This window comes from Ambystoma mexicanum, chromosome 4q (assembly GCF_040938575.1).
Source record: "Ambystoma mexicanum isolate Mex_15411 chromosome 4q, UKY_AmexF1_1, whole genome shotgun sequence".
In the NCBI taxonomy this organism is placed as follows: domain Eukaryota; kingdom Metazoa; phylum Chordata; class Amphibia; order Caudata; family Ambystomatidae; genus Ambystoma; species Ambystoma mexicanum.
The window spans coordinates 1,293,853,514-1,293,997,692 of record NC_090928.1 but is presented as its reverse complement, the minus strand read 5'-3'; the positions used below and the strand labels follow the sequence as shown (position 1 = coordinate 1,293,997,692).

At 45.6% G+C, this 144,179-nt stretch overlaps 1 protein-coding gene across 1 annotated transcript; it reads left to right on the top strand.

The window, feature by feature from the left end:
• Positions 1-41,726: 41,726 nt before the first annotated feature.
• On the top strand, positions 41,727-139,086 carry LOC138468390 (zinc finger protein 84-like). Its single transcript, XM_069608930.1, has 4 exons — positions 41,727-41,815; positions 74,035-74,105; positions 130,019-130,081; positions 134,076-139,086. Exon 4 carries the CDS (start codon positions 134,733-134,735, stop codon positions 136,134-136,136), a length of 1,404 nt encoding a protein of 467 aa, XP_069465031.1. The 5' UTR covers positions 41,727-41,815; positions 74,035-74,105; positions 130,019-130,081; positions 134,076-134,732; the 3' UTR covers positions 136,137-139,086.
• Positions 139,087-144,179: the final 5,093 nt, after the last annotated feature.

The window sequence follows — 144,179 nt, the reverse complement described above, 5'->3', positions numbered from 1 at the left end:
ATTAGTGATTTTAATCCTTAAGAAACCAGAGGAGATCAACAACATAACCCAGGACTAATAAGATGCTACCAAGCACTGCTACTAAGATACTGTATACCAAACGAAGAATCATGATGAAAGAACGGACATGCTCAGGTTAAAGGTTTCAAATAAGGAAACCACACAATCTGTTTAAATAAAAAATAAAATAAAAACAGCTGGCACAATCTAGTAAAATAAAAATCCTCTGCATAAACTAAACACTTTACAGTCAGGGTTCCTGTTCTGAGGGGCAGGGTGGCAAAAGCTAAGTGATCTAAACATGCTCCCAGATCTGGAAAGTACAGATTAAAAAGGAAGGGGGCTAAACTGCACCCCTGCCTGAGACCATTCCAACGCGGTATCTTTTTTTAAGGTGCCCCTTCCCGGTGGAGGCACCCCTACACACTAGCGTTCTCATGCAGCCTCATGAGTAATTAACAGGCCCTTATGGGATTAACCAGCCCCCTAGTTTTTGCCGTAGACGTTTTGGATCTACCAGATCAAAGGCATATGATAAGTTGAGTGCCACCAAGAAGATCGAATGGTATTGTTTCCCACATACCATGTCCTTCAAGCATTTTATAATAAAAGTGTTCAGACTTGTACCATGGCCATTCCTGAACCGGGTTTGGGTTTTCTTTATTCTCCCAGTGCTCATCGCCCAATCGTCTCGGTGCCACAGTACAATGGTTGCAGAAACTGTACTGTCGGCATCTAGAATTATCATTGGGCAATAGTTCTGGGCTCTGATCCAAGTTCCCGCTTAAAAATGGGGATTATATATGATGTCTGCCAAGATGTCGGCAGTTGACCCCTCTCAATGATGTTGTCAAATGGGAATTTCAAAATCTTGGCCCAACATCTTGGATCCCCTTTAAATAGCCTATTTGAAAGTTGGTTAGGACCTGGGGCGTGGGAATTACTGAAATGCACATTTATAATATGTATATCCTCTCATTGAAAGTCGAGGACGCCCTCAAACAATCGAGGGTCCAGTAAATCCCTAGGTTCAGTGGGCAAAACATCAGTCCCAGAACAGAGAGCCTTGATGTGAGAAATTCAATCCGTTTCCGACGCCGCTTTAGCGATGCATTCAACATGCCCTACATTCAGATAATTAATTATTCTCCAAAAGTGACAGTGCCATTTGTTTTTAGATATAGCATTGCACCAGCGCAAACCTGCAGCAAACTAGCCTTCTGCCTTTTAACTTAAAAAACTTTGCCTAACCTTTTTTATTTTTACTCAGGACTTTTTCATTGTTGGTGAAGTTTGAGCCATTAATGCTTCTCATTTCCTTTTTCCTTACAGCCAAATGGGTAATGGTAGCCACAGATACCTTTGTGCCAATAGCTATTAATTAATAAGAAGTGGACATTTTTGCCACTTACTTTTAAAATGAATTCCACTTGTAGCACACCTTGACAAATATCACCATGTTTAATTGTATGGAAACCACAATGGGCCCTTTCTAGAGGGTTGAAAACAAGTGGCCTAACCATTGCAAGCTAGGCGCTCCATCATCCATATCTCCGGTAAACAAACAATATCACATGTTCGCATGATGGAGCCCAGTTCAGGGCTTCACAATACATGTGAGTGGCCTCTCGTATTCCATGAGAGTAAGTTAAGAGGTGTTTTGCTAAAGACCTTCTGTTCCCGCCTCCAAACCACTCTAATTAGTTAAAGATCTCGCAAGCCATGACCAATCTTGGTCATTTTCACCTCTCAACTTCTCCCCACCTGAAAAACGAACACTTCTTGCTTTATTATTCTCTGTTCCCAATGAAAGCTCTAGAATTTTACATTCTTATGGGGCATTTTATTACAACCAAGCCAGTGGTTCCCACCAATACCCTACTAATAGGATGTTTCTCAGAAACCGTTCTGTCCGAATGAGTTCAGAGTAGCCTTGATTCAAAACTAACAAGTGCCACCTTTCCGCACTCCTGGTCTATAAACTCTTTTTCAATGTCTTTGGTCGTAATTGCACACAAATTAAAATCTCTGAAAATAACAATAAAATAGTGGCCCTGTTAAGTGAGAGATGCACGTCTTCTCTAAAAATACTTTCTTTTTAAAAAAAAATTATTTGTATTTAATCTGTTTAGATTTTTACAAAGACGTTTTGGTCTTGAAGAGGAGTGTTTAGTGTTTTTACTATGCGTTCTCAACGTTCTCGACCTAGACCATGAAAGACAGGATTTTGCAAACGAAAAGACTTCAGGCAGAGGGATAGTCCTGGTATTGTCATCATCTTTTGGCTGAGATGGGTAATTTGTAAGCTACTCCTGTTGAATTTGGGAGGCCTTCTCCAAGGCGAGGGTTAGAAGTTTGGTCGCTGCTATTAGCCATTTAGTTTGGGCTCCTGTAATAAGGCGATTCCACCAAATGTTTTCGTCAACGGCGTAAGAGGTTATAAACAGGGGGCCGAGGAAAGCTTTTCTTTCTTGGTCTACTGTCGGACAGACCATCAGGAGGTGCCTGATTGATTCTGTAGATTGTGGATCTCTACAAAGTCTACATGATTTTTCTTCGGACGCTGTACGAAAAAATTCCATACATCGGTAAAAAAGAAGCTTCATCCTTGCCAGGTGCCGGGGTTCATTTCCCTTTTAGTCGTGAGTTGCCCCCCTTCTATTAAATACATCACTCTGATGATGAGACAACTGGCACCCCTTTGCACCTTTGAGAATACTAAAAGTGGATGCAGTATCCATGTTCAGAACCTCCTGCCTTCTCCCATCAAGCTGTCTACCCACGCGACAGAGCCTTTTGTGCACATAACTAGCCCCATAAATATCAAAAGGAATCATAATGCTTGTGGAAGAACCATTACCGGCAATATCCTCATTATTCATGTGATTTTATCCCTTATCCATTTGGTCCGCCAAGTCTTCTTGTGATATTCCTAAGCCATACTTAAGGGCAGGCACTTCAGAGGCCTCTCTTGAATGTATCCTTTCAACTGGCTTCAAACAGCTCAATGCCGCAGATAAGGACACGGCCAGGAGCGACCACTTGCTGACCGCGACGCATGTACCCTTTCCCCGTTATTCCTCTCATATTGGGTACCAACTGATTTGGTTAAAGTCAAAGTTGGCGGTAAAGGAGCCGGTAATGACACCCTAAATCCAGTAGTTCTGTCCGCCTTACTGCACAGGTCACAAAAGGTCAAGTCATACTGTGTTGCAGCTGATTTAATTTCCACAAAACCCAGGTCCCCACCGGGATTACACTTTGTGGAAAACATTAATCCTCCGAAAAATGATATGAAAACTACTACTGGAGTCTTTTTCCCTATGTCCCCTGACACAACAGCAACACTCTTCGTATTACTTATGAGTGTCTCAGGTACTGTCAGGTTCTGCAGGAATTTCCGTGACGACCGCTTGACACTTTTCATTTCATGTTTTTAAACTTCTTGTCTTGACTAAAAGTGTCTTTGCACTTATGGGTCGCTTTTTTGCACTCCGGGGGTTGTCGAGAATCTGGAATTAAGTCCCGTTGAGCTGAGGGAGCCCTCATGTGTTGTAAAACTACGGAAACATTGCAGTCTTTATTAATATTCAGAAACTGCTGAATAGATGACCCAGCCCCAACCAGCGGCTCGTGTAATGGAGATTTTGTACACCAAGGCTGAGGGACTGCATTTGGAGTAACAAAATAGGCTGTGTCAAATCAGATGGCTCCCTTGGCAAATTGGATTGGGATAGCCCTCTCAGCTCAAATGTATTTGTCCAGATTTCCAAATTGTTTTGTATTGCACCCAATGCGATTGTGTGCATTCTTACTTCTGACTTCATGTCTTCCTATCAGGAAGCAAATGTGGAAATAACATGATTTCGAGCAATCAACACTGCTTGAGCGTTAGTCGTTCTCCTTGCTTGTCTTATTTAATGTTGCGAATGCACGTGTACTCGAAGCGGGATGGGACGGTAGAGACATACCATGAAATGGACGCCCTGCTTGTGTCCCCTTCCTCGTTCGTATAAAACGTCAGAGAATAATTTCCCCTCACAAGTCTTCCCTCTTGCAATGACACTACTGACTTCCGCATGTCCACATAGGATACCATAATTGTGGGCAGGTTGTTAGAATCACTTGGTGCTAAATCAGCCCCCAACCCCATAACGCCACTAGCATTTTCTCAGAAACAGCCCTGTCAAAGAAGGCTGTTATCTTTTCCTTCGTCGGGGCCTCCGTGTTGGGAGGAAGTTAATCGGGGGGTGTGAGACAGACATGGTATTAAGTAAGACGACACAGACAACAGAACTCACGTTTTAATGAACTTTATTAAAATGTCAAGATGGTGAAAGGCCTAACTTACCTTATAACTAAGGTATCGACTTCTCTTTCCTAAAGAAAACTAAGACAATTCTGAGTCTGTAAGTCCAAATCAAGTTCTGTCTGTGTCCAAAACCTTTGATTGCCCTCACATCTAAGAATAAAGAAAGTGTAGGATTCTTCTCAACCAAAATAGTGTTAAACAATAAAGTCCCAGCAGCTCTCAGCTTAAGTTCTTCTTGGGCCTTCTGTTTCAGGCTTAATACAGTTCCAATAGTTGTTGGTCTAACCAATGGTCTGACAAATCTTGAGGTTCCCTTCCCCCAAGTTCAATTTAGCACAGTTCACAAAAAGGGGTTCTTGAGGTCTCTTCCCCAAGAAAGCGTTTCTCAGTTCTTTAAGTTCTCAGGATTCCCTTCTCCAAGATTGCACTGTAATACTCACATGACTTGCCACAAAGTCTCATGCTTGTCACCATCAGAGGTCACGCAACCAGGAGCCCTTTGCTTCTCCTTGACTTGATTTGCACTGTATGCAAACTTCACAGTGGGCAACTCCCAGGTCTAGGCGCAGTTGTCAGACCATGCAGTCCACCCATCACTGGTTGTGCATCTCTGTTGCAACACTCTTGTACATCAGTCTTTTGCAAGTCTTCTCCACATTGGTTGATCAACCTCCTTGCTTTAATTCTGTTCACAATGCTGCTTTCACTCAGTCTGACATTCTTTGTCAGTTAATTTGCCAATGTTCGTTCAGTGTTTGATAGGATATGATAAGTCACTTATAACGCGCCTGTACCCAAGTGTTTCTAGACATGACAAGACAAGGACGGGGGGGTGGCGGGGGAGAGGGAGAACAAAACAACGATCTTACTTGTGTCATACAGATGGCGCAAGTGTGTGGAGGAGGGAGGGGAGAAGTGCCAGGGAGGGAGGGTGGGAGTGGGTGCGAAAGGTAGAAGTGCAGGTAACTCAATAAGTGCTGCTGGAGGGTGGCTAATAAGGGAAGAGAGACAAGGGACTGAAGGGTTACAGATACAGTCCCTTACGTGCTGTGGTAGCCCGGAGGCAGTGCAAGGGGAACTGGACATGCAGGAGCCTGGGCCCGGGTTTCAGTGGGTGGCCAGGTGACCAGTGTGCAGAGCAGTCAGGGACATCAGTAAGGGAGAGGAAGAGAGAAAGCGAAAATGAAAAGGAAGGTCTTGAGTTGCTCCCGGAACCGGAGGTGGTTCTGCTCAAGTTTGAGAGAGGCAGGGAGGCTGTTCTAGTTGCCGTGCTTCTGGCAGCTCTAAAGCCAGACTGGTGGTCGTGGAGACAACCAATAGATTCAGTATGCAGATTAAGCTGGGAGATGGCCAGCTTTTCCAGGAGTTTGCCCAGGAAAGGAGTGATGGAGATCGGGCTATTTAGCCAGAGGGAAAGGATCGGCAGAGAGCTTCTTTAGAAGGGGTGCATAACAGAGTGCTTAAGGGGGGCAAGTGGGTATTTAATATGCCTTGGTTTTAATTCAAACAACACTTTCCATTCTTCTCAGCATTTAATATTGCATATTTTCATTCACACTGTACTTCTCATTCAGTTTTATATTATAGGTTGCGTAATTGCCTTTAAGCAGTTCTTTTCGTTCAGTTCAGTGTTCAAGATTGAGTAATTGCATTCAATTATGTGAACCGCTACTTGCCTGCAGTTCCTTTGGAGCACTCCGGTGCTTCTGAGTCTTCTGACCCTCAACCGCTCTTTGCGCTCCACTGCGGCAGTCCCTGCTGCTCCCGCTGTCCTTCGCGCCAGCCGGAATGCAGACTTCCTTCAAGTTACCTCTTGCTGGCCACTTCTCTGCACACGTCGACGATCAGAGCGGCTGATAATTGCATCTGTTCTGCTCCTCACTTATTTGACAGCTCCTCCTTCACTGTCCTCCTTCACTTTTACAGGTTTGCAGTCCTGCACCCACCACGCGACTCACTCGCTCAAGGACTTGTGGGTCCTCTGGGATCGTGGCCAGTCTCCCAACCTCCTGGTCTCCTTCCACCAATGCAGCTCTCTCTTCCTGCAGTAAGGCAGCTCTCGCTCCTTTTTATACACCCGAGCCTTGTTAATAGGTCTCAAGTGTGTGCTGTTAGCTGGTATTGCCTGACCATAACAAATCCAATTACTGAGACATGCCTGACCTTCAGTAGCGGATGACTGCATACTCCTCTTCTTCATCCCAGTACTATAGTGGTGCTTCACATAGGAAGTGTGCATATCTCCTAGTCGCCTCTTCTTCGTCTCAGTACTATAATGGCGTTTCACATAGGAAGTGTGCACTACTCCTCGTCCCCTCTTCTTCATCCCAGTACTATAGTGGTGTTTCACATAGGAAGTGTGCATTACTCCTAGTCCCACTTTCTTTGTCTCAGTTCTATAGTGGTGTTTCACATACAAAGTGTGCACTGCTCCTAGTCCCATCTTCTTCGTATCAGTACCAGGTAGGGGTGAATAGAGAATTATGGGTTGGGATTGTATATAACCCATAAAGGCTGAGGAAGGGTCAGATAAATCAGTGTTAGGAAAGGGGGAATATCCTGTCGCGCACTCATGCACTCTCTCCCCAGTCCCCAAGGACCCTACACCCAGGTGATTCTCCCTCGCTTTTCCACCCCCAGGGTTGGGATCCAAAAGCGATAGCCCTTCCCTGACCACCTGAACAGAAGATCACTGGGGGGTAGATGTGAGAGTACCCTCAGATTTCTCACAGGGGAGACCCATGACTATTCCCCTCGCTGGGCGAGTCAGGATGAGGAAGTTCTCTCTCCATTTCCAGCATCTGATCATGTATAGTGTAATCTGTCCTTTTCGAAAGGCTCCGAAGACCATGCAATGTAGTTTTTACCTTAAGTGTCGATTAGCACACTGGATTATGCCACCGGCCCCCGGTCAACCACTGTTTTCTAATAGGACCCCTAAAGATAAGGGGGGCCCGGTCCAGGCTAGATCGAGATAACCAGGTGACAAATCGGGCACGGTCTTAGAATCCTGAATTGGGTATTATACAGCGAGCAAAGAATGTCCTCCAAGTTCGTTACATGAAAGTTGGTTGGCCTTCCGCCCTGTTGCCAGCTGCCCTCTTACACACGGTACCAATCGTAGTTCAAGCATGCGCACCACGTGCTGTGTTTGGGGATGGTGCAATTCTCCCTAGGGTTACAATCGTTTGTATAGTTAAAAAAGGATGCATACTTCGGACTCTGCCGGTACGGTGCTGGGTACGGCGCTGGCTACACGCCGTCAATGGCCACGGCTTTCCAGCTTACATGGCAGACCATAGCCGGAAGGAAAGACCACACGCACTTGACCTGCACCCAATAAAATTAGAACACTAGCCGTCTTGCCAGATTGCAGTAGAATCACTTCACCTTTCAGGTGAATGAGTATCCTTCCACAGGCAGTAGGAGCGGCTTGCCGGATCTCCCAGGCAGTTGTAAGCGATCCTTTACTCAAGGCAATGAGCACCTGGACACAGGACTCAGCACAGAGGTCACTGCCAGACTGCAGAACAATTATTTCACCTCACTTCGACGAACGTGATGGCCCATTAAAGAAACCATTGTTTTTGGCAAAACATTAACGTTTCCTTGTTAAGAACTGCGAAGGCACATTTTTATTGTGAAAGCACACGCAAATAACCAGTTATCTGCCTAAATCTATGCCCTCCTCCAGGGCAATTAATTATTATTTAATTATATACCCCCAAACCGGTTTGAATTATATGCCTTATTTCCACATGCTCATATTTATCACAGCAAAATGTGTTTACTTAGGTAGAATGTAACATTTTCCTCACATTATATATGAAGTATGCCTTTGTCAGACCTTGAAACTCACATAGGTAAGTCTTGAAAATACATTTTCAAAATCAACAGGGCATTATTTGCCTTCTGCTGAATTGCATTCTGGTATTTGTAGTTTTTCACTCAAGGTAGGCGGGAGGGGATAATGCCACAATTGAAAACATGTTGCCCAGTATATTTCTATAAGGATTTATATATTTGTGCAAGTACTTCTGTTGGGAGGCAGATGATTATGTCATCCATAGATTCTGCCCCTCCCCCACACCAGTACCGCAAAGGGTAGAGACATTACAATATATGGAACTTCCACCCAACAACCAGTCAGGGGAAGGGACAGAGTCAGGGCTTCCCAGGACATTGGGAAAACAAGGTAACAGGTTATAGAAAGCAAGAGGCCACAGGGGCCATCTTGTCTCCTATCAGGAATCCATGGATTCCTATGGCAGGGTCTGGATATCCCAAAATAGAAGATACTCAGAGCACCTGTCAAATTCCGCACCAGCCCATACCCTGCTCTGTGGGCCACACAGAGGTGCCCAGAAATATACACTAGGGGCACAGGGATGTACCCCCACCCATGGGTGCCATAGGAGTATCCCAAGGCTCCTAGACAAATATGAATAGTGTCTTAAATGTAACCCACTTACTATACTGCACTCTTTTTCCTCTCCCTCTTTATGCACTATCCTCTTGTTTCTTTTGCTGATTGCAACAAACGCTGTCATACCCCTGGGTTTGGGCGTTATATAAATGCCATAAATAAAAATAATAAAGATGTTGAAAACAACATGCAGAAGCTATGTGCAGAAGGGGTGAGTGGAGAAAGAGCACCGCAAAAGAAGATGTGCGGACGTGTGGTTAAGTGACCAAGAGGCACACTCTCTGCATAAGAGTGTAAGAAAACAAATCAGAAGAAGAGACATAATAGTAAACAGCATTGATCTTTGATTGCAGGCCGTCTGAATAGACATGAATAAAATTGCCAAACATAACAACTGCGCTCAATACATTTTAGCAGTTACCAATGTATTGCCTAAATTTGCTTTTTCTGAAGTCTCTAAAGAAAAAACTGGGCCACGAGTCACTGAAGCATGTAAGGCAATTTTTAGTCAGGGTAGAGTTCCTGTATAACTGCAAACAGATACTGTGTGAGAAACCTGAGGGCATCCTCACTCCTACTCCCCCTGGATCCTTTGCCAGGGAAAGGCCGTCTCTCTTGGATACTGACCCTGGGGGTGGACAAGCGAGGGGGAGGATCACCTGGTTGGAGGGTCTTTGGAGACTGGGAGTGGGATGCCCTTGGGAGAGACATGGTGTCCCCCTTTTCCTACTAACGACCAACCCAACCCTTCCCCCGCCTTTATGAGTTAATATGAATCGACTCCCCTGCTTCCTCATATATAACCACTAACAGTACTAAGACAAAGTAGAGGCAACCGGGAGTAATGAAGACTAGGTGCTTTTACCACTCTGTTACTGGGATGAGGAAGAGACCTGCTGAGAGTTGTAGAGGCCAGGCATGTTCTCTTAATAATGGTCAGGCAGGGCTAATTACACATTCGCACCTGCAGCCTGTTAAAGGGCTGCAGGTGTATAAAAAGTTCAATCAAATGATGTCAAGGGGAGGAGCAGCGATGGTGATGGTGGAGCAGTAGCAGAGAGGCCAAGAGGAGCAACAGGGAGCTGTATCTGTGTAGCAGGCTGTCGGTTCATGGGAGTGCAGCCCAGGAACGTGGGCTCCCTGGAGCCGAACGAACACTGAAAGGGGAGCCGTGCCGGGAGGCAGCCCCTTTTTCTGGTGTTCGCATTGCTCATTCTCCTGGCGTCAGAAGCCGACCCAGGAGTGCCTGAGGGGCAGGAGGTGGAGCTCTGAGGGGGAGAACAGAAGGCCGAGAGATCTGCACTGCAGGAACTCTGAAAGACGCAACCAGTGAGTTTCTATGAGAGAGGAAACCCGGGATGCGAGTGTTTGAACTTACGCGGAGGATTACTTTGTATCGGACTGGTCACGTGCATGATAAAACATGTTTTCCAAGGTCCTGAGCTGAATCCTGATTAAAGAATGAAGAATTGAGAATACTTTGCAGCAGAGTAGTCGCGTGTACATGAAGGCACATTTTCGAATGTTTCAGAGTGCTGGGCACGTTATAAAGGCAATCTACAAAGACATATAACAACACAATGAACTGAATGAAACCTTTCACAATTATTGCGAAAGTCTCTGAGTGCTGGGCGCGTTATTAAAGGCATTCTATAAAGATATATAACAACGAGGTGAATTGCATGAAAGCCAGTAACACTTATTTATTTCCGAACCGAGTGAAAAGCTTACCAAACATATCTTAATACTTATTGAATACCGAACTGAACGAAAACTGTTACCTATGACGATTATAAATGAACAGAGCTTTAAAATTGAAATAAATCCATCATGTGCCAAGCTCAAAAGTGAATGAAACTTTAAATGCAAGCAAAGTTCATATAAGTTGAATATACACAAACTTTGACCCAAAGAAACCAATACATATTAAACCTTAAAGTGAACAGAACTTCAGCAATACAAGTGAACCCAATATAAACTGGACTCCAAAGTGAATATAACTTTGTAGATGAACTTTAACAAGTGAATGACCTGCAACTTTTAGCTAAGACATTTATGTACAAAGACCAAGCATATGCAAAAGGCGCAAGTGTGGCGCCTAACTTTAAGAAAACTGGAAACTATCCTTATAACATTGAAAGGGAATCTTGCAAAAAGGGACCCCTTAGGTTTGACCCACTTATTGACTTGAGGACGGAGTCTCAAGATATTTTGTGTTTGGAACTGTGTTTTGAAACTAGGGGAACGGAACCCCGAGCATTGGTAAACTCTATATCATCCTGAACTTAAGGCAATCCTGAGACTTTGGTTGGAACTGCTTTAAACTTGGGGAAGGGAGCTAAAAGAAAGCTGGGAGCTGGACAGAGCTCCGAACTTTGTGTTGAACACTGTTTTGTTGGTTGCTGACATCCATACACATTGTATAGAATAGTTGTCAGGGCAAGTATAGGTTTTGTACACAGACAGATTCCTAAATTGAACTCTTGGACTTTCCTTAGTGTTGGTTTGGTAGGGAAAACCCATTATAGTAGAGAGCAAGATAGGCGTTTTTCTATCCTGATTTTTAAGTTAGTAAAGTTTTATTGTAATTCAGAATCTGTTGTCTGTGTCTTACTCCAAGATTCCTTCACAACTCTTAATGGGTTTTTAAGCAAGCTGTTTCCGAGCCTTTTAAAGCAGTATGTAGGGTATCACTTCATAACTCATACAGAGGTAAAAGCGGCTGTTGTTGAACTGTTTAACAGAACCTTAAAAAGTTAAATATTGAGATATTTTATGGCCCACTATACTGAGCGCTATGTGGATTGCGACGGGATGGTCCACCACAAATGACCACGCCGACTCCAATAGTAAGGCCAAGGGTGTTTATTAAAATACAAAGCGGTCAGAATGGCTTCCATTTTCAAGGTTCTTTAAGGCCTACCGTGTCCTCTTGGGAGATTTGGCACTAGGACCATCCCTCTTTCTCTCTCTCTCAACTTCCCTGGCCTTATCCCACCTCCCTGTCCAGGCGTCCCTAATGGGGATATTAGTAATATCGATAGTCAACCCCTACTGTCTGAGTTTCTTCCTAAAGCTAAAAAGGGTATTCCTAAGATGATGGCAGGCTATCTCCCTAGGGGTCTTCTGGTTGTACCTGACCTAAACCCACTTAGTACTCTATGGGGATATGCATTGGAGCTTCCTTCTACCCAGTTCCACTTGTTCTCCTTGCAAGCACAGTCTCTCCTGACCCTTCTCTACACTGGGCCCCAGGGTGTTCCCCCCTCCTGCCATACTACTCTTCCTCCACTCTCACAATCCGCCGTCCTACCTCCAACCTGGGATGTTATCATTTTACTTATTCCAACCGCCACTCTACTACCAATACCTCTAATATCACCTTCCTTCCTCCTTACTACTACACCAACTTCTATTCAGCCTCTACTGTTACCACACTACCACCACTACCTCTCTCCCCTGTTACTACTACTCTCACAAACCCTCTCCCACTGCTGTCACTCCCAATATGACTACTACCACTCCCAATATGACTACTACCACAAACTACCATCCACTCCTACCAACTACCACTTCCTGCTGCTATTACCACCACACCTAACTACTACTTTCTACTCTATCGCTAGTACTTATTCCTTACTCACAAATACAAACACTCCACAGACCCCCTCTCACCGATAGCCTCCGCACTCCTTTCGCTGTTGCCACCTCTGGTCTCTCTGACCTCCTCCTCTACTGTCTGTCCTCACCCAAATAACTCTCACTGCACAACTCACATGCAACTTCTTACATACCCCACCACCTCCCAGGATTGGATACTCACCCTGTCCAATCACTTACCTGGCTCAAGGATGTGTGACAAGGGAAGTGCTTAGGAAGGCTTCAAAAGGGACTTGTAAGCCCTGCCCCCTTTCCTGGCAGCATCTCTTGCAAACAAAGTAAAACACTTTCTGAGGGATGGAATCCCTGTTTGATAAGGCCTTCTGGTGGGCCTGTCAGTGTCCTGTGAGATTGACATCATGGAAGGAGACACAGACAACAGATTCAATATAACACAAATACTTTTGTTAACTTAATTTCAGGATGGTTTAAGGCCTAACTTGACCTATACTAAGGTGGGATTTCCCTACCTAAAGAAACTAAGGATAGTCTGTGTCAGTAGATTTAACTTAAAAGTCTGTCTGTATGCAAAACGCTTTCCCTCACAACTAACATCAAAACATTGAGTAGGAATGTCAACCATAAATTAAACAGTGTTCCAAAAGTAAAGTTCTGAGCTGTTTTCAACAGAAGCTTAGTGTTCAACTTCTTTTTAAATATCAAAACGTTCACCAGAATGTTCAGTTCACTTTCTCTTGGTTTTAATGTTAGACAGTCCATACCTTTTTAAATGCCAGGATACCCTTCTCCAAGTTCAATACAGTTTCTTAGCAGCAAGTCTCAGGGTTCCCTTCCCCAAGTTCAATGTCAAAAGATGTTGCAAATGATGTTTCTGGAAGTTTTGTCTTTGAGCTCAATTCTAACAATTCTTCACAGCTCAGGGCTCCCTTCCCCAAGCCTTATATGCATCAATAGTAGTCTTCCTTACGACACAATAGCAGGTATCCTTGTTAATATATAGGGGTTCTCTGGTCTTGGTGCAGTTGTTGGACCCCACGATCCACCCATTATAGGTCACACAACCGGGAATCTTGAGTTCCCTCTTGTTATTCCAATAATGAGGCTACTGCAAAGGAATGATGACACACCAGTCACGAGGAGCAAAGAACAACGTTTATTGACACTTGACTGGACTCAGCATTCATAAATGCATGTATACAGGCACAGCGAAGAGTGAGCAAATGCCTTTGGGGGAGATCCTATTTTATACACCCTGAATAGCATACAGTGGATTTGCTCTACCCCTTCATGTGATAGCGTTCATGACCTATAGACGTGGACAAACTACCATGGCAACATATACTCAGATACCCCACATCATCTCTCAGACAATTTACTGTCTGGGAACAGGACAAAGCAAAGTGTGGGGTATATCTTGTTCTCAACACAAGGTAACATTCTTTGCGTTACTTTATCTCTGTTGCTTCTGGAGCAAAAGGTCAGTCTAAAATGTTAGCTCAGCAGTATGGTTTCTTTGGAGGAATACGTTCAGATGCACATTCATAATTTAGCAACGGAGAGAAAAACACATTCTAAAGACAGGAAGGCACCTAATTTACATATTAGCTACACTTTGTGCGAGATCTTCAAGGTTCTCAGTGAAAGACAAACAATGTGCTCAGTAGATTGTGCATTCCTGTGCGGGGGATATCAGAAGGGTTCAGAATGAAAGAGCAAGGAAACGAGCAAACAAACCAAGAAGGCAGTCCACTGAGCGTTACAGTGTGGTTAAATACGTATGTGCTTAGGCCAACATTACTACATTACAGTACTAAAAGTGAATACATATTTACAAACCCTCCTGTTGGCCTAAGCCAACGCATCATCAGTACAAAGCAACCAAGTGTCATCTTCATTTTCAGAAGACCCTAAATCATCAGTGTCCTACACACAGATAGCCATAAACTCTTTGATGGCAACATCCTGCAGGATCAAGGCATTAGTCACATTTACGAGCAGATGTGGACCAGGTTTCAGTTTCATCAGAGAACGTGAGCAACAATTATCCAGTATTGAACCAGAAGGGGTAAACATTGGATGCAGCAGCAGCAGAATAATATGACCCCAATGACAACAGCAAGTACCGAAAAGATCCTGAGTAAGTCCCAAGCCCATGTACTAAGATCCGAATCCCCCTCAGGTATGTGTACTTCAGAACTCAGGATATGCAATTTCTTGATAGCTTGGAACACGGTAGGGGAGGCGTCAGGTACGTAAACGCAACACACAGATCCGACCATTTTGCATACACCACCACATTCAGCTAACATGACGTCTAAGACCATTTTATTTTGAAGTGCAACTAACCTAATCGCCTTCTTCTCCAAAGTCATGTTGAACAGAATGTCAGTTGTTTCATTGATGGTGTTTTCTAATACTCTAGCTAATTTCCTAATGTCCTAGTGAGTTTAATATCTGTCCCCAGAATGGAATCATGGATTTGGCAATGTCATCCAGTATCTGCAGGGGGTGTCATCATTGACCCCTCTCCTCGGATGAGTCTTCAATATGTCTGCAGTGGAGGTAATATAAACCCCAGGGAGTAGTATCCCTAGATAACAATTCCCCTTCAAATCTTTGGGTAACCATGGATAAGCTTCACTTCCACAGACATGGAACCCCCAATGTATAGAGGCCTATTCTCATTCACCAGAACAGCAGTGTTCGATACGGAATCAGGATCATGATTAATGGAATCAGGATCATGATTAATGGTATAAGATGGAGGAGTTGCTCCCTTATTCCCTACTGGTGACATCCAAAATGAAATCATCGACTGGTAAGGTCTAGAATGTTTATCAGCATGTCTAGTAGAGGCAGTATTGAGTGTGCTTCTATTCGCAAACACAGAACATTCCAGAGGCAGCAGAACTAAACGATGGAATTCATTAATGTTCGTCCCATCGAAATTACCAGTAACACTATCATTCCATCTACCAAAGAACAGTGCTCTAAATGACGCATAAGAAGAAGTGGACAGGGGGAGTGGATATATATACCAAACTAAACCTTTCTCACCATGTTGTGGTAGATGGGAACATACACAGCAGTTGGTTTTATTCAGAATAGCATGTGTAGCATTCATGATCGTAATGAGGGTGTTGTTATGATACCCTCCTCTATGACTGAGATCATGTGGACGAAGAGTATGGGCATACACATAGAGCGGAGACATAGTGGTTGCACTGACAGTTGGCAGTAGAGTATTGAGCGGATGAAACTTTCAACATACCATAATACAGGTATCAATGTGACTATGACACAGGTTATTATTAAAATGATTGTCCATTTGGCCCTGGGGCACCATGGTCCTTGGGAAATGGGCTCACCAATTGTAAAAGGTTCCATGTCCTCATTTTTACAAGCCCCAAACATGGGCATAGTCCTTCAGTGTCCGTTAAGAAGCATCACTGATACAGGCTGTATAAGTTCATTCGTAGGTGGCACTTGACCACGTGGCCGATCTTGCTTGAAGTCTTTTTTACCGTTCCCTGTCCCTATTTCAGACCTCCTTCTGTTAGGGGAATAAGGAGGGAATGGCACGTTGGTTTCTTGTGGGTGCAGTATTCCTACCACACTTTCCTATTCTATACAAAATGTAATGTCAATCCCTAAGCTACTTCCTTGGACGAAGGTTGTACCTCGTCGCCCCGGGTACAGAGTGGTCGATGAACAAAGGATCGATGTCCGAAGAAACAAGGTCTGAAGAAGAAGATGATGTATTCCAAAGCCTCATGGGCTCAGAAAGTGGTTATGTAGCAGGTTTGGTGCCAACCTGGACAGGCACGCAATCGGTGTCAAAATCATCAACCCCCTCCTTTACCCACTTGTCGTAGGGCAAAGGCAAGGGCACTCGTTTCAGGTGCATCACATGTATCCAGTGCTTCTTTCCTGCAATGCGGACAGCCGCCTGATTAGCAAGCAGCACTTGGTAGGGACCTTTCCAGCAGGCTGCAAGGCACATTTGTCGTTCAAACTTTTTCACGAGGACGAAATGACCAAGTCGGATGTGATGACCTGGTCCTTGGTATTTCACGGGCAAAGCAGCTCAAATTTGTTAGTGAATCAAATGCAGGTTTAAAGTCAATTGGTCACAATAGTCAGACAATAATGGATACTCAATATCTGCAAACTTCTAGGTCTAGGTGCATTCCATATATTAGTAGGTCTCCCCATAACAATTTCATACGGGGAAATTCCTGTTTTTGTCTGCCGGTTGTTCGCATCGATAATATTGCTAACGGTAGGGCGTCAGGCCATTTCAGTTGGCTATGTGCACACTCCTTTACTAGCTTATTGTTACACTCACCTGGTCTCTGCGGGGACGTTGGGACACGGTTGGAGCCCTCCCTGGACTTGGCTCCCCTGGATCAGTTTCTGACCCCAGCTGCTGTAGTGTGGACTGCTCTGGTTGCTGGCAATGCCCTTGGGAGAAGGTAAGAGGCAGTGAAAATGCTGCGGTTGAATTGCGATCCCCCTCGAACATTTCGTTTCAGAGTGAAATGAGCATATGTTTTCCCATATGGTCTCACCTGTTGCTTTGTAAGGATGAGCTGTCCATCCTGCTTCTCATCAGCAGGGGCGCCGTTGAGGACCTAGTTGCTTCACTGGTCCCTGTGCGTGGCGGCCCAGTCCGGCTGTGACCAATCCACTTTGTAGGTAAGTGTTCGTAACTATGATTATTGTCCGTATCCTTTGCAATGACTTTTCCCAACGATTATTGTCCGTAATCTTTGCAATGTCTTTTCCCAATGATTATTGTCCGTAACCTTGTAATGTCTTTCTCTCCCCAAATAGGTGTAAAGATGGCCATGCAGTGTCGCAGTGTTGGAAGCGGGTCCAAACAGTGCCAAAGGGGAATTGAGCTGCCCCACTCGAAGGTAAGTAGGGTTTTATGGTTGCACGCAAGGCTTATGTGTTGCGCAGCCAAGCGTAAGATGTTTATGCAGTGTCTAACCTGAGCGTTCCTTTTCGCTTGCAGGGATGACCTGGCGGCGACTGATGGAGAGTGGCGATCGGAGGACCTGTCGGCGGGTGCCAGATGGACTGATCCAAGAGGATGCTGGAACAGGTGAGGATGCTGCCCGACTCCGATGGTTCCGGGAATCGGATAAGAAGCTACACGCTGCAGGCGATGGGTTTGCAGAGTCAGGTAAGATGTGCGCTGAAGATGCAGAGTTGGAATCAGGTAAGCTGCGCTCGAGCAATGGTATGGCTGGAGTCAGGTAAGATGCGCGCTGAAGATGATGTTCCAGAACCTGATGAGGAGCGTGCTGAGCTGGAAACAGGTTAGAGTTTCAGACAGCGGTAAGCGCTACGCTGCACACAGCAGACTAACGCAAAGCGCCTGCATGCGGTTGGGGCTGGCTTAAATAGCCTGGCCCCAGCCACTTCCCTTTAGCCCCACCTTGTGGCTCCACCTTGCCACTCCCACAGACTTCTGCGCGTGCCTTCCAATGCTTTCCAACGGCCACGTCCAGCCTGGAAGCACGTGCCTTAACCATAAAGTGTGCAGAGTACACTTTCTGATGAGCCTGGAGACAAAGGCGCCAGGACTGGGTCCATTTGGACCCTTTTGAGTATATTGGTAGTGGCCCTTGACCAGTGACCATGACAGCACTCCCCCTCAAGGCCTCTCTCACAGGGGTTCCCCTTCCTGGTCCTGGTTTGGCGGGATTGTTTAGATGGAATTGCTTGACTAGTCGTGGAGCATGGACAAATTCGACGGGTTCCCATGTGCGATCTTGGGGCCCATAACCCTCCCAGTCGATCAAGTAGTACAAGTAGTATAGTTTTGATCGCACTATCTTGGAATGCTTTTTGATGCCAGCCATACTTTGTCCCCGACTTGATAACGCGGAGCCTGCTTCAGTGTCTGTCTGCAAACTTTTTTTGTTGTTCCATGGCTCGGTTCAAGTTCTCGGTAGCCTCTTTAAGGGACTGAGTACAGGTTTTATGTTAGGGGGTGATTGCTGGCATTTCCAATTCGTCAAGCAGATCAAAGGAGGATGTCCGAGGATGTTGGCCATTCATTGTGTAGAATGGGGTCTGTCCTGTGCTGGTATGAATAGAGTTATTGTAGGCAAATTCAATTAACCAGAGAATACTTTTCCAGGACCCTTCCGCCTGTTGTAACATACATCTCAAGTATTGCTCCAGAGTCTGATTGGTTCTTCCCGTTTGACTATCGGTTTGAGGATGGTGACTCGTGGATAAACGAAGATCGATTTGAGATATCTTACAAGACCTCCTCCAGAAAGCTGAGACGAATTGAGTTCCACGGTCAGAAACCAATGCAGACGGGAAACCGTGAAATTTGACAATTGTTCCAAGAATATTGTGGCCAGAATAGCAGCAGTGGGAAGCCCTTTCAGTGGAATAAAATGCGCCATTTTGGAAAATAGGTCTACCACGACCAGGATTGTGTTAAATCCATCACAGGGCGGCAGATCTGTAATAAAATCCATAGACAATGTATGCCATGGTGCTGGCGGTCCTGTTAATGGATGCAACAACCCTGCGGGACTTAACTTCTGGGATTTGTGTTGTGCACAAACACAGCAAGTTGCGATAAACTGGGCAACATCTTTTCTCCAGGTTGGCCACCAATAATTCTTTTGGATCTTGGCTCGAGTCTTAGCAATTCCAGGATGTCCTTCCACTAACGACTCGTGGTAGTTGGCTATTATTTTGTTTTGTACTTCTTTGTCTTGGATATATAGCCTTCCCTGAAAATAGGGTAAGTTATCCTGGATGGAGTACTGGTCCCCGTTACCCAACCATTCCTGCTGGGCTGCCTGGTCCAGTCTTCCCAGCAGGCGGTTACAGCAATCTGATTTTGAATCCGTTCTTCGGGAATAATGCCTACTGGCTCAGATGGAGTGAATGCGTTTTTGTCCTCTCCCATACGTGATAGGGCGTCTGCTTTGCCGTTACGCACTCCGGGTCTGTAAGTAATAATGAAATCGTATTTGGCTAATAAAAGAGCTCAGCGCAGCTGACGCGATGATTGGGCTTTAGCAGTTTTAAAATGTTGCAGGTTACAGTATTCTGTGATAACAGTGACTGTGTGTCTTGCCCCTAGAAGGTAGTGCCTCCAAGTTTTGAAAGCTCCCTTAATGGCCAGTAGTTCCTTGTCCGTTCATTTCTGGTGTGGAAAATATATGGGACCAAAATGCTATGGGATGTAGCTGTCCTGTCTCTGGGTCCTTTGTGATAACACTGCCCCCATGGCAACACTGGAGGCGTCTGTTTCAACCACATAAGGCAGGTCAGGTTGGGGTTGTCGCAGAACAGGTGCTAAGGTGAAGGCCTGTTTTAATTCCTGGAAGGCGTTCTCTGCTTTGGAAGACCAGAAGAATTTTTTATTCTTTCTCAGGAGAGAGGTGATTGGGTGGACGATCTGTGAAAATCTTGGAATAAATCGTCTGTAAAAATGAGCAAACCCGAGGACGCTTTGCCCTCCTTTGGTAGTTGTTGGGGATGGCCAATGAAGAATAGCATCCACCTTGCGTGTGTCCATATGAACTCCTTGTGGGGTAAGCATGAAGCCCAAAAACTCGACTTCCGGGACATGGAAAAAGCATTTTTCTAATTTGGCAAACAGCCTGTGCTGACAAAGCTTTTCCTGAACCGCCCTCACATGGCCAACATGGTCTTCTTTGGATGTTGAGTAAATAAGGATATCATAGATGTAAACAAGGACGCAGACGTCCAACAGTTTGTGAAGCACATCGTTCATGAAGAACTGGAACGCCGCCGGGGCACTGCATAGCCCAAAGGGCATCAACTGATACTCGAAAAGCCCATATTTGGTTCGGAAGGCTGTTTTCCACTTGTCGCCCCGTTTAACTCTCACAAGGTGATAGGCCCCTCGTAGGTCTAGCTTTGTATAGATTCTAGCATTCTTTACCTGATCGAGCAATTCGGGGATGAGTGGCAGAGGGTATCTGTTCTTAACAGTGATTTGATTCAATGCCCTATAATCATACACGTTCTGAGGTCGCCCTCTTTCTTGGGTACGAAGAAGAGAGCCAAGGAGGCAGGAGACTTAGACGGCAGATGAATCCATTAGCTAGGTACTGATCTGTCTTGAGATGTTGATTTTCTAGCTCTGTTAAAGCGTAAATTCAACTGCAAGGGATTTGCTCTCCAGGGACCAGATCAATCTGGCAGTCGTAAGGCCTATGTGGAGGCAGGGTGTTTGCTTGCTCCTTTTGTAAAACCTCCTGATAGTCCAGATACTCAGGGGGTAAGGCACCAGAGAGCCCCAGGATGGATTTCGTGTTGACCTTTGGGCTCTTCACGTCCTTGTGGTAGCAACTTTTGGCACATTCTGGAGGAAAGGTCAGCACTCGTGTTCGCCAGTCAATCCTGGGGTTATGGGTTTCTAGCCACGGCATTCCTAGGATCATCTGGAACTGGGGGGCCCCAATAGGATCGAACGAAATGTCTTCCTGACCATCCTGACACATCAGCATAACTTTGTCGGTATGTTGCGTCACTGGGCCGGATGACAACTGAGAGCCATCCACTGCAGTGACATTTTCCGATTGTAGCTTCTGCTGAAGGGGAAAGCCTATCCGTGCGGCCAGATTCTGATCGATGTAATTGCCCACCGCTCCACTATCAATATACGCTTCCAAGGCATGCGCCTTTGATGGTTGCTGGTGGTGGACCAAGAGGACCGGGATGACCAGGTGTGAGGTCTGTACTACTTTCTTCATTTCGCTCGACAAGTGGACCCCTACGCTTGCCGGGCGTTGGAGTTTTCCTGGGTTTGTTCTTTTTCCTCATTACATTTGTCCGTTGCACCTACTGTTTTCTTGGGAGGTTTTATTGGGCAATCCTGAAGGAAATGTCCTGCCTTGCCGCGATATAAACAGAGTTGTTGTTGTCTTCTTTTTTCTCTCTCTGCCTTGGAGATAGGAGCCCATAATCCCCCAATCTGCATGGGCTCGGTTGGCTCATGAGTCTTGACTTGATTGTCCCGGGGTCACATATAGAGCGATCTCCCTTCAGTTCTTGTGTGGTCCATTTTCCTGTCTTGCAACCTATGGTCCAATTGTACCGTCAGATGAATGTACTCTGCACAACACTCGGGAGGATTGACCACTTGGGCTAGTACATCCTTTAGTTCTCCACGCAATCCCCGATAGAACAGTGTGGTGCTCTTTTCTTCGGGCCAGTTGGTTTGTGCTATGAGACGATTAAAGGTGGCAATATACGTCAGCAGATCATGGCTTCCCTGTCTGAGGGACAAAAGTTTGTTATCTAGAGCTTGTCCTTGGATGTGCCTAGCAAACAACTTTTCCAGTTCCCGTTGGAAATCTCCAAAATTGCGAAGTAGTGGACCATCCTGGTTTACTAATGGTATGGACAAATTCGCTGCGCTGCCTCCCAAATATGAAAGTACAAAGGCAACTCTTGCACTATTGTTAGGGAAGGCCCCAGGGCGACACAAAAAGTGAAGACGACACTGGTTCATGAATATGGCATATTTGTTGGGATCGCCAGTGAATCTTTCGGGTGGGGCCAAAGGCTCAGGCCCCGGGAGTACCACTTGGACTGGTGGTGATGGCTGCGGCAGCAAAGGGGTTGGCGCGATTCCGGGTAGTGGAACCTGCCCTGCATGAGTTTGATGCATCTGCCTTGCCAGATCGTCAGTTCGTTCTTGGGCGACAATAAGGGTTCTCCTTAAGGCATTAGTCTCTTGTCTGGAGGCATGCACTTCGGCTCGTAGTTCCTCCAGCAATTGGGCTAACTGGTCAGTTTCCGAGGTTTCCATAACGCCCAGGCAGAGATTCAGAGAGGCTTCACGTTCTGTTGTGCTCACCTGGTCTCTGTGGGGACGTTGGGGCACGGTTGGAGCCCTCCCTGGACTTGGCTCTAGGCCCCCAGCTGCTGTAGTGTGGACTGCTCTGGTTGCTGGCAATACCCTTGGGAGAAGTTAAGAGGCAGAGAAAATGTAGCGGTTGAATTGCAATCCCCCTCAAACCCTTTGTTTCAGAGTGAAATGAGCATAAATTTTCCCATATGGTCTCACCTGTTGCTTTGTAAGGATGAGCTCTCCGTCCTGCTTCTCATCAGCAGGGACGCCGGTTGAGGACCTAGTTGCTTCACTGGTCCGTGTGCGTGGCGGTCCAGTCCGGGTGTGACCAATCCACTTTGTAGGTAAGTGTTCGTAACTATAATTATTGTCCGTATCCTTTGCAATGACTTTTCCCAATGCTTTTTGTCCGTAACCTTTGCAATGTCTTTTCCCAATGATTATTGTCCGTAACCTTGTAATGTCTTTCTCTCCCCCAAATAGGTGTAAAGATGGCCACGCAGTGTCGCGGTGTTGGAGGTGGATCCAAACGGTGCCAAAGGGGAATTGAGGGGCCCCACTCAAAGGTAAGTAGGGTTTTATGGTTACACGCAAGGCTTATGTGTTGCACGGCCAAGCGTAAAATCTTTATGCAGTGTCTAACCTGCACATTCCTTTTCTCTTGCAGGGATCACCTGGCGGCGACTGATGGAGAGTGGCGATCCGAGGACCTGTCGGCGGGTGCCAGATGGATGGATCCGAGAGGATGCTGGAACAGGTGAGGATGCTGCCCGACTCCGATGGTTCCGGGAATCGGATAAGAAGCTACACGCTGCAGGCGATGGGTTTGCAGAGTCAGGTAAGATGCGCGCTGAAGATGCAGAGTTGGAATCTGGCAAGCTGCGTTTGAGCAATGGTATGGCTGGAGTCAGGTAATATGCACGCTGAAGATGCAGAGTTGGAATCAGGTAAGCTGCGCTCGAGCGATGGTATGGCTGGAGTCAGGTAAGATGCGCGCTGAAGATGCAGAGTTGGAATTAGGTAAGCTGCGCTCGAGCAATGGTATGGCTGGAGTCAGGTAAGATGCGCGCTGAAGATGATGTTCCAGTACCTGATGAGGAGCGTGCTGAGCTGGAAACAGGTAAGAGCTTCAGACAGCGGTAAGCGCTACGCTGCACACAGCAGACTAACGCGAAGCGCCTGCATGCGGGTGGGGCTGGCTTAAATAGCCTGGCCTCAGCCACTCCCCTTTAGCCCCACCTTGTGGCTCCACCTTGCCACTCCCACAGACTTCTGCACGTGCCTTCCAATGCTTTCCAATGGCCACGCCCGGCCTGGAAGCACATGCCTTAACCATAAAGTAAAAGGCACCAGGACTGGGTCCATTTGGACCATGTGAGTATATTGGTAGTGGCCCTTGACAGTGGCGATGACACTTATTCTTTGAAATATCGTGGTGGGGTTCCACCAAACCTGCACTCTGAGGATGTCTCGCTGAATGAAAACGTTTATCAATCTGTAGCCCTGCACATATCTGTAGTATGTCAGCAGGTATAAAATATGGTCCATTATCGGACCAAATAACTCTTGGTAACCCAAATCTAGGAAAATACTCTTTCAGCATAATTTTAGCAGTGGATATAGCAGTGTTATCCTTCAGTGGGAAAGCCTCAATCCATTAACTAAATGCACAAACCGCTACTAACACATACTTGTAGTTCTGGCAACGCTCCATCTTGATAAAGTCAAAGTGAATCACTTCAAAAGGCATGGAGGGAGGCCCAAAACTACCCTTGGGTGCTGGTGTTCCCTTCCCAATGTTGTGTTGCAAACATATCATACAGTTCTGAACCAGGCATTCAGCAATCTTTGGGATGTTATCATTGTGCCATACAGGCTCTAAATGTTTGCATATGCTCTTCGCCCAAATGTGGGCTGGCCCATATGCCATAGTAACTACAGAAGTCATATAAGCGTTGGGCAGCATCCATTGTTGTTTCTCAATGTCAACCCAACAACCCTCATTATCCAACCCTGCTGGACCTTCACTCCATTGTTTTATTTCCACTGCGGTTGCTTCAGCCTGAATCTCTTTCACGCTGTTAATCACTTCCGCCATCATACCAGCCTCAGCAACCCATCTAGCCAAATCCAACACATACATTCTAGATTGTGGATCGGTGGCAGTTTGTTTGGCTATCTTATCGGCAAAAACATTCCCTTTTCCTATGTCGTAAGTCACCCTCTGGTGAGCGGCGCATTTCATTATTGCTAGTCGTGTAGGTAGTGCTAGTACTGATAGCAACTGTACTATCAAAGGACCATGTTGAATCTTAGAAACCCCTCTCGGCCCATAACCTTCTGAAATTGTGAGCTACTCCGAAGGCACACTGACTATCAGTGTATACATTTAGACTAAGTCCCTCAGATATCTCATAGGCTCTGGTTAAAGCAACAATCTCTGCAGCCTGGGCAGAGTTATGCGATATTCTCTTGCTCTTGATAACATTGTCTAGTGTGGTAATTGCATAGGCAGCAATAGAAGTGCTGTCAGGCAGCTTAAGACAGGAACCATCACAGAATAGTTCACCATCAGGATACTTTAAAGATGTATCGCTCAAATCAATTCTACCTTTCGTCTCTTGTTCGGTAACATACATGCAATCATGGCATGAGTCATTAGTGCAGTTGGACACGGCAAAAGTTCAGCCGGATTCAAAGAACAGCATCTCTTAATTTGGATGCGAGGTGCAAATAGAATCAACTCATAACTTGTGAGTCGAGCAGATGTGAGGTGCTGAGTCTGTGTTCTTTTTAACAGAACATCTACTGAGTGGGGTACCATCACGATTACGGAGTGACCCAAAACCATACCCTCACTTTGTTTTACCGAGGCAGCAGCAGCAGCTGCAGCTTTCAAACATTTCAGCAAAACGCATGCAACAGGGTCTAACGTGGAGGAAAAATAGCCGTAGGTCTGCTTCTTCCCCCATGTTCATGCATCAAAACAGCCAAAGCGCATCCATTCCTTTCATGCACAAACAGGATGAAGCATTTATCATAATTTGGTGTGCCCAATACTGGTGCCAAACATAACGCAGCCTTGACCAGATCAAAAGCGTCCTGACAATCCGTATCCCATGGCAAGGGCAAAGGAACATTCTTCTTTGTCAATGCCAACATAGGTTTAATCAAAAGCAAAACATTTGGGATCCACTGCCTACAATAAGAAGTCATGCCAATAAAAGCTCCGACCTTTTTCTGTGTATTTGGAACAGCCATGCCAGAGATGCTTTGGATACGTTCAGGTGTCAGACGTCTACCCTCCTTCGACAGGAGATAGCCTGAATAGGCGAACTCCTGTTGACAGTATTGGAACTTCTTCAATGATGCCTTATGACAATGCGTCACTAGATGAATTAACAACAACACCCCATTGTTTTATTTCCTCTGCGGTTGCTTCAGCCTGAATCTCTTTCATGCTGTTAATCCCTTCCGCCATTATACCAGTCTCAGCAATTAATGCCTTCAAAATTGCATGAAAATTACAAGGAAATGTACACATTTGTTAAAGAGGCAGTTTCACCTAAACAACCAGAAATTATTATTTTGGATTATGAAATTCAACAAATCAAGGCAATTAAAGATAGATTTCCTGAGACTAAAAACAAAGGGTGTTTTTTTCATGTCATAGAGAAAAATACAAGTAAATGGAATGCAAAGTCGATACACAGAGGATTTAGAATTTCAATTCAATGTTTAAATTACTGTTTGCTTTAGCATTTGTACCTGAAAATCATGTAGAAGAAAAGTATGAATTATTAACAAAGAGTGCATTTTCTAAAGCTAATGAACATTTATTGGAACCATTATTGGCCTACTTTGATTCTGTATAGGACAGCTTACAAGAAGTGGAACAAGAAGAAGGCCACGTTTAAGCAAACAACTATGAAACTGTACACAGCAGCCAAAAATGACACTGTTAGAACTAACAACAGCCTAGAAGAATGACATAATGGCATCAGACAAACTTTCAAAACGTGCTATCCATCTTTATAGAGCTTTCTGAGAACATCTTAAAAAAGAACAGTCTTTCCAAGAACTACAGATTGCCCAATGTTTGTCAAAGAAAAAACAACTCAAAGAAAATACAGAAACTACTAAAAACATCTAAAAGACTGTGTACTTAATTTTGAAAAAGAAGAAATTATTGCATATCTTTGTCGGCATCGCTTTCACTATAAACTGTTAAGAAAATATAAAATAAATGTACTACTGCGAATGGCAAAATCCAATAGAACAAATATCCCAAAGCACCAAATAAATCGAGGATGTGAAATTCCAGGTATCCAAGAAACAACAAAATTCCCAAAAATTCCAGGAGGCAACATTCAGAATACTGAAGAACCAACAGCAACCCAAACCCTAAAAAAATCCATGTCAACAATCCAAATCTGATAAAATTCCCATTAATCCGTAATCCCGGATCAAAGTGTATCATAAATCCAGCAAAAAATGATGGAAAATCTCACAAAACAGCAGATCCACGTTCGAGGAATTCTGTAAAAAGTCACAAACATTGAAAACCCCATAATCCACGCTGTTTAGAATCCAAAAATCCACAAACATCCCGAAAATAAAGGAACTTCTAAAAACGCACTCCAAACGCTGCAAAACACAAAATGCCAAAAGGCCTCGGAGTTTCCGGTACATCCTAATCGAAGTAAAAAGAACTATGGAGTGACACCTAGTGATGGAAATTAAGATAGCATGTTTTAGATTCTTATTCATTATTAAAATGTGTTATATAAATTATTGTTTTTATGTGTATTTCGTTGAAAATATTTCGTTATAACATATTTCGACAAAAAAAGGGTTGTTATAAAGACTGTATGCCCATGAAACATAAAACATAAATTTGCATAAGCATACAGCTCTAGTGTCTTGTTATATCCCATTCTTGGAGGACCTAACCCTGTGGTCCTAACTAGCAACAAGATAAAGGTAACTGCCAAAAACATGAATTAATGTTGAACATATGGCAATGAAATGAAACAGACGAAATATGGACGTGATGGCGTAATACGAATACACACCGCCGGGGTTTCCCCACATGAATTCACAAAACTCATGGCCTGAGGGCAAAGCATGAAATGAAACACAAAACAAACGTATGGAGTACCTCCCTCAGACTGATCGGTTCTGATTGTCTATGCTTTTATTTTATTTATTTTATGTGTTGATAGCACCCGGATCTGGAGGCATCACAGCGCTAGTAATGGTTACAGTACAGACAATACAGTTGTGACAGTGAGGTTACAATTAGTCACAAATGGACGAATACATTTGAGGCATAGTGACCGTAGGGTTACATTATGGTCACAGCAAGAAAGACAAAATTGCAGACTTTGGCCCAGGGAGACTGAGACCACCAAAGAGAAATTTCATTACAGGCAAGAAATGTCTGGTAAGGCAGAGTTTGTTAGACATATTTGTTAAACAATGCCATTTTAACTTTTTTACGGAAGATCAAATAGGAGGGTTCACCTTGGGTCCTGGGGGTGGGGGGGGGCGGTGAATTCCAGAGAGTAGGGTCGATGACGGTGAGGCATGATCCACTGGCTCTTTTTCTGCTGAATCTCGTGTAATTAGGGAAGTGGAGGAAGAGGATCGCAGGATGCACGGGTGGGGCTGGTTTCGGATGAGGCAGGTGAGATAAGTGGGTGCAGTGTTGTGAAGGCATCGGTGGGTGATGGAGAGGATTTTGAATTCAATACGCGCCTTGATTGGTAGCCAATGCTCGCTGCATCTCACTAGCGAGATATGATTGGAGCGGTCAATCCCCACACAGCCTGCAGGGCATTATTTTGGATCAGCTGGAATTTATTGATGTTTTTGTTGGAGGATCCTGCAAGGATGGCATTACATCTCTCTGCTAATCTCTTCCTACTCTCTCCTCCTCCTCCTCCTCCTCCCTGAGCCCCCTCCCGCTTCCGATCTTTCCAACTCCTTGCTCTCTTCCACTGGAACCTCCTCCCCCTTCACATCCGCTCTTCCCCTTCCTTCCCTTCCTTTCGCTCTTCTCTCAAATCTTATCTTTTCCACTCACTTCCCTAACACCCGTTGTTTCCTCTCGCTCTTCTCCCTCCCCCTCATTCCTCACCTCCTACCACTACTCTCCCTATCCCGCCCTACCTCCTTCCCCCACTCCCTTCTCTCTTCTAGTCCTACTCTTCTCTCTCCTCTTCCTCTCACACTCATACATTCCCTCTACTCCTGCTCTTACCTCCACTAACATCTCCCTTTCCCTCATTCTCCTTTGCCCCTCCCTACTCCCTCCTCACCTCTGCAATATTGTAAATTGTTCTTTTCACTGTTTTCTAGTTATGATTCAATTTCCATATTATGCTTGTTGTATTTTGCGTGTTCTCATGTAAAGCTCTTTGGGTTAAAGGGCTATATAAATTCAATAAAATACAAATACAATAATCTAAATTATTGCCAATAATGGCCCCTGCTTACGTGAGGCAGTTGTTGGGGGTAAGGACATTTCTGAAAAGGTAGATTAATTTAGTGGAGTAGGCTGCGAAGGAAGCAACAACCTTAACATTTTTGTACATGTTTAGCTCTCAGTCGAGATACACCCCCATGGTTTTAATTTGAGTCGATAGAGGGATAATATTCCTGTCAATGCAAAAGGAAGCAAACGCTTCACACATTCGTCACCCCTGCAACCTTTGTGTTGCCAAAGTCAAAGGTTGTAAGGTTCAAACAAGCCCTGCAAACCCAACAGGTGTCTTGTATCAATGGCCACACAGGCTTTTCAGAAAACATTGCAACATTGGATGGCGGCGCAATACACTTATCTGAGGTCCGGGAGCTCCATGAGGCAACCCGGACCATGCTGGAGACTGCGTTGATCAAAGGCTTCTCAGGCAGTCACCGCCGCTTGGCCCGCATCCTCCATAGCTTCGCTGTGCCATTGCAGAAGAGCAGGATGGATTCCCTGCGCCGCCGCCACTGCGTCTGCCCGTGCCGTGATCATCACTAATCAACACCTGGCAAGGGCTGATGGCAGCCTTAAGTGTGCAGTGACACTGCCCTGCGTGCATGCCCTCGCGTTACCCAGTGACTTCTGGGAAGTGTGGTCCGCGGTCCCAGATAGCCGCAAAGCCAGGGCTTGTTGGCATGAGTCTGTTGGCTGCAGCCACAGACTGCACCACCTGTTCTTGCCAAACATGCCCCACCATTTTCTTGACATCGCCCGAGCTAACTCTGGCAGGTAACGGGTCTCTGGGCTCCACCAACAAGATCCCCCTATATATCCATTCTATGAGACCTCTGGAGCCCCTGGCCTTGCTCAGGAGCTGCTCCATTTCCATCAACTTTCTCTGCGTATTATCACCCCACTGTCACTCTGTCAAAGCCTCCTTTAACTGGAGGTAGCAAAACACAAGCAATTTCCCAATCCACAAATATTCTTCCAGCCTGCCCATGGATATAAAGTTCCCATCCTCCCACAATTGTCCAGCTCTACTCAACCCCGCCTCATACCAGAGCTAGAAAGCCAATGAATCTCCCATGCCATTTCTCAGTGGAGGGGCCCAGATGCAGCTCATGGGGGACGGCCATGTGGACAACCATCGAGTGTCTCTCCCCTCCTTCCAGATGGGCCATAAGACCGCCAGGACCAAGTGATGTACCACTCTCCTCAGGATTCAAAACTTTGGCACCCATAACCACTCCCTCAGTGAGACTGGGATGAGGATCGCATTGTCCATTTGCACCCATTGCTTGCTAGACCTGTGGTCCATATGGTCAACCAGCACACAGAGGTGGGCTGCTCTGTAACCCAACCACATCCTCCTCCTTTGGGAGAATAAGTGGGTTGTAGGCAACCCTGTGTCTTGCCCTTGCCCATAGAAACTTCAAAAGAGCACTCTTCACTTTATCAAAGAAGGACGGAGGAAACGTTACTGGGAGCATTTGGAATAAAAACAAGAATTTGGGCAGCACCACCATTTTCACGAAGTTGAGGTGCAACAGCCACAAGAGCGTTAACCGTGACCATCTACCTAAGTCCTCCCGGCCCACCACCTACAGCAGTAAATAGTTAGCATTGAAGAGGACCACATAATTGCATGGAATCTGCACCCCCAAATACCAGAAGCGATCCTCCTGCACCTTAAACAGCATCCTCTTTATATATTCTGTGTCTGCAGCCAAGAGTTCTCCCGCAGGAAATGCCTCTGACTTCTCGAGGTTGACCTTAGAGCCAGATAACTCACCATAATGTGCCAATCTCTCAAACATTTGCAGCCCTACCGTGTGGCGTTGCTGGTGTAGAGTAAAGCATCATCTGCAAAGATCCTTAGCTTGTATTCCTCCCCCCCAATTGGAACCCCCGTGATTTCTCAATCCTTTCTCATTCTTATAGCCCATGGCTCCATGACCAACGTGTATAGCAATGGGGAGAGCGGGAAACCCTGGCTCGTACCCCTTTGCAGTGGAAAGGCCTGAGACTTGCATCCAATTACCACCACCTTCCTTTGCCGTCGGGTTCGAATATAAAGCAGCAATCCACCCCATCCATGGCGGGTCCATCCCCATAGCTGTGAGAACCCCTGCCCCCATAAAGGCCCAGGATCGAAGGCCTTCTCGGCAGCTAGGGTGAGTATCATGGTACCCTCTCTCATCACTGCCAGTGTGTTTAGAACTTGTAACGTCTTGCATAGGTTGTCAGAGCCCGGTCTACACATAATGAAACCCACCTGGACTGGTGAATCAGCCAGGGTAGATGGGGTGCTCAAGTCGGGAGGCAAGCACTCTGGCAAAAAAAATTCCATCCACATTTAAAAAAGAGATGGGCCTATAAGAGTTGCAGTTGGTGCAGTCCTTCCCCGGCTTCAGGATAACCGCTATTAATGCCTGCAAGAACGTTGCCTGTACTGTTCGATTTGCCCTGATTGAGTTAAAGAGCTTAGCCAAGGGCCCCGCTAGGAGGGCTTGATATTGCTTATGTAATTCGCTGGTAAACCCGTCCTCGCCCGGAGCTTTGCCCACCTTTAATTTTTGAATTGCCTGCATCACTTCCCCCCCCTTGTTAACTTCACCTCCAGCAGCTCACCCTCTGTCGCCATGAGCGTGGGATCTGCAGGTCACTGAGATAGCTATGTATTGACTCATCCATGGCCACAGCCGGTTGTGCAGAGAGCTGCCGGAAATAGGTTGAGAAATTGGGCTGGAATGTCGCTCCCCCACCCACCATGGTCCATCCGCTCCACACACCTAGTCTACACTCCTTTCCACTCAACAGCCCAGTACCCTTGTTGCCAGGAATATGCCCACTGCATCTTCCTCCTCATGATACTTTTTCGCGCATACCTCAGCCTCTTAGCCACTTCTTTAGCTCCTGCCTCTTGTCTCTCGTCTCCCTTAGGAGCCGCTCCCTATCAGCATCCTTCATCAGAAGGTGGGCTTGCAGGCCCTTCAATTCCTTGTGCAGCCTATCCTCCACCAGACTCTGTTCCCTCTTTTTTCTTGCCCTCTCAGCAATAAGCAGACCCCTGATTGTGACTTTAGCCACTTTCCACACCGTTGCCATGGGCCCTTCTCAGTTGTCGTTAGCTTCAAATTACACCTCTATTTCCTTCCCCAAAAAGTATCAAAACACTTGGTCCTCACCAGCGTGTCATTAAATCTCCACCTGGGTTTAGGCCCATGGGGCCTTCTGTGAGGGGTCAGCAATGCAAGGCAGACAACTTTTTAATGATTGTTCAAAACAAGCCATTTTATTAAGGTATAAACAATATTAAATGCCTCACTATCCCTACTCGGCTGGGAATTTCCCAGCCTAACCAAAACTAAAGGGAAACACTCTAATACATAATGTATGACTCTCAGACTAAATATGAAATACAAAGAAAATATATGGCAATTAAAATAGCAACAACAAAATTCACAGTTTCTTGATAACCTCTCAATATCCTGGGCCAGTTCCCTTCCCTGGGATTCAAAGTGAACTCCATGCCAAAGTTAAAATAATAAGAAGAAACAAGGAAATCCTTGAGGATAGAATAGTGTCAAAACAGTTCTTGATGTTTCAATGCCAAGGTAAAGTTTTGTTAACCAAAGTTCCAACAATAGCAACTCTCTTCTCCTTGGTAAAAGATGGGCTTTCCACTTCCTCAGAACAACACCAATGGTATTCCCAGCCACAATGCGTTGTCACCACTTTCAGTAATCCAAGAACCTTGACACAGTTCAAAAGGAACTACAATTTCTACAACTGTCAGTGACGCACATATCTTGGTTAACAGTATGTCATTAGTCACAAAATTAGGATTCACAATAGGTATATTTGTCAGGATGATTTTCCAGTGCTGCTGCTTCTACTTCAACAACTTCACTTCTACTCAATTTAGCATGAGAACACTCTCCTTTGTCTCACAGTCCTCCACTTCGTTTAGGCTCCTGAAATGCTGCATCTACTGACAACCAGATATACCACCACCGCTTCAGTACTTTGAACTACTACCACAGCTTCAGTATTTTGGGATTCAAGACAGGTTTTGACAAGATTCACTTTAAAGTACTTCAACACCTTCAAGTAGACAATGCACTCTTCCTCTGACTATCTTTCTTCAAAAGGGGCAGCCTCTTTGCCTTTCTTGTTTGACTGGCACAATATAATCTTTACAAGCAGCAAGTTCCCCTTCCCCAACTTTGCCTTCACCTCTCTTCCAACTGTTAGCCCAAGTAATTACCCAGAAGCCTTGCTGCCACTCTCTTGACTTCAGGTAATGCTTGCACATCTGTATCTTAGGGAAACTTCAACTGTTATTGAGTTCACAGAAATAGTTTGATTGCTTTTTGGCTCTGAGAAAGGCTGCTTTCCATCGTGATATGGGGAGACTCTTGGCTTGTGCAATGCATGCTCTTCTCTTCAAGTGTAGATACAATGTTTGACTGCATAACTTCTGGTATAAGAAATTAATGCCCATGTGAAATAAAGGCTAGAGTTCAGTATTCCTTTGGACAGCACAATTAGACACACGCGACCACTCCTTCATGTTGTTTTTCAAGGTTAAAGGTTTAACAATGGTCTTAGCAACATGAAATGTTCTGCAATGGCCTTTGCAACATTTACTCTTCATAATTAGAGACACACAACCACTTCTTCATAAGGTTTATAGTATTTTATGGGTTTAACAATGGCCTTTAGCAGCGTTTTCTCTTCACGCAAGTAAATGGGAATTACCTGATACATGCAAGTGCTACTTTTCCAATGTTCCCTTATTAAAGCTTCAACTAACAACTTCAGCTCACTTCTGACTATAAGAAAGTGAATAGGAAACAGGATACTGTTGCCGGCTGTGCTCGCGCAAGGAATCAGAATGCCAGGCTACACTCACCGGCTTCTGTGAACCTTGTTCTGCTGATTACACAACTTCTGCTGCAACTTCTACTGCTTCAGGCTTCACAGGGACCCACACCCTTCCTCGTTGAAGGTGTCTCTAGTCTAGTCACTCGTTTAAGGAGTCCCTCTCACTCCTGAGACCCACGGCTTGACACCAGTGCTTCGCCTCGGTCTCAAGCACATTCTCTGCATGGCAACCACGGCAATGAGGCTAACATGGGGAAAGGACAATCTTCCTGCACATCCTCCGCTGCACAGCCTGTACACTTCAGAGTTTGGCGAGAGAGGACCCTCTCAGAGCAAGCAAGTGAGGTCTACTGCATCCACGGTCTGGCATCCCTCTGGGTCCCCCACTTCTGTTTAGTTTGCCAGCTCTCTGCTTTCTTCTTTCTGCTTCTGCTACTACAGCCCGCACTCCAGTCACATTTCCAGCTCCTTCTGGTTGTCTGCACCTGAGGGGACCTTTTATGACTCACAGGTTCCATAAGTTAGGCTTAATTGCTACTACTACAGCATACCTCTTCAGCCCTCTTCCTCGTCCCAGTACTTATTGGATTATGAGACGTGTAGTCCCTAACAACAAAGTTAGTTCTTTTACATAACTTTTGATTTTTAACAGTAGATTTAGTTCCCTTAAAGTTATTCAAGGATAAATCATTAGAATGTGTAGTTACAGAGGAAGACAATCTATTTAAGGCAATACTTCTAATTTCCTTTCCATCATACCTTTGGGGGTTAGGAGGGTGCTTAACCTGTAATACTTTGAAGGGTCTTTATGTGGGTAAAGCTTGTTCCGGTTGTATGGTACTTGTGCTCAGAGCCACAGATTTACTGTGTGGTTCAGATATATTACAATGGTAATAAGCCAGTACCTGTTTTGGCAATTTAGAAAGATGTTCCCTTTCAAAGGCCACATACCATGTCTCATCCCACGGGACCTCCTCACCTCCTCACCACCCTCGGCCTTGTATCCTCTCAGGTAATCCTCCCGCAGTACACCACCCCCAAGGTCAGGATTAGGAAGGGTCTGCCTTTCCCTGGCCACCTGGGAGAACACTTTAGTCAGGGGTTCAGTGAGGGATCCATAGGACCCGTCACACTTCCCACTCCGCCACCACCATCTCATGGTCAGACCACGTTATCAACTCCACTCCTGGCGCCCCTGTATCCCCCATTTGCTCCTGCAGAACCAGCAAGAGGTCTATCCTAGTGTACGTCTGGAAGGGAGACACACATGTAGCCCCCAGGCTCTGGAAAGTAGCTCCGCCAGACATCATCCCAGCAGAGGTCTCTTAAAAGATGCCCAAAGTCATCCTTGTCCTTACTCGGCTTGCTCGGGCCTCCTCCCTTCACCGACCACCAGTCTAGCGCCGGGTCCAACATGATGCTAAAGTCATCCCCCAGTAATAGGGCCCCCTCTGCCCACTTATCCACTAATGTGAAAAACCTGCGGTAGGAAATGCACCTGGCCTACATTAAGTGTATACAGTGTAGCCAGTGTGCCAATCACCCTCATGGAATCCCTTTATCCCCAAGATCCAACCTCCAAATCCCCTTCTTACCTGAATTTCCGCCATCTGAAATGCTTTTCCCAGCAAGATACCCACTCCCTCCTTCTTGTGGTCTTAATGTGAAGCCGAGAATACACTTACAATGTCCCTTTCCCTTGTCACAGATTCTGCCATGTTTGTAATGGGTCTCCTGCAATAAGAGGACCGCCAAACACTGCTTGCAGACCATGTTGGTAATTAGCGACCTTTTATTTTATTTATTGTGCATTTGTTAGGCGCTTATACAAGTGAATTGTGTTTCAAAGCGCCCACAGGGCAGCAGGGAGGGAACATGGAATAGAAACAATTTAATATACTGGAGGATAAAGACGAACCTACTAGGCCTTGTGAGCATTCAGAGCGTGCAAGCGCAGAGAGTGGAGTGGGGAAGAGGGAGAGGGGGTTTAAGTGCTGGAGTGCCCACGCTTGTGAGTGAGCAGCAGGTGTAAGTGCCCAGTGTAGGAAGTGCTAGGGAACGTGTGTCTGTAAAAAGTAAATGGGTAAGTGCAGGCCTTCAGTGGAGAAAGGCCAGTAAGTGCCAAGGTAAGTGCTGTGTGTAGGCAGAGGCTGAAGGTGATTGGGTGTGGGAGGCCAGGGCCCTGAAGGACACATAAGGGCCCTGGTCACCAATCACAGCGACTGTGAGATTAGCAGAGGGGGGAAGAACGGAAGGAGGAGGTGAAAAGGAAAGTCTTGAGAAGCTTCTAGAATTTGAGGAGGTCTGGCTCAAGATGAAGAGGAAGTGGGAATCTGCTCCATAAGAGGGAACACGATAAAGAAACGATTGACACAAAGAGAGTTGGTCCCAGATGAATGTAGAGGTCTAGAGGGAGAGTATTTAGTAAGAGCAAGTTTCAGATAACGTGGTCCCTTGCCCCAGACAGCCTTATGGATGATGCAGAGAGATTTAAACTTGATCCTAGCAGCAACGGTGAGTCAGTGATTAGATTTTAGGGCAGGAGAGATGTGGTCCATGAGCTTGATGCCAAGGACACATCTTGCTGCCCTATTCTGGATTAGCTGGAGGGGTCGTAGAGAGGAAGAGGGTAGATTCAAAAGAAGGCTATCGCAGTAGTGTAGCCTAGAGAGAACCAGAGCGCTGGTAACATTGAGCTAAGTGAGAAAGGGGAGAATTCCTTTGAGAAGGAAGAGTTGAAAGTTGGACTTCTTGGCAATGTCCTGAATGTGAGGAATGAAAGAGAGGAGTCAAATATGATTCCAATGTTTCTGGTTTCAGATGAAGGGTGAAAGAGCCCATAGAGGATGGCAAGAGTGAGGGGAACAAAGAGGGAGCAGGGGTCCCAATAAGAAGGATCTCAGTCTTGCTGGCATTGAGGCAGAGATCATTGATAGTGCACCAGGACTGGATGGCAGATAGGCAGTCCGGGATGATGGAAGATTGTCAGCACGAAGTTTGAAGAAGTAGAGGTAGGTGAGTTAAAGGTGCCCAGAATAACCTGGGACGAACTGTCAGTTAGGAAGGAGGTCAGCCAGTCCAGTGCCGAGATACCCATGGTATCGTAGAGCCGTTTTAGGTGGATGGGGTGGTTGACTGTGTCAAAGGCAGAGGAGAGATCGAGTAGAATGAGGACAGCTGGAGAGTTAGAGTCCAGAGATGCAAGCAGTTTTCACAGGTGTTCAGGAGAGCAGTTTCCGTGCCTTTGGATGCTCGGAATCCAGATTGGTGGTCACGGAGACCACCAACAAGTTCAGTGTGTGAGCTAAATTGGGGGAAGGCCAGTTTCTCCAGAAGTTTCCCAAGGAAGGGGGTGATAGAAATAGGGCGGTAGTTGGCTGGACAGGTAGGGTCTGCTGAAGGTTTTTTCAGGAGAGGGCACACATGGGAGTGTGTTTGAGGGAGGAGGGGAAAGAACCAGTAGCAAAATAATGGGTGCAGAAATCAGCGAGTGTAGGGGCAAGAGAGGCAATGTTGTCCTTGATGGTACTGGAGGAGCAAGGGGAGACCTGTTTGGATAAAACCTTCATAGAGCAGACAACTCTGGTGACCTCATCAGGTGTTGTACACACTTAGAGGGAAATCAGGTATACTGGAGGTAGTCGGGGAGCAAACCTGACATATCTCATTAGAGAATAATAGAACATAAAGGTTCTCGTACCTCATAAAGGTTTGGACACTTTGTATCCTGGTTGAACATGAACTAACACACTAAAACATGATGTCAGACAGTGACGCTACGAAGTTCATGGAGAATACAATCTGACTTCATTATATGTTCAGTTAAAAACAATTTTAATACACAATCTATAAGTTTATAAAAACATACACATAAAATTTAGTCAGTAAAATAATTGACAAAGTGACCAGTGCTGTTTAAATAAAGTGCTTTGTGCTAATCACCAAAAAGTGTTAATAAAGTACAAACAGCAAACTTTAACTTAATCTGACTTCAAAATACATAAGAATTCTAGATTCGTCGGGTAATTGTTTACAATTGTAGTTTGAAAACTTAAAGAAAAGGCAACCTTTGACTTGTTTTGGTAAACAGAAAGAGCCACACTAAAGATAACACGTGAGACCTATTCTTGTCAAGTGTCTCAGGATATGGTGTTTTGGTTTCAGAGTACCTAAAATACACCTTTGCTGGTTATAATTCCTTATTCAGGTACTTAGTGTTAGTATCTGTAGTAGCCCTACATGTTTCGTTCCTGTATTCCTTGGGATTAGTTATAGGAACTTCTTCAGGGGGGTGTGGAGGCTGAGGCAGAACTTGTCCTCAGCTATAGTCAAGTTCGAAGCTTGATAGATTTAAGCTAAGTTCTGGCAGGTGCAGCAGCGTAGAGTCCTTGATCGTATTGATAGTGGATTAGTCTAGATTGATCGCTGTTCATAAACAATTGTTCTTAATACATGTTGAATGTACCAGGCCAAACTGTCTCTTAGTGTCGGTAAATATTGTCTAGGTACTGCCTAGATTCATAGTGTTGCAGTCCCCAGAGGTATCCTTAAGACTTCATATTGTGTTGGTCTTAGGTCTTCTGGTGCAGCGATAATGCTGTCAGGGTTGGAAGAGCGGATAGTGTTAGGAGCTGGTATTGTACTTCCGAACAAAAGTGAACGCTCCACGGCTGCTGTAGTATGCAGAGTCACGGTTTCGCAGGTGTGACAGGGGAGGAGGAGAGAGAGGAAGACAGATGGTGGGAGACCATATGAGGCAAGGGAGTGTGGGAGGGGATGGAGGAGAGGGTAGCAAGGGTGCTCAGGATGTGCAGAATTCTAGTGGTGGTGTGTGGCCAGTGCGTTGCAGAGGGCCTGGGATGGAAGAGGGAAGGAGACTGTGGAAGGGTTGGCTAGTTCCCTGCAGATTTTAAAGAGTTCATCCATGTTGTTGGATGCACCAGATACCCGTGCCTGGTTGTGGGCCCTTTTCTTGGCACGGATGGTGAGTCTGTATTCCCTTTGTAGCAGGCGGCAGGCCAGTGTGTCAGAGGGTGAGCCTGAGGTTGCCACTTCCGTTCCACGGCTCTGCACTTGCGTTTCAGGGCTGCAAGTTCAGAGTCGTACCAGGTATTTACGCTTGGAGGCAGGTTTCAGGTGCATCCTCATGACTGGGGCAAGGATGTCCAGAGTGTTGGTAATGGCCAGATGGAGGTTGCTGAGAGCAAAGTCAGAGGTAGAGTCTGGGAAGGAGCAGAGGGAGGACGAAGGTGGATGTGAGGGCAACAGCTGACACTCATTTAATCGGACTGATATTCGTGAACAAGGTGTGCTGGAGGAGGTGCGGTCAAAGGGCCGAGGCAACCCAGGTAAGAGGAGAAGAGAGAGTGGTCTGACCAGGAGAGAGGTATGATCAGTGGGGAGGAGAGTTAAAGACCAGGGTGGATCAGGGCATCAAGAGTGTGTCCTGCCGTGTGGGTAGGACCAGAAGGAAGAATTGAGAGGGAGGTGCAGATGTTAAGGAAGAGAGTGGATGTTGTGATAGAGGAGTCCAAGTAGATGTTGAAGTCGCCCAAAAGAAGTATTTAGAGGGGGTTGAGAGGAGCATAAATCAGCCATTCAGAGAGGAACAGGGTGGTAGTGTCAGGTGGCATGCAGATTGTGGCAATGGTCGGAGAGGAGGAGGGAGAGATGACCAACTTGCAAACCAGGCTCTCAAAGGAAGAGTAAAAGTGGGTGGGTATGAGGAAGGAAGGAATCCAGCAGGGAAGATAAAGGCATCCCCACCGCTAGCATGGTTAGGGTGTGGCTTGGAAATGATCTTGTAGCCATCGGGGAGAATGGAGTCAGAAGCAGTGACAGAGCTGGCATTGAATCATGTGTCGGTAAGTGCGAGAATGTCGAGGTCAATGTCTTCAAGGAGGAGGCAGATGTTGGTGGAATGTGTGTTGGCTGAGCGGGCGTTAACTGTGGCCACGGGAAGGAGGTTTCTGCCTTTGAAGGTTTTCCGAGGAGGAGTACAGAGGCGTGTTACACCAGTCGGGAGGTGGGGAGGGGCAGAGCCAGGATGATGGAAGGAAGTTAATGAGAGACAGCAGGTGCTGGTCGAAGTGAAGGAAGTTGGGTTGAGGACCCTGAACCAAGATAGTGCCAATGTGGTAGACAATGATACAGCAGGAAGAAGAGAAGCCCGCCAAGACTTCCCACTTGTTTCCACCCTTATTGGGAGAGGATGTGAATGGGAAGAGAGTAGAGATGAGATGAGGGGTCCATAGATCTGGGGAGGGAACAGAGAAGAGATATTGGTGAAGACCTGTCTGGAAGTTGCACTGACATAGGTGTCTACGATGGGTAGGCCAGTGTTGGCGCTTAGGCTGTCTTTTTGTGCTTTTTCCTTCCAGACTTTGTGAGAGAGGAAGGGTAGGTGATAGAGTAGCAGCATTTTGTAGCACCTTGGAATGAGATTTTCTCACGGAAAATGGAAGAATGACATTTCCCCATTGGGTTTGGAATTATTCACATGGAGGCAGTTCCCTTAGTTTCTTAAAATCTGCAACTCAAGGACCATTACATTAAAATTATCCAACCCATGAATGGAAAACTGCAGCCTATATGACTGCTAACCAAGACTATGAAAAGCATTTGGCTTCCATGCAAAATGCTGCTTTCACTTTCAAAACACGAGCAGCTTCTCCTGTGCTTGCCTGGAAAACTTTCACTTACGTAATGGCAAACAGGGAATATTAAAGACATTCTAATGTATTTAATCAGTGCTTAAAGTGGGCCGGGGCTTGCCGGGGCCGGGCCCCGGCAGTCTCCAAAAAGTGGGACTGAGCCGGGGCCCCCCATCCCACACAACATTGGCGGGATGCATTATCCCACCGTGGCCGCAGCCGCGACGTGAGATGCGCCCGCCAGTTTAGTTTCAGGCGAGCTGGCAGAAGTGCCAGCCAGGCACAGCGTCGCTGAGGCTGTCTGGCACTTCTGTCAGTCACTGTAACTTCCCTGATGACCCCTCATCTGAGGGGTCATCAGGGAAGTTACAGTTTCTTTGTTTGCCCTCGCCAGACTGACCCTCTGTGAACCTGCAGGCTCCATGATCTAATATGTAGATTAGAACACGGAGCCCGCGGGTTCGCAGAGGGTGAAAGACGCCTCAAGCTCAGTGATCTATGTGCTCAGAGCAGAGATCACAGAGCCCGAGGCGCCTTTCTCCATCGGCAAAGCTTTATAAAAGATGCCTTGAATTGTATACGTTTCAAGCCATCTTTTATAAACGTAGAAATATTTCTATGTTTATAAAAGACCGCTTGAAACGTGCACAATTCAAGGCATCTTTGATAGAGCTTTGTGATGGACAAAGCCACCTCGGGTTTTGTCCGTCCTCAACGCTTTATAAAAGATGCCTTGAATTGTTTACGTTTCAAGCCGTCTTTTATAAACATAGAAATGTTATGAATCTCTATGCTTATAAAAGGTGGCTTGAAAAGTGCACAAACCATAGTAAGGTAAGCACACAAGTGTGCGTAAATTACTATGGTTTGTGCACTTTTCAAGCCACCTTTTTATAAACATAGAAATACGTAAATTGGTACGTTTATAAGGCTTGAAAGGTACACAAACCATAGTAGTACGCATACAAATATATAAATGCTCACATACATTTATATGTTTGTCTGCGCACCTTACAATGATTTGTGCACGTTTTAGGACACGCCCACAATGGAAGCAACGCCCCCAAACGAGGGCCCCCCTCAATTTCTTACCCCACTTAAAGCACTGTATTTAATGAAAACCTCAAGACTATGAATAAATGCTATTTCTTTCCATTACCTTTCCATTTCCAAGCTACAAAACCATTATATTCAAAAAAGACAGTCACAAGGGGGCTTGTGACGTTTCCTTCCTTGAATTCGCATGTGAAATAAGTGGGGACACAGCAGAATAAATCACAAATAATGAAAGCAGCTATTATGTATATGAGCAGCTGCTTCTCCCCCCAATCAGGGCGCCGCAATGAAGCAGCTTGGCGCTTAGAAACACTGTGAATAGGGCAGGCGCTTTATAAATGCCATGTAACTGCTCGCCAAGCAGTTCAACTGCCACTGCCACTAACGGCCGGGCCGCCTGCTGCGCATGCGCAGACGCCGGGTGACGTCGGCGCGGAGCGACGCGTGCGCGTCAGTGACGCAGGAGGCAGAGAGGATAAAAGGACAGCGCCGGCGGCGGCGGAGCTGTAGACCGGTAAGAAAGAGGGCGGGGTCCTCATGGATACACATGACTGGAAGCACCATATCGTGGTCCCCGGTGCAAACTGTAGTGCACTGCATGGCCGCTCTCTGTCATTATTATACAAGAGGCAATGTTAGGAGTGGGGTTTTCCGAGCAGCGCCTAGTGTGGCCGGAATCACTTCCAGGCACTTCTACACTCGGCAGGTGATCCGGCGATATGTCCAGTAGCACGCACTTTGGATACGCGTGGTTTGTTGCTCTGGCTCTTAAATCTCGTATTTCCTTGTCATTTAGTTTTGGACACATATATTTGTAACGTTGGCTTATGAAGAACATTAGAGTGGGCAAGACAATGCAAACAAGTGATTATTTTGCTAGCTGAAGCGTTGCTTTTGTTGTTTAATTTCATTTTTTTGTGCTCCTTTTGTTCAAACTACACAAATGCTTTTAATTCAAAGCTACCGCCGATGATTATATTTCCTGTCTTAATAAACGAATTTCTAAGCAATGCTTGTGATATTTTTCAATATTCAAGGTGAGTTACAAAAAGCCTGTCTCCTGCAGTGACCGCAGAGTAGTGTAATAATGGGCAGTAAACTTCTGGGTGGCTGGCTCAACTCTTTATTGAGGCATAAATACCAGCAATGCACAAAACATCAACATTTAGATATTAGAGTCCCAAGGCAGCTGCCCTCAACTGTGCTGGATGCTGTGATAGTATAAAGTCTGTGGAGAGGTTTAATCACTGTAGAGGAGCGCCGGGAGCACGACCTGCTCCGTGTCCTCTCTGCTCTCTCACTCACTTTGCACATCTTGTTTCGTGGCCCAGCTCGTCCGGGTTTCTGTGCCGAAATCTTGCGAGACCTAGCGTCATGCGTATCTCTATACACCTCCCATTGAAAGCACAGAAAAGCTTATTGCATAATATAGTCATTATACTTCACAGGTCTTCTGTGCTCCCTTCTTGGCCAATCTTCCTTCCTGCCACCAGTGTCCAGTTCTTGACTAGTTTCCAGGAAGGTTTCTGATGCAACTCCTTCTGTTCCTTCCTTTATGGTCTCACTCGCGCTGGCTTCTGGTTCTCGTTCTTGTGCAATCTCTCTGGGCCCTTGCAGGGGTTGTGTTCCTCTTGTAACCTTTCTGCTTCACAATGCATCTCAAACATGGCTACTGGCTCCATGTTCAATGTGCGGCCGTCCTCGGTGCGGACATGGTTAGTCCCTCTATGAATAACTCTTATTGGATGACTGAACTTCGAACCTGTTGTTTGGTCCTTGCTTGGTAGTTGTATCTTGATCCAGTCTCCTTCCATGACTTCTCGACCTTGGGTTGTTCTTCTTTGGGAGCTCCATCGCTTCATGTGTGTCTTGCTATTTTCCAGTCTCCACACAACTTCGGTCATGTCCACTTATCATCTTCTCTTACTCTGGTCAACCATGGTGGTACCAGTGTAGACGCTGGTCTCCTCCCTCTCAACATGCGATATGGCAAAATTTGGGTGATCCCGTTGGGAGTTAACCTGTGGGCGGCAATGGCCTCTTTGACCGTTTTGAGGGGATCCATACCTGAAGCGGGTGCCAGTTGGATGGCTCCTTTAATGAACCTATTGGCTCTCTCCACAAGTCCATTGGCTTGGGGATGGTGCAGCGCAGCTTTTCTTTGATAGATGTTGTTTTTGTGCAGGAACGACTCCATGCCCCTCGACACTAGCTGTACCCCATTGTCTGTGACCAGCTCTTTAGGGAGACCTTCCCTCTGAAATATGGATGTGAGGACTTCTATGACCATGGCAGTCGTGATGTTGGGGACGAACTCTGCTTCTACCCACTTCAGATAGTCCACCAGTAGTATGCCATACTGATGCACAGACGTCATTGCCTCCAGCGATCCAATAAAGTCTAATCCCGCTTTGGACCATACTGCTTCAGGGATCTGCGTGGGGAATCATCAAAGCTTGCCTGGTCCTTAAGCGTTTATCTCCGTTTATCTCATGGCATCTCTCTATCATTGTGCAGATTTCTTGATCCATAGAGGGCCACAAGTACGCTTCCCTCAAGCTTCGCCGCATCATGGTGTTCCTTAAATGCCCTGAGTGGGCTCTACACAGAATAACTTTTATCATCACCACCGGTGGTATCACTTGATCGCTTCTTCTGCCACTTTCCAGTATGGTCTCATGCCTTCTGGTACAGACCTGGTGGGACATTCACTGTCGTTTGCCAAGTGCTTTGTGCTGGTACATCTGTGGCATTTCAATGGTTCCTTCCTTCCCCACTTCCCTTCTCTAGCATCAGCGACTGGTTTCTCCTTCTTGATCCGGAAGGCGACAGCATGTACTTCTGCTGGGCCGGGTCCACCCGCATATTCTTTCCGTCGTCCTGCGGTCTCCTCAACCGCCCTCGCAATCTCGACAGCTTCCAGCTGTAATTCCTTTTCTAAAATGAACTTGTTCTGCACTTTTCTGCTGTTGGTGTGTACCGTTAGCATGTCACAGATCAATCCTTCTGCGTTATTTCCGAAATTGCACAGTGCAGCTAACTCACGTAGCTTCGTCACATAGTCGTCCACAGGTTCAGATGCCTCCTGTTTGTGACTGTAGAACCGTATCCTGTGCAATACGGTATTTTACTTGCTGGCATAACATTTTATTATTTTCCTAACCACCTCCTTATACACGTCGTTGTCATCCGCCACTACTTCGGGCGTAAGGCTTGCAAATACCCTATGGCCTTCCACTCCTAGCGTGTTCAATAACATGGCTCTGCGCCTTGCCGCCGTGTACCCGGCTCCTCCTAGTGCTTCCAAGAACGTAGTGAATAGGGTTTGCCATTGTGGCCATGGAATGGCAGGTCTACCTGACGTTTGTAGAAAAGGCGGGGGTGGGGTTGCTCCTTGCATGGCTCTGCTTGGGTTCTTTTCCCTATCCTCGTCGCCAAATATGTACTGTAATAATGGGCAGTAAGCTTCTGGGTGGCTGGCTCAACTCTTTATTGAGGCATAAATACCAACAATGCACAAAACATCAACATATAAATATTAGAGTCCCAGGGCAGCTGACCCTCAACTGTGCAGGATGCTGTGATGGTATAAAGTCTGTGGAGAGAGTTTAATCACTCTCTGTAGAGGAGCGCCGGGAGCACGACCCGCTCCCTGTCCTCTCTCACTCGCTTTGCCCGTCTCGTTTAGTGGCCCGGCTTTTCCAGGTTTCCGTGCCGAGATCTCGCGAGACCTAGCGTCACGCGATATCTCTACACGCAGGTCACAAGGATAACATGGATGGGGCACACCGGTTAAAATACCTGAATGTCTTCGTTTGCACTACTACCTCTCCTGCTGAGCTGACTGTTGAGGAGCATTTGTTGGTGCCTGCCATAAAGAAAGATGCAGTTAGGGATAGGCGGAATCCAGAAGAAGGTGGGCTCTGAAGTGCAGGGGCATGTAGAGTAACACTACTACAGAAGAATCTTTTCCATATCATAATAACATGGTAGTGTCCTTCACATTTATTAACGTAGTGTTCTCTTTATGGCGTTGTTCTTTTACTGCAAATGCATGGGGGAAATGCTGAGAATATAACTGCTGTTAGCTGAATCTTGCATGAGCAGTAGGCAGGAGCTACCTCGGCAAAACCAGTAGCTAGCACACCGCGCACCGCCAATCTAACTTAAGCCTGAGATGCAAACACTATTTCTATCCATGATGTTTATGTCATTCTGTCTTAAATGTCCCTTGTATGTGTCCTTTAGTTGCCTTTATTCCGACGATCAAACATACAAAGCTGATTTCACATGTGTGTAAGGCACCAGTTGGCCTGATCAGTCAAAAGAAGAGTCTGGAACTGTTGGGTTGAAGCCAATACGGCTCTTCCAAGCTAGAAGTAGGAGCTATATAGTCCATAGCAATTTCAAACCAAAGGTGTACTGAATTATGAATTTATTTTATCAACATCTAGAGTTTGAATTTTGAACACATTTATTTCAGCATTTTTCATTTATGTTTAGTTAGATTTGTGGGGAGTTTGCAGAAGTGTATTTTGCAAGCAATCAAAGAAGTGTGGCACGGAACTTGATTAATCGCATCCCTGAATAAAAATAATACAAAGTGATTCTTTCGAGCAGCTAAGATGGTGTGCAACATGCGTTTCAACGTGGTGACATTTGAGATGGTGTGTAGGCTCTACTCTCAAGGAGGGTGTGAATGTGGTCCGGTAGCAGCCCAAACAGCAAAGTATAACATTTAAAAATAAAGGAAGGTCTAATTCAGGGTCTATAAAAAATATATACACTTGAATTAAACACACCATATGCAACTAAAGAGAATAACACTACAAAACCCACCCCTGTGGAAAGAATACATAATATGAAAGAGATGGAATGATGCAGCATTCTGTCTTTCACCGCTGTGTTACTACACAATCAATAACCATCATGTTTGTGAAAGGGTATGTATTGTATGTGAAAAGGGATCAAAAGTCACCTAATCGGTCTCTAAGGCCCATGGTTGGACCAGAAGCGGCAGTTGAAGTCAATACCTTCTTGCTGTTGGAGGTTTGACAGTATGAAATCAGGTTTCTTGGCACTGTGCAAGTGGTTAAAATCGGGCTTGAATGTGATGATCTCAATGGGTAGCATGCATCGAGTTGGGGTTGAGCTGAAGTTTGCTGCTGTTCGGAGCAGGATTCAAAGAATGCGTGTAGTGAGGGCCATCAGGGTCGGTTCGACAGTCAACAGATGGTTCGGTGGAAATGCTGCAGACGGAATGCACAGTTCGAAGCAAGACGATTTGATGCAGCCTTCGCAGATTGTGCTTAATGAGGCCACTGCATTCAGGAAGATGACGAACATGCCGGCATCTCGATCGTTGTGACTGCAGTGATGATCTTCACTTGAGCCAGAGCGAGTGAGGAGATCAGTGGGATGCGATGCGTCAGCGAGCTGGATTGCCGGCCCGCACAACAGCTCAAATGTATTTGAAGTGTGTCAAAGGCAGCATTGCATGTCCTGTTGGTTCGAGCACCATCAAATCGGGTATGAAGTGGTTTGGTGAAAAACAGAGACTCTGCCATATCTGGCTCTTCTGAGTGCTCAGAGCCCAATCCAGGATCTCATGGAGAAGAGGAGTGCTTCTTCTCTTTTTCTCCTAACACGGAGGAGGCTGGAAAACACCTCCAGGAGTCCTTTACCTACAGTGAGGTCCTGGCTACTCGTGTGGCTGGCAGAGAGGCAGGTCTTTCTCCATCAGCAGGTCACCCCCAAAGTGCCGGGAGGACGGTTCTGGAGCAGAGGTTGCCTCTGCCTTGGATCACCTGCCTTCAACTCATAACCAGAGGTCTCTGGAAAGGACTGCTCTCCCAGCAGGGTTCACACACATTTTTCTTGTAGTCCAAAGAGGAATTAAATGAGGAGTGGGACATCCCCTCTTTTATAGGCAAAAATCCATAAGTGATTGGACAAAAACAATCCTGCTTTAAGGGGTCCAATCCCTGTCCCTGTGACAAGTGGTCTTTGCCTTCTTGCATCATACTTTAAGTGGTTTGTGTTAAAGTAAGTGGAGGAGGCAGGAAGGAAAGAGAGGTACAGAGAGAAACAACATGGTGGCATCTTTACTCTAACCCTACCTTCTTCCAGATCCATAACAGCAAAAGCCCCTTGGCGTGAGTCTACTTCATTTGTGTAGGGTGTGCACTTTCATTCCTGTTTCCCACAGCATCTGTCATGCCACTCAGTCCAGCCCTCTTCCCTAACCCTGCCAACAAATATCTGGTCAAAACTTCCCCCATGATACCAACCTTGCCTCTCACATTCCAAAGGTCTGGGGGTAATTACATGGACCGAACTAGCAAGGAGATGGAGGGACAGAAGACTGGGACTACAGTAACCAGCAGACCACAAGATGTTTGTGTTCCGGAAGCATCTTGTTTGTGAGGCTATGTAAGTCATGGCCCCGCCCATGCTCAATATTCAGTATAGCTTAGGGCTTACCAGCACATGTATTCTGCTCCCTCCTGGATCTGCCTCGTGTTGTGCCTGCACTGGAATCTCTCCGAATTCTGCTATATCTGCAAAAGAAAGTCAGAATAATCACCACACTGTAAGACTTTGGAGAACTTTGGAGCATCTTATTTCGGCTTCAAGCTCCCGTTTCCTAGCCTTCGACTCTGCAGCAGCTCCTTTACACCTAGGAATGGGAGATAAGAATAGCGCTAATGGAACACATGCTCTGAACAATACAGTAAGACTTTAGGATTCTTTGAAAACTTGCCTTGTTCGGTTTCAGGTTCCTGTTTCTGAGCCTTGACACCATGGCAGCTCCGCACCACCTCGAAACAGGATACAAACAGCGTTAAGGTTCATTATAATTTATCATGGTGGAGCCTGAGAATTGCACATGAAGTTTAACTGGAAATAAGCAATTAGAGTAAATCAGATAGAGAATACTAGAAAACAGTTAATACCATCCAGTGATGTAACTGTAGAAAGTAGACACTGAGAAAAAAGGGGTACTAAGCCTAGAGCATCTGTACTCTTCAGCCTAGGGAAGTGCTTAGAACTACTTGTGATTGCTTAAAGAACTCAGCCTACTGACCTCCAGGTACTTGGGGAAATTATTGCGAAGTGAGAGGGGATGCTGAGGCTAATTGCTGCCGCTTCTTTCCAGACATACAGACACCCTCCACTGGATGGTAGCTGTGACCCTCAAGTCCATTACCCCATTCTCTCTACTGGATTTCAACCTCCCTTTATTTAATTGGAGGTTTTCAGTGTGTTGGATGTGATGGGGTACCCTTGACGTTCCTGTGTGACGATTCATGGGATCCCAACACTTCTCCCCAGCAAGGAGCCCTTCCCTGTGATGCTAGGGAGGTGAGCCCCCTACGCAACATTCCCCCTAGGGGTGGTGCTAAGCGGGACCTCACAGGGAGAGACCCCCCTCTTGGGGACAAGGGCTCGCATTCCATCCAGGAACTCCCTAGATACCTTATTGAGGAATCAATAAAAATATCAGAGCCTCAACACATTTACTCTAAACCAGTTATTGTAATGTTACCAAAAATGACTACCAATGAACCATTTATACTGGGAAGAATAAGAGTCTGCAAAACATGCAGAGTACTCAGTGGTTGGCAGCCAACCGCACTGGGATGAAGAAGATGGAATGAGGAATAGAGAATCCTACACAAAAGGAAAGAAGGACTGTACATCTATGCTGGGGAGCACCCAGCGTTTCCACATAAAAAGAGAAGGACAAGTGAAGATTGGCACAGGAGCCCGGGAAGTTCAAACCTGGGAAAGGAAGACAGCCAGGAGATTCCGGGACATCGTCAGGTGAGAGGATGCTGCAGACCACGAAGCAAAGGAGACACAGAAGAGTCTGGGGACCCAGCCATGTGCCCGTAAAGCAGGTGCAGGGAGTGGCATGATCCAGACCGGGTGAACCGCCTGGTCCGCAAACTGTGCCAAGACCATACCAGGAAGAGCTCCACTGAGCTGTACATCAGAGGATGAAGAAGTAAACCCAAAGGTGTTTACAGTAGCCATTCGAGCCGACCCCGCAGGAAGAACCGGTGATGCCAGCCAGATCGGAAAGGGGTAACGGGAGCAGCAGGGGATCTGGGAGGGGAACCGGGCGAGAAGAGCATATGAAACAAAGTGAAGTGTCACAGGACTATTCATTTGCGTTCCAGTACTTATGAACATTTGAAAACTAGTGAATATTATAGTAGGAAAATTCCTACTCGTCCCAGTACTTGTGATTAATGGGAAGTCAGTAAAGAACCCCAAATATTGGAGAACCCGTTGAAGCAAGTAAAGAGTACCTAAAGGGTCAGCATACTCGTTCCAGTATATGGGAACGCTTTAAAAGAAGTGAAGACGACAAAGAGTGTCATCCTGAAAGCCTCACAAAAGGGACGTTCCAGAAGAGAGTTAAGAGCATAAGGAGTCTCAGAATCCTTTGGAATTCTACCTCACCCTCATTGACTCGCACTCCGACCATCCTCGCCAGCTAAAGGGCACACTAAATGCACTCCTCCTAAACCTATGACTATCAACTCCACTCTCCCAGCTAAGAACCTTCACTGCAAAAATGTCACAAATAAGAGTCTCAAATTTTTTCTCACACTCCCCCTCCTACATTCTACACTCCACGTACTCTACCATCATCCTCCGCCTCTATTTCACACTCCAGTCACACTAATACCGGAGAAGTCCTATCTCTACTGTCACACCCTCTTGCTCCTCAGATAGTCAAGCCTATTGCCCCTTCAGTGGCCTCGTAACTTGCTGAACCCTTCAGCCTGTCTTTCCACTCTACTTGCTTTCCTTCCATTTTCAAAACGGCCATAGTCATCCCTCTCCTAAATAAAGCAAGGGGCTGACCCGAACCTGCCAGCTAACCTTCACCCTGTGCCTCTCCTTCCACACTACTCCAAAGTGCTTGAAATTGTTGTGTTGAAAGTCTTACACATTTTCTAGACACCCACAACCTTCGAGGCCTCTAACAACCAGGTTTCCGCTCCATTCACTCCTTGGAAACTGCTCGCATGAATGTTTCCAACTTCATCACCTCTGACAAAAATGTCAACCTATCCTCTATCCTAGTTCCCCTTGACCTGTCCGCTGCCTTTGACACAGTCGATCACTTTAATTGCCTAAATACTGTCGGATTTGTGATCAAGCCCTTGCCTGGATTGAATCCTACCTGCACCTCACTAGTTCTCTGTATCCTGGAGCAATCTTTCAACTCCTCTAAGTGTTGGCGTTCCATAAGGCTCTGTTTCAGGTCCTCTACTCTTTAAACTCTACACCTCTGCTCTTCGGACACTCCTCTCCTCTTTTGGGTTCTTGTTCTAACTCTTCGCGGATGGCACTCAAATCTTTTCTTTTACTGAACTCTCCTGTGATTTCGCTATCAAAACCTTCAACTGTCTCTCTGCCTTTATATATTGGATGGCTTTGCACTCTCTGATATTAAACCCCCACAAAACAGAGGTGCTATTCTTTCCTGCAAAATGCTTCCATCTCTTCCCCTGCCTATCCAGTTCCCTCCTGACACACTCCCCTACTCCTCTCCAGCTAGAAACCTCAGCATCATCTATGAATGTTCTCACACCTTCTCTACTTTCATCTCCAAAACTGCAACAGCAGCTTGCCTCAACCTCGTAAATAATAGGAAAATCAGACACCTCCTTCCTTTCAACACCGCCAAGCATTTCTTAACCACTCTTGTCTTCTCTGAACTAGAACTACTGTGCCATCATCCTGTTTGGTCTCCCCAACTGTGCTTTCTGTCCCCTCGACAAGATCATTACCTTCGCTAGCAGGACACTCTTAAATCCCCACACTTCATACCTACTTCCTCTTACCATGACAAGGCTGGATGGATGATGCAAAACAGAGCCACATTAAAATGTCTTCTCCTGGTTCACAAATCTATTCACAGTAAAGCACCACTATATCTAGCCTCCTCTATCCAACGCCACAAGCCTTCTTGTAATCTCTGCTCTGCCTCCTCTACTACCCTTGCGGCACGTTTCCCTCCCCGTGCTTCCTCTCGCTTCTGCTCTTTCTCTCTTGTTGCTCCACTTGCATGCTCTTCCCCTGGTCATCTGAGAAACAGTCAACACTGATTGTTTCAAAACCAAACTGAAAGCCTACCTCCCCGCCTCTGAGTTACCCTCTTAACCTACCTGTCATCTGCCTTCAAGGTCACTGCTTCCCGTCAAATATGATAGCCTATCTCTTTTGTGGTCAAAAGAGCATTGGTCTTCCCTTTATATAAATAAATAACATATTTTGTAAATGTGTCTTGTTATTGCATTAATAATTAGTCATTAAAACCATTCTCAGTCACTTTTGTCTATTTGTAAGTTAATAAGCTTGAACTCGAGCGTGTGGCAGGCTGTTTAGCCCAAGCTTTGTTGTTTAGCAAGAGAACCAATGTGTTGTTGCGGAAGAGAAACCGTGAAGTAGTGTGAGGGGTTTGACTAATGCACTTATTGTCCTCAACAGAGTAGTTTAATGGCCTTCTGTAGGGGAGGGATGGAGCTGGGAGAGGCCAGAGATCAGGATGGGACTGAGCGTTGATGCTGGATCTGTCCACGGAGGGCAAGGGCTTGTTAGGCACAGCCATCAGCAGGTCTCGGAGCAGCACTTGCCAGACCCAGTGTGAAGCAAAGAGTGACAATCATCGCTTCAGAGGCCCAACACCCTCAACAAGCACTTGACCGACCGATGCGGGTTCACTATGCGGAGCGTGGATGCAGAGAGGAGGGTAACTCGGCTTCCTGAGGAGAGGGTAGCCCCGCTTCCAGAGGAGAGGGTAGCTCGGCTTCCTGAGCAGAAGGTAGCTCAGCTTCCACAGTAGAGGGTAGCTCAGCTTCCATTGGAAGGACTGCAGCATAGAGAGAATATAGGAAGTCAGAGGAAGTGGGAAGGACAAGGCAACATCTGCACAGACTTTGGACATGTGGGCTCTTGTGAACATTCCTGATGGGACAGATTAGAAGTGAGGAGCTGGGGACAAGGGGCAGCTGCATTGGAGCCTGGCACCTGTGCCAGAACTTACCCGCCCACTCCTGTGGGGGAGGGGAGACTAGTTAACCAATGATGAGCCTTAAAACAGATATGTTCCTTGTTGCTCTGAAAGTATAACTAGCTTGGAGATGGGCGAGTACAGCTCATGTATATTCATGGATGGGCCTGCTCATCCATTTTCATGAGTGCATATTGGGCCAGCAGTAGGCAGCGGCCAGTAGCCCCTTCTCCACGCCACTGGCATCAAGGTTGTGCAGTAGCAGAGTTAATTAGTTTCCCGCACAACATCCGACCACTATGGATTGATTCATTAAATAAACACATGTACGGTTACCCATAAGTTTGCATCAATTTGCAGCCAACCATTATTTTTCTGGCAATATACAGCTCTATTTTGGGCTCCATATGTATAACTCCAAACACTAATTCACACTCTGAACCTAACCTATTGTCTATGGAGTCTTTAATCTTAACCCAGACTCAGATAGACTTATTCTAACGCTAACCTGACCCAACAAGCTTTTTCACACTCTAATCCCATCAGCCCAGTGTAGTATAACCCTCATACAAGCCTTGCCTAATGGTACTTCCAATCTGGCAGATCTTGCACGCTCTGCGGTCCATAGGAAATTGTGTGTCGAACGTGCCTGGAAGAGTGAAATATTGAAAAGGCAATTTAAAGGTTAAATCTGCTGCTAATGTTAGTAGAGGTCACTGTGGTTTTTCAATGCAAAATATTACGCCATCAAGTTAATTTCTCTGAGGTCGAAAGATAAATGAAGCTACTTGACCTGCAGGATTTTAGAGATTCGTTGAGGCCTGTAAGGGCTTCACTTTTTTGGTGTCACTTGGGAGTGGGGCTCCAATTTGATTTCTTTTTGTGTATTTACTTATTCATTTATTTTATTTTGTCCTTGTCCCACATAATTCCTCATGACGTCCCCAGGCCCTGTGTTTATGAAATATAACAGCATTTGTGAGTGATGGATGCTTCTGCACAATTGCTTGGGCGAAAACACAGCTAAAAAATAAATAGCTTTGTACTTTAAAAGTTACACAATTGATACAATCACACTGCGCATGCACTTCAAGTAATTTTTTATATGAGTAGAATTGGTGGATAGGTTTCAGCCGACACGTGTTTCGAGCACAGCTCTTCTTCTGCTTACATTTCCTGTTATGTCCACTCGGGTTGGAAAATTACTGTACCGATTCACAAACATAACCGATCTGTGGTTGCATATCTCAATAGTGTGGAAGTTATATATCCCCGCAATTGCGGAATGATAATCAGCGGATAGATGCTTTTCAGCAACTGAGCATTTTCGTGACGCATGCAGGGTTCATGCTTCTCAGTGGTTCTCCAGAAAACCTGAAATATACAGATGTGTGAATCTGCTAAACTGGAAAAATGCTCTTCTTGGAATGGAGGTGCGATCACCAAATCAGAATTACCACAATGCCCTGTTACTTCCTCCATGCTGGGGATCTGACAGGTCCTGACATGAAGCTATACCCCATTGAGCTATCTGAGTGGATGTTACAACTGTCAATCACACTGGCCTGTCTCTCTTTCACTCTATTTTCTATATTGGCTGCAACTGACTTGAGTTAGGACTTTTCCCTGGAGACTCACTCTCAGGGGGAGGTGGTCCACCTGAGTATTGCCTGGACTTTTCCCTGGAGATTCACTCTCCGGGGGAGGTGGTCCACCTGAGCCTTGCCTGTTGACAGGTGGGGCCTGTTGAAAAAAGATCTGTTGTGGCCCATTCTAGTATTCCTGTTCACTGGTTGCAGAGGCCAGTGCCTATTTTGCAGTGAGGGCTGCCTGCATGAGGGCCTGTAGAGCAAATGGTCAAAGAATTATGGAAACATTGGGGTTAAAGTGATGAATGCCCTGTTTGTCGTGTGCAGTGTTGTTGTACATACTGCAGCAGCTGCTGTTTATATTACTGATGCCTAGAGAAGGAACTGACCTCTGGAGGGAGTCTGAGGTACACAGGGGCCCGAGACAAGAGACTTGTCCATATGCTAAGCTTCCTTCAGGTGCGTTTATAATCTGTGCCCCGCCTTGTGGTGTTTGTTGCATTGCAATTACAGTTGGAAACCATATTTCTGAATGGACATATGGGTTAGTGCATGCAAAGGGATTATTTGAACTTTTTCCATAATAAAGGTGGGTGGTGGCACACTATAAGTTATAGTCCCTTCATGCGTACTGTGACTCGACTCCCAACAACCAGGGACAGAGCATAATCATGTACCTGCTCACACCTCGCTAGATGAAAGGGTTACACTGGTCCCCTGGAGGCTCTCAGACCAGTAAGGCCATCAAATATGCTCTGAAAATTGGAGCTGATTGTCACTTTAACAACGATACTTGCGTTGTTATAGAAGCACCTGCATAAGCAGACCTGGAGGGCTCAAACAGTCTAAATGCACTGGAAAGCAATCTGTATTGGAAATCAGGAAAGCAACAGTTCCAGATCTCAGTGGTTGTGCGGAATGGACAAGGCTCAGGCAGTCAAGCTCACCCGGGTCTATACCCAACCATCCCAGGCCTTCCTCTTCCATCTCCAAGGAAGTGTGGCAGTCAAGCTATACCCAACCATCCCAGGCCTTCCTCTTCCATCTCCAAGGAAGTGTGGCAGTCAAGCTCACCCGGGTCTATACCCAACCATCCCAGGCCTTCCTCTTCCATCTCCAAGGAAGTGTGGCAGTCAAGCTCACCCGGGTCTATACCCAACCATCCAGGCCTTCCTCTTCCACCTCCAAGGAAGTGTGGCAGTCAAGCTCATCCGGGTCTATACCCAACCATCCAGGCCTTCCTCTTCCACCTCCAAGGAAGTGTGGCAGTCAAGCTCACCCGGGTCTATACCCAACCATCCCAGGCCTTCCTCTTCCACCTCCAAGGAAGTGTGGCAGTCAAGCTCACCCGGGTCTATACCCAACCATCCAGGCCTTCCTCTTCCACCTCCAAGGAAGTGTGGCAGTCAAGCTCACCCGGGTCTATACCCAACCATCCAGGCCTTCCTCTTCCATCTCCAAGGAAGTGTGGCAGTCAAGCTCACCCGGGTCTATACCCAACCATCCCAGGCCTTCCTCTTCCACCTCCAAGGAAGTGTGGCAGTCAAGCTCACCCGGGTCTATACCCAACCATCCAGGCCTTCCTCTTCCATCTCCAAGGAAGTGTGGCTTTCCTGTCCCTTACCTCTTCACTTCCAGGTGCAGTGCTGAAGCCTGACCTTCTCCTTGAGGTCACTGGACCCCCTGGCCCAGGATGCAGATGTGTGTGACTCCTAGACCAAACCACTGCTTTGCATTACTTCACCTCCTCCTTTCCTCGTCACATTACTTACTCCACGAAGGGTGTCTGCATTCCCACACAGTTATCCACACACATCCTGTAATGAAAGGGATAGAAGCCCCTTTCCCTGCTGTCCCGTCCTGTGTTTTTCTGTCCCCTGAGACAGCCATGAAGAATACTAGGACCAGGCTGAAGTCGTGCTGTTGGGACCTTTTGGACTGGCACCGCCACTCATCAGCCCCATGTTTTTCCTCCTATTCTGGACCACGCTGTTGCAGCCACTGGTGTGAGATTGGGGATAGGATGGCAGCAGACGCTTGTTTTCTGGCCACATTAGCAGGCCAAAGTCAGTACTAAGCAGTTTAGGTGCCCATGCGCAGGCCAGATTATAGCATCCAGCAATACCTGGAGGCAACGGGGACAGAGGGACAACCCACCCAGAGTCCTCTGAAAAACCACAAAGAAAAATAATGAACCCTAGGGTTAATGTGTGGGGATAACGTCATGATGGGGCAAATAAAACATGTTTTACTTATGATCTGCAAAGGAAAACACCCTAATCCCGCACCCTCATTTAACTGTTTGCCCGACCTCGATGATCAATATATTTATTTTATTTTTCATCAACTGGGGGCTGCACACTTGCACAGACCCCCTTTTGCACTTCTAGTCCAACTATCATAGCAACTGTACTTCAAGATTTATTTGTATTTTTTCCACTTTTACAAGAGCTGTGGTTTGTAGGAACACGGCCATCAACCTTTTGTCTTCAATTATCCTCTATAGTACAATCTAAGTACTAGTCAATTTTACTGAAATCACTTCTTAAAAACCTTCCAACACTCATTCAGTTCTCGGTGTAAAGCAGGTGATTTTGTTTATTTCATGGACGACAAAGGAGGTGTACAATCTGCGTCGAGCAGATCGGGGGGGGGGTGCTCTATTAATGATCACAGGTCCATTCTCATTATAACATTTGCAGCACAATTCCTCCCAGTAAGAAGACAGACGTCTTCAGTTACTCCTGAACCGTCCCCAGGATTCTTGGCCAGCTGTTTTGTTGCATATCCTCTTGAATGCTCAGGAGTTCAGAATTCAGATAGTCTTCCACCACATCATGCAATGTCCCATTGCAGTATTCCTCTGGAATCCATTACTCAATGTATGAGCTATATCTGGCAATCTCTCGCTGTTACCCTGCTTAGAGTGCCTGATATGTGCAGCTCCCCACTTTTAGCATCTGTGAGCTGTTCTCCAGAGATCAGTCCTGTTGCTTGTTATAAAAGGCGATCTAACTTCCCCCCCTGGTATAATCGGATCAGCTACTTCCCTTTTCTTTCTTCCTCTGCACAACTCCTCATTCTGCTGCTGAAGGTGGATAGCTGCACCCACTGAACAGTTCAGAAACTGAGTCGTGATCTGAAATACAGACAAGGAAATAGTCAAAGCGAGTTTCCTAATGTGGTGGTGTGACAAACCTGAGGGTGTGCTCACTTCCTCCTCCTCAACACACTCTGCTCGGTTGGCCAGGCAAAGCCCATCGCTTTTGGATCCTGACGCTGGGGGTGGATATGCGAGGGAGGATCACCTGGGTGGAGGGGCCTTGGGGAGTGAGGGGAGGATGTCTTCTGCAGAGACATGGCATCCACCATTCTCTTTTTCTAATGAACCTTCAGTCCCAGAAGCGTTCATAGGGTACTGTCGACTGCTCCCATTTCTTTCCTTTCCAAATGACCATCGGAAATACCATTATTATAAAAAGACGTGGAAGAGAACAAATATGCCAACCAGGGAGCAAATAACCAGGAATAATACACCCCAGCATTCCATTTTTATCCCTTCGACACACACCAACCGTCCCACACTCATATGCCTTTATGACTGGGACGAGGAAAAGGCAACTCGGAGTGATGCACACTTCTAGTCAATTTCACCACTGTGGTACTGAGATGAGGAAAAGGACTGGAGGAGAACCATTGCGAGTGTCGGGCTTGTCCCGTTAATAGGTGTAACTGTGGTCAGGCAAAGGACTTGCACCTGCAACCAAACGAGAGGCCAGAGGTGCATAAATGTAGAGACTGGCAGAGAAGAAGGGGGAACCTGCCTGGTGAGAAGGACGCAGCTGCGAGGCAAGGAGCAGGCTAGAGAGGGGCTGGTGGAGAGGACACCATGTATTTTCAGAGGGTCGGAGCCCATGCAGTCCGCTGTGACGCGTTTTCCCAGCTGGAGCACACAGAAAACTCTGAACTGCCATGGGCCACTGCAGAAAGGTTCACAGGTGGCGAGTGCTGCTCGTTGCAACTCCCGACGAGTACCTGGGAAGCAAGTGGAAGCCAGAGAACAGGAAGAAGACGTTTGGAAGCGTGAGCGAGCACTGGTGAGTGTTAGAAAGGGAGCACTCGTACCGGGCCGCTCAAGGGGCGGGACTTGGACATATGATGTTGCCGATCGAACTGAAACGACTTAGATTAGGGTATGGAGGCTAAATAGAAAAATACAAAATCACGCAAAGTACATTTGAAATGCAACAGCATTTATTGATTACCAAACTAAAGAGAAGAGATGGAAATTATGTGAAAATAGAGCACGAGTGGAAACTGAATAGTGTGCAGTTATGAAAGCAACGGAAATAGTTAAGAAGCATTTTCTTTGAACAAAATGAAAGCCTGTAATGAGCACTTATGAATTAAATGAGAAGCAAGCGTGAAAAACTAGCTGATAAACTTTACTGGACAATCATTCTGTGGTGTTCACACCACAGAATGAATGGAATACAAGTGTAGCAAAGCCAAGAGACGGCCAAGGTGAAAGCTAAAGCAAACGTTGGCTACTGACACAGGTACAGGGAGAAACCCTGTGTTGGCCAGGGAAACCACGAGCATCACAAAGTGCCATGGGTCATCGGCTGCATGACGTGTAATGGGTGGACCATGTGGTCTGACAACTGCGCCTTGACCGAGTAGGTATCCCGACTGGGATAACACCCAGCTGTATTTGGGTTAGCGCCCAACCCTCCGGCAGGATTACCGCCGGACCACGGGTTGGGCAGTAACTGTAATTCCCCATTCCCCACTGGGTCTGTTGGACCCAGTGGGGAATGTTTGGCGCAATTACCACCAGCGGTATTACTGCACAGTAATTGGACCGAAAATCAGCATTTATCTGGCGCATGTATCCCCCACCTTAGAGCTCGAGATTAGAGAGGGTATAGCTCTGCATTAATTCAGAGGAAGAGGCATAGGAAACATTAGAAACCAGGAGAGTGAACAAGACAACAAGGATACATGAAACGGATTTAGATTTTTGAATTGACAGTTGCAGCAGCCCGTTTACAGTGGGTTACATGGACCCATGCTGGGCGCCCTTGCAACTTAAGTTGAGTTTGATACCAATAGAACTTGCAGAGGCCTGTTCCATCATGGAGCGAAAGAGAACTTCCTCTGTATCTTCAGCAGAACAAAATCATTTGGTTGCAGTGAAAGTCTCGTCATAAGTGGTTCTCCAGGCAGAGCTGCCTTGACTTGGTTGTGCACAAAACTGACAGAAGAGTATAATGATTTCAAGTACCCTAGTAATTAATTGCCTGTCAAAAGCAGGTTAGCAACTGCTTTTACAAGTGGAGATAACAGTAATTGCATAGGTCGGCCATACAATAAAACATAGGGGCCGATCCCTGTTTTATTGGTGGGAGTAGTTCATATACTGAACAATACTGTAATGCGTCACCAGTAGATAGTCATTCTATACTGGGACAAGTGGCATCTTTAATGTTGCTGCGGAGCAGGGTTACACTGCACCTCCTGCCCTTCCCAAGATGGCACCCATGGGACGACACGTACATTGCATCATGATGTCATGTGCCCATCGCAACCTGGCGCCGACTCCAAGACGCTGATAATTCTGAACGCCAAATAGTTAACTGGTAAGGTCCCCCAGGCTAATTGTGTCTCAGCACTTGAATACTGACGTTCCTTCCTTGCTCCTATCTTCCCCTTTGACCTTCTGATTACTTCCTTAACCCCCAGCCTGTTACCTGGTCTCTGCCTCTGCTCCTTGCCTGCTGTCTGACGTGTTCCTCTTGTGTTTCTCACCAGTCTTCCTGGTCTTCATTTGTGCGAACCTTCTTGTTGTGGCACAGCCTTCTATCCTATTGAGGCACAACTTCCATCCTGTTGAGGCGCAGCCTTCCATCCTGTTGAGGCGCAGCCTTCCATCCTGTTGAGACACAGCCTTCCATCCTGTTGAGGTGCAGCCTTCCATCCTGTTCTGCCGCAGCCTGACATCCTGTTCTGGTACAGCCTTCCATCCAGTTCTGGTGCACTCTCTATCTGGTTCTGGCACTGACTTCCATCCTCCTCCGGGGCAGACTTCCATTCTGGCCCTGACAATTGAGAGGTATTTCTTCCATTCAAGGGCTTTCCTTTCTCCAAGACCCTGGCCAACCATGACTTACATGTAATAAAAGTCCTTCAGTGATTACAAGAAAACCATCTTTTCACCAAGCCCGAGAAATTTGTGTTTGAGCCAACCTTGGTAACTTACCTTGGATACATTCTTTCACCATCAGAAATTGCTATGGATCCTCGAAAGGTTAACCTGATCGTTAATTGGCCAGCACCTCGCGATGTTAAGGAAATTCAACGATTCGTTGGGTTGTCAGACTTTAATAGAAAGTTTATTCTAGGATTCTCTCGCATCGCACTACCCATCTCATGGAATTTCCCTACCAAAAACTAAGATCTGTCTCTATTAGGATGTCAAAAACTGTCCTTGTGTCCAAACATTCTATCCTGACCCTCGCACTACAAACCAAATTATAAGGTGAAAAGGGAAATGTCTTTAACCTGGTGATTGCAAAAAAGAGTTCACAAAGAAATATAGAACAGCTCCAACATAAGAATTCCCCAAGGTAAAAGAACCTTGGTTCCATAGTGTGAGTCCGTTGCCCTGGTTTCTTTCTGAGTTCAAATACAAAAGGTATTCCAAAGTCAAAATAAGATTGTAATTCCAGGGGAATTCTCTTCTCCTGGATCTTGTCTCAGATTAATTAATCCTTTCAACACATAAATTCAGCAAGAATAGCAAACCCTGGTTCCAGAGTTTTATTCCCTTACCCTGGATTCTTCCCTAACACCAAAGTTATCTTGGCTTGTTCTTGATGTCTTTCTCGGTTTATAATAGTACTATTTGGATTCTTCAACACTATACCAATGATTCTTGGTTTAACAATTCTTCGGGTCTTTCTTGGCGCACAAAAATCCTTTTTGTTACAAAGCTCCTTAGTCTTCTTTTGTTCAACAAACACAGTCTTCTTTTGTTCAACAAACACAGTCCTTTCTTGGGACTTTCTTTAGATTTGCAACTGCCTGGTACACTCCCCTACCAGGACTTCTCATGTACTTGTAGCCGCCTGGTTTACTCGCCTGCCAGGTCTTCTCACATTCATAGGTAAACAGTCCCTCTTAATTCCACAATTGCATACATCTTCTTTGGTTCTGTATATCAGGTTTTTTCAACATTCGCCCTTGGCTTCCCTCAAATCGGCATTCCAGACTCTTATATATGGCTGGGGTTTGTATTTGCAATATACCTTCTTGGTTTGCAAACAATCTCCTCAATGTCTCGGTGGCTTTAAAGTTTACAAATTGTGTTTGGCACGGCTGCCAAAATGCCTTGGGGTCCCACTTTGCTTGGATTGACTCATTGCCTCTGTGTGGCGTCCTCTATCCCCTACGTGCTTACGCAACAAAGCTTTTGCACCTGCTTTCCACTCTGGAATGCTTCCACGTCGTTCGTGTTCCTTGGAGCTTCCTATCAGCTCATCTGTCTTCCTTCAGGTGACGGTAAGTTAAGAGTTGCTTTCTCTGACTGCTAAACGCCCAGGAATCTTCCCTCTGTTCCTGGTGTGTCTGCGGAATGTCCTACTTGCTCAACGTTTCTCCGCCTCTTTGCTGGCGAGTCTTTTACTCCGCCTCATTGGGTTGTGCTTCCAGGGACCACACGCCTCGCAGGGAGCTACGATAACTTCTTCCAAATAGCAGCAGCCTCTTGCAATTAGGGTTCAATCTTTAAATTTCCCACACACAGGTGCCTTGTGAAAACAACTAGCATGTTCATTGAGCTTGAGGCTCTTTCTGCTCTGTATTGCTCTGTTCCCCCTCCTTGTCCCATTACTTGGGAATTGTGGGAGATGAAGTCCCTTGATGTTGACTGATGTAAATGACTTGAAAAATTACTTGCAATCTTTCCAACTGATGAGCCAGTATTACATGGATGAGAATTAGCACTGGAAAATACAGTCTTGGAGCTTTTACCCTTTTGTCCAGGGATGGAAGTATGGTTTAAAGGATTTTGGAAAAAGGTTTCTCTGTTTTTCCTAAAAGGGGTTGAAGATGTATGGCAATAGGCCATTAGGGTATTGGGTTTCAATGGGTCTTCTTCATGGGCAAATGGGGGATAGCATGTCTCACCCAATGAAGCCATGATATCTCCCCAGACGCTGTCTCCTCCCATGTGATCTTCCCTCATGTAGCAGCCCCCAGGGTCAGGATCAGGTAGTGGCTGCCATCCCCTGGCCACATGGCAGGAGGCAACTGCTGGGGAATCCGTGATGGCTCTGTTGGATTCATCACAGTGGCGTTCCGTGGAGCCAACCGGCTCATGAGGGAGAAGGGAAGCTCGCTGTGAGAAAGAACACGCTGCAGAGACTCCAGAAGCCAAGAGAAGATTCAGTGTGTTTGCAGGTGTTAGGAGGCAGCCTCCACCTTAATGGAGCCGGGGAAGACACTGGAGAGCCCAGCAGCAAGCAAGGGCAGGGAGGCCGAGATGCAGCAAGGATGACACTGAATGCTTGATGCCGGCTTACCGCAGGAGAGACGAAATACGCCAGGAAGAAACAGTGAGTTCATAAAAGGAAAGCAGGGACACTGGGGCGTATTGGCAGACATGCCAAACACCATCATACAATATAATAAAAGGCCAGATGCGTGTTTGTCCGATGCAGCCATGTACAGTAGAGACTGCCCGCTTCGCCTGTTGTCACCGCTAGAGGGACCTGTTGCCTTAGGAAATATATATACCCCATAACATATTAACACTCTGAAAATGTCTCTCCTCATGCACCTTTGCCCGTGTACACAGGCTTTCACGCTAGTTAAGGAATTAAATAGCCCTTGAAAGAACACATACAAGTGAACTTTGCTATAAAAGGGGAAAAGTAACCAGATTAATAGACTTAGAACTGTGTGAGTGTATGCAATACACATGTGAAAAAAGTCCTGGCAGAACCCTATACCAGGCAGATACAGTATCAGAAAAAGCGAATGCAAGAGACTATCAATATTGAGAATGTGCATCGCGCCCACAAAAGTAAGCCCTGGCATGAGGGCTGTTAGGGAGACTTATTGAGAATGTGCATCGCGCCCACAAAAGTAAGCCCTGGCATGAGGGCTGTTAGGGAGACTTATTGAGAATGTGCATCGCGCCCACAAAAGTAAGCCCTGGCATGAGGGCTGTTAGGGAGACTTATTGAGAATGTGCATCGCGCCCACAAAAGTAAGCCCTGGCATGAGGGCTGTTAGGGAGACTTATTGAGAATGTGCATCGCGCCCACAAAAGTAAGCCCTGGCATGAGGGCTGTTAGGGAGACTTATTGAGAATGTGCATCGCGCCCACAAAAGTAAGCCCTGGCATGAGGGCTGTTAGGGAGACTCATCATTGCTATGCTTCACCCCCTTTCGTAGTGAGACCCCCAGCACTTTTTGCTGGACCTCTCAACCCTTTTCTCTAAATCCTGAATGAGCAGAGCCTTTTTCCACTCATTCATTCTTGTGGGCTCTGTCTTTTGGAACTCATTCTTTATATTCTACCTGTACTATGGAATCTGTCTGCTCCATAGCTCCTAAAGGCATATGTATTTGTCTATTGCAGCACACAGCTCCTTATGGGCAGTGGTGCTGGGCACCCATAAGGTCCTCCTTTAAGATTCTTTTTTTATATCCTCAAGTAACTACAGTTATGAAGGATAGAGAGATACTTAGTATCTCTCCAGAAAATCTATAGTCTAAGGGATTGGCACACACCACCTTATGTGGAGTGCCAAAGGGATACCTAGTATCTCCCTTCTCTCTACTCCTGGGACCTTTTAGTCACATAGACAATCTCCTAGTTGTGGCTGGTGGCAGTGGACATTTTCTACCAACTATTGTGTATTCTTTGTACCGCAGGCTATGTCCATAGCCTCGGTAGTGCACAATAGGGGCACCCGAGTACCAACTGGTCAGCCAGGTACAAATTAAATTGCATGGCAGCAAGGATACAATCTTGTTTAACTCCTCGATTGGTGTTAATCAGGTTAGAAAGACTCCATTGTCCATCCAAGCGGACTTTAACGCTGGTGCCTTGATGTAAAAATGTTAGCTTGGACTATGCGTGTCTATAAGTTTCTGCCATGGGCGATTGTGCAAGATGGTATCAAAAGCTGCACTGGAGTCAATGTATGCTGCGTATACCACTTCTGATACCAATGTAATGATGTCCAGCGTCCCTGATTTTATTTTTTTGGAATCTCGTTTGATTGGGGGGGGGGTATGTTGTTACTAATAATTCAGTCATTTAATTGGTTTAGCAGTGGCCTTGCAAATAATGTTCCCAGGGATATCAAGCTTTGCTAACAACCGGTAGTTGGTGGGATTTTCCAAAAGCCTTTTTTATGTATCACTGAGATACTACTTTCATGCCAAGTAGATGGTTATTTGCCATGTATACCCATATTCACAAAGAGGATGTGAAGTGCTGCTGCCCAGGCACAGGGTGAGACGTTCAATAGTGCATTGCAAGGGCTATCTGGGCCGACAGCTCTGGAGGAATCCAGTTTTAAGATAATAGCTACAATTTCGTTGATTGATGCTTTACATACCCAGATAGTGGATATTTTGCTTACTGGCACATTTGCTGTTTCCGGGGCTCCCAAGGTGTTTGCAATATGGGAATGCCAGACTTCCTCAGGTACACTAATTATTGGAAGGTCAGTGCTGCAACTGTGTTGCAGGGTGAAATGAAAGATCTGATACTCAAGTAAGGATAGTGAACTTCTTTACTAAGTTGCAGTGACAAGGTATATAAATCAGGTAAATCCAAGGGTAAGTAAGTAGGAAGGTACACAGGAAACATCCACCATCCTCCTCTGTACAAGGTTGCTTCACTCCAACTGACCTTCATGGAGCTTACAGGGGCAGGCACACCACAACATTCCATAGGAATAACATTCCATCGGGCATTCTCTCAGGCAAGCATTCATGCAGGACCAATGCAGGGAACATAAGACACAACAAACTGCTCCTCACAACCTTCCATATTCCTGTGTTGTTCCCTGCCTTAGCATAGGATGCTAATTCTTGCCATTTTCGTATTTCGCTATTCGTCTTATGCCTCCGCAGCCAAGCAGCAGTGATTTCACTTTGCAGCTTTAATCTGTGATGTTATTGTGTTACTGGTTTGGGGACCTGATTTCTCTAACCGAATCATATTGATGGTTTGCCGCAAATTTCTTTTGGCCTCCTGGATTATGCAATCATACGTATTTTGATGTTTACTAGTGAGGTTCCAGCGTTCTGCTGCACTCATATATGTGTGGTTCCTGTGAATGGTTTCTTTAATACGTTTCGTTATTTGATAGACTGCAAACCCTCATCTATCGCTGGATTTGTATAACGTATATAGTATTGGCCTATTTCAGTCTCCACCAGAGCAGTTGCGTTGGCAAGGTTGGATGGATTCCATCGTATACAATTTAATCCTTTTGTTACAGATATATTTCCATTCAGGTCATGATCACAGTTAGTGGTAGTAGAGTGTAATCGTACACAGAGAGGTAAATGATCACTCTCCTCACGAGTTAGTATAGACATATTGACTACCGGGGTGAGTGCGGCATGATTAACAAATACAAAGTCTATGGTGGAGGCCCTTCTTCCTCCTACCCGCGTGCAAGCCTCATCTGCATCCCCAGCACAGTGGCCATTCAGCATTTCACCCCATGCCTTTCCTTGGGCATTTTGAGGGTAGAGATCAGCAGGGCCAGACCTATCAAAATGTGTAGTTGGTACAATGTGAGATCCAATTTTCGAGTTGAAATCACCTACAATCCAGCGTGGAGTTTTTGGATCTAGTTGATCGATGGTCTTAGCAACTACCGGTATGTTGTTTTTATGTGACCTTGAGTACGCTGGATTATATATTTATAATAGCTATTTCTTCTCTACAAGCTAGATCGGTGGTTATCATGACAGTGAATACCTCCTTGGTGGCAGTTCAGTTAAGGTGTTTGTAATGCGGCATGGATGCCGAACTATTATAAGTAGCCCCCCCTTTGGGCGGCCAAGCGGTCCTTTTACTGCAGCTATTTGAATATTACTTCTGCCATCTATTTCACATGTGTCACACATCCAGCTTTCTTGTAATGCAACAATATCATAAAGTGCTATATGCATTAATAGTCCAGTGTCAGCGGTTAAATGGATAGACCCTCTGGTGTTCCAAGATAGGAAAATATGATTTCAGCGTGAGGGTTTCTTGAAGTGAACTTTAAAGGCTTTTGGTAGCCATTGCCAATTTCCATTGAGGCTGTTGGCACAGTCCTCCTCACTATCATGTACATTTTGACTTCTACTGCCATGCGTAGACTTTGTATTTACTGTAACAGATGTCATTGGATTAGTGTCTGTGATTATAGCTGCGCCCATATCATCATATGGTGTTGTCTCAGAGTGTGTGATTTTAGAAGAATATTTGTGCAGCATTATGTTCACAATTCTGCAACTATAACCTAGTCTAAATAGATCGAGTTAGTACTGCATAAGATAGTCAAGTGTCAGTTTGTTGTTAACCATATATTAGAAGTCACAATAGAGGTGTATAATTCTTGGTCAACTATCTTTATGTCCTCTGGGGTTATGCCTCGAAGAGGAACTACACTATGGAATAAGCGCAAAACAACCGAGCTATTTAGAGGCGGATGTATTGTGTCAGTGAGTAAGGGGCATAGTTGTAAAGCATGGTTTCCAGCTACACTTGTGTGGTCAGCACTGCTGTCATTTCTACTTCCTACACTACTTATTATTTTGTTTGTATAAGTGTTCCTCTGTTTGGTTTCCTTCACAAAAAGACACTGGACATCTTTGAGCGCCCACTCTTCTGTTCCATTGTATGTGCAGAGTTTTCTTGCCTGACGCAGTTTGGTGTTCACAGCTGTTTTACTATTAATATTCTCTTTTTGTGTAATAACATTGCACGTGCTCATAAAACTGCAAATGTCGTGGGTAGATCTTGTATACTATGGTGCCAGCTATTTTCGATGAGGGTTTCTCCACTAGATTCATTGGCTGAGTTTTCTCAGTAGATTTGGGAAATTTTGGGGTTTTCGTTTTCTTGAGGGCGTTTATTGGGTCATTCATGGCCACAGGAGTAGTTTGATTCTCCTCTAATGCGACTATCGCCAGGTCAGTGGAATCTTCTCTTAGAATACAGGCATTCTTAGTGTGCTGGTACGAGGATTTCTGATACATAATTGCCTGTGAGATCTTCTTCCGTTTCTTTTTAGGCGGGCACACAGGGACTGTGGGTTTGAGGGCCAGTTGTTGCAGATGTTGTAGTGCCTTGTGGGTGGTTTGAAATATCACTGACTTTTGAATGATCTTTGGTGAGTACCTCAGTCACATGGGACGGAGACACAGGTATTTTTTCTGTGTTTGTACTTTGATCAGTTTGTTGTTTCCTGTGACGATGAATGCTCTTATGCAAGAGCAGAGATTGGATATCTAATTTGTTTTCTATACGCACGCATCGTTCTACAACCAAAGACAATAATGCTTCAAAGATTTCAAACATCGCGTTAGAGTTTAAACTAGCAGGACTTACATTACTTGAATTTGCTATTGGTTCATAATCAGGGTGGTTGGAACTTTTATCTGTCAAGTCAATTGTCACGGCTTAGTCACAGCTGTTACTTTATCTCGATCTTCTGCAGTGTGGTCCAGATTTCCACTCGGTAGGATTCACAGAGGAATATGCTGAATGCCGGGCATCTAATAAGTCAATGTGGGTGTTAGTATGAATCGGGGTGTGAGCTAAGGTGAACGGACACTCATCCGCATTCTCTGTGTCTAAGATGCATGGATGCTGTGCTACACTCACTGTAGCTACACTCTCTGCTGCACTTTCTATTCGGTGTAAAGATTCGTAAGTTTGACCTGTATGGTTTCTGGCATGCGACTGGAGGGGATTACTTCTTCAATAACTACAGTAGGTACAGTGATTACACAGTCGCACAGCGCCACTACAGCGCCTCAGATCGGTATGTTGGCGTCAGGGAGTATCTTTTCGAGGAGCGCAGCCCGATGTAGATCGGCATTTACCATGAAGGTGTTTGTATGGGTGTATATATCTAGGCTGGCATCAAGATCGATCACATCAACGGGATTACTAACTAACTGATTAGAGTTAACAGCGCTGGTCTCCTCAGCGCTAAGTACTGTTGATGAATCGCTGTCCACCGGAAGCACAGCTCTAGGTGGGGGAGGAGGGGAGGTAAAGGCGACTGATGGGTACTAGTTGTTGCTGGGGATATAGGTTGTGTGGTAACCAGGACAGGAGAACACAAATTCTGTTTGATTAGTTTCGAGCCCATACAAGCTAATCTTTCTTTGAATAATATTTCGTTATTTTGGGTGTCAGTTTGCCACCAAGCTCATTCGATATGATTTTAGGTGCACATGTTCTCCAGTGACACAGCGGATATGTACAACTCGTGACTGATGGCGGCGGTGACAGCTGCAAAGGGGCCCTAGAGGTGTCTGGAGTGGAAGAAGACATTGGGTCTCATTACGTGTCCGGCAGTAACTGTGCTGGTAAAACCGGTACGTTGCCGCCATACCTGTAAGTGTATGGTGCCACTGGGCTATTCCAAGTCCGGTGGCCGGGAAGTCAGGCACCGGTAATTTTGTTAGTCCCTATTCCCATGGAGTACCATGGGAGTGGGGACATGGGAGCACTGTTAACAATGGTGCCGGTGCTCCCGTGAACTCTGCGAGCGGGTGCTCTCCCACCTGGCAGGTCTGACCCTTCCGAGCAGCAGGGGGCATGGCTTCAATGTGCAACACTTGGCTTGCCTGCAGTTATAGTCATCTTCAGGTTCCGACAAGGCAATACAAGCTGCTCCTGTTTGGTGTTGGTATGCTTCGGCCGTCCTCCTCCCAGTCTGGTGCCACAGGATGCAGAAACGAAAGAACAGTGCAAATAAGGCTGAACCATGTATTTCACGGCACAACAACATCACACAGCAGTGTGGCACAGTCAACTGTCCACATTAGTTGCATTGAGGCATAGAAAAAGCAAGTTCTCACTTAGCGCAATTAATGGCCCAAGGAACAAGCATTGAAAAGACAATAAATGCTGAAATCAAGGCGGAAGCAGCAGCACTACAGTAAGGGCTTCTTTGATGTGCATGTATAACTGGGTTCAGGGTATTTACCTACAGCTCACATCTTCCTCTTAAGATAAGCCTGACTGCTCTGCCACTCTACCCAAGGTCCTGAGTTAGTACAGACAGATACTAAGAGTTGGGATCTACAAAGCACTGGGATAGCTTAATAAAGTCTTACTATCAGTATGACCTTAGGAAAACTCCCCTAACAAGGGTATCCCGGGCAATATGAATGTGTGCTTGAAAGTACAAGAAAGTGCATATGTTACAAAAGGCCTGACAGGAAAAGAGAATAGTAGGCAGTTTAAGGAAACCCTGGCAGAAGAAAATACCAGGCATATGCAAGTTTGTTTAAGAAAATCCCTGGCAGGAGAGTATACCAGATACATGCTAACTGTGAACCAGTGTCTCTACAAGAAAGCCCTGACAGGAAAGCATATCAGGCATGAAGTTTAACAAAGTGTACAAAGAAATTAACTCAAGAATCCTTATCAGAGCACATCAGGAAAAGGCAGAGGAAATATATTAAAGGAGAAAATAAACCTGGCAGGAGAGTACACCAGGTATCCTAACACGACAAGTCCAAGAGTCAAGTTGTTTTGTGCAACAGTCATGTTGAAACACAAGAGACTGACATTCCAGATGGAACCCAGAGTGAAGAGAAATCCAGAGGAAGGAAACAACCCTCCGGAGCAATTAACTCTATTCTTTTGGCACTTTTTGTGTTACACATTTTCTTTTTGAATATTTATACATCAGTTGAGGCCAAAGACATTTTCCTTTTTCACTGTTTTGTTAGAATGTGAGGGCCAGAATAGAACTTTGGCCACAGGATGTTTTGTTTTGGACATTCCGACTTCTGACCACTGACAGATCCTTGGTTTTGGTTTTAGGTATGGTAACTCCTCTAAAGCAGGGACAGAAAGGCATTTCCCAACCCCCTTTTATTTTAATAAAAGTCTTTGACCAGAACTACGAACCTCTTGTGTCCAAGTTTCATTCCTGTCTCCTCACTCCGGCTACTAACCAGAGACCTTTAGTAATGTCCTGCCCCAAATAATGAACTCTCTGCCTACTGTCTTTTTTTCTTAGAAACCGTATGTCCTTTCTCCCCGGGGGCAGACCGCATGACCAATATTTCCTGCATACATGCTTCATAAAATGGTGAGGCGATCTATAACTCGTTCACATTCTGGACTAAAACAGACTATTCCAGGAAATGTTATATCATCTAGGTCTTTCTTCAGTTGCTGAGAGAAAAGGGTAGGTAACTCTGGCCCAGTGGTACACAGTCTGGTTCATGTGTACTAAAGTCCTCTGTGTGAGAAAGAAAATAAATACTGGCTGTCTTTATGTATGGGGACAGAGAAGAAAGCTGAGCACAGGTCTTTTACTGTGGCAATATTATTGCTGGGTTTGGTACGGATGGGTATAATGGAACTACCACAGGACTTACAGCTCTCATGTCTTAGACAAAACGATAAGTGGTCTCCCCGGGCTTTTGACAGGCAATATCAGAGTGTTGCATGGACTGGTGGTTAGGACAGTGTATACCCTGGTTCAGGAATGATTCGATGAGGGCAGTGAATCCTTGCTCTGCCTGAGTTTTTTTAACATGTACTGTGGAATGCGCTGCACTGTCTTAAAAGTATTTCCCTTTATCCTAAATGGTTCAGGATTGTGACTGTATCCCACCCCATTATCATGGGTTCACAACAAAGAAGCAGGCATGGAATTGATGAATGCCTTTGAATCATCTGACCATCCTCCCTCGCTTGGTAGTTATTTCTCTGGGTCTACCTAGAGAATCGAGAGGACTGATTCTGTTAGTACTGGAAACATTTAAGAATACCCAATACGGGGTACAGTATATAGGGCACCTGAGTTTGCACACCAGGTCTCTGCCTGGCACACTGACTAGTGCTGTTGTGCTAAAGAGGAAGGCACGTGCATCAGTGCTAAGTCCCAGGGTGATCGTAAGGCGCTCAGCAATTGTGTGTGACTTTGGTATTGTATATCACTACAGCTTTTACAGTATTGGTGGACACGGGCACATTGGGGAATATGTCCATTCTTAAAGATGACTTCCTGGCCCCAGTGTCCACTAGGTAAGATACAGTATTCCTTTCACACTACATTTTACATATGGTTCCTCCTGATGTATGGTGTTCCATTGGGACCTTGCTCTCCTGCTTTAGTCAGAACGGGTCTTGGTCAACCTGGGGTTTGAGGGGAGACCAAGGAAAAAAGTCGGGGACTTTAGATTCAGTAAGGGGATTGGGGCTTTCTGGTTCACATGTGGAAAGTGGGCAGGATTGTCTGAAGAGGACCTTGGTATTGTTCTGCCCCTAGTTGCCATGAAAGCAAGGTCTCTGTGGTCTAAATGGGCACTTGTTCTCTCAATTCCCTGTCTGCATACAGTAATTATATACTAGCGGGTTTGATGGTAGTCTGTGCTATCCCCACTGCCTCCTGTTGGATCCACTGTCTCTGGTGGTCCTGCTGTCCCAGGAAGCCACTGCCTGCCCCAGGGCCCATTTGCACATGGGGTAGACCTCCTCTTTACCTATTCTTGCCTGTACCCCCCCTCGCCCCCTTGGGTCGGAATTGTGTGTGTTCTGTAACTGTCCCTATAATCTTTGTATTTGCAGGGTCATTAATATATTCTCAAAGATCTCTTTCTTATACTCCTGGCAAGCTAGGCAGTGATTTGTAACCAGCACTAGCTCTGCTAGGGGTTTAGTCTGCCATGGATACACATGGTTTAACTGTGCTTGGTCCTTAGGCAGTAGACTGGTCGCTATAAAGTAGTTGGATATAGCTTCCTGTGCAGTCTCATCTGGCCTAGTGATACCTGAATGCCGAATGAATACTACTTTTAGTCTGTATAAGTAGTCTGCAGATGATTCTCTCTTATTTTGTTTGGAGTTTCCTGTCGTGGCCCAATCATTCTTTCGGGGGCACATTTCAGGGATAGTAGTATTTGTTTCCCTAGCGTGGACGAGGGGATCTCCCGCTCCCAGGTCTTGGTCTGGTGAACTTGCACGTTCATTCAGTTACTTCACCACCCTCATGAGCTGATTCATATCTGCCGAAGCGGGCTTGTAGCACAGAATGACTGTGTGCAGCCATTCTATGAAGCGCTGCGGTCCCGCTCTAATATTTGGGAATTCCTTTGCTATGCTTCACAGGTCGTCTTGTATTCATGGAACATGTATGGTGACAAGGTGGGGCTGTTGCTTCCCCTCCTCGTTCCCTGCCTGCATTGTGTATGGGGTGCTTGGTGGCACCGAGAGTCTCTTCCATACAATGTGCCTTCCAACGTCTCAGACTGGATATGAGGGGGGAGGTGTGTCGGGTAACAGGATCACCCATGTTGCTTTGTCCGGGCAGCGCTGGTTCAGAGGGCTCAGTGTGTTGGGTGATTTTGCTGAGGGGGGCTGGATATCTCCTGGTGCTTACACCCCCTAGCCCATCTGTTGCTGGCCTGCTCTTACTGTAGCGTGCTCACTAATCGAGAAATCCACAATGTATTCAGTGGTCTCAGCATCATGACCATCTTGCTGCCGTTCCCTCCACAATCTGGGGGCATAGGTGCATCGATTTTTCTGACAAACCCCTGGCCCTTAGAAATGTGATCTGTCCTTGCAATCTGTTGACTTCTCTCAGTCTCCTAATCTTGCAGCCATTGTGCCTAGCCATCACTTCTTCTAACCAAGAAGTAAATGCCCTCCTCTGTCTAGGGGCCTATCTTGACTTTTTGTAATTCTAAGGCTCGTCTGAGCTGTCCCAATTGTTCCAAATTAAATCTTCCCTTCATGTAGAATTTGGTGTGCATGTTATGTCATGTTGGGTAATGCCAAGAGTCATAATCACAAGTAGTACGGTTAAAGTTGGTGAACATATAAGGCCCCATTACAAGTTTGGCGGTATTTGTGGCTGTAAATCAGCCAAACGACTGCAGAACTAGATTACTGTTGCTTGGTCCTGCGAATGTACCTTGGGATTACAAGTTGTGGTAGAGCGGTGTAAATCCCCATTTTTGGAGTCCATAATAATTCTGCCGAGAGTTTGAATGAGTGTCTGGTGTGGCGGAGAGAGCTACTGGTGCAGTGGAGGAGAAGCCGTAAGAGAAATCTTATTTCTATTTCCATTACACACTCGCCTACGCCCGCCTACTTAGCCACCTTGTAGAGCGGAGCGTGTTGGAGTGTGATTGATTGTCTGGTGTGGCAGAGAGAGCTACTTGTGCACTTGAGGAGAAGCCAAGGAGAAGTCTTCTTTCTATTTCCATTGCACTTGCACTCTCGCCGACGCCCGCCTACTTAGCCACCTTGTAGTGCGTGGACGATTGTGATTGAATGTCTGGTGTCCGGTGTTCCGGGCACGGGTCAGGCCACGTACGACAGAAGGGGGTGTCAGGAGCAAGGAAAAAGTAAGTCCTGTGTGTGCAAAACTAGTAGCTGAACTTATCTGAACTATACATACTGACTGTAATGCTGTGCTACCTGAAGTGTCCTCCATTCCCTGGGACATTATCAATGCAATGGGTGTCAAGCGGATTGTAGTGGGAAGGCGTAGTTTACGCTCTGACCTCTCTCAGTCCATTGTGGACGGTGAGATTGATGGAGGAGCGGTAATTAAGGATTCAGAGTTTGGTGGTAAATCCGCCCAACGACTGCAGAACTTGATTGCTGTTGCTTGGTCCTGCGAATGTACCGTGGGATACAAGTGGTGGTAGAGTGGTGTGAATCCCCATTTTTGTAGTCCAAAAGACTCCATGGGGATTTTGGCAGAATTGCAGCCAGCGGTACTTCCAACGGCCGTAATTCTGCCGATTTATGGCAGTAAGGTGGAGCCTTTCAGTCTGTATACATCACTAACTTATGATGTTTGGTTCTTTGTGTAGGTGGCGCGTATAGCGGTACATGCTAGTTTACAGCTGCTTTTGAGAACTCTGAGAGGCAAGCAGAAATGCAGGTATGTATCTCTTCTCCATTACCTGTACAATGTTAAATATCCCCTGGCAAGGTTTGGTTTATGCCCTAGTATGCCTGCTCATTTCAGCACGTTTTGTAAAACCCTCTAACATTTCTTTTCAGCATGTACTTTAAATTGCAAGTGTAAATTGCAGACTGTTTACTGAGGAAGATTGTGTGTCGTACACAGAGCATTGGTTAATAAGTTCATGTCATGCCACCTGCCTGATGAAAGGCATCATATCACAGCAGCAAACTTAGGATCGGTAGCAGTCTCTACAGTTATGTCCTCAAAGCTCATGGATAAGATCAGAAATAGTGAACTCTGTAATAGGGTATCCTGTAGTTTCGCCGACAGTAATTACTTCATGGTACTATACTATGAAGTAATTTCATAGAAAAAATATAGGTATTTGTGGGTAGTGGTGAAAAGGAGAAAGAAGGTGGTGGGCAGGGAGAGACCCCACATTTAAAAAAAAATGCTGCACTCTGCCTGTAACCTGTGACACACAGAATGCTATCAAGAGAGACACAGACGTGTGAGGTATAGTTTGAAAACATTTATTAAACAAAAAGGAGGGGTTGATGGAACTCCTCACTAGCCCTAACTCTAAAGGGACAGGTCCCTCAACTGGTGTAACTAAGGCTGTCGAAGTCTGAATGTCCAAAAATAAAGTTTGTCTGTGTCTCAACCTACACTTGCCCTCACAAACTAACAAAAGTGTGAAAAGGGAATTTTGTACTAAAGGAAAATAGTGAAGTAAAAACAAGGCAGGTACCAGTTCAGATTCAACAAGTTCTTACTTACAATGTGTGTTTTTTGTTGGTCTCAGTGAGGGGTTGGTTCTCATATCACCCAGGCCGGCTTCCCACAGCTTTCCAGCTTTTGACCAAGTATCTTACCACAAACGTTCACTTGCAAGCACCTCAGGTTTTCCCTCACCGGAGGCACAATATGTTCAAAGTTCCAACAAACAAGATGCAGTTCTTTCAAATTATATCTTTTAGGGTTCCCTTCCCCAAGCGTAGCTCACTTTCTCTCAAAGCAAATGTCCAAAAGGAAACCCTCTCTGCCACAACTCAAAAAGAATATTCATAGAAGTAACTTCAATGAAAGGTTCACTTGACTCAGGGGTTCCCTTCCCCAAGTCTCAACTAGTTCAACAAAATAATTAACTCATATACAGTTCCAAGAGGATATGGCCTTGTCAGAGACTTTTGAAAACGCAGGGCATATCTAATCCTTCCTGCGCGACCACTCTGACAGTCTGTTCCCCGGGTTATGCAGCTTTCTTCTATTTCTCCGTGTTGGGGCCACGTACCCCTTTTACCGTATCCGTGCACTTCTTGTTCCCTTGCATTTGTGCTCCTTCCTACCCACCAGGACTACTTGCCCGCTTCAATTTCCAATTTCTTTTTCACTCTTGGGCCGTATGCCCACTTTACTTTTCACTTTCCTCCACTTTAACTTCCTCCACTTGGGCTTCTTGTCCGCTTTGCTTTAACTTTCACTTTGGCCTCTTGCCCGCTTTGCTTTAACTTTCACTTCTGTCATCTACGTGACTCTCGTGCTTCCACTCTTTCACTTATTTTGCTTGCCGGTGCCTTCCCCATACACTCACCACTGCTCGCATGCTTACCCAGAGTCTCTCTTTTTTCTGACTCACCGGCAGCACGGCAGATCAGCGGTTCTTCACGGCGGCACAGAGATGAGGTCAGGGTCTCACCACCTGCCCCTCAGACACCTTCGGGGTAGGGCGGGCCCCAAGGGAATGACCAAATGTTCATCAAGCGCCGGCAGGGTTCACACACCGGACCCGCAGCGCAACACGTCGTCCTCTTCAGGATTCCTCCGGCAGTCCCTTGCTCCTCGGCTTCTCTGTATCGGATAACCTTACCAGCTCGCCTCCTACCTTGTTTCAAACCACAGCTTTTGTACCTGCCTTGATAGTAAATGGGTTTCATGTGTGGATGGTCAACTTGAATTGCCTGACTCTGCCTGTCCTTGTAAAGGGGACAAACAGGAGAGTGCCCATAGTAATCAATGGCCCATTGATTCCCATGGGTAATCCCCATTGCTCCTGATCTGTTCTTCTTCATCCAGTGTTTGGGGGGGGGTGGGTTTCAAGTACATAAAGTCTGGTCGGTAACAACTTTTAAGGAAATACTGTGCCCCTACCGTAGGCACTCCCCCATCTACCCGGTGAGACCCTCCACTTGGGTAAACCTCCCTCGCTGCTCCCCCCCAGTGTTGGGATCCAACAGTGGTGGCCCTTCCCTGGCCACCCGGGCAGAGGATCCATGAGGAAACAATGGGAGAACACCTAGGGTTTCTCACAAATGGGGCACTGCTAAACTCTACTTCCGGCGTGCTGCATTCTGTAACAGCACAGCTAAACTCTCCTCCTGGTTCTTCTTCCATGGCTCGCTCCTCTGAGGTGTAACCTTTCAAGCAAATCTTCAATAATCAACCTTCCCTGTGGTCTTAAGAGAACGCCAGCTTCAGAAGCTGAAACCCGAACTCTTTGACACATATGCTACTTACCTGTAACAATATTACATTTATTTTATAAAGTTTACTAACCTGATAGTGTAGCTTTTTATTTCATGCCATATCATTTGTAGACTATTTTTATATGATATGATATGGCATTTATAACGTGCCTATATACAAGTGTTTCAAGTGCGAAAATAGTGTGCGAGTAGTCTCATTTTGTGAAAAGCAGGATACAGAATTGGCGAGTAATAATTAACTCTTGGCGGGAAAGGAATGGTGTGCTGTGTGCATGTTATGTTAGGTTAGGTTGTATTTGTATGGAACCTGCTGCCATTGGAATGACCTTGAAGCACTGTGTGGATGAATGCCATTAGGAAGACCGTAGTCTATGTTGAAAAGTAATGAAAGGAATGGAAAATGTATGTGCATTTATTACCAAATCGAAGGTAGGTAGAGACTGGCACGTTATAAATAACCAATTCTAATTATAATGTAGCATCTACTGACAACCAAATATACCTCTTGAGTTTCAATACTTTGAACTACTGCCACAGCTTCAGTTTCAACGACTTTTAAACAGACTTTGACAAGATAGATTTGTATAGTACTTCAACCTCTTCAGGTAGGCTAGGCACGCTTCCTTTTGGATTGCTTGTTTCAAAGGGGCATCCTCTTAGCCTCTCTTGTCTAACTGCCATGATAACAACCTGGATTTGCCTTCAAGACTCTCTTCTCTCTGATCTCCACAGCCGTGGGCATTACAGGTTGAGTCTGCTTTAAAATAGTCTTTACAAGCAGCCAGTTCCCCAACCCCAAGTTAACCTTTGCCTTTCTCCCAGCTCTCAGACCCAGGAGGATAGCTCAGTGGCAGCGTGCTCGACTTGTAAACAAGATGACACGAAGCAACACAGGTTCTATCCCTGGGTCCGCGCTTAGAAACCTCTGGGTATTAAGCGCGTTATAAATAACCTATCATATCATATCAATTACCAAGAAGCGTGGTGCCACTCTCTTAGCTTCAGGTAATACTTGTATCTTAGGCCTTTTGATTGTTGTTAACTTCACAATGCAGCTGGATTGCTCTAAACTCTAAAAAGGGTCAGCTTCACAATTAGTATGGGGTACATCTAGGCTTAGGCAATGCTTGTTCTCTTCTTATCTCGTGTAATGCAAGAAATGTCACTTTTATACAAAGTATAAAGTTCAGTCTTTTGGTAAAAACTACAATTAGGCACACGCGACCATTCTTTGATATTGTTTTCGAGCTTTAAAGGTGGACACGTAATTGTATTCCAATAGAAAAAAAAGCATAGAGCTCAGGCCTCCTTGGGGAATTACAATAAGCCATACGCGACCATTCTTTAATGTAGTTTTCCCACAGTAAAGATTGTAACTCTTGGATCATTAAAGTTAAATGTTCGGAAATGGTTGTATCAGCGTTTCCTCTCCACAATTAGGAACACGCAACCTCACTTGGAACAGTAATAGTCTTTGAATGGTGGGACAATGGATGTTAACAGTGTTTGCTTTTTACGCGAGCAATACGCTTTTCACTTCATACATGTGTGTTACAATTCCATTGTTCAAAGGATTTTCAATACAGCGATCAACTTCTACTCGCTTCAAGTCTTACGCAAGTGGCTAAGGAGCTGGTTACTGTTACTTCCAAAGCTTGCGCATTATTTTAGAACACTGTGCTTCACTCACCGGCTTCTGAAACACTTGCTCTGCGTGTCGCACTGCGCTCTCGGCTTCTACTACGACATCTACTGCTTCTGGCTTGCTGGTGACCTACACCCTTCTCCTGAACAGGTATCCCCGGTCCGGCCACTCATTTAGGGAATTCCTTCTACTCCTGAGACCCTCGGATTGCCAATTGCTTCTTGCCTCAGTCTCTGACACGCCAGCAGCTCTGCAACCATGGCAGTCAGGCTCACATGGGGAAAACTGTTACTCCTGCACGTCTTCCACTGTGCAGCCTCTGCACTTCAGAGTTTGGGAGGACAGGACTCTCTCAGAACATGTAGGTGAAATCTGCCGTTTCCACTTTCCGGCGGCCCTCTTGTTCTCCCACCTCTGCTTGATTTGCCAGCTTTGTGCCTTCCTTCTGCCTCCACTACTGCAGCCTGCACTCCAGCCAATGTTCCAGCTCCTTCCACTCCTTCCTTTCTGCCTGCACCTGAGGGGGCCTTTTATGCCTCCCAGGTTTCTTCAGGTGTGGGCGATTAGTCCCGGTTGCTTGACTATGACAATTACTGTTAGGCTTAATTGCCTGACTGTTACAACCGTATGCCTCTCCAGCTCTCTTCCTCTTCTCATTCCTTCTGGAATTCTGGGACTTGTAGTTTCCTTCAACAAAGTTAGTTTTTTCAACTTTAAGTTACTTTCAAGGGTAGCTTTAATTCCCTTAAAGTTATTAAGAGATGGGCTATGAGAATTAGCTCTTATAGAGGAAGGTAGTTTATTGAAGACAACATTCCCATTTTCCTTTACATTGTACCCTTGGGATTGAGGAAGGTGTTTAGTTTGGGATACCCCAACAGATCATTCTTTTGGTAAAGTTTGCCCAGTTTGTACAACCCCAGGGTCCACAAAACTAGATTCAACATGAGGTTTAGGGGTATTAAAATGACAATAAGCCATTACCTCTTTAAGTATCTTGGGAAGATTCTTCCTTCCAGAAGAAAAATACTGTACCTCATCCCAGAGGATCTCCTCACCACCCTGTGCCCTATCTTCTCCCAGGTGATACACACAGGGTAATAATAATAATAATAAAAATAATAATAAAAAAAGTGAAAGAAAAAAGAAAAAGACCAAAGCAATCATTTACCAATAGAAATCCTTTTTGGTACAAACCTATCTTTTGTGGTGAATGCGAATATATGAACTTTTGCTCAACGGAGTAGAGGAATCTATTTTCTCCACTTTATTTCCATATCCATGCGACACACATGTTTTTGTGAACTACAAATGAACATAAGGCGCTGAGGTTTATATGTTGGTCTCCCACGAAAGCTCGTCGTACCCTTTCAACTGTCTGAGAGGAGGCAGCCGTGGTGGGTCCTGCAGTGAAGAAAGGATGCCAGCAGACAATCCCAAGGAACTGCAGAGCCGAAGCCGAACAGTACAGCTGCCTGGAGGGAATGCCAAGGACCGGTGAGTGAAGTGAGAAAGTCGCTTGAACCGGGGCGCTTCGGGGCTGCGGGGAAAGCAAGGCGGATGGCGAACGAACAAACCAGCATGTTATTATTGAAATGAACATGAAGCTGCGAGTTGGGTGAAAATGAAGTGGCAAAGCAAATGAGTACAAATATTGAATACTGAACTGAATGAAACTTTAATGGGCAACGTTATGACCAAAATGACAAATGAATATAAAGTGCAAGTATTGTCTGTTTGAAAGCAAAGTAAGAGGCAATAAGATATTGCCTGTTCGAAAGCAAAGTTCGAGGCTAAGAAAATGAGAGTGGACAATTGTGAGAGAGCATGGCCACAAATTGGTAAAGGAGTAAAAATCACCACAAAGTGAACTTTATGTGTAAATACAGTGTGGCAAGGCCAAGAACTGCCCCAGGATATGTGACACAGCTGACAAATGGAAGCCAAGTGAGGGTGAAATCTTCACCTACAGCCAAGAGGCTGACAAGGAGAAGCCAAGGGAGTATGAACATTCACACAGGGGAGGATACAGAAGAACCTGTGTGGGCCAAAGAGCCTGGGGTTCCTGGTGCCCGACCTCTAATGGGTGGACCGTGTGGTCTGAGAACTGCGTCTAGACCAGGGAACCCTCAAGTGTGAAAGCTAAAAACTTTGTTGGAGCAAACCAAGAAGAAGTAAGCTAATTGAATTGTGAAGCCTATCCAGAAGGAGTGTTAATTTGATTTTGAGTTGTTTTGAACATTGGCCGACTGAAACCAAATATAGGTTGACAAGTTGAGGTCTAGAGGAAGGGAACCCTAAGACTTGTTGAACTTTAATGCTGGCTTAAGGACGGAGCCTTCAAGACCCTTTTATTTGAAACTGTGTTAATCTTGGGGAAGGGAACCTGGAGGATTTGTGGAACTGTTTTGAAATTGAGAACAGTAATCCTGAGACTTTTGTGGAACATTCGTACACTTGGGGAAGGATAGCTGGAAAGGAAGGTAAGAGCTAGAAGAAGCTCAGAACTTTGTTTGATCACCATTTCCTTTCTTGTTGACACCCCTACACATTGTTTAGCTTTAGTTGTGAAGGCAAGGATAGGTTTTGGACACAGACAGACTTTTAAGTTGAACTTATTGACTCAGACTTTCCTTAGTTTATTTAGGTAGGGAAATCCCACCTTAGCATAGGGCAAGTTAGGCCTTCAACTATCTTGACATTAGAGTTAATAAACCATTTTATTTTGAACATTGAATCTGTTGTCTGTGTCTTACTTAATGATGCCTTCACACCACTCAGAGGCTGCTGCAATAATCGATTTTCGAGCCAATTATAGCTCTAGCTACCATCTCACTGTTATCTTTGGAAATGTATGGGCGTAGTTGAGCTAGCAGCTTGATATAATATGGGGAGGCGGAGACCAAACTATTCACCCGAGCACCATGTTCAGGTTCTGATCTAAGTAAATCCCAAGGGTTTTAACTTCCGTTTTGGACTCAATCTCACAGTCAGCCACCTGAAAATCTAAGTATTCTGCACCTAGCATCAGGATTTTATTTTCTGTGCCCACAACCATCAGCTCAGTTTTTTCATTGTTCAATGCTAGACCATTTTCAACCATCCAGACCTGTATCAATTCATATATAGTGTTAATGTTTTCAACATCCTCCTCATAGTTACCAGATAGCAGGATAACACAATGCGTGTCATCGGCATAATTTGTGAACCCAATGTCCTTTTGTTCCAACAAGTTGAAAATGGAAACCGTAAAGATATTGGGCCTCATTACGAGGTTGGAGGTAGCCATGCCGGTTATACCGGCATGGCTACCCCCAAACTCGGGTCCGGCTCCCGCGAAAGTGGAATCACCGGGCCATTCCGACCTCGGCGGGCCCAGTAATTCCCCTTGCGTGGGAGCCGGAGCCAATACGTCCCCATTCCCATTGAGCCCCATAGGGCTCAATGGGAATGGGGAGGATGGTAGCAGCGGTACCATTCATAACGGTTCCATTGCTACCATCCAGTTCTGCTCGCGGGTGCCGCTTTGCATGCCTGGTCTGACCAGGCATGCAGAGCGGCACCCGCTGGCAGCACTACCGGCGCCGTTGTCACTGTACCGCCACAATCGTAATGAGGCCCATTGTATAGGGAGGGCGAGAGGCAGACACCCAGGGGAACTCCAAACTGTAGTAGCGCCGGCACAGCCTCTGTTACCTCACTATAAACTCTATTACTAGAAGGGACTTAATCCATGTGGCAGCTTTATCGGAGAATATGGCAATGTCTTTGAACTTGGTGATTATTAATGAATGGTCCACCAGATCAAGCGCTGCAGACAGGTCCAGTAGCATATGATGTGCTGCTTGTCCCTTGGCCATTAATTGTAGCAATCTAGATTTTAGGTCCAACAGCGCAGTTTCTGTACCATGCCCTTGTCTAAAACCGGATTGCTCTAAAACCTGACTATTTGCCACACGATCTAACATTTATAATAAAAACGGGGTAGTAGTAATAGGTCTATAGTTGGCCGGCACCAATGGGCAAAGACCTGGCTTTTTTAAAAGAAGAGAAGTAATCCAGGCATTTTTAAGTTCGTCTGGAACATGGCTTTTCTTGAAAGGTACCCTTACAAATTTGGATAAAGTTCCCATCAGGGCAGTAACACAGGCTTTAATAGTTATAGCTATAGCAGGACAGATATCCCCTTTACAACTCATTGGTTTGAGTATGTTCAAAATGGCTGACATCTCAACTTCAGAAACTGGTCTGAAGTTGAACGGGTGCTCTGAACCCTTTTGTATTATTATATTAGGAGACATCTCTGCTTGTACCAGGACTTGTCTCCTGTTAAGTGACTTCAATTCAGCACTCCAACTAAGTCAATGCCTCGTCTGGGATGCCCAAGGGAAGCCCTTATTTATATATTTTTATGACAAGTTCATAGATCTGGATGATAAACCCTTGTATAACGCCCCTCTCTTTGAATCCCCCTGACCTCACTGAGCCAAGAAGTAGGTTTGTTTTGCAAATTAAAAGATTTATTTGAAAAATTAAACAATATATATATATATCACACTTTTATGAATAAATTCATATTTGATAGCACACTTATGAATATAATGTTGATCAACAATGGGTAATGTTACAATTGCACACTCTTCAATCAGTGAGGAGTTAGTATAGAAAGGATAAGATAGCAGAGAATACTTTTATGGTTTCAAGGAAAAGCAATGATGGAAAGAATGCAGCACAGAAATAAACTGATATGGTTTCAACAAGAGATAATATGATCACTTTTTCTTTTGACAATTCACTCCCCCCCTATGCAATATAAGGAGATGAAAGGAGAGCACACAGTTTTCAGGAATACCATCAAATGCAATACAAATTCCAGTTCCCCCCTAGCAAGCTTAGAGCAACCGGTATTCTTTTAAACAGTCAAAAATACTTTTAAATGTGATTTGCAATGAAGTGAAAAATATGCTAAAAATGATTTTAATTCCCTATAGGAGATTCAGGGTAGGTGATAGCTACTTAAGATTGGTTCAGGTCAACACTATCAGTGATTCATGAATGATTATCAGGTTGAAAACGGAGTTCAGCAGCTGCAAGCAAAAGGACAGCTATTTTTGACAGGTGGAGAAAGTGAGTCAAATTGCAATTCGCAGCACTTTTTCCGAGTGCGTCGATTGCGATTACGCAATGTGGGCTTGTTGGAAAGCTTAGGTTCTTAGCTTTAAAATGACAGTTAAATTTCACTCCTACGACATGCGGTTCAAAAGATACAGACGATTTAGTGGAGGTAGATTCTCAGAAATAAAGTAAGATTCAAATGACAAATTACACTTTCACAGGTTTGAAATCACAGAATGGACACACAATTTATATGCAGTTCTAAATAGGTGGAAATGGTTTGAATTAGATTATTTTAAACTAAGAGATTGGTTTTGCACAGCTCTGGCTGGATACTCACTCCTAACTTTGGAAGGAATGGGCCTCGTCACAGATCTGGTCAACAGGTTTAGCTGCGGTTCTCTCTGCTCTGCTGGTCTGGATCTCTGGTTCTGGCAAAAGTTCTGGCACTGCACAGCGATCTGGTCTGGTCTCTGGTCTGTGGTTCCGGATACAGCTCTGCTTTCTGGGTCTGGTTCTAGCAAAAGTTCTTGGCTAGACTCAAACAGCACAGCCCGGCTGTTTTATTCTGATGTGCCCCTTGGAAGTCTGGGGTAAATCAGTTTGCAAAATTGTAAGGCCAGCTGAGAATACTTTTAGCTTGCAGTAGGCCTTCTGCTTCAACGTTCTGGAGTCTGGTTTTCTAAGTTCTGGTCTCTGGATGTTGCCTGAATTTGGAAGTCGTCCGTCAAAGTGCTTCACAAGAAAGTGGTAAGTGAAAGTCTCTACCTGGGTCTCAGTGGCTCTTTTTATATCTTTTGAAAATGGGTGGGAAGGCTGACTTTCTATGCCCAACCCTCTGAGGATCCTGATAGGCTAGAGGATTCTCTGTCGCCTGACTGGGGAACTGAGTTGTGAGTCATCCGGCATCATTTTGATGGCATACGGAAAGAACACTCCCCTTGTCACTTTGCACACAAATCTATTTTTGATTCCAATGCATATTTATCTATGTACAATTTTTCTAATGTTATATGTCCGGTTAACATATTTTCTGTAGCGCCAAACCATCCGATCCCTGTCTTTGTAAGATGTTGTGTTCACTTCTGACAGAATTCTGCCCTTTTCATCCAGAACACAATCTCTAAACTTTTCCAGAATTTACTCAATGTGCGCAAGGAATATAGGCATCAGATGATGAAGTGTCAGATTTTTAACATACAGACATTTGGAGTAATACCCTATTTTCCGCTACTACCCGCCAGAACATACCACAGAGTCCTAACACCTCTTAAAATGTGCACAGAAAAATCACAGGAATAATGATATTATTGATATAATTTTGTCAATTTTGTACTATGAATTATCCATCTTTTCAAATGTATGCTCTGGCCCAGAGGGGTGTGGTTTCCCAAAGTACATGGGGGAATTTCTGGTTTGTCCACTTCCTCCAAGCTCAGCTGGCTCACAGAGCCAGTGCCCCTCACATTTCCTTCCAAGAGGAAGCCATTTACGACCCCCTGATTTAGCAATTGCTTGGAGCACAGGGAAGTTCATTGTTCTGTTTCACTGCAGTCCCAGGTACCCCTCCCCTGATTCAGTCAGAGAGGTGTAATCTCCTTTTGGTGGGGCAGCAGAAGGCAGGCCAGGCCTGTGAATGCAGTTGCTGGGCAAGTTTCAACTTACTCCTGTCGGGGGTAGTTGCCAGGCAGAATTCAGTCCCTTGAAGCCAGGCTTCAGCCAAAGGTCACTTTTGTTCCCATTTGTCTTCATTCAAATCAAACTTACAATTTTGACACATGCAGCTAGAACGCTGATTCTAAGTTCAAAACCATGACATTTAAGCAGTTGCAACCTATGTGACACTCAAAAGTAGGTCACTCATTTATTTTAAACATTTCAATTTTAGTGGCTTTAAATCCCATTTCACTTAAGCTGCTGACATCCACAGTCCAGCCAGTTTTGTTATGAACATTATTTTAGGCTCTTCATCTTTCCAAATTTTGTATGCACACAAGACTTCATTCTACCAGACGTCTGCTGGTGTTCAGTAAGAATTTTGAATATCTTGCAATGTTTGAAATAGGCATTTTGAGCTTGCATTTCAGAGAAACATAGGTGATTTCAAAGCGCTTTTTGAGCTAACAGGCACTGCTGTTTTTCCTTTGGCACCACGTTTCACTCATGGCGCTTCTGGCCCATCACGCTCGCACTGGTGGGTGGCACGTCAGGCGACCATTTTGGTGTGCGCAAAAACTGCACAGTTTTCCTGGATACTGGCGCAAATGTGGGCTTTTCGGCCATCTTGGATTTTCTAAGCCCACAGCACCAAATGTTGCAGCATAATAACTCGAACTTCCCAAGCAAGGCATCTTGAATAGATGTACACCAAACTACATCTTTCATAGGACCATCTTGTTTGCTGGTGCATGGATTTCAAGTTCTTTTAATACCTTAAACAATTCTTTAGACTCAAACTGAGCATTGGAGATCCTTGTATCATACATGTATTTTTTTAGCTGAGATAACAGCTGATTTATACTTCTTCAAAGCTGTATTGGTTTAGGTCTATTTGATTGAAAAAAAACGGACCTTTTCCAAATTGACCTAACTTTTTGTGTTAGTTCTTTTGATCAAAAAATGCAGGGGGAGAAACCCTCCCCCCCGGTTCCCTCTACCTTAACTCATTCCCTTACCCCACCCCACATCTGTATTTAATTAAAATTGACCGAAATTCCAAAAAAGAAAAGAAAAAAAACATTTGGTCAATTTGGAAAAGTAAATTGGGCTGGGATCAAATATGCTAATATTGTATTATATGCCTCCTCCTCTATATTAGCCTTGCACGATTTCCAAGCATAAAAACACTTTTATTATAGCTTTTAACTTTCAGAGAGAACCATGTATTCATTTATATCATAGGAACTAGCCTTGTTGTAAGGGGTACGCTTGCATTGGTTGCTCTCTGAGACGTCACCTGAAAGACTTTAACAATATCGCCCACTGACTCCAAACCTTCTACAACCTTCACTAACAGGGAGATCCATACCTCCATTGCCTCTGGGCATAGCTCATATTTATTTCAAGACAAGGGGCCTCATTACGACCCAGGCGGTAAGTTACCGCCTGGGCCGTGACTTTACCAGCATGGCGTAAACTACGTTTACGCCATGGTGGTTGGCGGACTTACCGCCCCATTCCGAGTTTGGCGGGGCGGTAAGTCCCCAATCCCCATTTACCCTTCCCCATTCCCATTTTTGCCCCATAGGGCATAATGGGAGTGGGGAAGGCGTTAATTACGCCACCGTAAATTACGGTGGCGTAATTAACTCCATGGTCCCTTAGCGCCATGGATTTTAACACCTGCTAAAAGCAGGTGTTAAATCCGCCATGGCGCTAAGGGACCTCGTACTCAGGCGGTAAGGGTTGGCGCTGTTTACGGCGCCGTAAACCCCTTACCGCCTGAGTTGTAATGAGGCCCAAGGTCTTTATCCTTTTTTCACATAACATAGTCAACTGAATAAAAAAGTTATCAAGAGTCCATTACCAAATCCTTAATATTAATGTTATGCATTGCCACCCAATCTAACATATTCCCCTTGACATGGGTAGCAACATTTACAAGTTGCTTAAAACCTAAGTTACTAAAAGATGACTCCAATGCTTTAGCCACAGTTTAAATTCTCCCAACTTTAAAGTAAAACTAGAAGGGATCGTAAAAGAGATAAATGAATTCAAGGAGCACACCGTTAGAGAACATATTTGTAGAATCAAGAAAGATCTGGTGAATTTTAGCCATGAAAAAGCCTTGCTCTACACAAAAGATGGGTTTGAATTCAGAGATAATACAGACCCGACTAGAAGAGGAGGAGGCAGAAGAGTTAGATTTGGGAATACATTGTTTAGCTCGGGGAAGAGACTTCAGGAGAAGAGTCAAGAACAGAGATTTTGAGTCCCATACAAGAGGGGGTCCGCAGATGATCAATTTTAGAAACAGGAGAACGGGCGGTCGTAGGAACAGGGGAAGAGGAAGCAGATCGTACAATACCAGACCTTTTATAGGACAGGATCTAGGGGATTGGGACCTAGAACCACGAGTGACCAGGAGCAGGAGATTATTGTAATCAATTCCTCCAGTTATGAACCGATACCCCAAGAAATATCAGTCCTAGAGAGATGTTTAGGCTATGTAACTACTAATATACCCGACACATTTGGCTTTAGAATGGAATTCTGCCAATTTATGAGTAACATTCACCGTAAACAGTTTTTTGAAAATACTAGTTTTACAAGTGAAGATAACAAGTCAGGGTTTAGGAATAAGTCCACCTTTATGCCACCCAATAACTCTGATTCAGCTGAGGCCTGGGTTTTTGAGAAGAAGGTACCAGCTGACGTTACGAAATTGGAACAGCAAATGAAGTTCGATACTTTTGTGAACATGTCTAAAATGAAACTGACGTGAGTGATAATTTAAAGAACAACGCAGAGATCATAATACAGAGAGCAGACAAAGGTGGACCCATCGTCCTGATTAATAGGACAGACTATGTACAAGAATGACTCCGACAACTACACAATGTGATGTGCTACCAGAGATTAGAGGAAGATCCTACAAACCATCTTCAATCTATCATTAAAGCGAAAGTGAATAAGGTGAGAAATGGGGGGTGGATCAGTAGGCAAAAGTCAGACCTCCTTATAAAAGAGAATCCAATAATTCTTACATTTTATGTTCTACCAAAGGTGCATAAAACTTTATCCAAGCCCCCTGGCAGACCGATCGTGTCAGGAATGGACTCTGTACTTGAACCACTGTCTCAGTTTGTTGATACCTATTTAAGACCATATGTTAGAGAGAGGCAGTCGTATCTACAAGATTAGTAAACCTAGTAGAAGGTATTCCTTTTGACCCCTCAGAATGAACTCTTGATAGGTTTCGATGTCATCTCATTGTGCACCATGATTTCGCAAGAGAACAGTCTAGAGATGATCTAGGAACTGCTTATCTGTAAACGTCCCGAGGGAAAAGTCCCCAAATGCTTCATTTTATGGTTGTGTATGGTTCTAAAAGAGAACTATTTAATGTTCCAAGATCACTTCTACAAGCAAGTACACAGCACAGCAATGGGTGCTGCAGTGGCACCAAATGTATCGAATTTGTATGTAGAGATGCTTGAGAAGAGCAAACTGTATGCTGATACAAATCCATATAAAGACAACATCCGTCTATGGAAGAGATACATAGATGATATCTTGCTTATCTGGAAAGGAGACAAGACTACGGCAGAGACATTCATCACCTGGTTAAATGAGCAAGACACACATCTCAAATTCACTGCACAGAGAATTTGGTTTTCATCAGCACTTTCAACAATTTGTCGGACAAGCTTAAGAAATTGATCATAAAGAATTGGAGAGTGTTCGACAAAGAGAAAACGAGGCTCAATCCTCTGATTTTCACTTTCAAAAGAAGCAAGCATTTAAAAGACAGACTCACAAGAAATTATATACGACTGCCCCCACAGAGGGAGAGAAGTTTGCCAGAGATATGGGGCCTAGAAAAAGCAAAAGGCCATGCACCATGTGGTAATTGCAGGTGCTGTATATCGACGAAAAGAAGCACAGAATGCGATTTAGGGTTGAGGGAATTGTGGCAACAAAATACACTCACTAATTGTAGCAGCAGGATGGTTATTTATGCAATATGGGTTCCCTGTAAATTATTATAAGTTGGACAAACAGAAAGAAAAATACACGTAAAGATCACAGAGCACAAAAGCTGTATACGTAATAAGGTTGAGAATGCTAGTGAAGCATTTCACAGAAAAGGAACATTAACCAGAAGAAATCCACTGGACAGTTATCTAGAAATTGACACCCGGAAAAGAGGAAAGTAGAGACAGAGAAAGGCTTTTTAGAAAGGAACAAGAATTGATTTTCCTTACTAAGAGCAATGTGCGAGGACTTAATGAGAGCGTCGAGTGGCTATGAGTGAGTCATTTTTAGTAGCCATACATTAGCAAACTAGGTACATCAATTCCTACTTTCCACGCTACGCTCTATATTAGACTACAATATATTTCTTTAAAGGTGGCAACAGTGATCAGAGTGCTACATCAGCCATGATGGTGGTAATGAAGAGAGAGAGAGAATAGATTTTCAGCACCAGACTGATTTATGATAAGTTCCACAGTGACGGTTCGTCACAAGCCTCAGTGAAAGAGTATTTTCCTTTTTCTTATAAAGAATGAACATCGGACATGTAGTCCAGTAGACTTGTGAATTTAAATATAGTTAGTCTTTTCAACGGTTTCAGGATATAGATAACCGTAAGGCAGAGCTGTAATAGTTCAGATATGCCATGGACAGAAGGTACAATTCGCATAAGAATACTAGACACAGCCTTAGGGTTGAAAGAGATACTTTGTAGAGATCCGAGTACATCTGAAAATATATGACAGTGCCTGAGAGTCGTACAATACATGGGCTTCGGGACATGCGCTTGGTAGCTATCCAAGTTTTAATATACAGCAGTCTGTTGTACCGAGCGTAATGAAATGCTAAATACATTGCTAAATAAGACATTAACAGACATAGGCCCTCATTACGGGTCTGGCAAACTTGTAATGAGGTCCATAGTTTCAGTGTGAATGCGGACATGTAGGCTGCATTCGAGCAGATGTTTCTCCATTAGAAACTACGTTAACCATAAGGCTCAGAGACACAGACCGGATGGACGTCGGCAACGCAACACGCTCACTATGGCTTTTCCGTTAGTCACGAAACTTCATGTCTTTTTCAAACATTTCCAGGGGACATCTCTCAGCCGTGTTCACTTTTGTCAAAACACTGTTTCTTTGTACTTTAAACTTTGACCCTTCTCGTCAGCATCCCTCCTCCGGGGTCACTCTTGCCAACTTCACATTCACATTTGCTTTCAATGTAAGAAGGGCTCATTTATTTGCTTTCTCACGGAGCAGAATTCACTTCCCTTTCAGTTCATAGGTCAAAGGCTTTTGACTGTACAGGAATTTTGCTTGACCTCCTGTATGACCACTTTGACCTATCTTGGTGGCTCTCCTACGGACTTCTAAGGCCTCGCTACGAGTCCGGCGGCAACCAGCCGGTTTTTCCAGCTCGGTTACCGCCAGACTCGTATTACCATTCCGCCTGAGTGACTCCTGGAATTACCAGGGCATTACGACCCTGGTGTCCCGGGAATTCCGGAGGCAGAATTCGGTAAATCCCCATTCCCATTGAGTCCAATAGGACTCAATGGGAATGGGGAAGTGGAAACACCGGCACCATCTCGTGATGGTGCTGGTGTTTCCACGTCTGCCTGCAGGCGGGCAGTGTTAAACCCGCCAGGTCAGACCTGGCGGGAACGCCACCTCCCGCCTGCAGGACTCGAGATTGGGCGGTCCGTAATTAACAGTGGCGGCGGGTTTACCGCCACTGTTATTTCCGGACCGCCCGACCTGTAATGAGGCCCCTAGTATCTGTAGTTTCACTCAGACGGGAATCGACCAGAGCTTCTTGGCGCAGCATCCACCTGATGCCGGTCCCTTTCTGCAGCTGGTCTTCCCCTTTACAATTGTACAGTTCTTTGAAATTCTCTCACTTTGCGACTTTCATTCATCACAGCCCAGTTCTTATCAGATTCCCCCTTCGACTGACCGGCTGTGATGAACCGCTTGGCTTTCCTCTTAACTGGAGTCAAGGCCTATACCATGGAAGCAGAAGCCTCCCTTGCTTTGGATTATCAGCGTCGACACGCTCTGCGTACCTTTGACATCTGCTGCAGGACACTTGTGCTATAGTCCTCGGTCTTACGATTCCTTCTGCGGAGGATTCACAGGGTTTTGTTGAGAAGGGCAAGGTCACGTCTCTCCTCGTCGGCCTCTCGGTCTTTGCCGCCTTTCTCCTCATCTTGAACTGCTGGGTCTGGATATCTGTCACGCCATGCAGTCTGCCTTGCCCGTACTGTGCTCTCTTGCTCCACCTTTTATCGCTGTGGGTAAAGGAAGGGCCATCAGGTGTGTGTGATTTAAGTCAATTGCCTGACCCTTGTATCGGGACATGTCAGGTAAACAGTTTTATTCCAAGTATGTTGTTTTTTATGAGGTAAAACAGTGTTTGTGTTTGAAAGGGGAGGGGTTGGAGTGTCAGAGTATCCTCCGGGACGGGATCGGGAAGAAGTGCTATAGAGATTTATAGTCTTTGTTCTAGGGTGGGTTAGGTGATTTCGGAAGGGTGGGTTTTGGAGGGTTTTCGAAATGAGAAAGAGGGTTTATGGGAACTGTAATTGTGGGTCACTTTCGACTGTGATTTCCGAAAGGGACCATCAGGGACGGGATTGGTAGGGTTTGCGGGGCAAACAGGAATAGCTAGGATCGTGAAATAAACAAGGGGAATTGTGTGAACTGTAGTATTTTATCCGAGCAAGTTAAGATTGCCGAAAATAATAATCAGAGGGACGTGGAGAAGAATGTCCAGGAATGTTTGTGTTGGAAAGGGGGGGATGCAGTGTTTTTGAATGTCTTATGGAAGTGGATGGGGGAAAGGTGTTGAAGGAAGGGGGATACTGCGTCTCACCCTTAGGTGTCCCACTCGCACTCCCCGAGGACCCCCCATTCAGGTGATCCTCCCTCACTGGTCCACCCCAGAAACTTAATCCAATAGCTATGGCTGTGTCCTGGCCACATGGATGACAGATCCCCGGGGTTTAGCCAGGGAGACATCTTCAGGTTTCTCAAAGTATCCAGTGATTACAGAAAAAACAATTGAAGGGTGGGAATTTATAACGAAACAAAAATAGCGAAAAGAAACATTGGATTGTTATGCAAACATAGATGTGGGTGGGGTAAGGGGATACAACTGGTGGGGAGGGGGTTTGGGTGTGCTTAAACACATAGGGAAACGGGGGGATTAGGTGAGGATCCCCCAAAATAAAATAAAGAACTTCGATATTTATTTCACTGTTTTTGTTTCATTGAAAATTGCCTCTCTGAAATTGTTTTCACATAGAACCACTGATTGTATAGAACATATGTTTATATTTCATATGGAAGCTTATTTTCACAAAAAATATAATTTAGTTAGTCTAATATACAAACTATATGGAACCCAACATGCACAGGTTTCTGTCTGGCCGTCGCATTCAATGTCTAGACATTCTTCAGTGGTATACTCAGTGAGGAGTTACTAAACAATACTTTTAAACTTGTATGAATTTAGCGAATCCCTGTGGGGACGATAGATCAAAATATCCGTATTTAATCATTAAAATATTTACCAGTTAAAATGACTTAGAATGTGAGGTAATCATTGCCTCCTTACCTACTGAACAGTATTCCTTCCATAAAATTCTTCAAAATCCAGCACATCCTTCATAATGGGAGACGTCAAAGACATACTAAATGTATTTAATATTCTGTGAATTAATGATAGCCAAAGTGCAACTATGAACTGGGGCTAAAAATACTTACAATTTGTGTATTAATGTCGTTCTCATGCTCATATCTCTCTTATCTGTCAACAAACTAATGAGAGATCTATCTATAATGTCTTCAAATTTTGATAAATCAGAAAAAAGGTCTCCAAACAGAGATCCATCCAGTAATAGCACTTGCTGTTTTCTCCTATAGTGCTTAGTTCCGTGGTCCATGTCTTGTACGTGTCGCAGCATGGCAACACGATCACATATCTCGTTTCCCTTATATGGGAAGCAATGTTTCAGAACAGGTGGAAACGGCACCATTCACACTATGACTGCAAAGGATATAGGGAATTGTAGTGCCATATTATTGGCAACTTATACCTAGAACAATGTACCGGACACAGCTGTATTCATACATATATATTTATTATTATCTTTAAATTATTTATTAGTTTCCAAGCAAAAATACAATAGTCGTCAACAGGCAAACACATTAAAGGTTGTAATGCTTTCTATTTCTTCACCATCCCCCTTCCCTAGACTCCCACAGTCCCTCTTCCCTCCTCCCTCCAGTCCTCCGCCCAAACAGCACACCATGAATTTAACCAAGTCAAAGTGGCAAGAGAAATGTCTTGCCTATGTCTATCAATGTAAGTCTTTGCGGGCAACTCTGAAGTCCCCATTTAGAAACATCAGGACTTTTCTCCAGTCATCATAGAATCTCAAGCTTTTATTTTATAGAGAATATGTCACCCATATACATTTTCCTCAGCGGATCTTGAAACGTGGGCACCTCACCACCTTTCCACCTTGGAGCTATTAACAGAAAAGCAGCTATGATTCGTATCATCACAGCTCTTCGCATGGCGTTCGACGAGGGTTCTTTTCCTCGCTCCCATTTTCACAATAAGGCTTCCATGGTAGCTCTTCCATAATCCACTTCATATATGGAAGCAACTGCTTCTCTAACTTCACCCCAGAAAGTTTAAAGCTTGGGACATTCCAACCAAATGTGAAACCATGACCCCCTATGTCCACAATCCCTCGACCACTCACCACTCTGGTAACTAATTCTTGAACCTTTTCTGGAGTCTGATCGGTGTGAAATGCCATCTGTACATCAGTTTATACTGCGTCCCACGTTTTTGTATGGCCTTCGTTAATCTAGTGATATCTCTCCACAGTTTTTCCCACTTATCAGTCGAGATCTCTTTCCCCTTGGATATTTCCCAGCTACTCAATCCTCTTGTGTACCTATGCTAAGGAGAATCCCATATACATCTGAGATCAACCCCCTCGTCCTTTCATATAGGACCAAGAATTTTTCGAACACGGTCAGCGTCCTAATAGCTGCTTGCCTATTAACAGAATTAGTAGCCCAGTGTCTCAATTGAAAATAGTGTAGTTGTTCCCATTCTTCAAGACAGAAACACTGTTTACATTCGGGGAATGATCCGATTTCCGAACCGGAAAATAAATCCTTCAATTTAAGGCATCCCCCTATTGCCAACTGTGGAAGGCCCCCTGTTACAAACCCGGTGTAAATTGTGGTTTGCTAAACAACAAACTAAAAGAAGAGTTGAATGAGGAAATATGCTATTTCCTGACCAATTTGTCCCATGTATACCCCACTAGTTTGGTGATATGACTTAGATACTGGTTGAAACCTGAAGGTGTCTCACCCGCTAGTCCCCAGGGATCTGTCATCCAGGTGGCCAGGACACAGCCATCGCATTTGTATCCAGTTCCTGGGAGTGGACCAGTGCGGGAAGAATCACCCGGATGAGTGGTCCTGAGGGAGTGGAAGTAGGACACCGGAGTGTGAGACGCGGTATCCCCTTCCCAAAAACACCTTTTCCCAATCATACCAGGTAGGATACGTGGGAATTCAAGCCCCCCCCCCAACCTTTCCGACACAAACACTTTCTCACGGACAGTACAGCGTGAGCGACACAGAGTAAAACCAGAGACTAACACCAGAGCCATATACCTTACATGTCCCAACACCATGGACAGGCAAGGTCAGGCAATTACGGATTATTACACACACCTGACTTCCATCACACTTCCCTGCACGGATAAAAGACAGAGCACAAAAGCACCCTCTTAGCGAGGCAAACCACACGAGAAAACAACAGTTCCAAGATGGCAGTTTAATACAAGGAGAAAGAGGGCGAGACCAGAGAAAATCGCAAGGAGGGTATTACCCGTGACCTCTAAAGACTTATTGTCATGAGCCTTGGAAAGTAAGAAACTGAAGACCAGGAACTAAAGCTGATCAAACCTGCACAGTGTGTCAGAGGTACCCAGGGCTCTCATGTGTCGATAACCAAGGCAGGGAGGAGCGATTACCGCTGTGGTACTGTCCTTGGCTCCTACAACAAAGCAGCATCAGGAAAGACAGCACAGCTGGTGAGTCAGAGAGACTAATATCAAACCAGCTTGTGTTTTGAACCAAGTTTGCAAGCAGCAACACTGTACAAAGAGTACAGTGTGTGAGGCGTTTGAAAAGAGCAAAGCAAATATAATTGGGACCAAGGGAGTAATTGAACTTTACATTTTGAACTTTGGGAGGCCAATAAAAGATACCATACACAGAGTGGTCCGGCGCCACGTGGGCACTCATTCGAAAGTCTCTGTCAGGTATCCAACTGAGGCGGAGTGTGAGAAAACGGAATAACATAATTGAAGTGGTCATGCAACGGGTCAAGCTAAATCCTCTGCACATTCGAAAGTCTTTGATAGTTTAAGGTAAATTACAATTGGTCCGAGCCCGGCTGAGGGAGACTAATTGACCAAAAGAAAGGGATCTGAGCTTGGAAGAGGGGGATCCAGGGTCAACACACAACTTTGAATACATTTGAAAGGATAAGAACATTTACGTATTATTTTTGCACAGCAGGCCCATTTGAGTCTAGAGACTTACAAGTAGTAAAGAGGCTTTGACCCAGAAGATTGAACTGTATCCTCGTGCTGCAGAAGCCAAAGTGTCTGCTTTGCTCGAGTGAATCGCTTGGGCCTGTGCTGAAAACGCGGGGACGAGAGGCCAACGGCCCAATTATCCTGACTTATTATTTTGTGAATACTTCTTTCTTTTTCATGAACTTCACCCCACACTATTTGTATTTAGCGTTAAGGATTAGCAACCTTTTATATTGAGAAGACACTACTCGGACTGCGTTATTATTATTTGATGGTCGAAGCTTGCTCCCATCCATAGATTTAGGATTAGATAGGCGCTTATCACACCCTTGCTGAAGTTCAATTAGCACCCTTGAACTGTGGTCACTTGTGTCTGTCTTAATGTTGATACCATGTTTCCTTACAATACATATGACTAGGCCCGTCTTTCCTGGGCAACCAAAGCATCTCCTGCAAGGGATGTCTTGGCACTGCCCTGTCCATACCCACATTTTCTTAAAATCGTTGCTGAACCAATCGCAAATGATTCAGATTTGTGCGACGTCATAAAATGTCTGGAAATGTGGGAAGCCAATACCTCCCTTTCGCCTGGGTGCTGCAAGCAGTCTACGTCACAGGCGCAGCCGTTTACCCTCCCATATGAAGGACTCAGCCACTCGCTGGAGCAAGGTCAAAAAATAAATGTAGGAACCTGTATCGCAAGGGTTTGAAACAGGTAAATAAGCCCTGGTAATGTCATCATTTTAAGTGTTGCAATGCAACCTAACCAGAAGATAGCGAGTGGGTTCCACCTATGGAGATCTGTTTTAATAGAAGCCAAGAGACATGCAAAGTTAGCCTGAAATAACCTATCAATCATGGCAGTAATCGTCACCCCCAAATACTTTTATCTCTTTCGGCTTCAATAGAAAGAGCCAGACACCCAGGGCATCAACCAGATCGTACCCCTTAGTGTGAGGTTCAGGATCTCAGATTTCCCTATATTGATCTTCAAACCTACGACCTTCCCAAACTCTTCCAGTTCTTTTTTTACCACCCTTTGTGAACCCCTAAGAGCTGCCAGTGCCAACAACATATCATCAGCAAATGCAACAAGCCTGTGTAGCTCCTTCCTGAATGGGATACCCTGTATATTCTCTGATGCCTGCAGCACATGCAAAATGGTCCCAAATAGATCGCACACAACAAAGGGGACAGGGGATATCCCTGCTTGGTGTCCCTACGTAGTTCTATTTTAATCCGAGAGATCGCCATTGATCAAATATCTGGCTGACAGAGCCACATAATTAGCTTTCACCATTTGTATGAAGTCCTCCCCAAAGCCCATTTTTCTCAAAGTGATGAGGAGAAAAGACCATTGCACCCGGTTGGATGCTTTATCAGCATCGAGTGATGGCAGAATTGCTGGAATATCACTGTTTTGCACTTTCTCCAACAGAAGAGCCACTTTCCTAACATTGTCAAATGTTTTTCGACCTGTAATAAAGCCCGATTGATATGGGTGGATTAACGCTGGTAGAAGAGGGTCCAACCTGTTTGCCAAAATGTTGGTATAAATCTTGACATCGATGTTAATCAGAGCGATAAAAACTGCACATAGTTAGATCCTTGTTAGGTTTAGAGATTATTATTACCGTGGCCGCTTCCATCAATTGTGATATTCGCCCCATGTTAGGAAAGTGGTTTGAAAAGACTAGGATTAGGACCACCTCCAGGGAAAACGTCTTATAGAAACTTGCCGCGAACCCATCAGGTCCCGGTGATTTGTTCTTGGGATGAGAAAGTTAATAGCCAGCTGAACCTCTTCCCCTATGATCTCCCCATCTAGCTTCCTTACAACTTCGTCATCCAACAGCGGGACCATCAGATTAGTTATATATTCCCGTTGCTCTTCCACCACTAGATATGTACAGGACCCTATAGAAATTAGCAGAAACGTTCGCTATATCTTCCGTCTGCGTTACCCTGGCGCTTTGGTCATTCACAGTTGAACTAATTGCCTTAGACCCTTTCTGATCCCTCAGCAGTCTTGCCAGCATTTTATATGCCTTGTTCGCGCCAATATAAAAGCGTTGCCTACCATTAAGCAAAGCCTTTTTAGCTCCCTTGGTGTATAGCTTGTTTAGGTGTCCCGTGGATTCTCTATATGCTTTATAAGCCTCCCTAAATGGAGACACTTACACTCTCTTCTGTCTTCCTCTCCAGGGCTCTCAGCTGTTTCCCCCTTTGTGCTTTAAGTGATATGAATTCCCCCCTTATCACCGTTTTAAACCTGTCCCATCTAACTGATTCAGTTGTGGAGCCGAATTCATTCTCTTTGAAGAACCTATCTTAATTTCCATCTCTTCTCTAAGGACCAGATCTCTAAATATCTCTACTGGCTGGTACTGACCAGCGCCACAAAGAGTTTCTCTTACTGGTGAGAAGCAATTCAATCGATACCGCAGCATGGTCAGCCAATGATAGCGGTCCCACAGTGACATCCTCAACCTTACCTAAGAGAGCGGCCGAGACCCATACATACTCTAGCCGCGATTGTGGTTTGGGCACATTGGAAAAAAAGGTGTAGCTGTGCTCCCTTCCTTTCTTCTCTCTCTAAAAATCTCTCAGGTATAACCCTGCAAACGTTTGTTCTATCTAATTCCTGGGACCACATTAAGTTGAAACCTTCCATCAATACTGTCTCCGCTACAGTGAACTCTTCCAGGACCCTAAGGAAATTCTTAATAAAGCTTTTTGGGGCGTGGCTCGGAGCTGCCGCGATCGGCATGGCTTCCTAGGAGCTCCTGTGCGGCGCAGTTCTTTGCAGCCAATATCGCCGGATCCAACTCCCGCTCAGCGCCACAAATGAAATATATCTCGGGGGAACATCTACCGCATCTGTCCCGTCCCGGTGGCCATACCACCACGATGTGGCCCGAAACATCAGGCAGAGCCCACGTAGCAATAAATGGCGGCCGCCACCTCGGGTAATGCAGACCAGCCATAAGGGGGAGATGCAGGTGTGTTGAAGCAGCCGGGCTGCCAGACAGAACTAGCTTGTCTGCCCGCACTGCCTGCTCTGCGGGAGGCAACCCAACGCCTCGGCTTCCGATCCCGTAAGGGACATATGGACATTTGTTTGGATGGAGGCTCCAGCGTCGCAATCCAGCTTGCCCCGTGGACCCAGCACACAGCGTCACCCTTGGCCTGCATCGTAGCTAACCATCCGACGCGCCTTGGGGGCTGAGGAGGGCCCGGCGGGAAAGCTTAGAACACCCCGGAGTATAGCGTCTTCCCCTGGGACATCAAGCGGCCGGCCGGGGCCTGGCTCTCCCACCTATCGCCTCCCGGTTACACAGCCCCTCCACCGGCGTGTGACTCAACACGATCGCCAGCTCCTCCCTGTGGCCCCGCCGGTGTGGGACCTTCCTCGGGAACCCGCGGGACTCCCGGAGCAGAACCACAATCGGCTCGCATAGCTCCAGGGCCCCCCACACTTCAACATCTGCAGGTTCGACCACCAGGAAGCCCCGAGGAGACGGTGCGGTGTCGGCGCGCCTCGGAATTCCTGCGGACCCATCAGAGCTGCCGAAGGATCCAGCAGATTACGTCCTTGCCTGCCGCTCGCTGCCCAAGCCTAGAGCTCCTGGGCCCGGATCGCCTCCACCAGCATTCAGCAGGAAGCATCCAGTAAGCATTCCGGCCTCCGCCTGGCCCTCTACCATCCACGGCTTTGGTTCTCCCGTCCCGAGCTGGTATTCCCCCCGCGGCCACCCAGAGGAGAAGCACTTCACATACTGAATCCTCGATTCACACGAGGTGAGAAGTTGAGGTGCGGGGGACCCAACTGAGTCTTGTAGGGAGCACAGGCCTCTCGTGGATGCCAGCCCCCAATCCCCTCTTCTCTGGACATCAGCAGGGTCACTTATCCGATCGCCCTTGGAGGGGGTCCCGGATCTCCGCTCCTGCCAAGTAACCTTTCCATCGCTAACCATATCCATCAGGGGGATTACCAACTCCCCATCCTGCAGGGGGTCCGGCCGAGGGGCGGATTGCCAACAAACTCATCCTCCTCGGCTTCTTGAGGCTCTCCCCAGCTCGCTCTAGTCCTCTCCTGCTCTTCCCGGATCCTGAACCGCCCCTGTTATCAACGGTGCAGCAAGATCACGCCCAGCCCGAGGCCTAATAATACCGTGGTCCCCACCTCCGTCCCCGCAGAACTACCTCACAAAGCCCATTGAAACCCTGCAGGGGGTCCGGAGTGTGGGAGACGTAAGATCAGTGCCTACCCCTGCGGCTCCCACCGGAGGAACAGCGCTGGGAGCATACTGCTTCGGTCGCAGCCGAAATATCCTAACAGAAGCAACATGGCGAGAAGCGGGAAGGCGTCCAAGCAAACAGACATCGCCGCCCTAATGAACAGCACATCCACTGAGAGGACTAAAAGGGGGGACATATCGGAGGACCTAGCCACCAGTACCACATACAACGCAGCAGTCCACAATCCGTCACAAATGGTCACTAAAGCGGACCTCCAAGACTTGCTATCAGCGCTCACCAAAGAAATCCAGAAAAGCACGGAGGAGGTTACGAAAAATATCATCTCCCTCGATAAGAGAGTGGCGGATGTAGAAAGCCGAACCGCAGAACTCAAATCCGAGATCTGCGACCAACGGTTTGAGGGCGAGCAAGACCGGGATAGGATTACATCCCTGGAAGCGAGGTGCGACCTCCTAGAAGCAAAGCAGGAGGTTGCAGAGAATCGGTCCCGAAGGAATAATATCCGCCTGCGAAGAATCCCAACTTCAATTCCAGATGCAGACTTAAAGAATTATGTATCGGACTTACTCAGGTTCATCATCACCCTCCCAGACGAGTCGCCGTTGGAACTGGATAGGGTCCACAGAACAATGCCTAGACAGTCATCTGCTCTTCCCCCGGATGTCCTGGTGAGAGTACATTTCTTCAGAGTTAAGGAGGAAATCATGCGGGAGGCGAGACAAATGCACCAAATCACCTTCCAAGGGTCCACACTCTCGCTCTACCAATATCTAGCGAACTCTAATCTCCAAAAATGAAAAGCTATGCGCACACTCATGGAATGGCTGCGTGAAAGGAAGATCCCATACCACTGGGGTTTCCCAACCTCCGTCAGATTCACATGGGAAGGGGCCCAGAAACAAATCCAATCGCCAAAAGAGGCGGATAAATTCATGGGCGTCAGAGGAGGAGAGGGGGAATCGGACCCCGAGGAAACAGGTCGAGTGGTCCCCAAAAAGCAATCAGAAGGAGCTTGGTCGAAAGCCGGAAGACGGCGCAGGCCCCGAGGTCCCCATAGGAAAGATTCCAATCCGGGATGATCAACACCAACATCAAGGGAGCACCCAGGCTCCTTGGGCTCCAAGTCACTATTTTTCCAGACTTGGGGAGTGAGGGGAGGGGTCCAACAGCCCTCACAGAGTCAACAATCTCATGGCAGGCTGGTTCCATGGCAAGAGGAACCTCTTCTTAAAGTTGCAGTGCGGGAGTAATGCTCGAGCTCCACTACATTTTGTTTTCAGCGGCCCATTTGGCCACCTTTTAGTGCACTTGTGCCACCAGTTTTCCCAGTGGCAGTAGTATGTGTTTTTTCCTACTAGTTCAAGGATGGGGACCGGGAGGGGGGTGGGAGAGGGACACAGAGGGACAAGTTGAAAGCACTGAGAGTTGGGACGCTCATTGTCTGTCCTCTCTTCCAACATCACAACATGCTGCATCGACACCATTGCTTGAGTTACGCCAATGCAACGACCTCGCTCTGCACTTAAAGAAGCAGGAATCAGCTGGGGACAAAGATCTAACTATGGCCGATGCAGGAGAGAGAGGGGATGGCTGACACAAACGGAGTAGTAATCCTCTCATGGAATGTCCAAGGCCTGAACTCACCAAGGAAGCGCAGGTCAGTTGAACATAGGCTGGGGCAATTAGCCAGGGACATTGTTCTCCTTCAAGAAACTCATCTGCTGCAGGAAGATGAACATCGGGTTAGATTCAGCAAATATAAAAAAGCTTACTTCGCCACATCTGGGGTGAAGAAAAGACGGGTGGCAATACTGCTGAGTGACAGGGTCCCACTATCAAAAACCACGGTGAGAAGAGATCCGGGAGGTCGTTTTCTCCTACTCAAAGGCCTATTTGGGGAACTCCCCATTACTATCGTCACAATCTATGGTCCCAACACGTCCCAAGCTAACTTCATCGCAGAACTAATCCCGATCATGTTATCATTTCAGGAAGGGCACTTGATCATGGGTGGGGATTTCAACACTATGCCAAATCCCCAAATGGACAAAACCCTGCCACCCACAAACGCAGACTTCGCACAAGCGCTATCCCTGGCGAAACTGCTCAGAGAAACGGAATCTGTCGATGCCTGGAGGCTATTCAACTGGACACCAAGGGACTATACCAATTACTCCTGCGTCCATAAAGGCTTCTTGAGAATTGATCTCATACTAATCTCCGGGGTGCTATGCCCATGTCTAAGTAAAACAGAAATACACACATGCATGATATCCGATCACGCCCCAGCGTCCGCAAACCTTGTCAACTCGGGCCAAAAGCACCCTATTCAGAGACATTGGAAATTGAACGATTCCCTACTGCTAGACGAGTGCATCAGATCGGAAGTCGGCGAAACAATAACCAACTATTTTAAGGAGAACTCAACCGATGACTCCCCCGTCAACATGATCTGGGACGCTATGAAAGCGGTGGTCAGAGGGTCCCTTATCAGTGCAGGGGCGGAGCAGAAACGGATCTCGAATATCGCTGCAGCCAAGCTGGAAGAGAAGGTAAAACATTTAGAAGCAGAGTTGAAATCCCGCAGCTCCAGGAAAATAGAAAGAGCCCTGAGGAAAGCCAAAATAGCAGTAGAAATGCACTGTGCCGACCGAACTGCCAAAGCTTTAGCTTTCACTAGGCAATTCTATTATAGCAAAGGAAATAAGGCAAACAAAGTGCTAGCGCAAAAACTGAAAAAAGGTCCGCAGTAGAAATAATATCCTCAAACTAGCGGGAGCCGACGGTAAATTATGCTATTCTGAAGCGGATAAAATTAGTGAACGAGTGAGGCATCACAAATCCGTAATGTCAGGGAAACCTACTAGGTTAGACAGCCTGGCAGAGTATTTGCGCACTATCCGTCCTTAAAATAAGTCCCAACTAGATTCCCTAAACTCCCCTATCGCCATCGAAGAAATCTCTGATGCCATTAAATCTCTCAAATCCACTGCACCGGGCCCAGATGGCCTATCCGCAAACTTCTATAAAAAATATGTGAGCATACTTGCACCGCATATGTCGGCTCCATTTAACTCTTTCCTATCCTCAAATTCGGTCACCGGGTCAATGGCGGAATCGCTCACAGTTCTGCTGCACAAAGCTGGGAAAGACCATGAATTGGCTACCTCTAACCGCCCGATTACACTACTGAACATTGACGGGAACATTTTTGCTAAGGTCCTAGCTAGCAGACGGGGGCGGTCCTTCCGAACCTGATAAACCGCGATCAAACAGGTTTCATCCCGGGGTAGGGGACCCATGATAATATAAGGTGAATGATAAATATCATTGAAAGTGCCCACAAGCTGGGCGTGGGAATGGCGGTCCTATCTCTGGATGCACATAAAGCCTTTGATTTGGTGGACTGGGGGTACATCCGAGCTGTGCTAGAGCAGTTTGGCTTTGGCCCAAATTTTACCACATGGGTGATGGCCAATCATCAAACTCCCACTACACAATTACGGGTTAACGGCACCAGATGTGAAGCAATACGCATATCTAGGGGCACTAGGCAGGGCTGCCCTCTCTCGCCTTTAATTTTTGCCCTATCCATGAAACCTTTCGCAAAGAGAATTAGGCAGAATATGAAGATAAAGGGGATCACCGTGGGAGGCCACAAATACAAAATTGCGTTATACGCAGACAATGTGTTAATGACAGCGTCAAACCTGGCGTCGTCTCTGGGGGCCCTATGGGAAGAAATCAAAGAATTCGGAGTTCTATCCAGGTTCAGGGTAAACCTGAACAAATCCTCTGCCCTAGCAATTAACCTCCCTAAACTGGAAAGAGACAGCCTTAAACCCCTAATGCCGATCCCATAGGTGAAAGGAGCACTGGAATACCTTGGGGTACACATCACCAGAGACCCGTCACGCTTGTACTCAAGCAACTTCCCGCAGCTAATTAAGGAATTTCAAAACGACCTAATGCAATGGAAGACCCACGAAATCTCCTGGATCACAGCCTTAAAAATGAATATAATCCCCAGATGGGTGTACTACTGTACAGCATTACCGATCCACATTACGGGTCCCATCCTAGTAGTTCTGCAAATGAAAATGCTGGAATTTGTCTGGGGGGCGGGGGAGGCCCCGAATCGGAAGAAGAATTATGATGCGGGGGAAAGCGCAAGGGGGGCTGGGGGTACCCGATGTTGCCATATATGCCCTAGCGGCGCAGTTGTCACACGCATGCTCCTGGGTCCAAGAATCAGATCTCCCACGGTGGACTCAAATGGAGGAGGCCTGGTGCCCGGTCACCCCATCAGAGCTCCCACACCTGCCAAATATAAAACCACAAGCAAAGAGTGGGCCCCTCTCCACGACAATCACAATCGTTCGCAGCTGGAAAGCCGCTGCACGGAAATGGGGAGTACGAAGTCCGTTGGATCCCCCGACCCCCATCTGGAACAACCCCGATTTTTCACCAGGCAACCCCCCGCGTGGCTTCCAAATGAGTGACTTCCTAGAAGAGGGAGTACCCATACCGTTCGAGAGATGCAAGACAAAATTCGGGGCGGGGGAGCACGAAAGATTTCATTATGCTCAAATTCGACATTGGCTGGCCCATAGGGTAGCCAGGGAAAAATGCTCCAGAGAATTAACTGAACTGGAACTCTCTCTAACTACCCCAACCAAAAGAGGGAGAACATCAGCTCTTTATCAACTTCTAGATAGGTCAGATCCCTCCAAAAAAGAAAGGTACATGCTGGAGTGGGAGAAGGACCTCGGGCAGGAAATGAAGGTTGAGGAATGGCAGAAAATCTGGTCTGGATTGCACAAGAGCTCACAGTGCATCACGAACAGGGAAGGGGGCTACAAACTCTGTTATAGGTATTATGTTACCCCAGCTCAGCTAAACATGGCTAACCCAGACATCCCCTTGACCTGTTGGCGCGGAAGTCCCGCTCCTGGTTCTCTGTTCCACATGGTCTGGACCTGCCCTAAAGCAGAGGCATATTGGAGAGAGGTAACAAGCCACATCAAGGAAAACACCGGTCTCTCCATTCCCTGGGACCCCGGGATAATCCTTCTGGGGGAAACAGGAGGCGGGGTGTTCCCAGTCTCGGGTTACATTCCTCGTCTATGCACGCACCTACTCCTGGCAGCAAAAATTGCAATGGCCCGGTTGTGGAAAAATGAAGATAGTCCTTCGGTAGCGTTATGGTGGTCCAAGTGTTGGGACATAGCTGTCGCTGAAAAAGTCACGGCAAATCGAGCAGGATCTTTGAACAGAGACCTAAACATTTGGGCCCCCTTTATGGACTATGCAGCTAAGTTTCCAATGCTCACCAGAAGGCCTCCACTAACCAGATTGCTCCAAGGGAGCCCGCTTTGTTAAGCTAAAGACTCAGGTAGGATTGACCCAGACCACGGGTGCCTACTCGGCCTCCGCAGGAACAGCATGGCCAGGGCCAATTATGGACAGGACACTAACTATTGCATCCCCTATTATCTGGCTTGATCTGCATTGGTGTGTCGGCACGATTTTTGTTCATTGCAGTGCTGATGATGTTGTGTTTAAATGTAAAACCCAATAAAATGTCATGAAAAAAATAAAGCTTTTCTGTCCTTAATTTGGGGCATATAAGGATTGTGAACAGAAAACCACCCATACTCCTGATAACCAAAATATATCAGCCAGTCCTATTCTTCAATGTTTTATCAATCCGAACATCACGTCCCTCTCTAAATGCCAATAGGACCCCTGCTATTTTCGTCATAGTTGATGCATCTATTATATGTGGGTAATATTTTATCAAAGTCTTGTTTGGTCTTGTCGCAAGAGGTGAGTTTCCTGAAGCGCTACTAAATCCGGCCTTTGACCCTTACAAAAAGCTCACTTTTTTCCTCTGAAGAGGAGAATTCAACCCCCTAACGTTCTGCGTCAACCATTTGAAAACAGCGTGACCCTGAACTTCCCTTCATACCCACCCCTGACCCACAACCACCTTCCTCTCCCTTTTTCAACATTAGTGCCGTTACCCCTTCCCCAATGTGCCACATCCCCCTTCTTATCCACCCACTCATCCCTCCTTGTGTACCTTCAAACCCTTTTCTTATCTCCCCTCGCCTTCCACCCTTCTCCTAGGAAGACACTCCCCCCCGCCCCTGCATCTCCTCTGTGTAAATAACATCCTCCCTCGGGCCTCTTCACCCTCATGTAAAAACAAGGAGAGTAGATCAGTAGCCTCTGCTACGTAACTCCTGCCTCTAATATTACAGTTCAATTCTCTTCAATTCGAAAACTATCCTATACCCCACCCCACTTCCTCTCACTTTCCAGTTCTCAGGGCTGTGTTCAAGACTATCCCAGCTCAACTCCTCTTGTTCTTATTGTGGTTGGGGGCCCCTGGGCTTTCTTCTCCTTGCATGCCCCTCTGCTGTGGACCATTCCCATGGCTTTGCCCACGTTACTATCCCTGTACTTTGGCCTTGTTCCCTGTCCTCGTCCTCCGGCTCAATCAGCAGCAGAGCACAACCTTCTTGCATTGTAGTAATACAACGCTGAGATCCTTCCCAGGTTAAGAGCAGGCCAAATGGAAAAGTCCACTTATAGCAAATATCTTTTTTGGCCAGCTCCCGTACCACCAGGACCATCCCCCTCCTCCTTTGCAGCCTACTCCTGGAATAATTGGATACTGGAACCATTGAATTCCGAAGGCTCTTTTGTTCTTGCCGCTTGCAAGATACTCTCCTTTTAAGGATATGACGACAAAGCCACCAACACATCCAGTCTATCTCCACCCCCTTTCCGGCCGTTCTGTGCACTTTGTCAATGCCAATTGTAGGGAAAGCATGGTATCACAAGTATTGACACGGACACAATGGATACAATTTGGAAAAGATTTATTGAAAATGTTAGGGCTCCTATTCTGCCATATAACTAAGATGGGACTAGTCTCAACCATCAAACGATAAACAAAACTGTCCTAGTGGAGTCTGTCAAATCATAATGGCCTATACTAACAAACACCTAATCCCTGCCCTTTCTCTTGTACAAAAAGGAGAACATTTATGCAAAAGGAAACGTCAGTGTTCAAATGATAATGTAGCTGAACAGCTCTCCTCCCCACGTTAGGCCTCACGAGGTAAGGCGATCCTTGTAGGCAGGATGAGACACTCTGACTCAGCTTCCAATGCAGTACACATTTCAAAACCGTGGATCGAGGCCTGCCTGGCCTTCCACGTTTAAAGTTACTTTCTCTGCCTTTCTAAATAATGTTTCAACCAAAACATTCACAAAGGTCCCCCTCTGCCGGGCTCAAACCTCTCATGGTACAGTTCACACAAAGTTGCAAGGGGGCTCCCTCCCCAAAGCTTAATATACTTCATATCTCCCTCAATCGAGCTCGGAGCACTTTCGGATGCTGAAGTCTTTCGAATGTGCATGGATTTTTATTTACAGACCACCGCAGGTCCACTTCGACTCAACGTTCACTATTCACTTTCACTCTTGCTGTTTGTTCACCCTTAAGCTTCAAACAATGCACCTTTCACAGAGACTTTCAAATGGGTTACTTCCTTTCACCGGACCACACCGTTACTTAGTATCACTGATCTTGCAGATATATTTTACTTTAAAGCTCATTCAGGGTTCTGTCTGCCTTTCTTCGCATCTCAGCCACACCGTGCAGCCTTCACTTGGGTTATGATGTTTCTACTTCATTCTCTTTAACACACACCAGTCTCTCAGGTCGTTTGCCAACTCACCAGCTGTGTGCGCTTTTTCTTGTTTTCCGATTTTTAAGTCCAATTAGTACCACAGGCGTGACCTCGCCTCCCCAACTCTGCTGTTCACCCAGGAGGGTTGCTGGCATCCTTGAAACACAATGCAATCTTCACTTGTGGGATCTGGCCTTCTCCACGCATCTTTCATGGTCTGTCGGAGGCAACGATGTCCAGTAGGGAAGCCTTAGGGTTTTCGGGCAGCTGTGCTCATCCCTTGGTCCGTTGCTGTGCTCTAGTGGGTGTGCCTTCGTCCCGGAAGTTCTGCTCATTCTTGTGTTCGGGCTTGCTCAGAGTGAGTCTTTAGGACTCTTTATTCGGCATTTTATTCGTGTGAGGAGAGCTAATTGGTATCAGGTGTATGCACTTAGGGTAAAGTGCCTGAGTTTGCCTGACCCAATTAACGGGATATGTCCAGTACGATGTGAGAGTGTTAGTCTGGTTACTCTTAGTGACCCTCTTCCTCGGCCCAGTGTTTGTATAAAAAGGGGTTGGGGGGACTCGTACTTTGGAAAATCCTAAAAAATTGGATGTGGTATATATACAAAATAGCGGGGATTACCACATCTCACCATTGGATATCCCTGAAGATCCCTCACCCCGGTGATCCGCCCGCAGTGGTCCACCCCAAGGGGCTTGATTCAAAGGTGATGGCCGTGCCATGGCCACCTGAGAGAGAAATCCCCAGAGACTAGACTAGAGACCACTGTGTGAGATACCCTCTGGTTTCTCACACAGTGGATTTCATCTGAGCCATTTTCAGGATATTTACAAATAGGGTCTGGATTTGGAGTTTCAGCATTTTTTTCCCTAATCTCCTCTGACAAATATTTAACCCGAATATTCGACCTTCTAAATCGGTTTTCCAGGTCTTCCGTTTGAAGTTCCAAATTGTGGGCTATCCTTTTGAGCTGTTCTAAGAATGTACTGTTTGCCTGGGCCTATTCAGTCGTCTCTTGCAAGCCTCGTTCCATTTTATTTGTCCTTTCTCCCAATTACGAGATCTCCCCCTTAAGTTCTGCCACAGCTTTGGTGAAATCAGTTTTTAACAACTGGAATTGCGCCTGGAAGGATGCCATAAATGTTGCTAGAAAGCCTTTGAGACCCTGTTGGGGGTAATAGTTCATCCACCTTTCTACCATGGGCCCTTCCTCAAGAACACTTGGCGATGCCATTGTCCCCTCTTGCGTCTTCTCCTAGATTTCCTCTGGGGACCAGAAGTGCTGCAACGGACCAGACCCCGGTGGAGCTTTAGCCTTAGCTCGTCCTCTTGGCATCGAGTTCACCTCGAGCGCTCTGACAACACCCAGATGAGAGGCAACACCCGGGGTTGGGGGGGGGGGCAAAGAGCTGATGGACAGTCCACACGGTGTGAGACTGACCCTAGATATAGCGCTGCCTTTTCCCTTGACCCTATCAGTAGCTATGGCAGCAACCCTTAGTGATGCTTGAAAGGGGGCTTCTCCTCTCTCAATCAGCTCAGTGAAAAACAATTGAGCTTAGGTGGCACACTGCGGTTTCCACTGCCTGAAGCCTCATACTCACGTTTTACAGACTTTCATGATATGATATGATAAGGCATTTGTAACGCGCCTATACACAGGTGTTTCAAGGCGCGACGAGGCAGGGAGGGGGGAACAAGGGGAAGACCGACAACGATCCTACTAGGCCAGGTGTCATTCAGATCGCGCAAGTGCAGGGGGAGGGGGAGGGGAGAGGTGCATGGGGAAGGGGAGGGGGGAAGTGCAGTACAAGGTAAGTAGAATAAATAAATAAAAGGGCCAGCTGGTGCCAAGTGCAAGGTAAGTGCAGAACAAGTGCTGGGAAGGGGGGGCTGTAGGGATACAGAGACAGTCCCGCAGTGCAAGTGGAGAGTGGCTGGGCCCAGGACCGAGGTTGGTGAGAGTGGCCCAGTTGCAGATTCAGTGCAGTTTCAGCGAAGAATTAGCAGGGGAGAGGGAGAGAGAAAGCAGAAGCAAAGAGGAAGGTTTTGAGGTGCTTCCGGAACCGGAGATGGTTCTCCTCAAGTTTCAGGGGGGCAGGAAGGCTGTTCCAGAGGGAGGCCCCTGCCGCGGAGAGAGATCTACCCCCAGCTCGTTGCTTCGAGAAGCGGCTGACCCTGAGGGAGTTGGAGACGGATGAGCGAAGGGCTCGGGAAGGAAGATATTTAGGAAGAGAGAGTTGAAGGTATTTAGGCCCCAGGCCCCAGAAGGCCTTGTGGACAATGCAGAGGGTTTTGAACTTTATCCTCGCAGCCACTGGGAGCCAGTGTAGAGATTTCAGTCCTGGAGAGATACGGTCCCTGGGCTTGAGGCCAAGGACAAGTCTCGCAGTTCTGTTCTGGATGAGTTGCAGAGGGCGGAGTGTGGAGGCAGGCAGATTAAGATAAAGGCTGTTACAGTAGTCCAGTTTTGAGAGAACCAGGGCTCGGGAGACAGCGAGCTTCTGGGGGAAGGAGAGGAAGGGAAGAATACCTCTGAGGAGGTGCAGCTGGTAGTGTGACTTCTTAGAGACGTCAGATATATGAGGAGAGAAGGAGAGTGTGGAGTCGAAGATAACCCCAAGGTTTTTTGCCTTGCAGGTAGGAGCAGGAAGAGGGCCAAGAGAGGCCGGCCAGAGAGCTGCAGGGAAGGAGGGAGTGGGTGTGCCGATGAGCAGAATCTCAGTCTTACTGGCATTAAGGCAGAGGTCATTGGCGGCACACCATTCCTGGATAGCAGACAGACAGTCAGAGATGAGGGAGGGAGAGGAGGAAATACATACAGGAGAAAGGCAATCACTTCAGGGCCCCCTTGATAACCTCTGTCCTCAATTGTATCTATGCCTCATGTATCCCTCTTTCTATGATGTCCATTGCTGCTGCCTGGGACCCCGTGCCCTGGTTCTGTCACAGCTCTCCGATCCTGGGTGCTTCGAATATCAGCCATCACTGTTCACTGCCTCATAATCATTCTGCCACAGGCCGCGGTCAGCAGGGTCTCTGTTCGATCACTGCCGGGGACATCACCCATAACCGTCCTGAAGTTCTGGCTCGGCTGCGTTACAGCTTTTCCCCACCAGGTAGTCCCGGCAGTGTGCCAATCCCTACCCAGAGGGAAAAGCTGTAATGCAGCCCAGCCAGAACACCAGGACGGTTCGGGGTGATTGTGCATTCGTTTCCCATGTGGGTCTACTGTCATCAAACCCAGCAACAGTCCCAGGTAGTCCTGCTAGGGTCCCCATTCCTTCCCAGAGGGAAATTCTATAACACAGCCAAGCCAGAGCTCCAGTATGGTTGGGGGTTATATCACTGGCCTTGGGTGGCTGTCTCCCATGTGGGTTGAGTACGGGGACCCTGGCGAGGCTCCCTGGAAACGCTGCTGGGCTTGTGGACGGTCAACCCAGATGAGGGCCAGCCGCCCAAGGCCGGGGACACAACCCCCGACCATCCTGGAGCTCTGGCTGGGCTGCGTTACAGAATTTCCCTCAGGGAACAGGCAGGGACCCTGCCGGGGCTACCTGGGACAGCTGCTGCACTCAGGGATGGCCGCCCCATATTAGGGAGAATTCTCAGAAATGTGCTAATTCCCTTCTACCTTAGAGACCCCCCAGCTTATTTGCTGGACTTTAGGACTTTGAATTTTAACCTGGAGAGAGTGAGACCTTTTCCCCACTCTCTCATGTATTTTTCTATGATTTGGACTCTGTTTCTTTTGACTTTGGAGTCTGACAAACTCCATAGGCATCATCTTTGCATTGTGTCACACAACACCTTCAGTGCAGTGGCACAGGGAAGACTCTTAGATTTCCCAAAGGTTTAAATACCTTCTCTTGGAGAAACTACTGTTTCCAAGAGCAGTGAAGTGAAATTGACTTTACTTACAATTTGTAACTTTCTAGACCCAGCACACACTATCTTACCATATGGTGCTGGAGGGGTTACTTAGTATCCCCTTAGTCTTGTTGCTCATGTAACATGTTTATGGTACCCTTTCTACAATTAATGGCTGGTGGCAGTGGTTTACTTTTTCATTCCATTGTGTGTTTTTACCGCGGGCTGCATTCGCAGCTGCAGTAAGGCATCCATGGGTGCCCATTATGTGAAAATGGCCCGGTCTTCTTTTTTTGGCATTTATTGTTGAAAAGGTTCTTCTTGTCTTCTTGAGATTTACGCTGCACGCCAAACCAGGTTTGGTCCCTTTGTTCATTTTGTCTTTGGCGGGATTCACGAGTGAAGCCCGCCTCTGACTCCGGTATGTCTGGCTGGGACAGGAAGTGAGGGAGGTGCCCAAAACTCACTGTGCTTAATATGCTTGGTTACAGGAATGCACCCAAAGGTGATTGACCGGCTGGCTGTTCGGCAAGGACAGCCCCCCTGCTGTGTGATTGACAGCTAGGCTGGAATGAATGGGAGAAACCTGCATAAAAGCTGAGGCTTTTTGGCTCGGAAGGCAGAGTCGATCAATGGACGAAGGAATCGGAAAAAGAACTTGGAAGAGACGCCTGCTTCAACTCCTGGACCATTGGTTTGCCCCATGAAGCCCAGCTGCTGGGCTGAAGCTCCGAATTCGCCTCGACTAGAGAAGCCCTGTAAGGACGACTTCTCCCCTTGTGTTGGTGGGCCCAATCAACCCCAAAGTCAACTCATCTGGACATCCTCTCGGAGCTGGCTGTACTTCCATTGCTGCTGCTGGAACCGAAGAGCCAGGGAGCGGAACACCAGATTGAGTGCATCGCTTTTAAGTCAGACCCGAGCTCCAGGAAGATCCTCCGGACTCCCAGGAAGCAGGACTGACCAAGCCTGAGCCACCTCAACAGAGTGCTGGAGCCCAGAAGCGAGGAAAGTATAGAGTGGTATCCGAGTGACCGCGGTGGTGCTATTTACTGAGACGCAAGGAGTTGAAACCGCAAAGTAGAGCTGAATGGAAGTTTCCCCTTTGCTGCCACCAACCTTCCCATTGTAGTGCAGGTGTCCCCAGACATCCTCCCTCTTGTACCCATGAATGAGACCCAGGAAAAACAGGATCTGCAGAGCTACACAAGAACAGAAGCCAGATGAAACCATGTCTTCTAACCAAAGGTACTGTAAAACTAAGGGGACTTACCTCTTGTTGTGTAGCCTTACTTGTTCTCAGTTGAGACTTGTCTTGGTTGCTTTTGCAGAGTTGCTTGCAGCTTTGCCCCTCACAAGCCCCCCAGCTTGTGGCCCTACAATGATTCTACTTTTTCTGCAAAGACTTCTAAAACATTGTGCAAACCTTACTTACCTACAAGAAGTGCTTCAGCTCCCCTAGACTTTTGTCCATTTAACATTGGCTGGCCTGGCTCCCTGAAAAACTCTACTTATCTTTGACTTGGTGCTTTACCTTTCCTCCAGGAAAGGGTTAATTTACTTTGCATTAGAGGGTTAAAAAGTACTTACCTGCTTCAGAATCTTTGGTTAACCTTTGTCTTATTCTTAAACCTTTTTCTTTGACACCAAGGTATTTGATGATTTAGAAAAACTAAGTGTGTATTTTGAAGTGTATTTTTGTGTTGCATATATATTACTCCCTTCTGAAGAAGTCTTATTCCACTGACTGTTAAATAAATTAATACTTGTTTAATCAAGAAACCTTGAGTGTAAGAGTTTATCTGAATACTTGTCACTGTAGATTTCCGTGTAAAAACCCTACTGCTCACATTGACCCCTCTTGAGATAAGCCTGGCTGCTCAGCCACACTACCAACCTGTGTAGTACAGACTTATACCAAAGGTTGGGTTCCTATTGCCACGTGGTCAAAGTTGCTGTAGTCTCCAAAAGGCTACTGCACACAATCTTGCCTAACACCCCATATGATGGGAGACAGCCGCCCAAAGCCAGGGAGATTACCCCCGACTATCCTGGAGCTCTGGCTGGCCTGCGTTACAGCTTTTCCCTATGGGAAAGGCCGGGCCCCTGCCGGAGCTCCCTGGGACTGCTGCTGTGCTTGGGAATGGTGTATCCACATGGGAGACAGCCGCCCAAGGCCGGGGACATCACCCCCGACCATCCTGGAGATCTTGCTGGGCTGCGTTACAGAATTTCCCTCCGGAAATGGATGGGGATCCTGCCGGGGCTCCCTGGAGGGAGAAGCTCTAACGCATGCCAGCCAGAGCTCCAGGATCGTTGGAGGGGACGTCCCCGCACTTGGCCGGCTGTCTCCTATATGGGTCCACCATCCCCAAGTGCAGCAGCACTCACAAAGAGCCATGGGAGGGTCCCCATCCCTTCCTGGAGGTACATTCTGTAATGCAGCCCAACCAGAGCTCCAGGATAGTCGGGGTGATGTCCTTGGCCGTGTGCAGCTGTCCCTCATGTGGGTTGAATATCCCCAAGCCCAGCAGAGGTTCCAGAGAGGCCCGGCAGGGTCCCCGTCCTTTTCGGAGTGAGAAGCTGTAACCCTGGCCAGCCAGAGCCCCAGGGTGGTCGGGGTGATATCCATGGCCTTTGGTACCTGTCATCCATGTGGGTTGACTGTCCCCAAGCCCGGAGCTCTGGCTGTGCTGCATTGCAGCTTTTCCCTCCGGGGAGGAATGAGGACCCTGCCGGGGCTCCCTGGGACTGCTGTTGGACGGTCCACACTTTTCCTTTTCCGCCCAGGTAGGTGGACCCAACATGTGAGGTACCATTTTCATCGGGAAACCTGCGTGAAAGTAGGACATGTGTTGTAGGCGGCGTGTTTGTTTCGGTGGTTTCCTGGTGGCAAATATCTGAACATTTGAGTTTCTTCCTCTACATTTTGGACTTTGCCGGGCCTTGTGGGTAATACATTCTAGGGCGATTTGCACAAGTCAGATCTCTGTCGATTGCCATGGTTCTTTTGAGAAATGCATGGCGTTCCCTGTTTTCCTTGTTGGCTGCGATACCCCAGGCCCAAATCTGTAGGTTGTCTCCCCAAACCCTTTGGGCATAGCAGTGGTTTAGCCTTTTCCCTTTGTGCCCAGGTAGGTGCACCCACACATGTGAGGTACCGTTTTCGTCAGGACACCTGTGGAAACATGGGAAGGTAAGACGTGTTGTTGGAGGCGTGTTTGGGCAAATGCCTGAAAAATGTGTTTTTACCCATACATTTTTGACTTTCCCGGGGCTTGTAGGTAATTAATTCTGGGGTAATTCGCGCAAGTCAGACCTCTGCGGATTCCCACAGGTGTCTTTTCAGAAATGCATGGGGTTCCCTGTTTTCCTTGGTCGCTGCGATAGCCCAGGCACAAATTTGTAGGTTGTCAACAAGACCAAAATCCTGAAAAATGTGCTCTCCCAAAACCGTTTGGGATACCAGTGGATTAGCCTTTTCTCTTTGCGCCCAGGTAGGTGCGTGCACCCACACATATGCGGTACCGTTTTCGTCAGAACACATGTAGGAATGTGGGATGGTAGGACATTTGTAGTTTTCTCTTGGTTTTGATAAAGTTTTCATACATTTGCTACGGCACTTAGTTACACAAACCTTTCATTTCCCAAATGTAACCTGCATTTAGTTGCTGCTTTATGTAACCTGCACAAGTTACCTATCCTTCAAAAGGTCTGCCTGTGATCTTTCAGAACATTTATGCTTGCCATTCCTCACCACATTCCTTTCCTTATTTTCACATGCTGGTTACGTGTGTTTAGGCCATCAGCATGCAAATCCTGTGTACCATGGCACCGTTGTTGGTTTGTGGCATTTCTTGTTTTGTGAAACAACATGAGAAATGTGTGATTTCATAACTAGAAGAGTCGGGGGATGTAGCGGTGCAGGGCTTTTCTCAGTATTCACAGAAGCCATTACCTTACAGGTCCAAACATGTCTAGCACATACCTTTTTTCTGTAATATTTCCAATTTTTCCCCAAAGTACGGGAATTGTACCTACATAGTTGTTGCCTGACCTGTGCAAATCACCCCTTCATAAACTTGGAATGTTGTCTACTTTTCAGAAATGTATAGCTTTTTGTCTTCCCGTTCAGCTTTCCTACTCCCCTCTTTCATTCCGTCCACGCATGTCCTATTGGAAAAAAAAGGAATAATCGCATACCTCTTGATTGAGACGATTGGTCAGGGCTGCATGGAATCGGATATATCTATTGCCAGAACAGAGGATTACCTTGACCAAAGGCTTACGGCAGTCCTATAGAAACTGGCTCCTTAGACACAAGCTTCAGGACTGCAGATGGATGCAGAGGGCATGCTAGAGGCACTTAGGAACAAAAACACCAGGGCTTTCTGGACACTTATTAATGGTTCAGACATGCCCCAGTCTAATGTCTTAACGCAGTACCTGAATCACCCAGCGTACTGCATTTTGATATTCTGTATGCTCAGGTTGTGGGCTCCAAGCCTAGCCAATCATTAAGCAAGGATACAACTATTTACCCTGCGGAAATTGATGTATGAGGTGGTATTCAAGGTGATAAACAAGCAATCCTCTTCTCGTGCGGCCGGACCAAACAGCCTCTCAAATGTTTTGTTTAAAGGAGAACCCATCATATGGGCTAAGATTTTATCGTGTTTATTCCACGGTATTATCACCTCCAACTCGATTCCACTTACTTTGTCTTCAGTTTATATTGTTCCACTTTAGAAAAAGTTGGCAAAACTATTCCTTTGAATTATAGGCCCATTGCAATCCTTGATGCTGACAGCAAGGTGTTTGCTTCAATCTTGCTGTCATACTTGGAGCAATGGGCCAAGCACTCCACACTACTGAAGAAATGGCAAACAGACTTTTGTAGGAACATGGGCACCTCATTGGATGGGTTTGTCTAGAAATGTGTGCAGAATCTAGCTTGTAGGGTGGAAAATATGATTCCATCTACATAGCGTCAGTGGATTTGTTGTCAGCTTTTGATGCAGTAGATCGTAACCAATTGTAGTTCAGATTGCACTGCTGGGGAATTACAATGGTGCTATTAAGACTGATTATGGGGCTGTATGGTAAAACTGATATTCGGGTGCGTCTTAACCAGGACGGTCTGCTCTCCCGTATGATACGAACATTCTGGGGGGTTAGGCAAGGTTGCGTTCTCGCACCCTGCCTGTTTAATCTTTATATGGCGGATGTTGGAAAGGACTTAGAATATACAACTTTTGTGTCCCCCCAAGTTGTTTAATCTGAAGCCATATTGGTTATCCTACACAGATGATTTTCTTTTATTTGATTTTACTGCTATAGGTCTGCAACACCTGCTTGATGATTTTCCTTCTTTTGCTGAGACCACTTTTTAAAAATGAATCCGATAAAAACAAAAGTGCTTCAGTTTATTAAGGGGAGGAGAGAATCCATGTTTTCCGTTGTTATATTGAAGAGTATGTTGTGGGGAAGGTTCATTCCATAATCTAGCTAGGTTTCCTGGTTACTGCGAAGCCTAATATAGGAAAGCATAACATTTGGCTTCATGAACGTACTCTGGCCGTGGCTAATCAGTTACAAAGGATTCATTCCAAATTTGGTACATTTTCTCTAAAACCTGCTGTGTGTTATTATTTGGGAAAAAATTTACCTAAATTACTATATGGAATGGAGTGTTATGCCTTATCGATATTGGAGTATTTGCCCTCCCTTGAAGCATTGATTTGGAGACTGACACAGAGTACCCGTGTCTGTTCCAGTGGATGCAATTTGTTACGAATGAGGGATTGTCTCACTGAAGGCGAGAGCATTTTGGAAGTTCTTGTCGTTCTTCCGTAAAATGTTATGCCCTACTGTGGATTCTCTTTATGCTGATCTCAAGGTTTTGCGGGACAGGAAAGGGAGCACTTGGGTTGAGGATATGTATAGGTAGAGTCTTTTGGCTGAGATTGATAGTTGGATTGAGGAGTTAGTAGAGACTAGATTCAGCTAAGCATGCTCTATATATGTTTGATTGGGACTGCACGATTGATAATATGCACATGGATTCCTCCTTAAAGCATTTAAGTGAAGAGCATAAGAAGCTAAGAGTTCTTGCTTCCTTTCTCGTACTTTATCCTGACAAGAGCACTCAATCCCTCTTTATGTGATTTCGCCTGGGCCTTATACTTCCTAAGCAGATCTTGGTAAGATATAGAACGCTTTCAGAGCATTATGATACTTGTCGCTTTTGTCTGGAGATCGGGGAGATTGAATCGTTCGAACACTTGATATTAACCTGTCCCACTTTTCGGAGCTTACGTTGTACGCATCTGAGTAAGGTCCTTGAATTGTGCCCGTTGAGGCAGCCCAGTTCATTATGGGATGTATGTTTGGGGGTTTCGCACTACTTATGCTGCAATCGTAGTCAAAGGTTTCATTAAAGCCTTAAACATGTCTACTAATGTGCACTGAACAATTAGACATATGGTTCAATACAAAAAAAGGTATTGGGCGCCCCTATCTAGAAAGAACATGGCATGATAACCTGTTCTGTGGTTTTTCCCACTTTGAGAGTCTTCGGCTATTGCTTTTTGCTCACTGTACTTTTTACATAGAAGGAATATCCATTTGCATATCAGTCTTTGTCCCACCCACAAGGGCAGTCCAGCACTGAAATGCCAGGCAAACCTCCTTTGAACAAGAGTACCAACAGCAACCCCAGACACAGAGTCCCGGGCTGCTCTGCTTCTCTCTGCCGCACCACTGGTGCGCTTGTGGCTCCTCCAGGGAGGGGTGAACACTCCTTCCTGTTTTCACCATTCTATTTTGTATGCATATTGTCCAATAGGCATTCGGGAACAACTATAATGCTCACTGGTTGTTCCAAGAGTGCTCTTCAATAATCAGTAGACCCAGGAATCGAGACAGCAACCACCTTTGCTCGAGACTCCGAAGGTAGAAATGGCAGCGTCTTCCTCAAAATTTGAAACTTTAAGAACCCGGAGTTGCATAGTGAGGCAATTTGCAGCTCCTGAGAGCCCGAGGACTGGACTTTAATACCAAGACTTTTAACAGAGTTGACAGGTACCAGACATGAGCCAAAAGAATCTGGCCAAACGTCAGTGGTCCAGGCTGCCTGTGAATCAGTGGTGCCTGTCACCATGATCTCGGTATTTGCACCAATCAACTTCAGCCAGGTTTTAACAAAAAACAGTCCCCCACTGCTAGAAGGCAGTTCCTCAATCGAGACAGGGGGTCACTTTCTGGGGAGTCCAGCCGAAAAAGTAGCAGTGTGTCATCGGCATAGGTATAGAACCATACTGTGTGCTCCTAAATTAAGTCTACCAGAGGACGTAAATATAAATTAAAAAGCAGCCGGGACAGAGATGACCCCTGACCCCCACTCCCCACCCCCAAGTAACAGATCTTGGAGAAGATTGAAATGGAAATTGTAAGACTGCCTGCGTGCGCTTAGAGAGGAAAGATGTAAACCAGTAACTCCCGCCCTCACCAGGCCCTTCAGCAGACCACCATGGTCAATAGTATCAAAGGCTGCAGAGAGGTCAAGCAAAATCACATCTCTAACCTCCCTGTGGTCTTGAAGGTAAGCCAGGTCGTCCAGGACCTAAATCATCACCAATTCCATACCCCTCATGGGGCGGAATCCAGATTGAAATGGATGTAACAAGGCTCTGGATTCTAAAAAGCGTGAAAGTTGTGGAGTAACAATAGCCTCTGTAAGTTTCATAAGACATGGTAAACATGAAATTGGCCAATAGTTAGAGGCTGTCATGATTATAGCACTTATTCACAGTATTGGTATAAGTGAAAGGATACAGGTCAATGACCACAATAAAGGATACAATGCTAAGGGCAGTATCTGCTTCTTGAGAATCCCCAGAGAACGGCTGGATGGAAGCAAACTGGCGAAAGAAGACCTTCCAATTGATGACACTCTAAGAGTGGATGATTACCAGTCAGAGGGGGGAATCAATGGAAAGGGCAGGAAAGGGCAGGATACACACCAGGCTGTGAGAGCAAGAATAGATTTGATGTTCAGACTGTATGATTCTACCACTATGAACTAGCATTTTGCCCACTAACCTGTTGGTATGTGTGAACTACACAGCAAATCCGTCATTGAACTCCAAATAACTCCAAAAGGAAACGACAGGAAAGGGAAATTAGTATAGGAAACTAATCCCAACGGCACGAGGGTCACGCTAGTGCGGGGTTGGTGCACAACTGGATAGCGTCCAAATAGTCACGTGCACAAGTTAACACAGTTAAGTAGGAGAGTCAATTGGAGAGTAGGAATTCTGGACAGTAGCAAATATCAATGCCCTTGCAACAGAAATAAACAGTTCCCAGGAGTATCCAAGTAGAAAGACAAAGAGTGTTGATATGAGGATAATGTTACCTTTAAAAATGCAGCTGCCCACACTGTGTCAATATGGTTTTATACTGAAGATGGAGCAACCACTGTGTCTGCGTGGCTGGGAACTGAGGGGAAGCAGCAGCTGTGTCAATGCGACTGTGTCGGCGGGTAAAGGACAGCCGCCGAGTCAGCGTGGCGGTATTGGCTGAGTGAAGCAACCGCTGTGTCAGTGCGACAGTATCTGTTGGCCAAGGACAGCTCTGAGTCAGCGACTGCAATATGCGGAAAAATAGTAGTCAAGCGTGGACCGCTATAACCAGGAACCGGATGCGTAAGGAATTAAACCTTCCTTTCAGGACGGTTGAAGAGAGTACTGCATGCAATCCAGCATAGGAAGTCCAAATAAAAAATCCAGAGCAGCAGAGGTAAGCAAAAACAGAATCTGCAAGGTACCGGAACAAAATGTAGCTTCAGGAAGCAGAGTAGCCAAAACAACTCAATCAGAAACAGCGAGCGGATTTCCTAACGCTGCTAAATAGTACGTAGCGGATCACGTGACTAGAACCAAACACGTGATCTCAACGGCGAGAATATAGTAAACGCCGCTTTCCTGGTAAGGAATCGGATAATTTCCAGTTGGCTGTTAGCTGCTTGGCTGCAACATAGACCCTGATTTTGCAGAACCCACCGAAAAGGATTGACTATTGACTATACTAGTTCTCTTCCCGTTCCTAATTTTTCTAAGACTTCAGGTGGCTGCAATTCTCTCAATCTGCTGAGTTGCGGCTGTGCTGTACGCTCACACCTCCACTCCTAGAGACGGGGCAAGCCCCCACAATACAGGACTATAATGCTTCACATCTCAGCACGAGTTACGCTGTGGAAGTTGCTTTCCCCTCTGCGGCAAGCATCCTGCTCCGGCACTCACTGTGGAGCCACTCTCGCTGCTGGGCCCCCTCCAGCATTGACGTCAGGGACTGCGGGCATCTTGCCTTTGACCTGACTCTTGTCACACCTACTTATCGCTGAACTATCTAAACAGATACCAGGGAGCCCCTGCACTCCACTCTTAGACCGGAAATAACGTCCAGCGCAACTCTTACAGGGAGCTTTCACTCGGATACTGGGGACTGTCGGCCATGTGCCTTTGACCCACTCATCCATATACTCATCTGCCAAACTTGATTCTAGGACCCTGCCCAGACATCTCAGAACTCTCCTGAACGGCAGATTTTGATTACTCTCTACAACAGCTTGGATAATGGGGACTGCGGGCCTTGTGACCCGATTATCCCTCCTGGTAACATACTTACTGCTCACTTATTTACTCCCACTCAACCAGCGTTGGAAAGCACCCTTTTCCAGTTTACGATTTCTAACCAACAAACACTAGTATGGTTGCCTCACTGGACCGCTTACCAGACACAGAGCACGCCTACAATCCACTGCAGAAACAGAGAAAAGCCCACATGTCAATGGCAATAGCACTATCTTAAACTACTCAGATAACTGCGCAATTGAGAGCACCATAGAGGCGCGTATTAACAAAAAGAATACCCCTGTGCGATCGGGCTACAACCCCGCCTCACCTAACAAATCGTGTGCCAAGCAACAAAAGAATGACATGAACACATCTGAATCGGAAAGGAGAAACAAGGAACCTCCATCCACCCACCCCTCTAACTTTGACTCTCTATCTAGCGAGCCTCAAGTCTTGGCCATCACAAAACCCCCACAGAAACTTGCGATAAATCCCAGCCACAGCCCTCCACCCTCGGACGAACTGAAGACCACCTCTCCAACCAACCACAAATCCAATAACAAGCACCCTCAGGAGAAAAAAATTAAAACAGAGGACGAAACAGAACAAACCCTTAGCAGTGGCCCAAAAATATTGGCACAGGAGCACCAAGATCAAAAAAATGACACAGACACTCAAGACCCGACAATAACTCAACAAAAGAGAAAAGCAATGCATGCTAAAAAACAATGGCAACAAAACTATGCTCAAAGCCACAAAAAATTCCAAAACCACACTGACAGCCGCATCAATCACGTAAAGAAAAAATTGGCAGGACTCTCACTTGCCATCGATGAAATCGAATCTATAATCTTCAATCAGGAAAAACGTGACTCAATTTTTGGACACCTGACTCCCGCCAGGTGCAATTTTTACCACCAGATGGAGCCTCAACACCGAAACAAGGGCAATCCTACATCAAACCTGATGAGAACAATGGAATCTCGACAAGTAACTTGCATCACAGACAGCAAGCTAATCGCACTGATACTACACAGATCCTACCAAAAATAAAAGTATCCAATCATGCAGAAGAAACAAAATGCAAATGCGACCATAACTGCAACCATCCTGAAATCCCAATACTGTTATGCTCGCCTGATCTCTGGGGGGACGTTGGGGCACGGTTGGAGCCCTCCCTGAACTTGGCTCCCCTGGGTATGCGTTTACCCCCAGCTGCGGTAGTGTGGAATGCTCTGGTAGCTGGCAATGCCCTTGGGAGAAGGTAAGAGGTAGTGAAAATGCTGCAGTTGAATTGTGATCCCCCTCGAACCCTTCTTGCCAGAATTAGATGAGCATGTGTTTTCCCATAAGATCTCACCTGTTTTGTAAAGATGAGCTCTCCGTCCTGCTTCTCTTCAGCAGGGGCGCTGTAGATAGACCTAGTTGCTTCACTGGTCCGTATGCGTGATGGCTTAGACCGACTGCGACCAATCCACTTTGGAGGTAAGTGTTCGTAGCAATGATTAGTGTCCGTATGCTTTTGCAAATGATTTTTAGTCTGTAATTCTTATAATGTCTTTCCTTTTCCCAATAGGTATGAAAATGGCCACGCAGCGTTGCGGTGCTGGAAGCGAGTCCATGCGGTGCCAGAAGGGAATGGAGCGGCCCCACTAGAAGGTAAGTAGGGTTTCAGGGTGGTATGCAAGGCTTAGGTGTTGCGCGGCCAAGTGTTAAATGTTTATGCAGTTTCTCACCTTGTGCGTTCCTTTTCTCTTGCAGGGATGGCCTGCTGTCGGATGATGGAGAGTGGTGATCCGAGAACCTGTCAGCGGCTGATAGATGGAAGATCTGTGAGGATGCTGGACGAGAATAAGACTCCTGCATAGGTGGACGCTCGGACAGGTGAGGATATGATGCGCTGCAGGCGATGGATTTTCAGAGACAGGTAAGAAGCGCGCTGTATATGCTGAGTTGAAGGTAGCTGCGCTTCGAGCGATGGAGTGGCTGGATGCAGGTAAGATGCACGCTGCAGAGGTAGAGTTGAAGTAGCTGCCCTGTGAGTGATGGTATGGTTGGATTCAGGTAAGATGTGTGCTGAAGATGCAGAGCTGGAATCAGGTAGGTGCGCGCTGAAGATGATGTCCAGGACCTGATGAGATGCGTGCTGAGCTGGAAACAGGTAAGCGCTTCAGACGGTGGTAAGCGTTACGCTGCACACAGCAGACTAACGCGAAGCCTCTACATGCAGGTGGGGCGGGTTTAAATAGCTTGGCCCCAGCCACTCCCCTTTAGCTCCGTCTTGTGGCCCCACCTCACCACTCCCATAGACTTCTGCATGTGCCTTCCAATGCTTTCCAATGGCCACGCCCGGCCTGGAAGCACGTGCTTTGGACACAAAGTGTGCAGAGCACACTTTCTTATGAGCCTGGTACCACAGGCGCCAAGACAGGGTCCATTTGGACCCTTTGGAGGATGAAAGTAATGGCCGATGGTTAGTGCCCATCAAAGCTACCAACAACAATGGCAGAACTTCAGAACTCACTAATCTTAGCTTCTAGCCAAGCCCTGGTACCGTTCATCAAACTTTATGAATCCCTTAAGGACATGCAAGACCAAGCAACTCTCATCGCCTTAATGCATACGAAGCAAGTCTGAACACTGAACTGTTCATTAGTAAACTCCAACTATGCCTCGACCAGGAGGCCGAAACATCAGCCCAGTGACAAAACAGATTATTCGAATTAGCTAGAGCAGATCGTGCAGAGAAAGAGCAAATTACTGCAATACTTAACTTTTATCGGCGAAACAATCTGAAAGTAAGACCACTCCAACACCACAAGTCGCACTCAAAGAAAATAATCCCCACATACTATTTAATGACGAAACAAGCGAACGCCAACAAGCAAATGAAATCTCAAACGAGCAACACATCAACAAAACGGCCAAAATGAAGAACCAGACGGGAATCAAACAATCTTGCCTTGAACAACCGACGACAAAGAGAGAAGAAAAACCTCAACCATCCCAGCCTCAACACCCTTACCAACTATAAACACCTGCTCCTTTCCAATCTTTGACACCTCAAAGAATATAACAGAAAAACCCAAAAAACAAAAAGAAGCACCATTCTGAGAACACACAGCAAAATGGACACCAAGTTAAACCGTAATCAAAACCAGAATTTGCACTGCACTTCCTAAATAAAACGCTATCAGACATTCGTACCACTCTCATCAAATATGCTAAGAGTTTGTGACAAAACTACACAGCATTAAAAAAAAAAAAAATCATAATAATAATTTCCAGTTTGTGTAGAACAGTCCAGCCGTTCTATGAGTAAAATGGATCCCTGGATGGTGGACGGTCTTGGATGAACGGGCAACAGGGTTGGGGATAAGACAGGCCATCAGGTGGGGACAGAAAAGAGGCTAGTGGTCCAAATAAGAAGGGTGGAGATACCCTGGGAAGAAGGGCTGAGGAAGTAGCCCTGGAAGAAGACTGTGAGAAAGTAATATGTGAAGCAGTATGGGACTGGGACCCGTACCCACAAAGAGTGCATCACTAATCTTTATAGTCGCAGTACATGGTAGGTTAGTGAACCAGGTCTGCCACACTAGCAGTAGAGAATCCTACGGGTCTGGGACTCACACCACAAGGCTAAGAGCCAATTCTACTTTGGGGAGAAGTGTAAAGTGAAACTTAATAAGGACCAGGGGAAGGGAGACATTCTCCCTAATGTTGTGAACTGTAAAGTGAACCGGAGAAAAGGCCTGTGGAAGGGAGTCCTTCCCCTGGCATTATGAACACATGAAGCCCAGTGAAAAGAGAGTCATGGGGAAGGGAGTCATTCCCCCTGGCTTTGTGTGGGAAAGACACTTGAGGACAAGAAACCTGAAGAAGGGAGGCCCTCTCCAGTAACCCAACTAGGGGTAATGAAGGATGCTGATGTTGGAACTGGAACTTTACCTGTTGTTTTTGGAACTGAAAACTTTACTACTTTGAACGTTGCAACCCGGAGCTTTGATTTGTACCTTAAGAAGGGATTGAGACCTCGGTAACAGAGTCATTCCCTCAGGTAAAGTTCCCACATTGGAACTTTGATTCGCTGACGAGAAGAAGGGAGTCATTCTTTGGGACCAAGAAGATCCACTACCTCTTTAGTTTAGTTATAAGTGTAAGAGACAGGAGTAGGTTTTTGACACAGGACGGTGGACTCTTAATTTTACAAGGACATCCTGACCGAGAGCTTTGTATTTTTAGCTGAGGTGGAGAAACCCCTCTCCGAGTTAGGGAGTTAGGGAGGGGTAGATTTTTTCTTTGGTACAATAAAAGTTCATGCCAACAACCATGCCACCCTTACACCAACATATTAGCATCGGCCATCCCTCTCCTCTCCTCCTCTACCTAGCTACCTATCTCCAACCCTCCTCTGCCCATACTGCTGGTCCTCTCCTCCTTCACCCCCATTTGTCATCCCGAGTTCCTGAAACATCTAGCGCAAAGCCATCCCTCTGGTGCCCCTGGGGATCCCTGTCCCCCCTTGCTCCTCAAGAACATCCTATCCACCATCTCTGCAGGCAGCATTGAATGGTCCAAAATTAACCATTCTCTTTCTTCTGGAATCTTCCCGGAGGCCCTCAAAACCTCCTATGTCAATCCCCTTCTTAAAAACCCTTCTTTCGATCCTCTCTTTCCTTCCAACTACCCCTATCTCAAACACCCGCTTCATTGCCATACTCTTAGACGGCACAGCATAAACGCAGAATCCAACTGCCTTCTCGACCCCACCCAATCAGGATTCAGACCCTATCTAGGAACCAAATCCTCTCGTGTCCATTTGGATGATTTGAAAAGAACAGCAGACTCGGAAGGCTGCACTATCCTCCTTGCCCTCTCTGCTGCCTTTGACACTATCCACCACACCATACTCACAGACAGACTCCACTCTACAAGCATCAGAGACTTGGTCTTAGATGGATCTCCTCTTTCCTTTCCAACCCTTCTCAAATCCTGGTCCTCCCCCTTACTCTTCCCATGAACACCCTGTTCCTAAAGGGGTCCCACAGGGAGCCTCCCTGTCCCCTCTCCTTCAATCGATACCTTAGCATCCTCCCGGCACTCATCTGCTCTCATAATCTAACCTGCTACAACTACGCAGATGACACCCTGATCATTCTCAAGATCCCCAATTCGACAGCCTCTACCCGCCCTGACTTTGCGTCCCGGCTCTCTGAAATCGGCCGCTGGGTGACTGCTAACCACTTCCTCCTCAATCTTGGCAAAACTGAAATCCAAATCCTCTGTCCTTCCCCAACCAACCCCCTGATCACCTCCCTAGGCGCGCCACCCGCAGCATCCACCTCTGTAAAGAACCTGGGCTGCACTCTGGACTCGAAGCTATCACACCCTCACCACATCAACACCGTGTCCAGAACTTGTCATTTCCACCTGCGCATCTTCCAGCAGATCTTCCCTTTTCTCTCCTACCCACACAGAGTCTCTGCAATCCTTGCTATCATCCTCTCCCACTTAAACTATTCCACCTCTCTCTATCTGGGTGCCCGAGCATATCAGCTCAGAAAACTCCCAACGAATGTAAAACTACAGCTAGACCCCTCATTGCCCTCCCAATCAGAGAACACATCTCCTCTGCCTTTAGAGTACTACACTTGTCTCCCATCAGCCGACGGGCGACCTTCAAAGCCATGTGCATCACGTACCGCGCCCTCCATAATATTGGCCCAGAATTCCCCCAAGAAAAGCTCACACGTTGCCAACCCACAAAAACCTTGAATCTGGTTCTGCACTCTTTCTTGTGGTCCCCCCTTTTAACTCCACCACAATGGGAGGATCTGCCTTCTCCGTCCAAGCTCCCACATGTGGAACTCCCTTCCTCTGCACATCCACCTCAACGTGGACTACCTCTCCTTCAGAAAGGCCCTCAAAACCTGGTTATTCCGTGAGGCAACCTAAGGATCCTCCCCTCTCCCTCTCTTAACTTCATAGCATCGTTAACTCTGTCACAGTCTGTGCATCCAATATATATTCAAAATCAAAGAGGTGATGGCTGGAAGGTTTAGAATGAATCTTAACCGCTGGCATTGCTCTGGGCAACTCTCCAGACCGCCGTTCTTCGCCTGCCAAGCCGTTACATAAGGGGAAAGACCATATGCAAATCAGGCTTGGTCTCACCCCAAAAGGGGCTGTCAAGCCTGAACTGCTAGGTCACATCCCTTCTGCACGAGATCCAAAGCATCCCCAGACATGTTTTGGCCTTGTTGGGCCTCATCAGTGAGGAGTAGTTTGGTTCTCTAGACCCAGCAGGCACGGGACCTAGGTCTGCCCGTACCACTCAGGGTGACAAGGCAAAAACAAAGTGTCAAAATTCGGTCTAGCTGGACACATAACGAGTCTCCTGGACTAGAATGCAGCTTCGACCTACGACATAAATTCAGTCTGTTGAACTTCGCCAACTCTCCTGACCACCCCCAAGCACCCATATACATACCTGATCGTCATGGATAGCTTATTAGGCCACCTAACCCCCGATCACGCCCTAATACGCATCCGCATTCTACTCATTCTAACAAATAACACACTTGGACTTGCGTTGAGGCCATACTAATGGGATAAAGGTGCTATATAAATGACAAGCTACTACTACTACTGAGAAGGCATCTGCATACTGAGAGAGAGGTTCTAAAATTCACTAGGACGGCTCCCTTTTCACTCCCAGCTTAAATTTAACTTCCTCATTCTAGTCTTCAAAGCCCTCTATTGTCTTGCCCCTCCCTATCTATCCTCCCTTCTCACTTTCTACACCCTTTCTCGTTCTCTCCAGTCTGCAGATCTCTTCCTTGTTTCTCCTCCTCCGTCCTGTGCCCCTTCCCGCTTCCGCTCCTTCCAACTTCTTGCTCCTTTCCATTGGAACTGCCTCCCCCTCCCAATCCGCTCTACTACCACCTACCCCTCATTTCGCACCTCTCTAAAATCCTACCTCTTCCATTCACCCCCTAGAATCTTTCAGCTCCCTCTTTCTCCATTGAACCCTTCTCATCCTTCACCTCCTAACCCTCCTCTCTCACTTCAGTCCCCCTCCATATGTACTTAACCTCACCAATAATGTAAATTGTTCCCTGTATTGTTTTCTGGTTTGATTCAATGTTATGTAATTGCTCGTTCCTCATGTAAAGCGCTTTGGCTTAAAGCGCTATATAAATCTAAATAAATACAAATATAAATACAAAAATAGAATATATTCCTGAGAAAAAAGATTTGCCAGGGGGTGGGGGGAATTCTTTCCATTTATGTATTTAGGTAGTGTGTAAAACACTGGGATTCTCTGATTATTTTTAATTAACAAGTCTGCCTTTTTTCAGAGATCCAATTATTCTTAAATAAAATAATCTGGGACTGACTCTTCTATCAAATACTTTTAGCAGGAATTTCATTCAATTGGATCTATGCAACTTTCTCAGCATTCCTCTTCATAGTCACTATGATTCAAGAGTACTGTTGCACCACCTTTTCAGGCCTCATGAATAATAATATTCTCATTACAATTTCTTATTTTCAGCTTCAGATATATTCCTGAACAGATACATCTATTCACAAAAAACTGCTTCAATTTGCATCAGATGCTGATATCGAACTTTCGGAATGGAATGTAATCCTAACTGGACCTATGCCAGTTAGGATTCCATTGGGTAGTCTTTACCGTGAGTAAGGGGGTCAGAGATATGTAGCAAGGATTATGCATGTAAACTGGAAAGAGACCATTATCAGAGTTTCTTGAGGTTTAACTTGTCTTGAGTGAGATCAATTATTTTGGATTACTGCTACCTTCAAATTGGAATGATGAACATGAGAGTATAATAGGTGTTGTGATTGTATGGTGATGGTTGCTATGGCCTCTAATTGCTAATGGAGGTTTGGGATTTAAACTTGTGTTATTTTTTTTAATCTTGTATATCTAATATTAATCATAATATCTGAATTATTTTTCCCTACAAATGGACTTGATGGTAATATACAGTGCCCATTGTCATGTAGGCAATAAATATAAAACAACCATTACGGATTGAAGGTCGCAGTGATGTGGTGGAATTTGCGGAGTTCTTTGAGGAGTCATGCTGCAGCATGCAGGACACATCTCAGGGGAGCCACAGTAGTTTCCAGCAGGCCTTCCAAAAGGGAATTGCCACCATACCGGTGGGAGAGACTAAAACCTGGACAGCAGATCTGAAGTTGTTTTCTGAGATGGAGGGCTTGATTTATTTGCAGGAGAGAAAGTTGGTACCAAGCCGTTTGTGTTTTCCTTGCTATGTGCTGTTTGAAGGAGAGGCAGATGGCATGATAGTGAGGGGCGACTTCCTTGCCTCATAAGACGTGCTTAATGTGGTCTATGACCTATGCTCATACTTTCCAGCACACCTTCAAGAAATTGCTAAGTTTGCAGAGGCATCTGTTTTTGTAAATGTGAGGGTTGACGATCTCATCATAACCTGCATCACAAGATACTGTTGCTTTTTACTTTCAACTTCAATTCAGTCCTTGCCTCTTTAATTGCAATGTCGTTTTTATAATTGGGTGACAGAGACACTATACATTTGTCCAAGGGTAATAGTTGATGACCTTCTAGGCTGATCAAAGGATTTATATCAGTTTGTGACAATCTAACAAACTAATGTGAAGCATAAGGCCTTACCATTTATATGTGAAAATGCGGATATCTCATGTGCTAGTTGAGGCCCGAGCTGAATAAATATAATGGTAGAACATAAATGCACAGTCCTAATATGTAAGGTATCCACTTAATATGTTTTGTATTACAGCTGTAGTGATGCAGTTATTGACCCGGGAGCACGTCGAAGCCCCGCCCCCGACGGAAATATAAGGTGAGGATGGACATATTTGAAACCAAGCTCTAAATGCTCCTGGAAATGCAGCTACCATAAAGAATTAGTTTGTTTAAATGACCAGTTTGTATAAAACGCAAATAGTGCTAACACCAACATAAAGAGGAGATAGGTTCCAGCATACAAAGAAAGGGACTCCCTACACTGATGGAGCAAATAAACTGCAGGAAGGCTAGATGCTGAAAATACGGGCAGGGAATTCAACATATGGCAGCCATGCATCAGGGCCCGGTAGATAGAGAAGTAAAATCTATCTGCATGGAAGTAAAAGCGAGAAAAAAATTCCATTTTAAAAGCAAAGCAGAGCACAGGCTGTGATAATAGAGCTAAACCTCACAGATAAAAGTAGGTTATGAAACAAATACTGTTAAATCTTAGAAGTCTGCAGAGCTGTGCAACAGCTCAGAGGAAAGGAATTTCAAGGCTGTGGGAATCAGAAGGGAGGTTTGCACACAGGAACAGGGACAGACGAGGGAGTGATTTCCAGGCCGGCAAGTGTTCACCCATAACATTTAATTAGCTACTCTGCAAGGCAGACAGCATTTGGTGTTCTGTGCGCGCAATGAGTAAGCCTGGAAACACCCTGGTTGCAGACGGATTGATGTCCCAAGCACTTAGCAATGCGAAAAGCAGATGCTCGGAAATAGCTCAAATCCAAATAAAAAAGAGGAATTGAAATCTGAAACACGTTCTGGTAGCACGTGGCTCAAAACAGTAGTTAATTATAATGTGCCATGGTGAGATGTGGCATCTGCTGTTCTAGACAAAGGGGTACCGGCACACAGAGATTTCCATGAACAAAGTCTTTGAACTCGGCAGATCTCATGGCGCTGAGATAATGAAGGCTGTTCTATTTAATTGGAACAACACTGTACCTCGAAATTACAGACCAATATCATTACTTGATGTAATGGGAAAAATCTTTGCATGTTTTGTGTTGCAGGATTTTAATTTATGGACCAAACAAGAATCCAAGCGAGATCCACATCAGACGGGTTTTGTCGCTGGAATGCGCACTGCCATCAATCTCATGTCCTTACATGCCATTAAACATCAATATCACATTCTAAAACAACCGCTATATTTTGCATACATTGATCTACATGCTGCCTTTGACTCTGTTTCACGAGAGCTGTTGATTAACAAATTACAGAAAGCAGAATGTCCTGAAAATATCATGGACATTATACATGAACTGCATACTAATACTTCAATTCAAGTTAGATTGAATACTGAAGGTCTGCTTTCTATGCCGATACAGGTTGCTAGAGGACTGAGGCAAGGTTGTATCCTTGCCTCAGCCCTCTTCAACTTTTTTCTTCATGATGTGCCTGAGATTTTTGAGAATGTGCACACAGATGCTCCAAGATTGGGACGAGAGAGAGTGCCTGCGTTATTATATGCCGACGATTTAATTTTGATTTAAAAAACACGGATTAGTTTACAAAACTCCCTGCATGCTCTATCAACATACATAAATACTAACCAGCTTACAATTAAGACCAAAAAAACGAAGATCATGATTTGTAATGCTCCTAAAAAGAAAGTGAATTGACATAAGTGGAAATTACAAGACTCAGAGCTAGAAGTGGTAGAACAATACACTTATTTGGGGATGCAAATTGACAATCGACAATTCAATGGGGCACATTTGAAAATCCTTGAGTCAGGACTCATCGGCTATTTCTCAAACTAAATTCATAGACAAATACAGTACATTTTCATAACGTTCAGCTGTGGTATATCACAACCAGAAAACTACTCCGGTGCTCTTATATGGCCTGGAAACATGGCTTAACCTAGAAAATAATATTGTGCAAGGACTCAAAGGGAAATATTGGAGAGGAATCTTAAATCTACCCCATTGTTTACCGATTGCGTTGATACGCTACGAGATTGGCCTACTTTCCTTGATGATTAAATACCAATGGCGCCAGTGCGCCTTACTAAGAAAATGTATTTTGGCAAATGCTCAGAACACTTTGCTCTCGTCCCTCTCTTGTTACATCTTAAAATCCAATCAAGCTTTTGCAGTCAAATGGAAAGGTGCAGTTTTTAATGTAATGGCCACAGCAGATCTTCCACTGCATGTTTTACTAGAGGATCCAGAAAGAGCCAAGAAAATACTATACTTGTATGATTGGATAAAAACATGAGACCAATGCTGTTTATACAAAGACTTCAGAGAACCCATTTGCAAGAAAAAGATTTGGGGTATGTGAACCATACTTGATTCGTTATCCTTCAGTAGTGTTTCGTTCAGCCTTCCTACGCTTTAGATACAATCTTTGGCCAACTAGAGCTGTAATGGTTAAATGCAAATGGCTTAGTAGTTCACTTGAATTTTGTCGTTTTTGCAAAAATGCAGACCAGAGAGAAACCTTACGACATATCATTTTAGATTGTCCCCTTGTCTCAGAAAAAAAGAGAATTGCATCTAACCAAATACTGCACGCATTTCAAAACTATTGATGATGATGAAAGATGGAATTTACTTTTCTCAACTAATCGCATGTCAATCTTTATTGCAATCAAGAACTTTCTAGAAGCGGTATCAATAAAACATATTGAGAATGATGAATATTATGAGCTACAGATTGACTTCACTAGTTACATTAACTAAATTGGTGAAATTGTTTTATGAAATCGCTTGCTTTTAATATTGGTACAAAGGGTGTTTTTCTTCCTTTTCTTTTTTTGTAGATACATTGTTTTACATTTTAATTTTGTGTACATTTTGTGCAAATGTGTAATGTGAAGAAGTTTCTATTGTAAAGTTGATTTATCAGCTATAACAATTAAAATAAAATAAAAAACAACAGTGATATTTATTTCTCTACCCCCATCATGTGTCACCATATCTGTTCACACACTGTTGGTGCCCAAGGTTGGCTGTGTTACATGCCAACCAATGAACGTCAATCCTTACCCTAGTTTAGCGCCAACCAATAGAGTTGTAAAGCAATGATGCATTATGCTTCTTATCTGTAATGGGATGTCCCCTGGGTGGAGCTGCTTCAGATAGGGACCCCTCCAATGATATTTGTTTTGTCTATAAGACATATATGTAGCTTAACAGTGCGAACCAATGAATAGTAGAGATAGTTTTTTGTAACTTGGTTGTCATCATGACATCAGCAGTGACAAATCAGCACTTCATAAACTGTTGTCATCTATTGCAGTGCAGTGAACTCGATTGAGAGCATGTCTGTCAGTCTTGTTTGCCCCAGTTTTTTGTTTGTTTGTTTTGTTTTACATACTACATCCTCTGTAGCACCGCTTTTATTGGCAGATACCAGAAAAAGGCTGTGTTGCCTTTTGGGCCCCTGATTACAGAGCCTCTTTTTGACATTAATATCGTTTTACTCTGTAGCACAATCTTAGATACTAAAAGGTTTAATTATAAACAAAACACAACATTCCATCTGCCAGTTTTGCATTATTTTTAAATTACAGGGTTCGGAATTGAGGGGAGCTAAGAGCTATTTAGATTTTGATTGTGGCCTGGAAGAGCCTGGTTAGCTTGACAAAATAGCTACCACAAACTACTTTTGGCTCCCCAGGAAAACTGATACCAAACAAAAACACCTATGTGTGTTTTGCACCGTGAACCTGGGACAATCTAAAAATAAACATTAGGTCACAACTATGAAACATTTAAAGCATTAGGGGTCATACATTATTGATAAATAAGTGTGTATCTCATGTGAAAGTTAGATTTGCGGAACGGTATGTCTTAGCTCCTCCTTCCCCAGTGGTAGCTCCTGGTCACTGGTTTATGCTGCTTTTAATTTCAATCCCTGTAATTATGAGGGAATTACTTCTGCATAACCCATTTGAGCATTTGTCTTCAATAGATATGACTTCATCCTGTCATTTACTACATGAAATGATCAACTAGCACCCATATTTTAAATATTATGCCTGTGATCATGTATGAATTATTAATGTTAATCTCCTTTTAATCCTACAGGGGAATGAGGCCCATAAAAATGCAACAGCAGCGCTTCTGTTTATTTCTCTGATGGAGTAATACTGTACCAAATCTTCTTGCACATCTAGAAAGGTACAGCACGCTGTAACTAGTTGGCTTTTCAACGTAACAAGGAACTGGGAATGGAGAAGCCTACTGAGTGCATGAGGGTTTCAGCCAATCTCATTCATGGTAACTTGCAGCATCTTACATCATAGGTATAATAAATCTATAAAATGGTTGACGGATCATAAGAGCAGTTTATTATCTGTAATTAAACAATATTGTTTAGCCTACAAGTCATGATAGAGCGCATTTGTTATTTTATATAAAGATAGTTTATTCAAATGATTTTGTAAATCACATCAGACTACAAATGGACAAATTGTGTCCATGCACTGAACATGCTAAACCGTTCAGTAGGAAAAAGCCTTGTTGGTCACTAGAGAAGATCTACAGATGATAAGCCTCCTTTGTGCCCTGAATGCAGGAAAAGTTACAGTATAAAGAGTTTGTTCTCATCAGGGAAAACATACAGGCGAGAAGCCTTATCATTGCACTGAGTGCGGGAAAAGGATCAGCCAGAAGGAATCTCTTATTAAGCACTTGAGAACACAAACAAGTGAGAAACCTTAGCAGTGCACTCAATGTGGCAAAATGTCCAATGCAAATTGTTCTAATACTCCCCAGAGTACACATACCGGTGATAAACCTTATGTGTGCACTGAATGTGGGAAAAGCTACAATGTCAAGCACAGTCTTCTTTACCACCTGAGAACACATACAGGTGAAAAACCTTATCCGTGCACTGAATGTGGGAAAAGATTTAGTGGAAAGGCAAATCTTACAGTTCACCTGAGAACACACACAGGTGAGAAACCGTATCAGTGCACTGAATGTGGGAAACGGTTCAGTGTAAAGGAACTTCTTATTTGTCACATGAGAACACATACAGGTGATAAACCTTATCAGTGCACTGAATGTGCAAAAAGCTACTATTTCAAGCACAGTCTTCTTTACCACCTGAGAACACATACAGGTGAAAAACCTTATCCGTGCACTGAATGTGGGAAAAGCTTTAATGGAAAGGCAAATCTTAAAATTCACCTGAGAACACACACAGGTGAGAAACCGTATCAGTGCACAGAATGTTGGACTAGATTCAGTGCAAAGCAACATCTTATTTCTCACCTGAGAACACATACAGGTGAAAAACCTTATCAGTGCACTGAATGTGGGAAAAGCTACCATTTCAAACACAGTCTTTTTTATCACCTCAAAACACATACAGGTGAGAAACCCTATCCGTGCACTGAATGTAAGAAAAGGTTCAGTGCAAAGGACCATCTTATTTTCCACCTGAGAACACACACAGGTGAGAAACCTCATTCGTGCACTGAATGTGGGAAAAGCTTTCACCTGAAGCAAAATCTTATTTCTCACAAGAGAAGACATACAGGTGAGAAACCTTATCACTGTACTGAATGTAAGCAATGCTTCTATCTAGAAAAAAGTCTTATTAACCACCTGGGAACACATACAGGCAAGAAACCTCATCCGTGCACTGACTGTGGGAAAAGCTTTAGTGTGAAGGGAGCTCTTAATGTTCACCTGAGAACACATACAGATGAGAAACCTCATCTGTGCTCTCAATGTGGGAAAAGCTTCCGCACAAAAGGAAATCTTACTTCTCACATGAGGACACATACAGGTGAGAAACCTTACCGCTGTACTGAATGTGGGAAAGGTTACCATCTAGAAAATGCTCTTTCTTACCACTTGAGAACCCATACGGGCGAGAAACCTCATCTGTGCACTCACTGTGGGAAAGGCTTTAGTGTGAAGGGTGCTCTTAATGTTCACCTGAGAACACATACAGGTGAGAAACCTCATCTGTGCACTGAATGCGGGAAAAGCTTTAGGGTGAAGAGTGGTCTTAATGTTCACATGAGAACACACACAGGGGCGAAACCTCACATGTGCCCTGAATGCAGGAAAAGCTTCAGCACAAAAGGTAATCTTATTTCTCACCTGAGAACACATTCAGGGGAAAAACCTTGAGTGAACTTGCTAAAATGTTGATCAGTAGTGGCATGTTGTTTATCACCAGAGAACACCTATAGGTGGGAAAATCCATAAAAAATATCAGCGATGAGGGAGTTTACTTGAAAGAAAATGAGAATGAGATTCATGTGTTGCACAGAGCCTACTACACAAATTTCTAGTTATGATTGCCGTGAAGCACTGGTGTTTGGAATGCATCCCTCCTGGAAGAGAACATGCCATCTGTGGTAAGGTACCTATCCTGTGAAACACTGCCTGAGGGAGTTCGGCAATTTAATGACCAGTGGACATTTTGAAAATGCCTAAAGACATAGCTGTTAAATCAATCACAGTATAGACTTCTTTTCAGCGACTGCATGGAACCGTTATATGAATTTAGTACCAAGAAGCCACTTTGCACTATATTAGTTGTAACTTGTACGGTGAAACCTTATCTGTGCAGTGAATGTGGGAAATGAAGTCTCCTTCTAGATCGTTCTTCTGCCTTTGACCATCAGACTCTTATACACAGACTAAGAGGCAGGTATCAGGGACGCCACCTACTCTTAATTATAGTCCTTCCCGGCTGATGGAACATATATGCTATTATTAGGCCTCCTTTAGTATTAAAGGCCCTGCCTACAAGAGGTGGTATGCCCCATGGCTTATCCTGGTCACGTATCCTTTTTACTCCTACGACAATGACTTGCAGATCCTATTCCCCTTGTGTGGCAGCTCAGCATTGGCTGAATGTTCAGAGCTGTTGCCCATTAACAATTTGATGGAGTCACACTGGTTAAAGTTTAACTTTGACAAAACTGATTCTGGGATGTACCCTTCTGTTTCCCCACCTCTCAGCTCTGTGCCCACATGGCCGATTGGGGCGTCAACATTGACTGTGTGCTCTCACTGAGCCCCCACTAAATGCTTTGGTTGGAAGATGTGTTTTCTGCCTTATGGTGTTGCAAAAGACCCTAATTTTCTTATGCCCCCTACTATGCCATCAGTAGCTGCCAATCTAACATCTTCCATGCTGTACCACTGCAATCCCATTTATCTTGGCTGCCTTTCTTACGTCACTTAACGTCTTCAAGTTGCACCCAACGTTGGATCCCTTCTTTCAGGCATTGAGAGATTTTAGCATGTTACCAGTTCCTTGGCACCAACTGTATGTGATCTCCGATTCCTGCTTTTGCTCAGTTAGTGGCTTTTCATGAGCAAGGTCCCCTTTTACGCAGGCCAACCTCCAACTCCATTGCCCCCCTTTACTTTGCTGAATAAACCTCTTTTACATTCACTTCCTCAGACATTTATTTCTTCATGCTTTATTTCTTCATACCTTTACTTTGTCTGCATCTTCAGATTGTCAAGGTGGCAATGGATATTGTAAAGTTATATGTAGGTTTAGGGTTGAGGTCCAGGGGGGTAGATGGACGTTGGGTGAAAAAAGAAGGTCTATGGGGGGCTTCCCCCTGTAATAATGAAGTTAATGTTAGAAGAAATGAAAGACCGGAGAAGTAAAGGTATAAAGAGGTATATGTGACAAAGTGAATGCAGACCAATACATGAATATCCCTTCCTGTACAGTTACATCTAGTTCCTCCCGCTTCAGATGGCTGATTTATATCTAGTGGTGCAGCTCATTGCATCTGAAATGCCCTCTCTCAGAGACTGTACATTACCACAACAGTCTGGCCTCCAGGCGCTTGCTGGTCGACCCATCTGTTCTTATTTGCCTTGCTTATGTTTTGCCAGTTTTGCTCATGTTTTCACTTCTAGCCCCTGTTGGAACCATGAAACAATGGGTTGTAAGAACTCCAGAAAATAAATAAAAGAAGGTAGCTTTTAATCCCATTTCTACAGAGACCTGGTGTTTTTGGCAATGTGTACTCTGTAAAACAGGCAGATAAAAGTAACCATGCTCCCTCTAAAAAGAAAAAGCGAACAGACACAAAGCCTGCCTCCTGCTTTCAGCCACAGCGTTCATGCATATGTTCAGATCAGTGCTACCATCAGTGCTGTGCCGAGGAAAGAGTTGTACAATTGTGACTACCTGATCTGAAGAGCTGTTGGGCAACATGCATATTTCTGTTTTCATGAATAACTTGCTGCAACTTTCTTTTTATAATCCTAACTTCAATAATAAGAGTAAAATACTGCAACTTCACTTCAAAATGTTGTCTGGAACCCTGCTAAATACGATTGGAGAACATTGTGTAAAGGCAATGTTTACCTCCGGGGTAAACCAGGCACTGGGCATTTAATGAACCTGAAATGTCCATTTATGTCACAGATGTCAAACACTGCTCTCAATTCCCCATGAGTCTGCCTTGTATGGAATTCCTTTTCACTAAACTATGCAGCATTTGTTGCTTTACCGAAAAATATTCTTCAAATATAGTGTCCTCCTCCCCCTTCAGGACACTGAAAACTGTAACACTATTGCCTCCTGTTTTTGGAGCACTTGAAATAAGCAGCTGGTTCCATGGCCACAGAACAGTACTTTACAGAACAGTGGACGGAACATCCACTATTTAAGGACTATTTTGCAAGAATGTTATTGGTGTGATGGACACGTTAAAGATATGAAAGGTTTTTATTGTATAATATATACATGTCTTTATAAAAGTACAATTGTGTGAATATAGTAGAAACGGCAAGTTGAATCGAAATATTCAGTGTGCTCTAATGAAATAGATAATTCCTGCAAATTTGGAAATCAAGTAGTGTCCTTTCTGTAAAATGTAATATTTAGCTGTCGGCTTAACAATGTCATAGCGGGTTCTGTATTAATTCATGTATTTTTCTGAATGAAATCTGATAATAGTTAAGCTGACCTATTTCTAATTTAAACTATATCTGCCAGAGTTCTTAAACTGAATTAAATGGATGGAATCCTGATGAAAATCATATAAAAAATTCAGCCACTTTTTGTCACTGTGTTATAACATTAAAAAAACATTTCTAACTAATGCTTCCATGTGTGTTTTTTTAATCGGTTTCTTCTGTCTTTGCTCCAGAAAGTTGTTTGCTCTTTGAGCAATTAGTTAGGTCTCATCTCTGAGTTAGGCTGCTGATCTCGGTTTTATTTTGGTATGGGTGCTATCACAATTCAATTTTTTTATTATGTTTATTTTCTCCCATTGACTTTGGTGTAGGGCACTCTAGTTTTTTATTTTTTTATTACAACCAAATTAACCTGATCTGATGGCACTTTCCTTTCTTGTGTCTTGCCTTAGGCATAACATTTCTAATAAACGGGGGGATTTTCTGAGGCATCCCAATTGTTCTTGTGTGTGGGCCTCTTCATAATGAACTGTTTTTCCTTTTTTTCAATATATTTTTATTTGTAATCCCAGTGAATGTACATGGCCGGATGGATTTCTATTAAATCTTATCTGCAGTTTTTGGAGTTGAACGTTTGTCAGTGTTAACAACATTTTCTTCTGAAATAAATGTTATGGTATAGTCTTCCCCCCCAGTTTGTTGTTCCTTGAGGTATTCTTTGAGGTCACACAACCCTGATGAGCGCAAGAGTACATTTGCAGCACCTTATTTTGTTTTATTTTAAATATGTTTTTATTGGCATTTTCATTAGGCATTACAACACATGGCATGATTCACCAATGATTTACAGCATATATGGTGCAACATGTGAACATAAACAAACCACATTTAACCAACTGGTCTTCACATATTATCTCGCTATTCAGTATTTCCGCGAGTGCGATAGCAAGGTATCAATAGTGCAGCAGCCCTTCTCGTGTTAGGGGGGTATGCTGGGTTACTTGACCAGCTCTTAAGCAGGGACGTCTCTACTGTGGGCTGCTCAGAGTCTGAATCATAGTGTCTTGTTTTCACAGGGGCTTATCGTCAGGGGAGTGGAACATATCCCAAATGAGTGCCTTCCAGGCTTCGTACGCTGGGCTTGCTTCAGCCCCAGCTTTGGAGACCCCTTCGCCCCACACTCTAGTCTCAGCACTTGTCCAATGCTCCAACTCATTGTACCACTTTCTATACCGTGGCCCACCCGCTGACTTCCACACCATTGCAATGAACCTCTTTGCTAATATACATGCCATGTCCATGAGTTTAATTACGTGTCTATATTTACTGATCCTCGGGTGAGTTCCCAGGAGGCATTCCTTCGGTGTCCACTCACACCTCACCAGCCAAGCTTTCCTACAAGCCTCTTCTGTCTTGCTCAAGAAGCAGCGTGTGCAAGCCCAAAACATGTGCAACAGTTCCGCTCCCTCCAACCCGCACCAAGGGCACTGTGAGGTAGCCTTACTATTAAACTTTGCCATTCTGCCCGGGGTCATATATGTCCTGTATAGAACATTGAGTTGAATCAACCTAAATCTGGAGTTTCTAAAGACCTCTAGGGGATATGCCAGGGCTCTAGCCCATTCCCTTTCCGTTATGTCGGTGCCCATATCGGTTTCACATTTAGGTTTCAATGCTATACCTCTGGTGTTGGGCTTGTCCACTAGTTGGTTATAAATCCTAGACACTGGTTTCCACCCATCCCCGAGATTGTGTAATACCGCCAGCACCGGGTCTATTTCTGGTTCCTCCAGCCAATCTTTCCAAGTGTCCTTCGCTACCTTTCTGGTCTTGTGGTACCATAGAAATTGGCCTCCGGGCAGCCCATCCTTTTCAGTCAAGAACTCGAATTCCCTGAAAGCCTCCTCTTCTTAAACATCACCCCATGTGTAGACACCAAACCCTCCCATAGTCTCATGTTTATTAGGTCCTCCCTGCTTGCGCAGAGCTCTGCTGCCTTGGGGTCTCAGGGGAGTATTGGCGGTCACCTTTTGATAGTTTTAGGGCCCTGCTCCAAACCTTCCTACCCAGAGTCACAATCATTGGGGTCACATTCAAACACTTCAGTGAGATCCAAAGTATTTCTTTCAGGTGCGCAGGAGTCACCAGTTGTTCTATTAGCCTCGTTTCCGAAGTGGCCTCATCCGCAAGCCATTTGGCCATGTGACTGAGTTGCGCCGCTAGATAATACTTCTCTAGGTCCGGTAGTTGGATTCCTCCCTCCTTATATGGCAGTGACAGTGGACAAAGTCAGTCTATGGCTCGCAGTGCCCCACAGTAGTTCCCTCAACAGCTACTGGATCATGCGAAAGAATGAGGCAGGGATGTAGTGGTGCACATTATGGAAGAAGTACAAAAAACCTCGGTAAAAACTATCATTTTAGTTATAGCTACCCTGCCCATCACCGATAGTGGGAGTCTAGACCAAAACCCCATAGATTTTCTGAGCCCCTTTAACACCAATTTGGTGTTATCCTCATGTATCAGACCTGGGGTGTGCCAAATGTTCACTCGCAGATATCTAATTGATTGTGGCTGCCACCCGAGCCCCACCTGCAGGAGCTAGTCTTCTGGCTTCCCTGCCAGTCCCGCTAGCGGGAATATGCAGGATTTCGTCCTGCTGAAAGATATCCCTGAGAAACTTGCAAACCTCTCCAGCACTTCCAACACCACCAGAACATTCAGGTGCGGGTCCCTTAAGTATAAAAGCACATCATCGGCATACACTGACCACGTGATGTACTCCTCCCACTGTGATTCCAGCGTCAAAAAACGTTTCTAATGTATATTGCTATCGGCTCCAGGCCCAATATATAGAACATGGGTGATAGCGGACAGCCTTGTCTGGTCCCTCTTTGGATATCCCAGGGGGCTGACACTATCCTTCCTGTTTTAACCCTGGGCACCGGCGCTGCATAAAGCACCTCAACCCATCTGATGAAGTGCTCACCCAGCCCAAACTTTCTCAATACCACAATCAACCACTCCCAGTATATGGAGTCAAATGCCTTTATGGTGTCCAGTGAGACTACTGCGTAGTGTTCCCTCCGTCTAGATGTTTTCTCCACAATATGCTGTAAACGCTGTAGGTTGATTGCTGTGTTGTGGTGTGGGATGTACCCACTCTGGTCCGCGTGTATTATAGTTCCTATCACCCTGAAGAGGCTATTAGCCAATATAGTCATCAGAATTTTTACGTCATAGTTCAACATTGCCAAGACCTATAGGAGCCGCACTCGTCTGTGGGTTTCCCGGGTTTAGAGATCGGGACCACCAGAGTCTCTCTCATGGTGGTTGGGAGCATTTTAGTCTCAAATGCTTCCTGAAATACTTCATGTAGGATCGGAGTAAGCTCCGCCAAGTACGCTTTGTAAAATTCAGGGGGCAAACCATTGCTTCCAGGAGTTTTACTGATAGCTAATGGCTTGATTGCTTCGCTTATATCTTCGTCAGTCAATTCACTGTTAAGCATTTCTCTGTGTTCACTGTCTAGTTTGGGCAATCCTATCTCCTCGAGCGTGTCTAATATGTCTTAGTGTGGCACTTGTTTGTCATGGCAGTACAATTGGGAATAACATTTTCAGAAGGTGTAGTTTATAGCCATTTGCATTGTGTGCATCTCAACCAACTCGCCTTTAAGTGTCGTAGTTAGGTGTCTTGGGATTTCCCTTTTGCACAGCCACGACAGAAGCTTGCTCGGCTTGTCCCCCTCAGAGGGCACCCTGGTAGTTTTTGCTATGTAATCAAATTTCGATAATCTATTCCAGGCCTCCCTATTGTTTTCCCTGGTCGCCAGCAGTTCCTCCTCCCCCACTCTCGTGACTTGGATTTGATTTTATTTTATTTATAAAGCGCAGAAAACCAGGCTCAGGGGCAACCGGGCGCATACTCTTAAACATGTTACAATAAAACAGTAGTTACACAGTTAGTTACAAAATATACAGCATATATACATAAACCGAGGGGTACCATTAACAGAATATAATACAAGTACAGAGCAGACAGAGATGTATATACATGTCCTGGACCACACAGGGAGACAGGACTGAGTAAGGGTATCATGGATCTTGGGAGAACAGCCATGTTTTGGCATTGTTCTTGAAGGAGTGGAACGATGGTTCAGTTCTAATAGGCGTGGGCAGAGTGTTCCAAAATTTGGAAGCTAGGACAGGGAAACTCACCCCACCAGCTTTTTGGAGTTTACATCTCGGCACGATGAGGCTGCGAGTTTGGGCTGCTCTAGTGGGTCGAGTGGATGTGTGGAGTGTGAAGCGAGCGGACAGGTAAGGTGGGCCGTTGTTGCTCAGGCATTTGTGAGTCAGGGCTAGGGTTTTCAGGGCAATTCTTTGTTTTACCGGGAGCCAACCTAAATCCGATCGGATGGAGGAGATATGGGAACGTCTCGGGATGTTTAAGGCTGCCCTTAAGGCATTGTTTTGTACAGTTTGCAATTTATTAAGGTTAGACTGACTAGTCCCAAGGTAGAGAGCACTGGCGTAGTCAATTTTGGCCATGACAAGTGTTCTGGCGAGGGTGATGCAGTTGGTAGAGTTTAGGAAGGGTCTGCAGGCGGTGATAAGTTTGCAAGTATAAGCCGAAGCGGACCTAACTGCATTAGTTTGTCTGTTCAGGGAGAGCGTGGAGTCGAGATAGACGCCTAGAGTCTTAGTGTCTTTGGAGACTTTAATATCATTGCCGTCAATAATGAAGGACTTGTAAGTTTGGTCTAATTTGTTGAGCCGATGATTTGATCCTAGAAGTAGGAGCTTGGTCTTATCATCGTTAAGGCAAAGTTCCTGATGTGCCATCCAGGCCTGGATGACCAAGTAAACATCGTTAAGGGCTTTAGTGTCAGCTGTATAGTCTCCCGTGATGGGGATGAGTATCTGGGTGTCATCTGCGTAGTTGGTGTAGGAGACACCCAGATAGTCAAGCACATCGAAGAGGGGCTTGGTGAATACGTTATACAACGTAGGGGATACACACGAGCCTTGAGGAACGCCACAATGAATGGGGGAGGGGTCCGCTGAGGCCATGGGTGAGAAGATCCTCATAGATCTGTTGCTCAGGAATGAATGGATCCAGGCATTGGCAGAGTCAGAGAAGTGGGCTGCAGATTTGAGATGCTGGCAGAGTATTTGGTGGTTGACCAAATCAAAAGCCGCGGAGAGGTCAAGGAGGAGGAGAAGAGCTAACTTCCCTTTGTCCTTTAGTGACTCCATCTGAGTTTTCAGG

Excerpts from the sequence above, each read along its gene's own strand:
- LOC138468390 (XM_069608930.1), top strand. The coding sequence starts at position 134,733 with ATGTCCAATGCAAATTGTTCTAATACTCCCCAGAGTACACATACCGGT.